The 121947-nt window shown below is 43.9% G+C and overlaps 4 protein-coding genes across 12 annotated transcripts; 2 read left to right on the plus strand and 2 right to left on the minus strand.

The window, feature by feature from the left end:
• Positions 1-5203: 5203 nt before the first annotated feature.
• Positions 5204-11912, minus strand: LOC132467671 (galanin receptor type 1-like). The gene is made up of 3 exons (XM_060065140.1): positions 10906-11912; positions 10757-10822; positions 5204-7362 (listed from the first exon to the last, which is right to left on the minus strand). Exons 1-3 carry the CDS (start codon positions 11569-11571, stop codon positions 7042-7044), a joined length of 1053 nt encoding a protein of 350 aa, XP_059921123.1. The 5' UTR covers positions 11572-11912; the 3' UTR covers positions 5204-7041.
• Positions 11913-25122: 13210 nt separating this feature from the next.
• Positions 25123-57835, plus strand: LOC132467673 (myelin basic protein-like). The gene is made up of 4 exons (XM_060065143.1): positions 25123-25484; positions 34568-34626; positions 45021-45111; positions 57536-57835. The coding sequence occupies exons 2-4, from the start codon at positions 34582-34584 to the stop codon at positions 57832-57834; spliced, it is 435 nt and encodes a 144-aa protein (XP_059921126.1). The 5' UTR covers positions 25123-25484; positions 34568-34581; the 3' UTR covers position 57835.
• A 143-nt stretch (positions 57836-57978) lies between these two features.
• LOC132467674 (myelin basic protein-like) lies at positions 57979-71119 on the plus strand. Of its 7 annotated transcripts, XM_060065145.1 has the most exons (7): positions 57979-58113; positions 65572-65676; positions 65830-65856; positions 66254-66283; positions 67670-67750; positions 68179-68197; positions 70140-71119. In XM_060065145.1, exons 1-6 carry the CDS (start codon positions 57994-57996, stop codon positions 68179-68181), a joined length of 366 nt encoding a protein of 121 aa, XP_059921128.1. In that variant the 5' UTR covers positions 57979-57993; the 3' UTR covers positions 68182-68197; positions 70140-71119. The 7 variants fall into 7 exon arrangements, with proteins under 7 accessions (XP_059921128.1, XP_059921127.1, XP_059921132.1 ...); XM_060065144.1 differs by lacking the exon at positions 68179-68197; XM_060065149.1 differs by lacking the exon at positions 66254-66283.
• A 956-nt stretch (positions 71120-72075) lies between these two features.
• LOC132467666 (zinc finger protein 236-like) lies at positions 72076-121212 on the minus strand. 3 transcript variants are annotated; one of them, XM_060065132.1, is made up of 32 exons: positions 121066-121212; positions 119590-119729; positions 118005-118169; positions 117106-117284; positions 116445-116575; positions 114747-114919; positions 112342-112464; positions 111061-111246; positions 109721-109898; positions 108813-109085; positions 106736-106939; positions 106010-106142; positions 103973-104233; positions 102768-103003; positions 101293-101394; positions 100810-100952; positions 100347-100447; positions 98318-98469; positions 97622-97798; positions 96741-97089; positions 93758-93861; positions 91112-91639; positions 89520-89665; positions 88902-89136; positions 88095-88295; positions 86332-86490; positions 84409-84566; positions 83893-84027; positions 83491-83691; positions 76741-76870; positions 74472-74645; positions 72076-72815 (listed from the first exon to the last, which is right to left on the minus strand). In XM_060065132.1, exons 1-32 carry the CDS (start codon positions 121115-121117, stop codon positions 72697-72699), a joined length of 5748 nt encoding a protein of 1915 aa, XP_059921115.1. In that variant the 5' UTR covers positions 121118-121212; the 3' UTR covers positions 72076-72696. The 3 variants fall into 3 exon arrangements, with proteins under 3 accessions (XP_059921115.1, XP_059921116.1, XP_059921114.1); XM_060065133.1 differs by having other exon boundaries at positions 83899-84027; positions 119590-119732; positions 121066-121193; XM_060065131.1 differs by having other exon boundaries at positions 119590-119732; positions 121066-121193.
• Between the last annotated feature and the right edge of the window lie 735 nt (positions 121213-121947).

A 121947-nucleotide genomic window follows, 5' to 3' on the forward strand; every position in this document is an offset into this window, starting at 1 on the left:
CTGCATCTACTGTAAAACTATGAACTGGATTTACTCGACATGACTTATCTAATTAACTCATCAACCCCGACTTGGGGGAAATTCACCATCAGGTATGACATTTTTTAAAAGAGATGGAGATAATTTTATTAAGATAATGATTTACGATGTGATAATAATGCCTCATCAACACTAGTTTTGTTGTAAGTATAGCTGCAATTGATCATTTATTAAGATGTTAGAAAATCTTGGGACTTCTGCAATTTTTCACGTGGCATTTCGACCTAGTTTCATATGAAAACTTGATATATTCAGTTCTTCATCACCCTAATGGTTGTATCAGGGCCCGTCAGAAAGAACACATTTACATAGTTTCTGATTTAATTAAATACCCGAGATCCATGTGTTATGTCATGTAAACCTCTAGATGTCCCCATAACCCCATGCTCTACAAAGCACTGCCTCTGTGGTCGCTTTGTCACCTTGAAATCCAATCTCTCTCTCTCTCTCTCTCTCTCTCTCTCTCTCTCTCTCTCTCTCTCTCTCTCCCCCTCTCTCTCTCTCTCTCTCTCTCTCTCTCTCTCTCTCTCTCTCTCTCTCTCTCTCTCTCTCTCTCTCTCTCCCTCTCTCTCTCTCTCTCTCTCAAGTTGGAATTAAAAGTAAAGTGAGAGAGGAGTGGACGGCTGACTGAGCAAGCAATGGGAAACATGATGAGATTAGATCTGGGATGTTGCCAGATGGCTAGGTGTAACTGTTCTGTCTCCATGACAACGGACATTAACGTGGATGAAATGGAGACTTAAACAAAAAAACATGTCTAATTTCACTGATACATTCGAACTGAGGGACAATAAGGCAAAAAATAGATGTTGCTAAGATGTTATGGCCAAAGATTATTATAACAGAAAGAACTGATCCCAAATCAGTTCTTGATTTGGGAAGGTGTAGGAAGTAAAACACGAATTAAGCCACAATTAAACACCAACGCAGTTTGTCAGCAATACATAGATAGTCTGCACAATGCAGTCTTTGTGAGAAAGTTTTAACATAAAAAATAATAATAAGAAATCTGAAATTAAGTATGATATGATGGAAGTATGATATGATTGGCGACCTAGCAATCATTATAAAATACCGCTAGTCACTGAACAGTTGGTTGATCATAATGGCCTTTATGGTTTCCACAACCTGTCCTATTCTTGCTATCTATTCACGTCCATTGGCTTCAAGACCTGTTTCTCCCTCTTTATCCTTCCGGGCATTATAATGTCTAAGGCTCTGTTCTTAGGCTTTTACTAGTGAGACTCTTACACGGACACAGAATGGAGCGAGACAGAAACATACAAGGGAGAGATCTTATTCACCAAGAACCTGCAATTACTTTTTCACACGTGAAAATCAATGTCCTTCTTGCACTATATGTTACCCCCACAAACCCCCCCTCCCATCCCAGAGGCCAGGAAACAAATATCTACTTCTTCATATCAGCCATCTCACGGTAAAAATACATGTCTTGTGTGAGTGGTCGTGTTAATGGGTAGATCAATTGGAGAGGAGAAGATGGCAGTGAAAAGACCAATTACAGGGAAAAACTATTTGTTCTCCTGGAATTAGACCAAGGAAGTAGACTGAAATGGCAGCCCTCATGATGCTTACAGAGGACCTCAGTGGTCATATCACTACAGATAATTGTGGTCCTTTTCCATATTTTCCTTCTTGTTTGCAAAATAACAATTTAATGAAAGCATAAATCAATACACAAATATATAGCTTTCTGTCTATGCATGCCAAACTTTGAATCCTAGTGACTCACAAAGACTAGCTATTCATTAGATGGGATTAAGACGAGGATTACATTTACAAATGCAGAATAATGTATTCAACAGTGTTACAGAAACAGCTTTAATGCTGTCTTTAGAGATTACTTCTTGAAACGGTCAGGAACACTGGGAAAATAATTTATTTGACTAAATATAACCTGCTTAATTGGAACAAAGCTTTGAAAGTTAACTCTCGTGACCTCCTGCTGTTCACAAATTATGACTAAACACCCAAATTTCAAAGGAAGTCATCCACGTGGAATCTCTTTAATTGGCACACTGGCATTTTTCTGTTTTTATCTTTATTTTTCTGTTTATTCATTTATCAGTGTATTGGTCAGGATATCCATTTGCTTATTTTTGATTAAAAGATATAGTAGTTTACTTAGCGAGTTTATTGAGATTGTGTTTCCATAACCAAAATGAATGTTCTTTGCTGAAGTCAAAATCAAGACAAATCAAAAGTCCCATAAAAGTGAATGTTCTATTTGAAGGAATTGTGAGTCGTTGAATCATGCATCAGTGGCGGAGGGGAAATGCTTTTCTGTCTGCTCTAAAATAAACCACGACAGCTAAAAAGAATGTTTTGTCAGAATACATAGCAGCTCATATGTATGGTGGCATTTGATGTGCTTTCATGCAAAAATATGTTTAATAAATGCACAGTCACAGAGGTATACGATTCCATCCCTCTGATGCTTTCCGGGAAAATATGCATATAAAGTATGAAATGAGAAGATGATGTGCATATCTTCTCTTATTAGAGACCTAGAGGAAAATTGCTCGCTGCCAATTGTTCCTTATCTCCTAATTGCCTTTTCACTTGCGCCTCAACATCCGAAGCCTGGGATTCAGCTCCATGACAGACATACATATATATATATGTATGTCTGTATATATATATATCAAATATATAAATATATATATATATATATATATATATATATATATATACATATATATAAATATATATGTATATATATATTTATGTATTTGATATATATATAGATGAGCAAAGTAAAGGGTAGACAGCAGACTTTAGGATCAGAATCAGAGTTACTTTTATCACATCTTATTGTACAAATCCACAAGAGTACAATTATTATGCAAGTAAATAACTTTGCAACGCTTTTCAGCTTTTGGCAATGCAGTTCCCGTACCAGACTGTGATGCATCCTTCTAAGATGCTCTCTGTTGTGCCTCGGAAGAAGGCCCCAAGGATCTTGTGCCCCAAACCAAACTTTTTCAGCCACCTAAGGAGAAATAGGCATGAGTCTTTGGTGTTGTGGACTCCCAGGCACTTGATGCTGTCCAGCCTCTCAGCACCACACCCATTGAGGCTTGGATTCGGGTTTGAACTCTGAATCTTATAGCTGGGAGTCCAGGGTATGTACAATGTACACATAAATAAACTTCCCTTGCCTCGCCTTAGATGTTTATAGGTTAAGAATGGGTCTTCAGATGGATGGCAGGATTCCAGAAAAGACATGATAAGCATGGTTATTATAAGTTGGCTTCAGGCAGTGCAAGTGCTAAGTGTGTTACCTCATATGAGCTATGAGGACTTAGCTATTATTCATCTTTTCCTGCCCTATCAGTTACCATAAGAAGAACCACGAGAGACACAGAAATGGCCAAGCAGCAATCACCTTATATAATAACCTATCATCTCTGTAATGTCATGAAATAATTCCGAGAAGGAAAGGTATATTGGCACTGAAGTCACAATGTGATACTATCTGCACAAAGCTTGGATGATGCAGACCAAAATTCTATGGATTAGTTTCTGAGTAGAAGTCTTTTTCAGTCTTTTTCAGCCATAGGGGCCCACAGAGGTACCCAGGGAACCAGACAAATCTCGCAAGTTCATGCTTCATTTGCCCTGTAGATAAGATCTGGCTCCCCCACCGTACAAAATAATTTCTGCCTGCTACGAAATAGGCCGATCAATCACAACTGTTTATCTAATATGAGGGGGGCTAAATACGATGACAGTGCAGAAGCACACCACAGTCATTTTTTAACAACAACAAAGATGGCTGTCGCTGATCGGTCATTTCAGCTATCGTGTCAGTATCAAAACAAACTGGCCGGTATATTTTCCCGAAAAGAAGAACAAACGACTTACTTAAAGCTTTTGTTGGGAAGAAAGTTGTATTTTTTCCATCACAACATGCTGCGTAACCTGTTTTGTTGCGATGATTGGTTGTGGGCCTATCCAATTGCGTCCAGAGGCCTTTTGGTCTGTGGAAATAAAAAAAATGAATGGAGAGGAGCCAGACTTATTGCAGACTGCAATTCGTCTTGGGATGCATGTCTACCACAGGCCTCAACCCCCCAATTGTCTTTATTAGACCTCACATGTCCAGTGAGATATTGTTACAGAAGTCTTTCGAACACTGACTAGAACCTAACATTTGAAAATCTTCAAGTAGTTCACCAAAGGGATTTTCACAATGTGATTTACACAAAAAGATTGTTTGAAGATTTTATGATAATATCCAGGCTCATGATATGGGTGTGTTTGATTAAAGTGGTGTAAAAATTCAGTCTTAAGGTTCCAAATTAAAATCAACCCAACATGTCTTCCTTGATGTAGTCGCAACAAGAAAATGAGACCAGAGAAAAATGTAAATGTCGGATATGATTAAACGTGGCTGCAATTAAATACCACAGACTAAAACCACTATTCACAAATACAGTTTCTCACTATCACGGAGTAGGAACATATCATACCTTTAGACTATATCTTGCTTTCTTTTTACCAATAAAATAAACATATTTTGTTCTTGTCCAGTGCCCAGCAATCAGTGTCACAACCCCCAATCTGTATCCACGTGTGAGTGAGCCACAAGGGTAATGACAGTGCCCTGTCAGTGCATTAGCACTGCCCATGAATGGCTGTTAATGGGTGGCTGCATTGTGCATAAAGTGGACGACGTTTATAAGAAATCTGCAGCATAGTACATGGTGGGAATATGCAGTTTGCTAGCTGTGTGGTGACTGTGTAATGCATTCAAAGCAATCATCTCCTTGATATGTTGAATGTGTTTTGTAGACCATGCATTTATACGTTTTGTCAGGGCTTTATGTGACATCCTTCCTCACAACCGCTTCCTTCCATGTCTGACAACGGAAATGGTCAAGGACCAAGCAGCTCTTAAATAGAGTAGAAGAGTTGATGGTATTATTGCTTGAATGTAAAAAATATGTTTAAAAATTACTTTATTTATGAGTTAGTATGATGTTTGGTTGAATCACTGGGTTATAATTAATTCAAGTCTGACATTATAATTGGCTTCCTTTCCAACAGAGGCTTCCCAAAAGATGTCATAATTTCAGCATCCCACCTGAAATGAAAGATCATACAAATAATATTCTTCATCAACAAAATGACACAGCCATTAAACATTCACTTTAATAAGCACAACACAGGGTCACAGTGGAAGTATATTATGAAATCTATAGTTCAGAAACAATGTGCCAAGAAAGAATAGGCTACTGCAATAAGCTGTTAAAGTACGAAGGAGAAGATTACTTTCATATTTGAAGCACAGCAACACCTAAGCAAATATATTATTTTCTACTGCAGTAAGCATTCTTTATCAAGTACTTTTTTGTAGATAACTAGGAATGGAAAACAATGCTGAAGTTGAGACTTCAGCATCTCCCTGTTTTTAAAGCAGGGAGATATAGTCTATAGGCCTACATACAGCAACACGTGTTATGACTTCATTCATATCGTTCTTGACTTTGCATGCATGTCCACAAGTTTCACTTTTTGGGTGGGTGTGATATTATTTGGTCTCGGTGTTATATTAACTGAAAATAGTTGTTCATGTGCTCATTAATTTGTACTTTTTCCTTTTATCCTTTAAAATGTTTTAATCAACTTTTATTATAACTGATATGTAACTGCTGAAGCCGTATTATATGTGTGGCATAAATGAACAACCATGCACCACCTTCATGTCTGCCTTTATGACCCTCAAACATGCAATGTGGTACCGCATACTAATATACTGCATGGTTGTTAACCTCTTCTTGACTTTTGCTGGAAAATAAAACCTTCTGATCTCTTTCCTGATGAAGTGGAGTGAGCGTTTAGATACTGTACACAGCACAGTTATATTCAAATAGCCCTGCTTATCACTACTGCAAACGTTTAACACATTTATATAAAAACAACCTTTTTCAAGCTTCGATAACAGCAAGACATTTTCTCAGGAGAAGATCAATATTGGCTTTTATCACAAAGGCAAAGCAAAGTAAACAACACAGCCTCAAAACCAAGTGCACTCTGTGAACTGTAATATGTCTGACATCATTTAAATAAAATACACATTTAGTTTCCACATATATGTATCTCCATCTCTCACTCTCTCTCTCTCTCTCTCTCTCTCTCTCTCATTCTCTCCCTCTCTCTCTCTCTCTCTCTCTCTCTCTCTCTCTCTCTCTCTCTCTCTCTCTCTCTCTCTCTCTCTCTCTCACTCACTCACTCCATCCTAACGTCGGACGTCGACATCCAAAACATTTCCTGTCCGCTTTCGCTCCCAGAGTGGCTAGCGAGTGCCACTGTTTCCAAACACACTTTCTTTGTGAAAAAAAAAAAAACAGATTACAAAAGACATAGCACTAATGAAGAGGGCCCTCAAGGACCATCAGGGACCCTTACCAGACAGGGCCCCTTAGTATGAATGAGCAGCACTAATGTAGAACAATGCAACTTGAAGCGACCTCCTCTGTTGTTTGTCACTTACCCTGTTATCCCTCCCCATGCATTGTTATGAAACATTCATAGTCATCATGCGGTCTGTCCCTTGGCATTGCCATGACATTTTCGCCCAATGGAAATCTATTGTTTGCTCGGCATTGTCTAGGAAGGTCAATATTTCCCATGTCAACTCCTGGAGTCCATTGTCAACACGTGTTTTTATTCATGGTTTTTGATTTGCCGATGGTGTGTTCTGAAGTCCCGGTGACCTTCTCACAGTAAAGGCTTGTGAATTGTCTGTTCTTTCTTGTGTACCTGGCAAACTACAAATGGTAATGGAGTAAGCTAAGCTACCTTAATAAACATAAAGAAGTTAATAAACACAAAAAAAATCACCAGCTTCACGTTGGGGCGTGAAAAGTCTGCTAAAGCGTCTCTGAATGTTTCCCCTGGCATGCGGACGTTGCACTTAAGTCATGTTTTACTGATGCTAACAAGTCTCCCACGCAGACAGACCAGAGTGTTATTTCAGACGTTGGTGCAGTTAGTGGAGGGGGGCGTGTCCACCTTGCTGCGTATCTCCTTGACGTCGTTCAGCGGCGAGTCACTGGTGCCGATCTGGCACTTGAACACCTGCTTGTAAGCCTTCCGGAAGTTCTCAGACAGGAAGGCGTAGATGACGGGGTTGACGGAGGAGTTGCTGTAGGCCAGGCAGTGGGCGGCCACCCGCAGCACGAAGGAGGCCTGATTCAGGGGGAAGGTGCCAAACTCCACCCACAGATGAACCACATGATGGGGCAGCCAGGACAGACAGAACACCACCACCACCACCAGCACCGTCTGGGCGGTCTGCAAGAGGAGGAGAGCGGAGAGGATAGGACATGGTATGAATAGGGAGTTAGGTTTGTATCCATTTTGGATGAGGACTATGTTGTGTTAAACACCCCAAGGGTAACTGACCTTCAAACTCCTTCAAAAGACCTTCAAACAATTCTTACTTTACTGAACATTTCCCTTTTTGTTTGTGTGTGTGTGTGTGTGTGTGTGTGTGTGTGTGTGTGTGTGTGTGTGTGTGTGTGTGTGTGTGTGTGTGTGTGTGTGTGTGTGTGTGTGTGTGTGTTAGTGTGGGTGTGACAATGAGAGAGTGTGCGCGTGTATGTGTGTGTGTATGTATGTATTTGTGTTAGTGTGTGTGCGTGTGTGTGTAGGTGTGTGTGTGAGTGTTTGTGCATGTGTGTGTGTGTGTGTGTGTGTGTGTGTAGGTGTGTGTGTGAGTGTTTGTGCATGTGTGTGTGTGTGTGTGTATGTGAGAGTGTGTGCATGTGTGTGTGTGTTAGTTTGGGTGTGTGTGTGGGTGTGAGAGCTAGAGAGTTTGTGTGCGTGTGTGTGTGTGTGTGTGTGTGTGGGAGCTAGAGAGTGTGTGTGCGTGTGTATACGCGTGTGTGTATGTGTGTGTGTGTGTGTGTGTGTGTGTGTGTGTGTGTGCGTGTCAGAGAGTGTGTGCGTGTGTATGTGTGTGTGTGTGTGTTTGTGAGAGTTTGTGTATGTGTGTGTGTTAGTGTGGGTGTGTGTGTGAGAGAGAGAGATCGCATGTGTGTGTGGGGGAGGGGGAGGCAAAGGGAGAGAACCCAGGGGATTGAGCAAGACAAATCCAGACGGAATGACAGATGAGTACTCCCCACCATTTTGATGGCGGGGAGTAAAACATAGAAATGTGAAGGAAAACAAAATGTTTTGCGAGTCAATCCAGGACACACACATGTATGCGTACACAGGCGGGAGTACTGAGCATGGCATTCTACGTCCCATTGGGGGTGATCAGCTTTTTATGAGTCAAGCAATGCTTTATATTGGCATCCGTAGCAAAACTTTCTAACATTTAACCTAGTCTGACCCCCCTGAGACAGCCCACCATTATCTATCTATTGAGTATAGCAGAGTTAGCGGGGGAATTAAGAAATGTGTTCTCGGTCCCTGACTCCCTACCGCACTCTCCCTTGTCCCATTATTAAGTCACCAGGTTTGCCAATTTTCTAACTTTGCGTTGTCAAAATTTGTTGACTTTAAACTGGTGTCAAGTGTGATGAATAAATAATCTTTGAGTGTCAGGACATTTTACCGAGAATAATCTAACCTTGTGGGGCCTTTTCCTTTGTCAAGATCAGAATGCATTGTGCAGTCATCTAATTTCAGGTAACACATGTGTTTGAATTACTGACATTACTTACATTGCTGATTATATTTCAATACTTTTTAGAGTCAAAGACAAAAACGTAGTTTTAGGACCCCATATGAGATAATCAATAATGGCTAAGCAGAAAAAATATTTTACAAACTTCCAACAGGAAAAGTATCCATTTTATGGGGAATACACAAAACCTACTTTAAGACTTGGATTATCATTAATAAGACCATTGGAAATCCATTTGCGTTTTACGGCCAGCTGACTCCTGAGATGGTGAAAGAAATCTCTAAAGCCTAATCATCTGCCTCTCGACTCCGCTGCTGAGAACAAGTTTGAGAAATTGTTGACTGCCAAATTAAATCCACTCTACTAGCCTGTCCCTCTTTCATCTTTACACCCATGGGCAATTAATGAGACTGACACAAGACAGCCTATAACCACAAATCACAGATTCTGCCTCGAAAATGTTTTTCAGATGATTCTCTCTCACTTTTGCAGTTTGTTTCATTACGAATTACTTATGCCATGTCTAATATGACATACCAGATAAAGGTCCTCTTTGGAGAGGTGTCTCTGTTGCCTAGATGTGACGGATACAATCCATCACATCTAGGACCCCATGTGCTTTTGTGCCTGTTTCTATGTGTGTGTGTGTGTGTGTGTGTGTGTGTGTGAGTGTGTGTGTGTGTGTGTGTGTGTGTGTGTGTGTGTGTGTGTGTGTGTGTGTGTGTGTGTGTGTGTGTGTGTGTGTGTGTGTGTGTGTGTGTGTGTGTGTGTGTGTGTGTGTGTGTGTGTGTGTGCGTGTGCATCTGTGTATGTGATTTTGTGTGCATGCAGCAGGGTCAATATGAAGATGGACTAGCTCAATGGTGAAAGGGACCTTGGTCACTCAGCTGTCACTAACAGGGCATTAAACAAAACTAGTGCAGCAGTGAACTTCCAATAGTCCTCTATATCTGCTCCATAGAATCTTATCTACTTGGATTTACTTTGACTGCTTAATGTAGTACATAATTGACTAATGAAGCATTTGATGAGTGAGAAGAGACATTGCGTGGGAAACGTTAGTAGTTAGTACGATCGTGTATGTTTGTGGGGATTGCTGCACAACAGCGATTGAGACGTTTTCAGCAATCGGAGAAGAGGAATGGGGAAATGGTTTACTCCAGTGAAAACACATGACAATCACCATTTTGGAAGATCATTTTAGAGGTTTTTACAGATTCTGTTTAAAATTCTGATCCTTGCATGTCAATCATTTCTTACAAAAAAACATACAGAGCAATTACTGAATTTCATGAACTAAAGAGGTCCAATAACTTCCTGTTCCCCTGCTAACACACTGACACACTATGTTGCTTGACTTTGAAATTAGAAGGGATGAAAAATAACATGAGCCATGAAATACCCTACCAGATATAAATTCTCACAGCCATCCTTCAAGTTCAACATCACAGTGTCGTTCCATTGCAATGGCTCAGCATAGATTAGGCCTAATAGGTAATGTCTACAGCTCGGCAAAGACCCATTTCAATTCAGACAGATTTATATTTTCTGTATATGTGTGTGTGTGCGTGTGAGTACACGTTTGTATATGTGTGTACGTGTGAGGGAAAGAGAAAAAAAAGATATTGCAACATGGCACGCCCTGTGCTTGGGAAATATATCATATCATAAGCATTATTACTTTCCAGACAGAATTGGGTCCTGTTCGATTTTTTCCACGTTTTATTCCGAAATCTGCACCAGTTTTTGGGCGATTTTATGAGATGAGTCAATCACACAAAGATTATAGTATATGTATAATTTGTGTTGTATTTATTTATTTATTATGATTTTTTTTTTAATTATTATTATTATACAAACATTCTTATTTGCTCTAAACTATTTTCAGGGGGAAGGAAGGCTCAAACGTTTTAAATAATGATGCTAAAATACTTTGACCATAATAATAAAAAATTTAGTGATTCAGATTTATATCCACATCTTTCATGTCAAAAGTGAACTCACATCAGGCAACCTGCAAACACAATGGGTCGTAAGGTTGAACTTACGTACCTTTTTCTTCGATGCCTCTGACTTTTTGGACATGTTTCTTAGTTTTTTGTGCAAGTGGTTTAGCACCTGTAAGCATAGGAACATGTCAGGAATACGTTGAATTGTCATTTTGCCAATCAATCAATTTACCACAGTGCGTGCGTACTTACCTTTGCGTAACAGAAAGAAATGAGAAGCAGGGGCAACACGTAACCAAAAACGAAGGTGCACACAACATAGACTTTCTTCTGGTACGGATCCGGCCACCATTCCCAGCAAAAAGTGCGGTTCTCCTCTCGCTGGAATATGTTCTGATAGTACATCACAGGGGCTGCCATGGTCAGCGATAACACCCATATCACCACCACTCCGAGGAGAGCATGCTTTGCCACTCGTATGGAGGAGGACTTTCTCGAATGCACAATAGCAATGTACCTGTCCACGGACATAGCGGATAAAGTGAAGATGCTGACCAACATGGACACTGTGAAGAAATAGTGGATGAACTTGCAAATAAATGCGCCGAGCACCCAAGTTGGCATCATGTAAATGGTCGACTGGAAAGGAATACAAAACAACAAGTAGGACAGGTCTGCGATGCTGAGGTTCAGGATGAATATGTTGGTGGTGCTTCTGGGTTTCCCCGGCTTATTTCTGGCCAGCACGGTGATCACCATCGCGTTCCCCAGGACGCCGAGTGTAAAGATGATCCCGAACACCAAAAGCGTGATGAAATTATCCGTACCGATCCCGAATAAAAGTTTATTACTCTCTTCCTCCATCCAGCTCATGTTCCATTGCTCCTCAAAGCGCACGGGAAACTCGGACGTATTCATGTTTCAGTCAGTGTTGTTGAAGAGTGTTACAACGCACGTCTATCGAAGTACGGGCTGGGCATGAACGCAAGACATACGCACGTCTCCAAATCCTCCACATTCAGGGTTTTTCCACTTGATGCAGGGTTTCGCTCTTCGGAAAACTTCCGTGGCTTAAGTTTTAATTGAGATTAAACATTTACTATTCCTTGAAAGGCCACTTTACGGGTATAATTTACTTATCAAGCCCAGAATGAGCAGATTCGACGAATAACCGAATAACCAATAACCATTGTCTTCCAGCCGGTGATCCGTGCGCACCTGATGCGCCTTCACCAGGAGACAGAATGGCTCAGAATTTATCACTGCTTCGACTTTCCTCCCCTCACTGGAGGGGCTGGGCTCCGAGGGTAGTCAGCCTATACCACTGCTGAACATGAAATGGGGGGAGATAACCTTAGATGCCTTCAATTTTGCTTCTGAATGTGCGTCTTCTTTAGTTGCCTATACATGGATAGCAAGCTGACCCTGAATCAACTTACTCAAGGGAGCGTCTCAATCAACCATCAGGTCAAGTCCAAACACTTTTCAAAACATTGGTTTTACATTGTGGAAGATGAAATGTCCCTTCACATCTAGGCTTCATCCAAGCCCATTGGTCAGCCTATTGTTGAAGGTATAGAGAAGTTATCAAGAAATGATTGAAGCACCCCGACCAACCCCCAACCTGTTGAATACACAGACACACAAACAAACACACACAAACACACACACACACACACACACACACACACACACACACACACACACACACACACACACACACACACACACACACACACACACACACACACACACACAGGTAGAAGATAATAAACTCAAACCATTACAACATCAAATTTGTAAAAACACACACACAAACACACTTGTGCATACACACCACTGGGAGTGCTCAACTCAACAACAGCCGCATCATTCATGAAAATAACCATTTTTCTATTTGTTCATCAATCTTGTCTTCATCTTTACCCACAGCAGAGCTGGTATGGATCCAGTCTCGTGTGTGTGAAGAACCTGACCATGAGGTTCAGTGGTTCAGCAGTTCAGCCCCCCCAAGATCGACGACGCAGACCATCAAAACTCATCAAAACTGTAATCGATCACAGTTTGTGCAGGATCTGATTAACCATAATCCATATCGGCTTTCGGATAGCATATTAATCTTTGAAAGGTCAGCCTGAAATCAAAACCATATGCACAGTATTGGAATAAAATGAAGATGCCCGATGCACTATGGACGGGGATTACAATAGTAAAACGTTGGATGCAATGATGTTAGACTTAAGATATAAGATGATACATGATATATAATTGAACCCATTATATTTTTGTCTATTTTGACCTATGCAATGAAACAGAGCTGGGCTTGATGCTATACCTGGCTTTCAGAAGGACAGTCGGCAAATACAATTTCATTCAGAGATGAGAGCGGGGGGGGGGCAGGTCTCAACTTTATCCACGTTTTTATGTTATTATTCTATATTTTCCTTTAACTGTATCGTCAATCAACCCGTGTCAAACTGCATATACAGAACTGTTATTCTATTAATGTCGATTGCTTTATATGTCAACAAGTCATGGCCAGTTTTGCGTGTTTTCAGTATTTGTGTGTGTGTGTGTGTGTGTGTGTGTGTGTGTGTGTGTGTGTGTGTGTGTGTGTGTGTGTGTGTGTGTGTGTGTGTGTGTGTGTGTGTGTGTGTGTGTGTGTGTGTGTGTGAATGTGCGTGTCTGTGTGTGTGTCCTAAACAGATATATGAATAACATATGAAGGGGAAAAAACATGGCGCTACTTTGTCCTTAAACTTATTCCTAAACAATACTTTATGCATAACCATTTCCCAACTGACGTTAATTATATTCAACCAGAGGGAGCACCGCTTTTTTAAGGGGAGATGCTTTTCCATTAGAGCTTGTGATGAAATATATAATTTCAGATGTTCTGCTATAGCATCTCTCTCTCTCTCTCTCTCTCTCTCTCTCTCTCTCTCTCTCTCTCTCTCTCTCTCTCTCTCTCTCTCTCTCTCTCTCTCTCTCTCTCTCTCTCTCTCTCTCTCTCTCTCTCCCCCCCCTCTCTGGAAGTTTAATTGGGTTTATTAAGTGATTGACACTGCTGTTAGCCAATCAGAGGTGAGACATTTGCATGTCATGAATATTCATCAATATTACTTCTTACTATTTTTTTCACCAAAACCGACTCAGAGGGCATTCATTGCTATTAGTGACCACCGCAAAATCAATGAAAAACTATGCACTGACACTTTTAAGCAATATAACACGAGTGTGAGGGGGGTTGTTAGTTTATTTATTTATTTTTATTGGGGTGGGGGGGCGCCAGAGGATCAGGGTAAGGTCAGGGGGGCGTTTGCTCAAAAAAGGTTGAGAACCGCTGTGCTATAGCATCGGTCTGCTGGAGTCCTACGTTGTTATTCCAGAATTTCTGGGACGAGACGGCACAGAGCCTGGGCCAGAAACCAGAAACCGGAAAAGGCAGCCTTGATCCTGTTTCCTGACGGAGATATCCAACCGTAGAAAATAAATTTTGTGTGTGAATGGAACTTTCAGAAGATGAATTTATAATTGCATTCAACAGTACCTACATCGGTGTTGTCTTGAAACCTTAACAGCCAGGGTTAGGGTTAGTTTTCTACTGCTGGCCAAGTTAGTGTTGATTTAGTGCTCATAGGTACCCGGCTCCAGCAATATGATTGGGTGAAACAAAAAATATATAAAGAAAGGTGGTATGTAATGGCACACTCGCACGCCTCGTACACATACACACACTCACACATACACACGTGCACACACATATACACACACAGACACAAACAGACAGACACACACACACAAAAACTATGCACCGGCGGAGTAATGAGCATGGAATTCTAGGCCATGTGGGCTGAGCATCTTTTTTGAGCATAGCAATGCTTTATTTGGGTATCTGTAGCAAAACATTCTAACATTTAACCTAGTCGGACCCCTGAGACTGCCCACAATTAGTGCTGCTACAAGTATAGCAGAGTTAGCGGGGGAATTAAGAAATGTAAAATATCTCCCTCAATCCCCCTTGCCCCATTATGAAGTCAACAGGCTTTCCATTTTTTTAATCTTGCGTTGTCAAAATGTGACTGAAAACTGAATGAATAGCCTCTGAGTGTCAGGACATTTCCTTTGTCAAGCTCAGTATGCATTGTATGTTCATCTCATTTCAGGTAAGATGGGTGATTGAATCATTGACATGCTAGGATTGTCAAGGCATTCCACATTGCTGACGATATTTCAGTGACATTTAAAAGGCAAAAGCAAAAACATGTATATAAGACACCATATGATGTAGGGCCTAGATAAAATAGTACACTGTCCGTAAATATATATACACCTGTTCATTTACCATCTATAATGGCTAGGCAGAACAAAATATTTTCTATTTTCCAATCATCCAACAGGATGATAAAAGTATCAGACTTAAACAAAACTTACTTAAACATTCTCTCTCTCTATGAGACTTGGATTATCATTACTTTGACCATTGGAAAGCCATCTGCGTTGTATGGCCGGCACACTCCTGAGATTGTGAAGGAAATCTCTAAAGCCTCTCAACTCCCCTGCTGAGAACAAGTTTGAGACATTGTTGACTGCCAAATAAAATGCACTCTACTATCCTGTTACCACGTCCTCTTTACACCCATGGGCAAATATGAGACCTTGACACAAGACAGACTTTAACCAGAAATCCCAGATTCTTGGATACCTTGTTAATGTTCTTACAGGGTCGTCCGGGATTCTTTGCCTGATTACGAATCATGAAAGCCTTTTTTTTTTAACAATGCCATATCTATTATGACTTGCCAGATTAAGAGAGACACCTCTGTAGCCTGGATGTGATGGATGCAATCTTGAGATTTCTGTTCCCATTTATGCTTTTGTGCCTGTGTCTATTTCTGTGTTTGGCATGTGTGTGTGTGTGTGTGTGTGTGTGTGTGTGTGTGTGTGTGTGTGTGTGTGTGTGTGTGTGTGTGTGTGTGTGTGTGTGTGTGTGTGTGTGTGTGTGTGTGTGTGTGTGTGTGTGTGTGTGTGTGTGTGTGTGTGTGACGTGTGTGTGTGTGTGTGTGGCAGCATGTGTGTTTGTGTGTCTGAAAATACGTTCTCAATCAGAGATGGGAGAGAGGTGGGTGCTCACCATGCCGTTGCCAGACGGGAGCTCCAGGACCGATGCGGCACAGACTTACCTTCACAGAAAAGTCTGTGCACACGACCGACAGGGAACTGTAAAACACAGTTTTACATAATTTATGTAAAACACAGTTTGGCACAAGGCGTAAAACTGTGTTTTTTTATCGGCCGTCATGAAAATAAACTTTTCATGACAAATATTTTTGGGGGAAAAATGTGGAAAACTCGAGGAATGGAGGCATAGTAAAATGTAGGGACTAGATAAATGATGGAGAGAATAAAAAAGCAAGAAACAGGAGGTGTCGAAAAAATTATGGATAGAATATTTATTTGAAAAAGGATATTTAGAAAAATTATGACGAGAATATATTTTTAATACATTTTATTCCCTCCATGTTTTTTCGATACCAAATTTTTCTATAATGTTTACACACATTTTTCTAAACCTGCTTTTTCCCAAAAAATATTATCTCCCTTATTCTAAAGCTCCCTTTCCTCAGATTTGTGTTTTCTCCATCGTATTTCTATACCTCATCTATTCAAATTTTTATCTTCTACACCTTTTATCCTCTACACCTCCTTTTCCTCAAAATTGTATTTTCTCTGGCATCTCCTTTTAACTATATCCTTATAGATTATAACTTATCTCCCTTTAAAAAAACAAAACATGAGGAGAATATTTTTCTGGAAAATGAGCTATAAAATAATTATGGAGAGATTTTTTAGGGGGAAAATAGGTATATGATGGAGAGAATAAAATTAAATAATAATTAACTAAAATATCTACCTCCTTTTCTCAAACTTGTATTCTCTCCATTTTTCCATGCCAATTTCTTCTCGATTTTGTGTTCTATCCATAATTTTCTTCGTTTTTCTAAGTATTGTATTCTCTCCATCATCTCCTTATAACTATATCCTTTTAATTTAAAACTTCTTTCCCTTTAAAAAAAAACAAATGGAGAGAATAAAAATCGGAGCAAAAGGATGTACAGAATAATGATATTGTGAATATTAATATATATATATATATATTGAGAGAATTTTTGGGGGGAATAGGAGATTTAGAAATATCTACTTCCTTTTTCTCGAATTGTTTTTCTCTCCTTCATTTTCTATACCTGCTATACCTTCCCCAAAAATATCTCACATCATAACCCCTAAGTGCTCCTAGACCATGAAACCACTGAGTTACTTCAGACCAAATGATTTATTGTTGAATAAGCAGAGCAAGATGAATGTGAATGGTCAAATAAAACATTGTATATGCATGTCTTATAGACATTAACAACATATGAAACAGCATGTTTCCCTTCAAATAAAGCAAACAGGATTGAAGGCAAAAACAGCTACAATAAATCAAAAGTTTCTTGTCAAAACATTGTACATTAATAAATTACTCTTAATTTATTCAAAATGTTACTGAGGTAAATGAAATGTGACCATGTTTTTGTGTGGCAATGTGTGTGTGTTTTAAAAGAAAATATGCTCCCAAGCAAGTCTGTCCGCTCGCATGCTTTATTTTCGTACAAACGACACAGTGACACTGAGGAACCCCTAACCCATCATAACTCAAACCCAGGGAGGAGGTACTCCTGGGTGAGGGTGGACTGAAAGGTATGGATGTGTGTCAGTGTGTCCGAGGACCCGCCTACATCTGGGGACACTCTGTAGCAGGACAAAGTGCCATCAGGCCGGTCCAGATACACTCCTACTCTGTCGGAGCCAGCGGGGGGGGAGACGTATGTCTGTTGTACTATTGTGGTTCCAGGCAGAGTAACCATCATCATGGCAATAAAGGAATTTTAGGACTCCAGGAATTTTTGTTCCCTCCAAGCCCGCTGTCACCACCCTCTCCTCTCCTTGTGATTCCTCTGTATGTCACTCCTATGCAAACATTTCCTTCCCACCCTACCTCCCAGTAACAGCGGCCAGTCAGACCCTCTACACACCACCTGGTACTGGGAGTCCAATCTCTCTGGGGGACGTCACCTTTCTGTTTTCCTCAGAGAAAGAGAGAGAGAGAGAGAGAGGAGTCTGTTGGCTGTGTTTTGGTCAAGTGTGAGTTCCCAGGCATCTGATGGGAGAGTAAGACACAATTAGCTGCGGAACCATTCTTCATCACCATCATTATCCTCATCATCATCATCACTAGCACTGTTCGCTTGCATTCTACTTCTTCTTCTCCTTTTTTATCGGCCATCATGAAAAGAAACATGGGGGGGTAACCATGTCTGTTTTATCGGTCCTCATGAAAAAAAACTTAAGGGGTACCGTAGCACAGTGGTTTTTTATCGGTAGCAACAAACTTTTGTATTGTCCTTGGACAATATAAAAGTCACATGTCCCACACAAGGGGCTTCCATGTGCATGTCGGCCGGTTTTGTAATCATTTTCATGAGGGGAACGGTTCTGTTCTGTGTGTGATGTTATCGATGCCTTGGACCCTACTCATCTTGATTAAGTCCACAGAGGGGAAACCAGGCCTTTTGTTAATATCCATCAGCAGCCCTGGGAGCCTGCAGCCTGTCTCCTCATCACGTAGACACGGCTGGAGACTGGAGAGGCGACGCCATCTGTTCAGCAGTAGGCCTACTCCATGGCTCACATAGCCTTTGTGTGACCCCATCTGAACCCTGTGGAGGACGCTGGTTATGAAAGCCAACAAATCCTCCGTCTCTGTATTACATTTAGTTTCTAGTCGTTAATCAAAGTCGGTAATTAGCCTCCATTTTAATTAGAAATTGGAGGTGTTGCTTCATTCAAAGCGTGCCATAGGGCCAAATGACCAATTAAGTAAGTAGCCAACCTTACAATCACATTTGTAAATGGTAACTGAATTGTATGAACTTCGCACTGTTTAAGCCGGACCGATTTCAACCTTGATTGCTTTCAATTTCACAAACATTGACAGTTGTTGATGGAGCTCCTGCAGATGTGTTCATATGCTTTTGGAAGGCATATGTTGGTCTCATTTTTATTAAACGCCCATGATGTTTAAATGGTGCATTAAATAAATGCTAACAATGCTCTGATAGTGATGGAGATGATAATAATAATAATGATGATAATAATACTTCTACTAATTATAGTAATAATGATGATGATGATGATCGTCGTAAATAGTTATTATTATTATTATTATAAAATAACATATATGTAAATATTAACACAATTGAATATGATGTATGTACATGTGCATGTTTGTAAGTATATGTATGCATGTATACGTATGTATGAATGTTTGTATATGTATGAATGTGTGCATGTAGTAAACATACACCTCCTCTACAATGCTATTAAGTTCAAGAACATTGCAAATTGACCTCAACACGAAAAAAAACACGAAAACCACAAAAGCCTGATTTGAACTACTGCATTGGGTAATCCATTCCATAGGGCTCATTATCCCTACTGAGGCCTGGTCATTTCTATGGCAGCCAGTTATCTCTGTAGAAAATAGGCTGTGCTGGAAGAAGGAGTAATGGGTTATCAAAAGACGACAGACAATGTTCAGTCAGTCTTTCACCTTGTTCTGTGTAACACACAGAGGCTGCTAAAGTGACACACTTTGTTTTCAGTGGGCAATATTAAGTTATACTAATCTCTAATACTGAATAAATCACATGAATATGGAACAGGAATGGGAGTCCTGGTCACGTGGGTGATCATTGACAACAGTGCGTTAGGGAGTAGAGGTCTAATTAGAGGTGTGTGGAGAATCAATGGTGTAGCCCATGGGTCAGGCCCTGCGAAACGATGATAATTCTATGACCCCATTACCCATGATCTCTTGCATCATCCAGCCCCAACTGATAATTCCTCCTGATGATAAACATTCATTTTTTTCATGTCAGATTTTTGTTCCAATACTGAACACACATGCCAATGTCTGCAACGTTTTACACCAGTCAGCCACCTATAATAAGGTACTTTGTAGATATTCCCATATACCATACAATGCTGGCCTAAGATGGATGATATCTTATATACCCGGATTGCGTTACGTGAAACCTTACACTTTTCTATTCGGATGGATAGTGACTGTAGAGGCGGAATGTTACCCCTTTTTTTTTTTGTGTAGGCCTATATTTTTATGTAAACAACAGTGATATTAAACTTTTAATTGGAAGGCAGCACCAACAACCCTCATTCTTGTCAGTGCAACGAAAATATGAAAACAAAAGCAACTTGCATGAAACAGATCCACGGATGATAATTAGAAGTGGCCTATGGAAAATCACCAGATATATGGAATGGCAATTTGTTGGAGCTCTTCTGACTCTGCTCAGATGTGAGGCTTGAACAGATTGCTTCTTCCCCCCAGAGAGATACTTCCTTCCTGACAACAACTCTTTTCATCATGGAGTACTTGATAAATAACGCCAAGATACACCAATACCATACTGACATACATACTAGTACATGAAAATACATAAATACTAACAAACATACAGACATACATGTATACATACATAATAAATAAATAAATTCTGTCTTCATAGGAAAAAAGATGGCTTACATCTATTTATCAGAGGAAAATACAATATTTTAATACAGTTTCGGCACTAAAATGGGTCTTGATAAAAACATTTGCAACACATTTGCATTTATAGTCATAATCTTTATTCAGTGTTGTATATGACCTTATGTTTATGAGTTATTAAAAAACAAACATGGCTTCCATTCTCAGTGGTAAAGGAAATATTTTAATATATAGTTTTTGCATTAAAATGGGTTTTCCTAACATTTTATTTTCATAATCTTCGTTCAGTGATTGTATGTGACTTATTCATGTTGATTTTTTTTAAATTTATGATACAAAGTTCAATCTTGGGTCTCTAAACAATGAGGTCGACCCTAACCCTAACTCTAAACCACAGACCCTGCCCTCGGGGCCCTCGGGGCCAAAGTTGGTGTTGGGGTCGCAGTCAGACCCTGGAATAAGGTTGTCAAGTCAAATGACAATAGGACCTTCCCAACCCCTAATTATTTTCCACCAAATTCTGATCTACTAGGTCTTGCATGCCACACTTCTGAGAGGCTCTGTCAAAAAAAACAGCCCTGCAAACATTTTTCTTCCACAAGTGCTGGAGAACCCAGGAGAACGTGCATTTTGGCATCTGTAGCATCTGTAACAAAACCACCAACCCAAACCATTTTATTTTTAGGGAATGAAGGTCTAATTCTCAGATATGCATGTTGGATGGGTTGGATGTAAGTCTGGAAATAATTTCCTCTCTAAATCTTGCAAGCGAGCCGCTGGGTGAGGCACCACCAGATGGAGCATTTGCTCAGGCTTGGTCAGTCACTTCCTGTCGGGCTGGAGTCCCAAAATTGAGGTCCTTGATGACCCTTTTTGATATAAAAGTTACTAGTTACTAGGGCTAGTCCTCCTAACAGATCATTCTAGTATTCGAATGCCCATTTTTATATGAAAGACACCATAGCACATTGGCAACAATTGTTCATATCGATATGGGGAGCAGGGATGGGGTGATTGTGGGAAGTAAATAGGAAGCTTCCAATGAGCATTTCCCTCAACATCAGAAATAGTCAATACACACTTGGGACGACTGTGATCAATTAATGAATTGTGTCAAATAGATATGCCTTGTTAAATCAATGAGCTTGGTGTTTTGCTGTCACGGATTGGTTATCTGCTGTGTCAATATATCGGTCCGTGCTAACAAATATCTAGGAGTGACTTAACTTCAGACAGTGATCACAATTTTTTAAAACGAGTCACCTTGATTACAAAGTCTAAATTAATTCAAACTAAACTTTGTTAACTTCGGTTCGGATTTTGAAAGGCAGCTCAGAATATGTGTCTATTTCCTAGCCAAAACCTAGTTTAAGACAAAAACAAAACCATTTACGGCTGCTTAGCTGCCACATGTAACGTCTTTATGGCAACAAGGGCGTAATGGTTTGGAGTAAAAGCTGGCTAAATGATTTATTGTTTAATTTGTCATGTACTGAATAATTTTCTATTACTTTAGGAACTTTATGTTGCATGTACGTAACATGGAAATGTGTGTGAGGGAACTAAAACAGTTGAAATTCAACAGCTTGGGTTAATAAGGTGTTGAGAAACCTAATTAATGGATTAAGGGGATGGACGTTAACAGAATAATAAAATAAATATCAAATATAACATGCACTTTTAAATAATTATTAATTAGTACCATAAGAGTGGATCGGGGTGAACAGAAGGGACATGTCCTCCCCAACTTCTGAAGAACATGAAGTTGTCCCCCCATTTCAAATGATTTCAAAATTAATGAAATTGAAAAACACCAAGTTTATGTTTTGTTAAACAAAATATGAACAAATCTGCACCCTTGGGTCTTAGTAAATAACGTGCTAGTGCACTCTGCCTCACAACATAGAAGCAACGTGTGCAGTGAAGGGATGACACTAGCTGGTGTAAATCCCCTTATTTCTGTAACCCCCTCTCCCCCCCCCCCTCCCCCCCGGTGATTAAATTTTTATTACGAGCGAAATGGTATTTTATTCTAACATAACATAGATTGAAAAACGATGGTTTCCTAATACCGTTAACTTGCGCTTCAGTTGAAAGATATTCAGCTTACAGTGATCCCAGCTTCGACTGCACTCCAACAAGGATGATGCGTGAATGTAGAAAGGATATCCTGTCATCATAATCCTGGGCAAGTAAAATAATTGATACAAAGAATTAAAATAAATATTTTAATATATATTTTATGTATTTTGGAATTCTCAGCCGGATAAATACAAAGTATGACGTGTGAGTGTGTGAACTGGTTGATAAGCCTGAGTCTAACGGTCAAAAAGTGAGGCTTGGCAGCTCTGCAGATAATCCTTGGTCTACATTATTTCAGGGTTGCCAACTTTAACGCTTCTGGCGTGTGACACACGCTTTACCCTTCATCCTTGTACTCTCATGCTGCCCAAAAAATTATCACGCCAAAACACTGTGATAGTAACAGAGATGAACAGGCAAACGTACTATGGTAAAATCGTTATTGTTAGACCAAGCAAACAACTTTGAATCTTGATGATAGTATTGGAAAACCGGGTGTTTCATATGGGGACCTGTTTCATGGACCTGTCTACTAATTTACTCCCTGATTGGTGCGCAATGCTTTTCTCCATGTGGATTGGACAGCCGGTCAAGTTCACAACAGGGGGCCAAGCAACCTGTCTTTGACTTTCATTAGTGAACCAATGCCTGCCCTTTAATGGATTAGTGCATTGTAGAAGTTTTTTCAAAAACCAAGGTTTTCAAATCCTTTTCTTCTTTCTTTTCTTCTTCTTGTTCGTCTGAGGAGGATTCATTAAATAAACTAAAAGTGGGGGTCAGAGACAGAGATCTGATGTTGGGCTGTGAGACAAGGTAAGGGCCATTTGGGGTTGAAGACAGAAGTCTAGCAGGTTGGATGAGTACTGGATGAAGGTGAATACACATACAAATGGAGGGGGAATAATGACAGGATGAAGGTGATGAACTAAAACTAGGGGTCAGAGAAAGGGATACGGCGGGGAGGGGTGTGAAGGTAGGGAAACTAACAGTGGAGGTTAGGGACCGGGCTCTGGCACGGAGGGGGGAAACAGCATAGGGGCGAAACCATATCTAACTGTTTAAAAATGTGTACATATCTCAACATTATGTCTCATATTATAAAATTCTGAGTATTTCGACTTGAGCTGCCGGTTGAAAACAATATTGGATTTATACTACACCAATGGAAATGATAAATTCTCATCGCTTGAAAACCCCAGCCATTCTGATAGCTCGAAAGAATCCAGCCAATCCAATCACTCGAACACCTCAGCCAGTCCTATCATTCGAAAACACCAGCCAATCCGATCGCTCAAAAACCCCAACAATTCCGAACGCTCAAAAATTCCAGCCATTGCGATCGTTCGCAACCCCAGCCAGTCCGTAGCTCGTAAAACCCTGCATCAGATATCTCAAACACCATAGCCATTCCGATCGTTGGAAAACCCCAGCCACTCCGATCGAACACCGGGGTCCCTTCAGGGTCGCCACCACACACCGAAGACATGATTACTTACACCCATTTCCCAAGTTTCATAACCTCCAATCCTTATCCAAACCATAGAATAATTATACGTCGTCAAAAATCAGTATTGAACACCGGGTATACTTCTCGACCCAGACCCGACCTAAGTCTGCAGGCCCACAGAGCCCCCTCCATCACTGCAGTATTTGCTTTTTAATCTCTTCATGGCAACTCGAAAAAAATAATGGCCTGAATATTGTGTGTTCAAAACATGACCATAGGTTTAGAATTTGTATCCCATAACCCCTAACAGATATTCTTGAAAGCCACATGCCTTTGAGGAAAAAAATCCTGGGTATTTTTGTTATATTATATGATATTCTTTATCTATTGAACGTGAATCAAATTATTTTGTTAGTTTAAAGTAACCCAGCCTCATCTTATGTTATTGTATTTGTTCAAAGTGGAATTGGACCAATATATATATTTTGAAACAAATTTGTATAGTGGGGCCCATATAGCCCAGGGCACTTACTGACCTACCTACGCCACTGTCAATTTGCCATATTGAATGATAATGAAAATAAATTGACATTTTACGCATCATTGAGCTTACCTCCATACTTTGGGCTATTCGGAAACTAGGATGACTTATACTCACAGTATAGTGAGTACACAGTATAGTATAATTTGAGTAACAAACAGGTGTACCGTAAGAGCGTGTGAAGAGGACATTTTGAGTGAGAGTTGGCAGCTCTGATAACCAACTAAACGTAATTTAGCCTACAATCACTGAAGACGAATGACAATGAGACGCCCATTTCTCGCTAGAAATGTTATCCAACTCCGTTTTAATCCCGAAACAGTTTAACTATTTAAAAACATAGCGTTTCCACTGAGAATAAAATGACAGCCCCCTTGAGACGTTATCGTGAGACGATTTCTTATTCCACTGTGAACCATAACAAGTTGTCATGAGGCTGGGCTGGTCAGGCTCGTAGGGTCCGTCAGGGGCTTCAGTAAGGACAGACTGGCGGTCACACACAGCATCCTCCTCTCATGCAATGACCACTTGAGTCAAGCACATGCAGACGCACAGGCGCGCTTACACGCACGCGCACTAACGTGCAACATCCCCTTGGCAGGGGAAGTGAATCACATGACATGTATTTGTAGTATTGGCTCATCATAACTAATGTATAATGTTACTACTACCGTCTAGAAATACTTAATATTTACACAACATAGAAAAATAGAAGTAGACCTACTGAGAAAAAAAATTATATATATTTTTTATTAATAGGTATACTTTGCATGGGTTTCAATTCGAAGGCCTGCAACAACATAACCGCAACACGTACTACAGTCAGAGACGGATTGCGTTATAATCGTTCAAGTTGAGATAACGACTGTGCGATGCGTGCACGGACGTGCTCTTTTGCCCACATTTCTTCGCCGACTAACAGCATTCCGCCCCACCCCGAAGAAAGAAACACCATCACCACCTCAATCAGGAAGCACCGTGACATATTCTCTACGAAGAAACGTTTTGAAAACATCACAACCGTGAAGAAGGCGTTGTGTTTTGCTCGCTAACGTCCGGTTGATAAAACAGCGACGTGCGACACCGAGACCGAAGCCCGTCCAGCTGAGGTTCTGCTGTGCATGCATCTGATTCGGTCCAAGCGGAGAAGGGTATGTTATACAGCCTGCATTATTATAACGCTCAGCGGCGAAGGGACTTGGAAAACACTGACTAGATAATTAGGAAACGAGTAACAGCGCGTAATGAATACACTTTCCCTCTGGACAATGCTTTTTAATTTATTCTTTCGAGATGCCCTATCTTTTAACGCACGTAAACCCTTATCCACGTCGACGTGTTGACGGCGCGCTTGTGATTCTCAATGGTTTCTAATGGCACGCTTTTGAAACGCTTACCAGTGTTCAAGCTAAATGGATGCATTGAAGAAGCATATGCTGTTAAACGTTTTATTTCGTGTTCCTCTCTTATAACTCTCTTGGTCGTGTTTACTTTCTCGGTGATTGGACTGGTCCATGCGAGAGGGACACACACACACACACACACACACACACACACACACACACACACACACACACACACACACACACACACACACACACACACACACACACACACACAAACACGTTACAAATCGTTATCTTTATTATCCCATTCAAGCAAAACCTAATTGCATACTAGTTGTGAAAACGTTGAGCTCCTTTTTACACAATCTCGTGTTGTAAGTAAACTCCTGGAACCCTATAGGTAATAGCAGCTAGGATTTGAACTCTGTTTGGTCCCTCGATATGCTTTAAGACAGTAAGCCTTGGTAGTTGTGATTGAAGTTTTAATGTTAATGCAAATCAGAGTTGTGTGTGACAGTTATGTAGCATTTTTTTCTGGTTATTTGGCTAATTTTGTCCGCCTATACTATGTGAGCTATTTCAACACCCTGAAGTGGGGTATAACACCTTGAACCTGTGATATATACAGGAATATTTGGATTTAAGGTATGTTTTCGTGTTTCTTGGAGTTCAGACCCAGGCATTCCTCTGAAATCACACCTGAACGACTCCTGTCTCAGCCAAGGTGGAGTTGGGGGCAGTGGGGGGGGGGGGGGCAGCATCACGTGTCAGGCTTTGCATTCCTTTGCTTGCCTTTATAACACGAGACCATGCTGAAACTCACATTTGCGTTAATATGCACATATATGCATGTTTTATATGAATATCTTTCTCTTGTGTGCTTTTACAAGAGATTACTCTGCACATGCATGTGTTTTACACATGTGCTCGTTCTTTGGTCGTACACATGTAAGAATAACCCTTTACTTTCTCTGACTCAAATTAATTTGCACAGCACAACCCACAGAAGTGTTGAGGTTAGTCAACTTCCGTCGTTGCAATCTCCTGCTTCCTCCCACTTATCACTTCCCCCTCCCCCCTTTGTGTCATTGCCAGACAGGTTCTGTCGCATTACCTGTGAGCAACACGTGTGTAAATGTGTGTGTGTGTGTGTGTGTGTGTGTGTGTGTGTGTGTGTCTGTTTGTTCAACACAATCTTCTAGCCTGAAGGTAGTAGTGAGTAAACCAGACAGCATGATACTGGCCAGGCTTTGAAGCTGAGGTTTAGGTTAGGGGTTAGGTTTTACGTAAGTGTTGCTTATGAGTTAGTATCAGGATATGAATGGTGGGTAGAGAGGGTTCGGTGGTGTGGTTAAGACCAGGGAGCCCAACTGTGTACATGGCTGGGTGTGCCGTTTATTCTGGTGCATGGTGCATTAAATAAACAGAACCTGCGTAGCGCAACATCGACTGTGTTAATATTTGCAATGAATATCCACCCATCCCTACCCGAGGGGAACTGTTCTGATACCACAGTCACACACGTCGGTGGCAGCCAATAGGGTTCACTCAGAGATAAACCCATTTGGCAGCCGTTTCAAATATACTGCACTGCGCTTGAAACTTACTCGATTTTGCAATTTTTCTCTATTTCCTTTACCACTCTATTGCTGCATTGGGGTAGCCTGACATCGCCTGACACCGCCAGACCAATTTGCAAATGCGGAATAATCTGGGACCTCTCAGTTCATTATCGATTTCCAAGGGGCATTATCAAAGGCCACTGACCGAAATGCTTCCAGACGCAATTGGGTAGGCTTACAACCAATCGGAGCAACGACACGCATTACACATCAGCCACAGCCATCTTGGATGCTTACAAAAAGTACTCTACGGTGTTCATATAAGGCACTACTCTGTACAGTAATCATATTAAACCCACCCCATATTGGATAAATGGTTGTAATTGGCCCAATCAAGGCCAGGTATGCTGGAAATCTGTCTGAACGGGAGGGGGGCCGGATGCCTATGCAAGAGCAAATAAAGCACAAGCTCGCAAATGAGTCTGGTTCCCCACCTATCATTGTGCTATTACAGAGTTCTGTGGCTGTGTTTGGATTTCATTCGATGCAATTCATTGCAGCAGGAAGGGGAGGGTCCTGAAGACTCGGATGACCTCTGTCTTCAGGACTACTGGTCCTCCTGGCGGAAGATGCTGGTTGTCTTTCAATGGGAGCGATCAGCCGTCCTTTTTAAACGTAAAAAACACGGCAACAAAGTCCCTGCATTGCTTGGAGACTTAGCTCAAGGGGGCCTTGAGGTGGCGGACCGGCTCCAGGGCCAGAAGAATCCAGCCTCTCCTCTGATCGCGCCAGTTGCAGCGACTGCCCCCTCCACCAAACACTACGATGGCTGCCCTGTTACTGAGCGGCCATGACCCCCAGAGCACTCTGCTACTATGTTGGCCTGGTTTCCCGCACAGCCGTCCCTGCATTGACTCAATCTCAGCCTCAAACCAAAGTGGTGTGTCAATCAACCAGAGTGCTGGTGCCGATGACACCGACAGCGGAGGATGAGCGTAAGTTTGTTGATATAAGGAGGAGGATGAGGGGTGAAGCTTTAGCCTGACAAGTTTTGTAAAAAAGCGGTTGTGAGAGAGAGGGAGCTAGAAGAAAGAGCCAGGGTGACTGTTCTACACTCGTTCTGGGGTAACTGGCATTGCAGCCGGAGTGTTCCGGCAGATTCCTTTTCCAAAGGCAGATGTTATCCATGACCTTTAACCTCTGTCAGGGAGCGCAGAGGTTTCATCCTTCTGATAAATGATGTGTGCCCTCATAACTGTTTGTCATATCTGCTACCGCTCTGGCTTGGTCTCTCTCTCTCTCTGTAAATCACTCTGTCATTTCCTCGCTCACTCTGTCTCCCAATCAATTACAATCTGTTTCTCAATCTCTCTCTCACTCGCTTTCTCACTCGCTTTCTCACTCTTTTTTGCTCTCTCTCTCTCTCTCTCTCTCTCTCTCTCTCTCTCTCTCTCTCTCTCTCTCTCTCTCTCTCTCTCTCTCTCTCTGGCGCCTGAAGTATGTATTGTACATTCTATAATCAGAAGGTGTATAAAACATGCATACATGTTGTTATGTAATTAAACGTTGCAGTACAATAAAGTCCAGTCAGGGGCTTGGGCAGCTGGCTGTGCCAGTGTGTGTCTGTGTGTGTGTGTGTGTGTGTGTGTGTGTGCAGGTTAGCTGTCCTATATTATTTTATATTGAAAAAAAGTCACGTTGAGGCCACATTAAATGGTTAACAGTGTTATTTTAAAAGTCCAAAATCTATATCGTTGAGAAACTGGATTTCTCTGTCAAACACATTAGGTGCCCTATCTTGCATCCGGCGCAATGTACTTCACTGACGCATGTGTCGTTGCTTGTTTGCAACTGCCGCAGAGCGTTCTTTTCCCTCCACCGCCACGCGCCTGTAAATTAGGGAATGATCTTGCGCCCCAAGGGGCGGTTCGGAAGGGGCGGTTCGGCGAAAGGAGGAGGCGTGTTCCGGCGCAAACGTTTCAGAAAACCATTGCGCCACAAACCAGGAAATACTTGGTTTAAAGTCAGTGGCGCGTTGTTCAGATGCTATTTTAAGGGTGCATGCATAATGTTGCTTGTGCACCTTGCGCATTCACTTTGCTTCCTCATCTACCTAGCCACACATTCTTGGCAAATTATTTGGGAAAGAACAGCTGATACAGCGATTTGAGGACTCAGTATTTCTGAAGTTGTGGAAGAAAACGCTATTCCATGTGTGAATTAGGCCATATTATTTGGCTATAAACTGAGCCATTTGAAGTTTGAAATTCATGTGGTCATGCATCTGTCTCATCAGAGGCAGCAAACGCGCTGTCAAAATATCAACTCGTCAGATTCAAATGCGCACATGGCTCTTAAAGGGGTTTATTGGTTTATTGCACGTAACGCCCAAACCACACCTACGGGTAATTAGGCTACTTCAGACCAAGCCTTTTTAGATTTGCGCCGGGCACAAGAGTCATTAATGCGCCGGTAAAATAGCAACATTGTCATAGAACCGCCCACAAAGCTACTTGCACTTGGCGCTTCTCACTTGCGTTTCAGACCGTTAAAATAGGGCCCTAGGTGCATTACCTCAGGATAAATGCACTTTTCCTTTTCTATTGGCTACTCAACCTCACTCCAGTGTGTTTTGACATTGGTTTTGTCAATATTGGACAACGGCCCTATTTTTTCTTAATCATCGTCAACTTCCACAAATGCCAGTCTCCCATTTTTTTTCCCTAGGTGGGTGTTCACCTGCTCAAACGTGTGTGTCTCAAAAGCGAGGGATTGTTGTGCAGTAGATCGTGGCAGATGATTGGGCTCACTAACTTCACCCTTTCTGACATCTCATATAACGCGATTCTCCCTCAGAGCGTTTAGTCAGTGAGGAGGAGGATGGGGGAGCTCCGATGCTATTAACCTCTGTGAGCCGAGCCAAGGCTCACCAACTCTGATGCCCAGTCTCCCAGAAGCCTCACAGGGAGTTATTGACACCCGTGACTTATTGTGAATGCATCTTCACTGGAACATATTGCACTCCCTACCTCCATCTATTTAACGAAGGTCCTGCTCCCCAACCTGCTCTTTAATCACATGTATTCACTGCAAGTCAGATGGATATGGCGTATACTAAACAATGATAAATATTATTTAATATAAGGGGGATAAGACATGGATCTAATGAGCCTTTTTTTTTCTGTTGCCATTTAAAAGCTCCCATAGTGGGAAAGGGCAGATGGCGGTAAAATAATATATCATAAATCTCTTTATTGACGGACCCAGATGTCTGTCCTTCTTTTTATGTGTTTCTGTACCCACTGATGATTTTCAGTTTGTGTCTCGCTCATCATCGCTCACGTGCACGCTTCCACCCTCTCCCGTCTTTTATTTTCTGTAATGTGTGGAAGAAGCATCAGCTGGATTTCCTATCTATATTTTATGAGAACTCTCAGTACGATCCTTATAGACCTACCAAAAGCGTGGTTTGAATTCCATTTAGCCGTGGGGCATATGACTGCATGCCGTAGAAGACACATGCTGGTCTTGGTGATCAAACCGTCTTTTCCGTCTCTGGATGGAAAAGACTTGGCAATGGACGGAAAAGACTTGGCAACAAATCTCAATCGAAGAATGTCTTACTGACTTTTTGAATCCCACATAGTTCCACTCCCTTCTATTAGGCTGTCTTTACCTTTTCTTTTCATACGGCAACTGCCTACAACTTGCAAGTCTTTACAAGCAATGCAGCAGAATCTAGTGATTGTGTAAGGTTTGCTGCTGAAACTGGCTCCATGGCCTCACATTCAAATGAATGGAATATCTTTATATATCTTTCCTGACTAAATGGAAAACATTTGAAACTCATGACCATCTGAACGCAATTCTGATAGGTTCCATAATTGCACCTTATTGTTTTTCAAGCAGGAGGTCTAAACTTATTTTTGTATGTGGTTGTTTGTACTCCCTGTGGATCCGCCTACATGCTCTCGAGTGACTCAGTCTATTCTTTAAGTGCTTGTGAGTGTACATTGGAAAAATAATAGCGAAAAGCAGGGGCCACATGTATCAGTTTTTTTGTAGTCAATAGAGCTGTGCAGCTTTAAATCTGCACCCTTTTGTAAGTTAGAATATATACATATTCACACAGTAGGGGATCCAGCCATCTCCAAGTGTTAGGTCAGCAGACTGCCAAGGAGTTTGTAAAACTTTTGTATTTAATGCAAATTCATGCAGATTGTCGCTGTTTAAAACATCTAATATCCTATCCAAATCGTTTGGGGGTATGTTTAAGTGTGAGGGTAAAAGGAGATTCATAATGGGTAAGTAGAAGTAGATTAGGTGTGACATCCTGTTATATGTTTTGCCCCTACTTCCGCTATCCTTTAAATCCTGAGTTTGGTCATTTATGATAAATATGAAGACACTACCTGCTGTTGGGAGTGTAGAACAATGTCTCATTCTCATATCACACCAAACTGCCAAACACAATGAACAGAAACCCTTATCCTGCTTCACAGACACGGTCAATGTGACATACTATTATGGATGTTCAAGTCACTTTAATTTCAGCCAAGGCAGGTCAATCATTTCTTTGTTCCCCCACGCCTAGATTAGCCTTACTCTGATCCGATATTAATCACAGCTGCACTCAATACCGCTACAGGGGATGCTGAACAACAGCTACCAGTCGGACATTTGTTTGCTACTTGTCCTTTAGTGGGAGGATTTATTTTGGGTAAATGTAATGAAATTATACCTGATTATTTCCGAATATGTACATGATTACAGCCAACAGGCTTCATCCTGCTCCAGTCATAGAGGAATTATTTCCTCATCATGCCCCTCATCGTGCCTTCCTCCTTCAAGCTCCTTGCCATCCTCAGTTTCCCTTGCTCAGATTCCTTAGGTTAAAGGCCTCCCTGCCCCTGGCCAAATTGCATTGATGTGTCCAGTGTTGCGTATTCTGCATGCTGAATGGGCTCCTAACACACTTGTTGCTTAGCAAGAGGCTGGGTGATATTAGCGTCTGATCAATGGTGCCAACCTATTTACAAGACAACAAGGGAAACCGAAGCCGTTAGCGCTTACATACAACTCATCTGTCACAGCCCCACTTCCACTACTTCCCTCAGGGCTCCACATGCATCTGGGATTTAGTTTTTATTTCGTAAAACACAGATTCTTGTTAACTAGTTGAGCAAGAAAGTAGGGAGACAGAGTGGGGAAGAATAGTGGGAAGCAAGGTTCTCAATCCATTTTTTTGCCGCCAAACTATTTCATAATAATAACAATTTCATAAATTACAAGCGATATTGAAGGTTTGTGGACAATTGAACTTGATTTTGCCATATACTTATGCCAAAAATAATGAAAGAATCCACCGCTGAGAAGAGCTTGGTTATTTTAAAGGTGGAGGGGCCTCTCATCACTTCCTCCACACATTTTACCTAAGCATTCCGTGAGAAAAGCTGTATCAAGTTTTAAAAAGTTAAGATTTTAAAAGATGTAAGTCATGATAAAAGTGGATAAACCATTGATGATTTAAACACTTTCTCCTTTGAACAGAAATGTTGGTGGTTTTTAAAGAGTGTAATAAAATAATGAACACACAAAATGGATGCAGTTTGAAAGTTGAATACATATAACAGTACAGTTATACATACAGGACAGTAGTTTTAATGGTGGACTGGAATTGTGAATGCACTTTCTAACCCCATCTACCCCATAATCCCTTAGTGGTGGAGATAGACATTCTCCACTCCTTCAACTGCAGTATTCACCTTCTCCAATGTCTAAATTCCCAGGGGGGTTTCTGATCTCATCCATCGTAATATCGCTCTATTCCAAAGAAGATGGCACACACCTAAATGGAATGGAATCAACTCCCATCCCTGTCATGACAAGACAGGTTACTGTGTGAAATGAGAACCTCTCGATGAAAGGTAGTTCATATTGTTTTTCCAGGTCCCGTCAGATTAAAACTATTGGTTTGGGCAGTTGAGACTATTTATTGATCTCTGAATATCCAGTATTTGCAGTGCTGTAATATGGGGTTGCTGTGTGGAACACTATGAGGACTAGATAAAATAATCTGATTTAATTCTTCCATTCTCGCACATTCAAGGAAACAAGCCGATCACATATCATTTTTATTATTTTTCAAATGGAACCCGGATGGGAAACCCGTTATGTTTCAGCAATAAGACCTCTCCTTGGCCCCTGAGAGTCGATATCGGCTGAGTGACTCTTTCCATTCCTGCCCAAACCCAACTGCCAACAAACAAGTCCTTTGTTGCCTTAACTTACTTCTATAATGCCACAATGGATCAATTCTTTAGGCTGCTAATTCTTGGAGCCTGATTTTAGTTTGTTCTTTTCAGCTTAGGTCACATCAGAAGGGTTGCGTTAGGATCTCCAGTAACTAATGTAATTCTCCTCTGCATCCCGTCTCCTCAGGGCCTGCTCCATTCACTTCCGTTGGCAAGGAGCTATGGTTTCTGATTCCCATGGGGTCTAGCCTCTCGTCCTGCCGCGGGCATCGTGGGTGTAATGACTTTATTTAATTTAGCACCTTTCTCCCACTCGAGGGGAGTTTCTCAGAGACTGATATATAACAGACAAACAAAATGAATACATACTATACAATATACAGATAAACATAGCATACAGACAGGAAAGGCAGTGGACCGGTCAAATGAGGAATAAGTATTGTTCGGTGTAACAGTGTTGGAAAGGAAATGTGTTTTTAAATTAAATTGAATATTTCAAGGTTGATGAAGTTACGGAGATATGGGGTGAGGATATCAGGGTTTGGAGGATATGAAACTGAAGGGCCCACACAGCAGTTATCACAGTTGTAGAGGCCAGCGCCCCTGTGTTCCCACTTCACCCATCATCCGAGGACAGCTGTAAAAGCCGAGCAGATGTAATATGTTCAGTATGGGTGTCAATAAATATGTATATCCAAGTCAATGATTTGGATCCCTGTATTTACAAACCCACACACATATTCAGGTCATGTTTTTTCCCCTCCTCATCTTTCCATCCTCTGCGTCATTATTATATCCGTCCTGTCCTCAAGTGTCCATCTGCTGGCGTCTGCTGCGATCGGAACTCCTTCGGTCCACTTATCTTCATCATTAAAGCAGTCCCTGATATCAGTCAACACTACAGCCTTTGTGCGTGCCGCTGCATTTATGCAATGTCTGTTAATTACAGTGATGACCTCCCGGCCTTGGCGCCTCTTCTAATGAAAGCCATGTAGCCCCTAAACAATATGTATACGCTCTAATGTGTGTAATGTAATGTACTGATTTGAGCTTCTCTCTCTTCTCCTTACAGTCTCTGTCGGCAGCATGGGACAGCATTTAGGAAAGAAGGACCCCCAGGAAGACATCAGGGTAAGAAAAGATTGTCCAGTCCAACACTGAAGTCATGTCCCCCGCATGCCTAACATTGAGCAAGTCTGTTTTTTTCTTGAGTGTATGTGTATGTGGGTGCTTGGATAAGAGTTTTGTCATGAGAATAGGGCATGTGTTGCCGCATTTTCCTTTAACCTTATCATTGTGCCCACTGGCCTTTATCAGAATGTCACAGAACTTTGGACCTTGCTCAACATGTTTTTTTGTCACATCCCATCAAACTATTAACGACTAATATTTGCATGGGAATGCTTCCTATCGTGTACATGGCATGTTAGCACTTGCTTTGCATGCATGAATATTTATGAATTCTAAAGTGCAATATTGACGTAGGTGTGATATTGTTGTATATTCCATGGTTGTAGGTTTTATTGCAACAATAAAAAGGCTCAGCACCCAGCTCTTTTTTTTTTCTCAAAAAGGCTGTACAGTGTGCCTCACATTTCATAGCAAGCAAAATGGGTTGGTGCAATCGGAATATCACCCCTTGTGGACCGGAATGTGGAACAAAGTTTCTTTGTCTCAAAGTGATCCTGTTCAGTTCAAATAATTTGACTGTAAAACAGTGTATAAGTCATTGTAGTAATTGAGTTTATTCTAGTTATGACAGTTACTGGAACATCTGGCACTTCAGGATTAAATATATTCGATGTATGCCAAAGTTTGAATATTAGAGCAACATTTTTTTCTGAAGGCCGCTTCCAACAGAAGATTTTGTTGAATGGCAATTAGTGTTTTTGTTTTTCAGCCACCCACATCATGTGTCATAGCTCAAGCTTATTTTTATGGACTCATTTCTAGCACTTTTTGCCATAGGCGGCAGTATTCTCACATCCTTCACCAAAATTGTATTAGCATTTGCCATGTGCTAAATAATTTAGCATGATTCTATATTTGAGTTTTGAATTGTCTGAGGAAACAATATACTGAGAGTTGCGTCGCAGTAGGAAGGAGGGAGAAGCACAAAATGCTGATCCAATTGATCCACGGATATTTAAGATATGGTCATTTCTGAGATTCCTGCATTGCTTCAGTGTGAAGGGCGCAGAACCCGAATGAAAATGGTAGAACAGATGGCTCGGTTTGAAAATAATCTTTTGTACGTTTTTTTATACTTGAAACTGAATCACCAGGCCCAATGGCAAGATACTAAAGCAATTGTTGTGGCATGATTCATGAAGAGATGCATACCTCTCTTATGTGCTTTCCAATTGTGTAAAGTCATTGTCGCAGTAGAATGTAACAGCAAAGTTTGGTGCAAAATAAATGAAACACTAAATGGAAAACTACAGCCAAGTGAGCTTTCAGGAAAGTAGCCAGAGTGGCAAATGCACATGATGGCTGAACTGGAGGCTTACAATGAAATGCCTAAAAGCTCAGGAATTGAAAAGGATTGGTTTGCTTCAATGCAAATCTACATCATAATGCCTAACATAGAATATAAGTTTCAGGGAAAGTCAAGTACAACAAAATCAAACATTGTATATGAAAACACAACCTGGTAGGCAGGGGAATAAATTAATTGTGTGTGTGTGTGTGTGTGTGTGTGTGTGTGTGTGTGTGTGTGTGTGTGTGTGTGTGTGTGTGTGTGTGTGTGTGTGTGTGTGTGTGTGTGTGTGTGTGTGTAAAACATAGGTGGCGTAGTAGTGTGAAGAATTAATTGAGTGTGTGTGCTTACCAAAAATATTGAATTAAGAACAATGCATAAAACAAAACAGAACAATTCCTGCAGGATGAAAAAAAAGTGCGGTACCAGCTGGAGACAAATGTAGGCATTTTAACAATGTTTTGTAACAGAAGAGGGTTGTCTACTCCAAAATCTACCTTTGCAGTGAGCTGCAAAAGGAAGCTCTTTATCCTTAATGACCAAGCATCTATCTTTCAGAATCTCTTTATTTGATATTTTAGTCACAATATGTCTTTCGTCAATTGCCAGCATTTACTCTGTTCACTCCTAAGACCAATTTGTATGAATTAAAACGATTGAGATTTTTTAAAAAGTACATTAAGTGCACTGACTGAACACATTTTTATGTTTTCCTTTCTTAATATGAAAGGTTTGTACTCCATGATTTATATAATAATAATATTTTATCGCCCTTTTGGCAGGAGGCCCATCATTCCTGTTTAATTATAATTACCTGGCCAAAATTGACAGAGTGAGTTATTCAAAATAAGCAGCAGAATTCCTTGTTTAAGTCAAGGGCTCAATTGGACCCTGATGACATACAAGAAAACAGTAGTTTGTTCATTGATTACTCCCTAAATTCACTTATTCTAGGCATGGTTTTTGGAATCCTACAATGTAGGTTAAAAATATACCAAAGGCAAGACGAATAATGAACTTACTGTGGTTTATTCATTTCAAATGGATTTCCATTTAATGTAATTATGTTTTGCACAGAATTAGTAACTTATTGTTCCCACTGCATATGCAATCAGTAGCATAGCACAGCTCATTAGACACTGCTGTCATAGCGATAAAGCCAACACTCATACTAATTTCTTTGGTTGGTTTGTTAGTGGATTTCTTAATTCTCTTCAGACTATACCTTTATGTAAGAGCCGCCTGGAATTAGTTGGAAATTAATAATTTTGTCCTTAAAAAACTTAACAATAATAAAACGTCCAATTTTTTACCACAACCCTATCATCATATGTCTTATTCACCAAGCAAGACCAAGTGACCACTCAAATAATTTGAATTTTCTCTGCTGCAATAGAAGGGTAGGGATCCCAGTGTATATGTCCAACCAGGGCAGAGCAGAACGCTGGTCAGTCAAGCATTGTAATAGTTGTTGATACGGTCAGTGGCCCAATGTGGGCCTGGCAGACTTCTGGAGAAGCAGCTCTGCTCCTGGAAATCAAAACCATATTTCCATTGTATCTTCTTCCTTATGCCAAGAGCTGTATCTTTAATCACTTATGGAATTTACACTTGCTTTTGAAGGGGAAAAAAAAGTGCAGGGGTTCAGTAGTTTTATAACATAATTTGGTAATCGTAGCTATCTTTTGTGGTGTATCTGTCATACAATAGTATGTTGTTATTTAGCTTCCCAGTATGCTAGTCATTGATTCGTATTGATCCTGGTTATTATGTGCTACATTTTTGGAGAATGGCAATCTATTCCTGATAGAGGAATAGATTGGATAGATCCCAATCCAATTGACACTTGACAGTGAGAAGTTTGTTTGTGACTACTTTAAATTTCTTGCAACAAGGCTCTACGCTATCGTCGGCCACGTATGCGGGCTGACAGCGCAGCAGACAGCCCTCTGGCATGAAAGTAGGAAAACAGGGCTTCATAAGGAAGGAGGCATTTTGAATTAGCTGAAGTTCAGTGTCCATTCATTGCTATGTGACCATACTATCATTGCTACATGACCTATTCTGTGCAGCTACTGACATCAGAAAACATTGCGCGTTTGAGCCCTTGAGAGATCAAAGAATATCCGAACCCTTTGATGAAATGACGTCAAAAAAAAAAAGTACACACAAAGTGTGTACACACATTTGCACACATCCAAGCTCAAGTGTGCCTCGAAAATCTACCTTTGTTAAAGATTATATATAATTTTTTTTTCACTGAACAATCCTGTTTTGCAGCTAACAATAGCCAATTTAATGACGGAAAGAAGTCTGTGGCCTCTTCCTCCCCGTTACTACAACTTGACAGAACCGCTGACTCTAATGGGGTGGTAATTGTATGCCACAGAGACGCTTCAGAGATTGGTTTCTTATTTTTCATCCATAAATTGCCGCCCAACCCATTGTTCCTGTGTGCGGAGTCTGGGCAGGGGATAGGTTTTAAACAGGGGCAGTAATGCCATTTAATGACATCAGGTAATTAACCTCAGCCCCTTTTCCTAAGTTCCTTTTGTCACTGCTTTGATAAAATGCAGCAGCTACAAAATTGGTCTAAGCTGTGATAATTCAGGCTTGGCTGGAATCACATTTTGGGGGGAGAGTGGGTAAGGAAGAGGAGGGGAAAGAGAAAGGGAGGATGGATGAAGGGAGAATACGCAATAAGCTTCAGAACGAACAACAGGCCTCTCAAAGGCCTGGAAAAGGGTGTTTCTGTGTGTGGGGCGCGGGGGTGGGGGGGTAGATGATAGAGGACAGGAGTCACCACAGCAAAGACAGCAGAGGCGGGGGTACACGGATGGTCCCAGAAGCACTCTCAACTGTCGGAGCAGTGTAATTTGTGTAGGATGGGCCATTTTGGCCTAGCCTGTTGCTAACCGACTGCCTGCCCAGTCCCTTTAATGGGCTTTGGGCTATTGTGTTAGCCGGCTGCAGGGGAGGGACAGGGCCGACCAGACCTGTAGGGAGGCGGACAGCCCAGGCACAAACCACTGATTTGTTTCCTGAGCCTGTGAGGCACACTCTTAAGAGCGGGGAGCAGGGCAAAGAAAAGTGGACTCATTTGAGAAGCGTGAAGGTGCCGCTGGTTTTCGGGAAACGATATCTAGCACTACATTTTTACATGGATAGCTTTGGTAATCCTACTTTGTCCTGGCTCTGTGAGTGGTGAAACGATGCAGCGTGACATGAGTCATTGGGATGCCAAGCTGTCTCAACGCATATCATGAAAAGTCCTGATGTCGTGGAGGTCGTTATTGCATTACTCAAGCAAAATAGTGCACAATGAAGTTCCCCAGCACACGTACGTTTTAACTTGGCTCGAATCAATCACTAGCTTTTCACTCACCATTGTTGTTACATTTCTAGGAGCGAAAGGACAGAAAACCGACACTTAGTTGAAATAATACAATTGTTTACCGGTCCGTGGGCAGCAAAGAGCATATATATCGGCAAGCCAGGCAGGGACAAAGTGGAGGGGGGCAACGGGCTGATTGCTGGATATGCAGGGCTTCAACGGGGGGCCGGTAGTCAGACAGGCCAGCGTTCGTTAACGGGCTGACCGTCAGACTTAATACAGGGAGAATGGCGTCTCGCACGAACGCCGGAACAGCAGAATAACCTATCACAATAATTACTCCATAGAGTCAAATAGTGACCGGTGAAGTCTCAAAAACGATATAGCGGTGTGTGTGACAGGAAACCCGGGGTGTATATAATGCATGCTGATGAAGTAGATTGCCAGCAGGTGCGTTGACAGAAGGAGATGAATGGATGACGTAAACTAAGAAGGACGACAGCAAAGCTGACCGCCGCTAGGAGAAAGACGTGGACGGCAACGTCACCATTTTCTTGCCGTGTGTTGCGTCAATCAAACTATGGTTGCATACAATACGTTGCATTTCCAACAATATTGTGTGTGATTAGAATCCATGGTTCAAGTACTTAGAAATAAATTATTAAGTAGATTGCCGTTGCGGTGCAATGGCGCATTCAAGTATTCAGATCTCTCGTTGGATCATGAAGCGTTAGTTATCTTGTAATAATTATTTTCCATATCCCTGGATAAACCGCTGCTTACGTCAGCAACAATAGTAGTGTGACATGTAGTGATTTATGTTCACCACTCAAAGATAGGGTGGACCATTTCTTTGAGAAGAACATAATGGTATCTGTGGCGGTCGTAAATCTGTAATAATCTCAGTCAAATATTTTATCCGGCCTGAATTAAATGATTGAATAGTCTACCTGTCTGCCTACCTACCTACCTTGCTACCTGTCTGTCTACCTACATACCTGTCTATCTGTCTGCCTGCCTTCCTACCTGGCTACCTGTGGCCACTCATTGCGCGTGACCAAATTCTTCCACAGGGCTAGGCAGACTTATTGCAACAGCTATTGAGCTAGTCACATGTTTTGTGGGAGTGGCTTTGGAAGGAGGCCTGAAGGGAGTGTGCAATATTTTTGGATGTATCATACTTTCAATATCTAGCTCACTGTGATTTCTCTAAATTGCTACCCAAGCTTTAAACTTTGGGCTAACTTTTCTACTCTTCTCAATTCCCCCGTCCTCTCCCTTACCAAAAACTTTTCCTGGCTTCTCCCTTCTCATCATCAACTCTTTTTTCATGCCTCTGGCCTAACGACTCTCTGAAAGAAGTACAGACCATTTGTAACAGTGACTAGGTTTGGTTCGTTTTGCTTTGTTCTATCAGGAATCACTCATGTCATAGAGTTGACCATTTATTACTTTAAATGGTCCCACACACTTTAATTTGGTGGTATGGTTCCACTCATTTCTGGTGCTCCCTCTTTTAGGATTTAAAGCATGACATACATGTACAGAAAGTCAGACACAGAATACCACCAGCATATCGACATTTGACCAAAGGGAGCACTATACAATCCCCCAAAGGGTATATTATCTATCTCAAGCCATTGTGTAGGTTAAATGCAATACAGAGCAGAACCAAAGCAAAAATGAAATTCAGCTCGGCACACTTAACTTTGCAGAGTGTGTTTGTGTGTGTGTGTAAGATGGAAGGTCTTAAATTGCCGGCCTATCAGTGTGTTTGTTTGGACCACGCTAGCTGTCAGATGAGTAAAATGAGTAGAGTGTCCTGAAAGAACTAGCTATGATGATCTTATGCCTCAAAAAAAAAAAAAAAAAACATGTTGTAAAAAATTGTAGCAAATAGTGAACCCAATATCGTGACTAGAAGTGAATCGCTGGTGAATATTTATACCCCCGTTTCTACACAGCTTTTTTAATGAATACGCCTCATCGCTTTATATTATGCATATTCCTTATCGTCCGTGGGTTTTCAATTCTCCTTTGTGTTAGCTTTTCGATATTCTGAGTCTTCATCTACTTTATCACCCTAACCAAAGTCAATTGCATTTGGTTAAGATAATAAAAGGGATGGCAAGGGAGCCAGTTGCTATGGTTATAGCCAAACAGGGACGGTGGGGCTGTTGGGGTTGTGATGCTCCTCCACCTTATTACTTTGGAAGGAGGTGATATCACGTTAGCCAGACTCTCAATGTCACACAAAGATGCTCTATTTTACTCAAATGTGTGTTTTTCAAAGCCCGCTGACTAGCAGGACTCCATGGAACAGTGCAATTTATTCATTACATTCTAAAAATATGTATAAAGTTTATGCTTGAAGTTAAATGTAGGTTTTAAAAGTGGTAGCTTCGACTCTTTACTTGTCGCTAACTTGTGAGTCAGGCAGTCATGTGTTAATGTGAAATGATTTGTGTAGAGCTGCAAATGTCTCCCTAGAACACAGTAATCTCCAGAGGAGGGAGCTTCAGGCTTAGGAAACCAGCAGCAGGCGCACAGAATCCCCATTGTACCACTGATATACTGCAATGTGTGTGTGCGTGTGAGTGTGTGTGCGTGCGTGCACGCGTGCCGTGTGTGCGTGCGTGCACGCGTGCCGCGTGCGCGTCTGTCACTCTTTGGTAGCTTCAGAGTAACAACTTAATTATTACTTAATTACTTGTTTATGACAAAATAGCCAAAGGCAGCTTCAGCATTTCCTGGTTATTGCACAACCACTATTTTTAGTTGATTATCGTAATGAAGGGAATCAAGTATTTTAAATGGGATTTCTGAACCAATTTGTAATTCACCCTCAAATATTTTTTAGTTGCTTACTCGTGCGTCAGACATCTTGAACAGAAATAAACCTTTTTGGAATGTTGAAATACAACTGATGGGAAGACGTTATCTTCCACTGGCGAGGTCAGTACTTCTTGCCTCATTCTATATTAACCCCCATAGAGACCCATGTGCATTGCATCCATCTACCATTGCCCAAGGGTAGTCACATTTACCCCCATCCCTTCAGCCATATACCAGAAACGGGGGATGCATGTCACCCTCGTATATTCTAGAGGAATAAGAGACCATTTGAGAGTGCTATCACAAGTAGCACTCTTTCCAGAAAGGCGAGATTAAGCCTGAACAGATCATGCCTGATGGGAGAAGCATGAATATGTATTCTCTAAGGTCTATCACAAGGGCAGGGTAGCTGTCTCCAAGGCAGAGAGGAGTTCAGTTTACTCTGAACTTGCCCACAGCCTCCAATCAGTCAAGCCACGAAAGATGTATGAATCAAAGCCCTCGCTTGACCCTTCATCAGAAGCCAAACGGGGAGAGAAGAGGAAGGGATTCAGGGAGACTGAGCCAACAGGACTTAGAGACCTCCAGGTGGAACAGTGCTAGTATCATTATTATTATTATTATTATTATTATTATGAATCCATTCAGGAGCCGCTTTCATCCAGAGTGACTTGAATACAGACAGGGCAGAGGGGAAAGGGTTGGGTTAAGCACATCTTGCCTACAGATAGGTTAAAGGGTTAACCAAAGTCAAATTCCTTGTTTGTTATTCAAACCTGGCCAATAAAGCTGAATCTGAATCTGAATCTGAATCTGGTGATTCTGCACACAAGGATCACACTCAGAACTTTTCAGGTGGAAGGTTCCAGCAGAACAGATTAAAGTATTTTTTATTGTGATTCTTTTGAGAGCTAATGGAAATAGGATGTGGACGTAAGCATTTCAGGGGCCCTGTGCTTTGAAGAAGCACTTGGAGGGCTGACATAGCCTGAAGTGAATCATAGTCAGTTGAATGTTCTTCTGGTGATCTAACGGTAGCTTTAATGCATTTATTACCGCAGGAGAGCTTAAAAGACACTCAAGGTCATTGCATCAACTCCGCAGACCAAACTTATTAAACATACATACAAGTGTTTATTAAAAAAAAAAAGAGTGGTTTCTCGAGGCTCTAGAGAACCACGGTCCAATAACATCATTTGATGGCAACAGTCATAATGGGATTGTTATGGAATTGCTAGGAAAAAGATTGATGATGGTCTTTAAACTAAGAGTTAAGAGGCAATGCTATGATCCTAGATAAAAGCTTTTGTCAGTGGGATCCTTGGTTTCAAATGGTAAGTTTAAGCCTAGGGCTGCATGTCAAATTGCTGTATCACAGCAACCAGCAGCTTGTAGCAAAAGTGATTTCTTATTTTGCAGCGAACATCGGTTTGAAAATGCTTGTTTCTTCCACGATAATTCAAACTGAAAAACAATCTGAGCCCATCCGTTTCCAATCAGTGTTCAGACTTGACACTCTCTATCCTTAGATAGAGCTTGTTTGGGGGTTGTTTGTTTTTCTGACAATTTCATAATGCAATTAACTCAATCAATATTCTATTTACAGCCTGAGCAGAGCAATAAATTATGGGTTCTGATCAGTGTTTCATTATTAATCATAAATATGGCAGTGTTAAAGAGAAAAACAAATTATCCTAAATTAAGGCCTGTCTCAGTAGATCTTTAAATACTTCAGTTTCTCTGAAATTGTCTGGAACCTGTTCAAGATTCATTGCACAGCAAATGACTAATTTCCAGAAAAGGAAAAATAGGGGAAATCAGGGAAGGGCAAATGGTTACCTTATTGTCAGGGAACTATTTGAAGGTATCAAGCTGAATGGCAATTTGGACGGAAATTAGCATTCAGATCTGTGTTGCATTCTGTGTGGGAGACACCCACTTGTCGCCTCAATTGTCGGAGAGGTGAAGGTAATCCGCAGTTCAGCCCAATGCCTTTTAATTCTGGTCTTCACCAACTTTCCTGAATCCTGTTTCTAACTACGACAGTGCATTAGTAAAAATGGCAGACTTTTTTTTTTTTTTGGGAAATTGATTATTGATTGTATTCCGAAACATCGGCACCGTACACATTAACATAGTGCATTGGAAAAAATCGTACCTGCTTGTAATACCCGTCTCTTGAAAGTCCTGTCCTGCTGAGCTGCCTTTAACACACACACACACACACACACACACACACACACACACACACACACACACACACACACACACACACACACACGCATACACACAGAAACACACATGCACACACCACAATCCCCAGCAGCTCATATCCTGGAAGCAAGCTTTGTCACGGCAGCATAGATCCTGGAAATAGGCTTTTTGAGGCAATTTTCTATCCACACATAAAGTGAGGGCTTGTGTGTGTGTGTGTGTGTGTGTGTGTGTGTGTGTGTGTGTGTGTGTGTGTGTGTGTGTGTGTGTGTGTGTGTGTGTGTGTGTGTGTGTGTGTGTGTGTGTGTGTGTGTGTGTGTGTGTGTCTGTGTCTGTGTGTGCCTGTGTCTGTGTGCCTGTGTGTCTGTGTGTGTGTCTTTGTGCGTGCCACTAGGCACAGGTCTAACGAGTCATGAATACGGAAACAGAACCAGGAAATACGTTGTGAATGGCAATAAAAAGTGAGACTGAGATGCATTGAACAAGCATCTGAAAAAAGCGATGGTAGTTCTTTAAGCTGAATTAAAGGGCTCTGCTCTCTCTTTGTCTCCCCACCCACTCTACCCTTTTTTCAACTTCCGACGCTTCCTTTGCTCTGTTGCCATGACACCTCATGACAACCTTAATCAGATTGTCTGTTTTTCTGCGTGTGTTCCTTTAAAGGCTCCGTCGCCCCAGCCCGAAGCCAACCAGAAGGAGGCGGCAGCTGAAGAACCAGCAATCGTGGAAACAGACTCGCAAGACGAAGTGTTTGGTGAGAAAGGAGTAGTTGAAGCGTGCACATTTCGGAGCGTTAATGATCAAATGAATAAATACCCTTTTTTCTTTACCTGATTGCTTGGATATGACTCTAATGGTTTAATGTCTACCTGTGCCAACACTGATTCAACCTAGCTCTGCTGTACCGCCCGTTGCCTTGCCATGCCTCAACAAAGTGAAAGGTAAAACCTAGCGCAGGTTTTACCCTAAAGCTACAGTTCCCTTCAAAGCAGGTCCCATGCAGTGACATCCCTTTTAAGGTTGAAAGCCATATAGGTATCGAGTGGTGCGAGGCAGATCCAGGACCCTATCCCAGCTTCACTTCCCCATTTGAACCCTTTTCGTCCTCATTTCTATTACTATGAAGAGACGGCAAAATCAGAAAGCGCCTTTGTAGTACTTCCACTCGGCAGATGAGGGCACAATCGAATGCAAATGAAAGAGCTAGGAGTTGGATGCCTACTGAGAATCCACTACGCAGCCATGGTAAAGGAACTCTTAAAGAGTATGCCAAAGGCATACTCTTTAAAATGGAGATCTTTGTCATAAACCACAAGAATAACACAATGAAAGCGTTTCGACCTGTCTGGAGACAGGATTTTCAAAAGTATACATGTTTTTAGTCTATGCATGTAATTGTGTATCGTTTGAAGCGTGTCTATTTGCTAGTTCAATGCCCTTTTGTTTAATTAAGAAAACCCTTGTTGAAAGCTCCTCAAGAATCACAAGCAAGCACTCAGAGAATGCATATTACACTGTTCAACTGAACTGTTGAATATGCATTCCTTGAGATGTCAATGATTGCGGTTGACATACCTACCGCATCAAGGGAAGCTAGTAAAGTGGGCTAGTGTGAGGCAAAACAACTTCCAGCAGAACCATGTGTCTTCATTAGTGTTTTCGAGGGAGACAACATCATTGATATGAACCCCCCGCTACTCTACAGTAAGCCCAGGGGACTACTAACCAACATGAGTTGACATTCCAAACCGCATGGCTGAAGTGTTATGACTCGTATTGGCTCCTGGAAGTTGATTGATTCAGACTTAGGCAGAACCAAAAGCTCTCATTGGCTAAATCTTCTAAAGACTCTTGGTGCAAACCTCCTTGAAGCTAGCTCGTTTAATAGCTCTGCCTCATGTCCTTAGCGAGGAGCAAAAATATGGATGTTTAGCTCCATTATATGATTATATAAATGGTAACCACTTGGAGATAAAGTGGCCCTGACTCCTGAGATTTTTCTAAGTGCCCACTTTATGCAAATTAAGGGTGGCTATAACGAGGTTTCAGAACATAAAAAAATATATATTATGGTGTTCAAGCGAATGTCACGGGGACGGTTAATGTTCAGAAAAAAACACATCATCAACACGACGCCCAAAGTTTGAGTAGCCCCACGCCGCGTGAACACACTGCGCTTAATGTTTAACTCGCCTGTTTGCTTCAAGAGCGCTGCTTTCTCTGTGAGTGTGTAAAAAATACTGCCGTCTTATCAGTTTGTCATCCAAGATAAAGGGGAACGTCGGATTCGGAGCCGATTGCAATCTGTGCGACCAGGCTGCAATCATTCGCCGCCATTGGATTAACTCTACCAATGTTTAAGGGGAAAACAAAGAGGACTCTTCGTGTCCTGAGTGGTTTATGAGCGCCCCGTTAGTGGTGCTTTGCCGAGGCCCCGCTCTGTTTGAGTTGTCATCAGCGCAGTACCGTGACTCAGCCGGGTCACTCCAAGTGACGCTGGACGTCTCCTGCTGCACTTCCTGTTTGCACTACTTTCCCCAGAGGAAGGGCAAACAGTGTGGCCGTGGCCGTTAAAAGCCCATTACGGTTCCATTACCCAGGCCTCCGCTCTCAGCACAATAAGCCCTCCTCCCCCCCCCCAGCCCCTATACCCGGCCCGCCCGCGAGCCTGCGTGCTCGTACCACCTTGGCCCCGGGGGGGGTCATGGCTGTGACAATGTCCCAGGTGGTGACGAGTGGGAGACAAAACCAGTCCAAGCGCACACAGACATAGTGCGTTGGAAGGATACACTGGATTTTTGTTTTTCATTTAGTTTTCAGGGAATGTGTTCTTTTGTAGCTTTTTTTTAAGGCTTAGTGGAGCCAAACAAGAGAAATGGGAAAGCAGGGAGAACCGAGTGGTGAGCGAGAGAGAGAGAGTGAGCCCCCCCCCCCCAACACCCCCACTATCGTGCGCCTGGACGGCTTTTCTCTCATCCACGTTGGCACAAAACAAAGACGGATAAGATGAGCTTTTCCGCAGCTTCCGCCCATCACTCGGCTCGAGATGTGCTTTCTCCCTAATGAGTTGGGTTGCTGTTGTAGTCGTTGTTTTTTAAAAAAGACCCCCCCCCTCCCTGCCCCTATCGCTCCCCAACCCACCTGAGCCCAGAAAGAGTCTTTTAGTGAATTGATGAATCGTAACAGGTCACCAAAGCTCTATTATGGTAGGTCACTCCATTCTTATGCAAAACATTGGTTATGTAGCGTGCTACTACTCTGCCCCATTTGTAGTCTGGCGTCAGCAGCCTCACCTTAGATTATTCTTCCGGTCGCCCTCTGTCTTTTAAATAGGCATGTGTCATTCTGCATTATAGTCTCTATCACTCCATAGGCCCACGAGTGTAGCTCACAAACCGGCCTATTCTCCAATGAATGGGAAGAACCAGATAATAATAATTATGTTCCTTACTTGGGTCTAAAGAGGCTAGGTTTTTCTAATTGCATTTTGGGGATCTCCTGGCTACTCATTTTGTTTGTAGTGGTTGGAGAGAGAGAGAGAGAGAGAGAGAGAGAGAGAGAGAGAGAGAGAGAGAGAGAGAGAGAGAGAGAGAGAGAGAGAGAGAGAGAGAGAGAGAGAGAGAGAGAGAGAGAGAGAGAGAGAGAGAGAGAGAGAGAGAGAGAGAGAGAGATAGGGCTTTAGGAAGAGGTATAGGGCGAGAGAGAGGGCTAGGTCTCGAGAGGACTGGATAGGGCGGGAGAGAGAGAGATGGGGCTGGAGAGAGAGAGAGATTAGGCGAGAGAAAGAGAGATAGGGCTGGAGAGAAAGAGATAGGGCTAGAGAGAGACGGAAAAGGCTAGAGAGAGAGAGATAAGGCTAGAGAGAGAGAGATAAGGCTAGAGAGAGAGAGATAAGGCTAGAGAGAGAGAGATAAGGCTAGAGAGAGAGAGATAGGGCTGGAGAGAGAGCTAGGGCTGGAGAGAGAGCTAGGGCTGGAGAGAGAGACAAGGCTGGAGAGAGAGACAAGGCTGGAGAGAGAGAGGTAGGGGTGGAGAGAGATAAGGCTGGAGAGAGAGAGACGGGGCTAGAGAGAGAGATAGGGCTGGTGAGAGAGAGAGATAGGGCTGTAGAGAGAGATAGGGCTGGAGAGAGAGAGAGATAGGGCTGTAGAGAGAGATAGGGCTGGAGAGAGAGAGACGGGGCTGGAGAGAGAGAGCCAGTGCTAGAGAAAGAGAGAGAGAGAGAGACGGGGCTGGAGAGAGAGAGCGATAGGGCTGGAGAGAGAGCGATAGGGCTGGTGAGAGAGCGATAGGGCTGGTGAGAGAGAGAGATAGGGCTGGAGAGAGAGAGCCAGTGCTAGAGAGAGAGAGAGAGAGAGAGAGAGAGACGGGGCTGGAGAGAGCGGGAAAGGCCACTATGCCTGTCTGCTCATTACTAATTTTATTGTGAGGCCTGAAGGCTCAAAGGTCAGATTCCAGAATCAAAGCAGAGGGATCTTTATGAATCAAATTCCCCCCTACGTATCCTTTCATTTCATAATTGATAATTAAAAGGAACTCCTATATAATTCGTACCAGAAGACCTCTCCATCTCCAGGCAAAGTTAGAGTCGCGCTGTATGGATGTGTAGGGCTGGGTTTCCTAGGCTCGCAAAAAGGCCAATATGTAGTTTGGATGACTGAAGGTATGCTGTGTTTTTGTTTTTTGTTTTTCACCAATTGCTGCAACTGCTTCGTACGGGTTGAATGAATCTATCCTGGCGTTGAGGTGGCTCCCTCCGTTGGTTAATGTGATGGAGTGACTGGTTGTCATGACAACCCCACCACAGGCCTGGTGATCCTGACACACAGGGTCATCGGTTTAGAAACCGCTAACATTGATCAACACAAATTTAATGTGAGAGTAGCTTCAGTCAACTGGTTTTGGCATTGCTATATTTGTGTTTTGCACATAACAGCACAATAAGTGTGAGATGTCACATTGATTTGCGCAGTCGGTGTCCATGCGCGCGCGCGTGTGTGTATGTGCGCGCACGTGCGTTAAAGTGCATGTCTTAACGATGCATGTCGAGTGTATGAGGCTCAGTGGGAGAACAGTATGTTTGGCAGCCATGTAGCCAAGTGTGTTGGCCCAGTCATTTGTCTCTGTGGCTGAGGCTAACACTCGCTGGTACTGCCTCCGGCCTCTGGCCACTAGCTCTTCTCTCCCGTCTTGAAAGATCTGATTGTTAGCGGCAACGTCTCTCAGTGCCCTAGCGTTCACTGGTTTGACCTCATTGTTTCGATTTCTCGCCTCTTTCACTCCTTTCCACCCTCGTTCTCTTCTACATCTGTCCTCTCTTGCCCTCTGTAAGTCCGTCTTGCGTTTTATTTTTTTCAATCACTGACAGACACTGGGCACAAGAACATTTAACTCATAAATAAACCCTTATCGCAAGCCCTGCCCCCAAAAAAAAGCCTGGTCCAACTATGTTTGTGTATATCATTTTGTAAAGCCTTGAAATAGATAGCAATGACGTCATCTCGTCTTGACCATCTGGCAAGTCCATGTCTGTGTAATAGCCTGTGTGTTTGTTTGTGTGCGTGAGTGTGTGTGTGTGTGTGTGTGTACATGGGATTTTATTGAGTGTGCGGTGCTTGTGTGTGTGTGTGTGTGTGTGTGTGTGTGTGTGTGTGTGTGTGTGTGTGTGTGTGTGTGTGTGTGTGTGTGTGTGTGTGTGTGTGTGTGTGTGTATGCAAGCATGTGTGGGTGTGTGTGTATGCAAGCATGTGTGGGTGTACATGGCTGCCAAACATACTATTCTCCTACTGAGCCTTCTACACTCGACATGCATCGTGTGTGCATACGTCTGTTTGTGTGTGTGTGTGTGTGTGTGTGTGCGCGCGTGTGTGTATGCGTATGTGTGTAAATGTGCGTGCGTCTGTGACATTTGCTCTAAAATATTTGTTTGTTGTTGGGCCCTGGGGAAGCGTTAGGGTTGTTATTGAACTGTGCGGCAGAACAAATCCTTTATCCTCCGTGTCAACGGTGCAGATATCTTAGAATCAGTCAAGGGGGAATTGTAATAGTGTTGTCACCCGGCAGCGCTTCACACTCGGCCTAAACTCCCAGGATGTGCGGTTCATTCACCAGCAGTGACACCAGGGACTCTGGACTAATCCTTAAAATCGCAGCGTTGGAAGAGAGGAGTCCTGCTTGCACACAATTTACGACAACGTTATTCGTGCCCTCTGGCTCTGAGTGTGTGTTTGTGTGTGTGTGTGTGTGTGTGTGTGTGTGTGTGTGAGAGTGTGAGTGTGAGTGTGAGTGTGAGTGTGAGTGTGAGTGTGAGTGTGAGTGTGTGTGTGTGTGTGTGTGTGTGTGTGCGATTCCTTAAAATCGCAGCGTTGGAAGAGAGGAGTCCTGCTTGCACACAATTTACGACAACGTTATTCGTGCCCTCTGGCTCTGAGTGTGTGTGTGTGTGTGTGTGTGTGTGTGTGTGTGTGTGTGTGTGTGTGTGTGTGTGTGTGTGTGTGTGTGTGTGTGTGTGTGTGTGTGTGTGTGGGTACACACTGTGTGTTTCCTTGTGTTTGTTTTAGTGCGTGTGTTTGAGCATCCCTGGCTGAGAAAAGGTCCCTGAGGACAAGAGCGATGACACCACCGCCATCCTCAAAGAGGAGCTCCTTCCCTCCCTGCCCCGGCACGCTCATCCCCCCACAGACCCGCGAACCCGGCATGACTCACCCCCTAAAGTCACGGCGCCCACTGGTATCAATACAATGAAGGCAGTGGAGTAATGAAAGTCTTGTTTGCACTTTTATACCTCTCACCTATTGATTGGATAAGCGACAGCTGTTGGATGAAATGTGAGAAAAGACAAAGCGTGGCTCAGAGAGTGAAAGAGAAATGCTTGGGACGTAGCATAAAGCTGCATTGTCCCCTGGCTTGACAACGACCATTGTGGTGGACAGAAGTTACTCCGCGATCCTCTTTGAGTTTTCCATTGTCCCGACTGCGCTGCAGTGGGATTGATGGGCCGAGCGATGTAGGCAGCTCGCAATCTGCCTGCGTTTGGGATCTGATATGGAAAGTTTCACAGATCAGAAAAGATAGCCGTCAACATATAGGGTTGTTAAAGTGCGCTCTTTAATGGCCATTGGTATTCAACTTAGAGACAGAGGTTTTCCAAGATCAAGTAATGCAATCCAATCTAGTCATAGATTTTAGTTTTTTGCATATTCTTTTGCAAGCAAAATTCTTGATATTATACCCTGAATGATGAGTGAAATGCATGTTGTAACCCAGACATTCCACATTTATCTGAATTTATTTTTAAAGAGTAGAAACAGTCTAACAATAGAGGGGATGACAGTGTGTGTCTTAAATAGCCTCTTTAGAATCTTTAGTTTTCCAAAGACCTGCCAGTTTTAGACCCTAGTCCAATGACTAGGGGGTCTAGCAGCCCACTTATTGATCTGTCTTGGACAGAATTTGACAGAATTCTACATCTCAGAGGATAAATGCCTCCACCATTGGGATATGACTCAGGATTTTGCTTGACGCACCCGTTGCACCCCAAGGCTCAACAAGCAGTTCCAGCAGTTATCTATTTATTAATTTGATCACGTCCAAAACATTGATTGACATATTCATCATGATTAGAATAGTTGGCTTTATGAAAAACAGCCATGCAGCAAAAATCAGATCCACGTATGTTAGCTTCAGCTGTCACGGTTGTCTGCTTTTTACTTATCTGCACTCTGCACAACTTGAATTAGTCCAAACGTTGTTAATTTTGTTGCTTTTTCCGGGTTACTCAAACTGCGGAACCTACTCTCTCTTGGCCCTAACTGATTTGTGCTTGAATGCTAAAAATACAATTGTGTCAAAAAGAATTTGGAACTTTATCAAGTTCAGAACTTTTACCCTTTTAGTGTTGACATTTTTTTATCCGTTAATCCTGTTTCATCATCGGGCATGGCACACACCTTGCTTGACGTGAGGAAGAGAAAGTGCATGGTGACAGGTTGTACACTGGCTTGTGGCAGGAGACCAGGGGGTAAAACCAAAAATATGAAATCAAGCAGCAATCCTAGTCCCACATGTGCTGCAGATGTTCATCTCCCCGCCAGTGAAACTGTCTCCACAGGGAAAAAACGCCTCGCCTGAATGCCTGATGCGGTCGTCAGAGACAGAGGGGCGCTTTTCCCCCCCCGATGCCAGTGGGTGTTGGTGGATACATAATGAATTCTGCCGGTTCCGCGTGGGAGGATCTGATCGGCGGCCACATACTTGCAGTTCTTCATCTTCTTCTTCTTCTTGTTTGTCCCAAACAAATACTTCCCATTCCCATGAGTCCCACCACTGTCATTGTTCTCGGAAGCTGGTGCTCAGAACCACACATACTGGAGCCGGGGGGGGGGGGGGGGTAGGCATGTGCAGAGAACACAGAGGGTTTGCCAAGCACTTGTTTTCTCTTCTTCCCCCTTGTAGCTGCCAGGGAGTGGTGGAGCAAAGCAGCTGCAGAGGCCAGTGGTGGTGGAGTGCCGACATTTTGTTCTGTTTTTCGCTCTGATCAGAGCGAGATAAATATTCACTCTAAATCTGCACTACAGGGAGCGTCGTTGACCTGCTCTCACGGGCTGTCAATGTGAATTAGATCTGATCTGCAATGGCAGAATTCGACATTTCCCATGGCCTGAGACCGTTTTAGTTGAGTTTTCATAGCAGTATTATCCAACATCAATAAATGTCAGAGACCTTGAAAAGAGTGTTTATGGCACACAGCAATGTGGTTGATGCAAGGGTTGCATGTGCCGACCTTGCTGTCCTTATAGGTCTCCAAGCCAAGGATGAATGGTTCTTCATTGTGTATCATCTGCAGTAGCTACCTATCACTATAGGTATACCCATTCCCCGCTATACACGGGGAATGGGTTAGCCTAGCGATTGTTAGTACTTGCACTTGGTTCTATGAACATCTTTATGGTACCAACAGCGATTTATTGTTTCACTTACTTATTTTAAGTCGCTTTGGAAAAAAAGCGTCTGCTTAATGCACTAAATGTAAATCTCAGTGTTTGGGGGAGGCCATTGTAAGCACGGGGAGTCATCCGAACACTATAACACAGTGCAATATTCATGATGCATTCTAGATGACCCATGTATGACCCATGTAAAGGGGAACAGAAAACAAAACATGACGCTTTCATGAAACCTGTACGCAATGAAGCAATATGGACTCAAAGAACAAAAACATGTAGTATCATGACCGACTTTCTGTCCGCCCCCCCCCCCCCCCCCCCCCCAAACCCTGCACTCATTCACCACTTCATCACATAAGCCTGGAGTATCGGTGCCATCACATGGAGAGGGAATTCTCCATCAATGTTTTGTGTTTTGAGCCGTTCTCCTTCGTGTTTTATTTGCCCTTTTCCCTGGACAAGACTTTTGGCTCCCTCCCATATGCTCCTGACAAATAAGGTCTGAAGGATGGGAAAAAGATAAACTTTGTAATGAGGGAAAGATTTCCTGGAAAGGATAGGCTGCAAGGTCCATTGAGGAGCTCCATCAATTCAGCTTAGCGATGGATCGATCGTTGGAATAGTAAACATGTCTCCACTTAAGTTGGATGGGGTTTGTGGGAGGACGTGTCGGTGTGTGCGTGAGCGCGTGCGTGAGCGCGTGCGTGAGCGCGTGCGTGAGCGCGTGCGTGCGGGAGGTTTGTGGCAATTTACGATTTTCGGAATGTATATTGACAATTCAACGAATGATCGAAAAGAACAAGAAACACACTAAAAATATTATATTCACAGAACATTAACTGTATTGCTCGTGATACAGTTCACGATCACCAAACAGTTCAACCAAACTATCGTCAATCCCTAGCATGTGCGAGAGAGAAGTGTAGCGAGAGGGTGAGTAAGAGGGAGAGAGAGGGGGAAAGTGAGAGGGAAAGAGAGGGGGAAAGTGAGAGGGGGAAAGTGAGAGGGGGAAAGTGAGAGAAAAGGAGATCGAGAGACAGAGCATCAAGTAATGGTGGATGGCTGACTAAAAGGCATTTGTTAAAGGACTCCTGTGAAGATGAAGCATGAAGATGGCCCCCGTCAGCCCGGGAGGGCCTGCCGCCTTGGCCCCAGGTGTAATTAACAACCACAGCACATTGGGCTCCCAAGGCTGCCCAGCGGCTTGACAGCACAGCCATTAGTGGTCGGCAGTTTGTTAGTCTGGACGCTGAAACAAATCAACACATGGATCGCAAAGACAAACACCGGAAGTGGCTATTAATAATTTATTAATCCTTGAGCTGCACAAGTGCAAATGCAATTTCCACAAGGCTTAGCATTAAATCGATTCCTCATTTCTTTGTTTTTTTTGCTCAAATCTGACCCATTGGTCTGTTGTTATATCTTAGTTTATCGAGAGAGGGAGAGATTGAGAGGGTGAGGGAGAGATTAAGATGTTGGAAGAGAGAGATATTCCTTTGCAAGGTTTTAATCTGGATGCATAATAGGGGAATGAAGGAACACAACATACACATTCAATTCAAAGGAATGAGTCCCTCTGTTGTACATAATATATACAACAAAAGGACTCATTCCTTTGACAAAACCAATCGTCAAAAGGAATGTGCCAATTCCTTCAAGCAGAATGCAGAACAAAAACACCCAAACCTTCATGGTGGATGCATGATTAATGTGTTATTCTGGATGTAGATACAGAACATAATGACAGATTGTAGAAATATTGAGACACAGTAAACATGACGAGGTGGGCAGGGATGGGGGAGTTTGTAAAGAGAGAGTGTGAGAGAGAGAGAGACCAGTGCGATATTAAAGACTGCTGTAATGTTTTGTGGTGATTGAGCGTTTCTATGGGTTAGTAGATACGGAACATAATGACAGATTGTAGAAATATTGAGACACAGTAAACATGAGGAGGTGGGCGGGGATGGGGGAGTTTCTAGAGAGAGAGAGAGAGAGAGAGTGAGAGAGAGAGACCAGTGCGATACTTAAGACTGCTGTAATGTTTTGTGGTGATTGAGCGTTTCTACGGGTCAGACGATATGTTCATTGAAATATGAAGGATTTAGTTCGTTGGCGTTGACAGTAAGCTTGTGCCAATTTACAACACAGATATTAAGTCCATTTTAACTAAGTCAATAAACCGAGCACCATGGAATCTATCTAAACGTAGCACTCAGCCTCCTTCAAAGAGCTACATTCAACACGTCTTTTCAAAGAATACTGTGTGTCCTGTGCACACAGTATTGTGTGTTTTCCAGGAAAAAAAATCCGTCATACCACCTTTACAAATCCTATTTTTTTTTTATTTATTGTTGCTGCTATGAGTTACGCAGGAAGTGCAAATGCATAAATGCATGCCATTTCCGCAAGGCGTGCATTGAGGGTACATATCACTTTAACTATTCTAAATGGGTCTTCATGGTGTCCATTAGGGGAAGTGGTTATTAGATGGCTGTCCAGGTGGAGGCCATTCTCTGGCAGCTTATTACAACACGCAGCGCTTCAAAGGCCCTACACTCAATTCCTATCCTTCTATCTCTATCTTTCTCTCTCTCTTGTCCCTCCTCAATCTTCCTGAGGTGTCTTTCACTGTTGTGTACTCTCTGATGTGTGATTGACACACGCTTAAAAGCAAATATAAATCATGACATTTAGTTGAACTATTTTCCATCTGCCCTCTGCGTAAACGCGAATGCATCATGAAAGGTGGAGATTGATGGCAGCTTTTAGCATACAGATTGTTTGTGTGTGTGTGTGTATGTGTGTCGTAAGCCTCAGTTGATTGCTTAAGAAAGTGCTTTACTTTGTACTACAATTAGAAATGTCACATAAAACACAAATTTGACTTAAATTACAGTGTATCAGGTATTCCACTAACATCTGGGATTCCACGTTTTCAAAGCAATCGTTTGACTTTGGCAAACAATTGTAAGTGAACATTCTATCAAGATATAAAGTCGTCCCATTGTTTCCTCTATATAATAAACCGACATCGAAGAAAAAGGATGTGCCCCCTACTCCACAGACAGCACCGTCCTCCCGATGCCCTCAACAGGAATCAGATTAATCTCACTGAGCGAGGAGCTGAAAATCCATACTTATAGGAGTTATTTTAGTGACACTGGTGCCCCTTGTTCGCCAGTCAAAACTATGCAGGCCCAGACAATAGGCCTCTGTCAAGGCCAACGTTAGCATTCGGGCTCCCCGGTGGAGCGCTACAGCATTGCTGGCTTGTACAGTGTGCTAATTGTTGTACGGACAGGAATGCTCTGGAAGCCCTGCACAGTGGGAGCTAGCTAGCATGGCACTTAGCGGACATTGCAGAGCCTTATGGGCAGATTAGGCTATATCAGTGTTCAACGACATTGATCCTTTCCAAATGTACAATGCAATGTATGTCTCCCACGTTGTATGAAATGTAGCACCATAGAATTAATGCTATTTCAAGAAATGTGCTCGCCTATTGGTTGATGTTCGGGTTACATACAATAAGGCCTAGCAGCCTTTTAAGCATATTTTTAATAACTATAGGAAATGACCCACACAACAAACCCAACCATGAGATCCTACCATCAATGACCATCCTGCTCTCTAATCTGTTTTGCATGCTTCTGCAACATATTAAATAAGCTATACATCTTGTAATTCTCCGTTCAGAACCTCCTGACAGACACAAAGAGCGATAAAACCTACAGTTGAAGTTGTGAAGAGGTGTGAAACCATTCAGCGATTGCAGATGAATTTCTGAATCATCACTTTCGAGGTAGACCCCTCAACTGCAGATTTCAGCCTTTATAATATTGTCCAAAATACGTAATAACTTGTAATTATTAAAGTAACACCTTTACAGTCATGCATGGCATGGCACAAAACCGTCCATACCACGAACAGTCATGGGGGCTTCAAGGGAGATGACAAACAACCATAGAACTATACATCAGTGTGAATCCTCTCCTTTACCAGGTAGGGTTTAGTTCATTTCAAGGGGTGAAAGCGCCTCAGTGCCCTGCTGTAGCGGAAAAAGAGCAGGGTCAAAGGACTCCATTGTGCCATGTCTTCACCACCACCACCACCACCACCACCACCACCACCACCACCACCACCACTATCACCCTTCCATCCATCCCTCTCCCCCCCCCCTCGCCCTTTCTCTGCCCGGCCATAGATGACCCCTTGTTTGTTTGTGCACAGGCCTGGGTGAGGCAGATGTGAACCAGAACAATGGCCACGTCTCGGAGGGGCCAGCGGTGACTGACGCCACGGGCGCTGAGGGCCCCGCCGACCCCGAGGCCCCCGCCGAGGCGGACGACCCGGAGGGCGCCGTGCCACGCCCCCACCTGGTCCGCCTCTTTTCCCGAGATGCGCCGGGGCGGGAGGACAACACCTTCAAAGACCGCCCCTCCGAGTCAGATGAGCTGCAGACCATCCACGAGCACAGCACAGCGGGTTCAGAGTGCGGTTCGGAAAGCCCTGAGCAGGACCTAGAGTAGCTTTTGCCTTTTGTTTTTTCGCATTCCCCCTTTTACGTTTCCGTTGCCCGACTCACCCCTCGCATCCTTTGCCTCTCACCCCGTCGTCTGGGATAAAGAGAACCCAAGCGTTTGGCTTATTACCGAGAAACTGACCCCCAGCTTCAACTCTTAACAACCATGGCCTCCGCAAGCAGCTCCGCTCAGGCAGCCTTCGGGCTGGGCAGGAAAAAGAAGACCCCCACCCTCATGGATCAGATCGGGACCTTCTTTGGAGGGGACAAGAAGAGGAAGAGCAAGGTGAGGGTGACTCACAAGAGTTTTTTGGTAGTAATAGCTCGGCCGTAACAGTTCATTCTGAACACTCACTCTGTCTCTAGAATTAAAACCGTTATTACTTTGTGATCAGTGAGCTGCAGGCATTTGATGCAAAACTGTTCCTAAATGTTCCTGTTTATTCGGGTGGCTTTGCCTTTTTTATTTTAGTCGTACCAAAGTTTCACGTTGTTCAGAAAGTGCCAAGCGTCTTTTGCATCGACACTGGATTCTGACTTTGGGTGGGGTTATGTTTTCCTTTTCAAGGGGCTGTGACTTTGAAGTGTTCATTTTCTTGTGTTCTTGTATATTTTGTTTTTGTTATTGTTTGAATGGTACTGACATAGATAGTTGTATAAGTAAATCACTAAATATGTTATATATATGTTGAGTTGCCATACATTAAGTGAGATTGTTCAGTGGCTCCCTGAGTGGCTCTTGGCTTTCAGCATGTTTCCAAAAACAGAATATAATAATTTAGGAATAGGAAGAAAAGCTGTATTGATTAGGATCTAATATATGCTCTTTAACTGTTATATGTGTCTGATAATAGGTATTACTGATTTCTGCTACATTGCTGATTTGAAGAAATAGCCTGATTTCAAATTTGCTTTGGGGTTATTTTATTTGTGTTGTTATTGTATTATTAATATTTTCATCGCAAAATATCCATCTTTATTTAGGGAGTTATCACAACTTTGCATTATAGGGGTTCTTTTCACTTTCACTTCAGACTAGACTAGATGCTCCCATTTAGTTTATGATCAAACATATAGTGTCGCTTGCTTATCCCTGTTACTGTATAAGACAGACATGTACAGAAATTGGAACGTGTTTGGGCATAAATTAAATATGCATATATGTACATAGACATATGTATATATAAGTATTCTATCAGAAAGTAACTAGGCAGTATTTTAGTCTGCACTACATAGCGCTATATTTCTTATGTCTTTGATAGTTCTGTACTCTCACAGAAACGGAATACTGAATAACTAATAACTGCATCTTTGAGGAGCCTCATCCATCAGAAATATTTGTCAAACGGTTCTTAGCCAATTTAAATCATTATTGATTGCCCTTTCAAGAAATATTTTACAGCTGACTGTGCCAACAGTTGCTTCCTTGTCCTATCATATTGCTATTACATTACTGCCATCTATATTTTTTTCAATCAGGGAGAGTACGAGATTGATTCCGTTAAGGTTGAGAGAAATTGCAAAGTCGAACGCTGAACAATCTCAATGCAATATGCATTTTCACAAGTATTGTGTCTACCATACAGAGTGTTGGAAGGCTGAGAGGCAGGTTAAAAGGACGCTTTGATTCTGCCCTTCTGGGGATTTTCATAAAAGGTTACGAAAACAAGGATGTTTTTGTGAGGGGCTGGAATTAAAAAGGTTGTAGGATATCTGGAGATTGTTTAAATAAGTTCTCTTTGGCTTTTCAAATGTTTCATCTTCGGAAAAAACTAAGTTTGAAGTTCGTCCAAAAAGAAACATTTGGAAATATATGTTAATGTTTTCACCGGCCGTTTGCCTTGCAGCTCTGCGTATTGATGACTCAAATATATATGAGAACATGAATGCCCTACCTTTGATGCCTAAAGCCTATAGTTTTCTGCTGTGATTCAACATCCAGGGAAATCCAAAATTGTCTACTTTTATTGCTGAAAAACATTATTGAAATATAATTACATTCGCATTGCAAGATTCAAATGTGCTGGCCATGCAGCAAACCAACCCCCAGTTTTTTTTTCCACCACGTTGGGTGACACATTTGTATTGTGAGTTGGTTGGTGTTTACGGCGCAAACCACACAACAGTAATTAAGTTCAGACTACGCTCTATTGCGTGACTTCAGTTATTGGTTATTTCTGCATATTGGCGTGAGCGTCGCTTTCAGGACCTGGCTAGACCCAGTCCTCGGGAACATCCAAAATATTTGTACTTATATTGTATCCTTTGTTGAGTGAGCATTAAATCAGATACAGAAAAATGTTAGATCCTCAGGACATGATACTGGACTGAGTTCATCCACTATCTCAAATGAGCAGGATAAGGGAACATTTTAGGGATAACAATATTTGCATGAACACCAGCTATGCCAGCAGAACTTCCCTCCATAAGGATAGATAATAAATTGCTACATTTTCCGGGACTTTTCTTGATTTGCTGATAGTTAACCATAAATAACACCTCAAAAGATAAGAATGGCGATGCAATTCACTTATACTGCAGTTTTAATACCAAAAATATTTAAGAATCAAAAGATGACACTGTAATCTACCCCAAGTGTCTTGAATGAAGGGTTCCCCTTCTTTTGATGTCAGCTAAATTTAACACACCTCAGGTTGTCTATTTCTACTGTTCTAAAACAAATGTTTGCGTCTATTGTACCGGTTTGTTTGTGTGTATCTGTGTGTGTGTGTGTGTGTGTGTGTGTGTGTGTGTGTGTGTGTGTGTGTGTGTGTGTGTGTGTGTGTGTGTGTGTGTGTGTGTGTGTGTGTGTGTGTGTGTGTTTTCATGGAAGAGAGTTTGGAGCTCTTCCCTGTGTTTTTTTATTTTCTAATGCTTAACTATTTTCTGCCTGTAACAACTTCTAGTTCTCCTGTGAATTATTAGCCAGTATATTTACCCCTAACCCTGGGATCCGTAATTACATTCTGGATTGTGCTTTGATTAAAACTCTTTGATTTACATTTTGCATTCCCAATCTTTTATGTATTTGCTGTGTATTGTCATTTGACCATATGCCCTTTACAGATTCATATTTTAATGTGTTGTGCAATTAATTTAAGTAAAAATGCATGTCTAACACCGCTAATTAAAAGACCTCTCCCCTCTCATTTGTCAAAAAGATTTTTGCAATTAAGGATTCATGCAATGTTATATATATATATTTTTTTAACAAGATGTTTGAAATGTTTGAACCCCTTAACTGTGTGTACTTCCAATTTAACAGCTCGATGAGGACAGCAGTACAAATTTGATTTGTCACCAAAATATAGCTTTCCAAAGCTAGAAACAAACATCGCATGACACTGTTTCATCAGATATAGTCTTGGATCCACCTTTACTTTTTCTTCATTGATGGATGTATCTGTGAACCTTTAACAAAACTGTCCAACAACCTGCAAAAGATGTATTGCCATTTACGTCAGGTCCAGGCTTTGAGCCGGGGTGGACTATGAATAATACTCTTCTCTGAGTAATCCTAGCATTGTGTAGCCTGGGGGCCTTTTTTCACAAGGTAAAATAATTCCTTACTTAAGTTTACATCATCATTTCCATCACTAAAGTTCCAATTACTCCATTCTCTTACCTCCTAAATCCTTACAAGTATCCCAGTGTCGTGTCGCTGCGGCACATTCTGAACAGGACGCTAACCTACCTCGGTGTAACAGCCGACGCCTGTTTCTCTCCCCAGATGTACCTGCCACTACCTAACCTTTGTCCCGGAGCCTCGTGGTAAATTCTAAACATGTCCCTGCCACGCAGTGTCCTTTACTCTCCCCGTCTGAGGGGTTATTATTAGGCCCTCACGCCACTGCTGAACAGCAGGGTTGTGATTCCTGTCAGAGACACACTGAATGGTGGTTCGTTGGTCAACAGAAACTCTAACAACTCAACTTTAAAGGTGACAAATTATACCACCAGGTGCGAATGTGATTAGCCATTACAAGCCGTTTTGAAAATCGGCCTCTTCTGACATCACAAGTGGGCGTGTCCACCTGTCATACATCTAGGTGGACACGCCCACTTTTGATGTCAGAAAATACAGTTTTCACTTGTAATGGCTAATCACACTAATAATTGCATTCATATAGACTACGACGGTGCTTGCTTAACATAGTGTGTTTCTGTGTGTGTGTGTGTGTGTGTGTGTGTGTGTGTGTGTGTGTGTGTGTGTGTGTGTGTGTGTGTGTGTGTGTGTGTGTGTGTGTGTGTGTGTGTGTGTGTGTGTGTGGTGAAAGGGGGGGGGGGGGGGGTATGACATCCACCATCTGTAAGTAGCACCATCCTGGGTGACGCATGGCAGCCAGTATGTGGCAGAACGCTCATCACATTCTGGCTGTCACTGACGAGAGGTGAGGATTGATGGAATACAATTAAAGACCAAGGGCCAGAGCCAGGCTGGGGATTTTTGGCCCGGACACCATGGGTAGCACCCCTACGTTTACGATGAGTGCAATGGGATCTAAGCAACCACAGGGAGTCAGGACCTCGGTTTAACGTCTCATCCGAAAGACGGTGGCAATCAACAGGACTGAGTCACACACAGGCCAGGGATGAGCAGCCACTATTGGCCCTCCTACACCTCAACCAGCTCTTTCTGATCTCCCGTCTATGGATTGACCAGTCTAGCCCTGATTAGCCTCCAGAGAAACCAGCAGTGCTGGGCAGGTAGCCATGGTGCTGGCTTTAGATAGATGCTCACTCTAATAATTTGATCAGGGGGGTGTAACCAACTGCTTTCCCAACACCTAAAGTAACTGGAATTTTGCTCTGCACGCTGAGCAAGAAAGCAATGTGTGAGGGTGATCTAGATCTAGATCTGTAAATAATGGAAAAAAAAAAGAATAAACTTTGTAACTTTTCTTTAGTCAACGTCATCATGCTGAGGTGTAGAGCGTAAGGGTAATGAATTACAAGATAAAATGTGTACCCAATGCTTACTTACCAACTTCATATAATTCCTGATTTAACTTATATTCAGTATATTGTTATACATATATTCACAATTGAACAATCAAAGGGAGACAAGTAAGTGTGGTCTCGCTTGTGTCAGGTCCTCATCAACCTTTATCCATCTACAAAGTTTGTTCAATACTCAAGCAGTACAAATCGATGATATTTGCCTCTGAAGATAAACCCCTTGACACATCTGACCAATTTCTTCTGAGCACAACCTTCTTTAGTGAGGTGTCTCATCACGTTTTCTCGAGGCCACAGGGGTTGCTCCAGCGCTGAAGTGAACAGAAAGTCCCTGCCAGGTGTTGGGTCTCCTTGTTTCCTGTGTGACATTGATCAGCACGCAGTCCATGCCACTCGTTTATTTCAAACACTGGTTCTTTTTATATATTTCTCTTTTTGATTGCCAACTTTTTCACAAAGGATTGGGATAAACAACAACAAAAAAAATATTTGGGTTCTCGTTAAGCACCCAAAAACAAAGCAAAAATAAATCGATCCTTCCAGACAGTGATGAAGGAAGAGTGCACATAGAAAGAATTATTCAAGTCTAGAATTGAGCCTAAAAAGCACATGCAGCTTAATAATTGCACACAATTAGTGGACACAACGACGACACCAATCATGGTGACCACTTATTGTACCAATGTTTATTGAAAACGGCGTTGTCAACAAGCCTTCTTTAGGATGGGGATGGTTTGGTATGAACAGAAAAAATAGCAGAGTTCATCGTGTTCCATATTGGTGTGAAAGGGAAGAGAAGGGGGTGGGGGGGCCGTGGGGGATAGTGATATATCTGCGTTGGCGGGGCGTCTGTTTCGTCTCTATCATCTCCTTTAGATTAAATATTGAACGCGGCCGGTGATTAAGTGTATTGCCGGCCTTGCGCCGCCCTGCTGACCTCGGAGTGCAGGGATCATTAAGCACTGCACTGGGAGCTTGAATAAATTGGGGTACATTGTGCTGAATACTGAGTGCTCCCCCTGCTGCTCCCACGAGTGTTCTCTTCACACATAAAACATGTTGGAGCACCTGAGGGGACTCAACACTGCTGGATCTCTCCAGGGTGCAGGCTTAGCTCGGAACATCGCTCGAAACGGGTTTGTGTGGGGGCGTGTGCGTGTATGTGTCTGCGTGTGTCTCCCGGTTATTATAAATGCTGTTCTGCTTAATTATTTGTGAAAGGGGTTATGCTGGGATGCATTTCATATCCAGGCAGGGATGTACTGTATGTGTGTGCGTGTGTGTCTGTGTGCGTGTGTTCCCATCGCCTAGTCTCAGCTTACACTCTTTCTTCCGCCACACACACACACACACACACACACACACACACACACACAGACAGACAAGCCCATACACACACTGAAGTCTCCCTTCTGCACGCACACAGCTCCATCCTACCCTCATGGCTACATCAAACAGAGAGCAATCAGCTCCTTCCTTGCTGCACAGAGGGCTCTTGGTCACTGATGGCCTGGCAACGCCATACCCTGAAAGTTTAGAAGCAGCTCCTTCCTTGCTGAGGTACATTGAGAGAATGACAATAACAGAAGGAGAACGGGAGAGAGGAAAGGAGAGGTAAGAAGAGGAGAGGACAGAAGAGGAGAAGAGGAATTAAGGCATGGAGAAGAGAGGGGTAGAGGAGAGGAGAAGAGGCATGGAGAAGAGAGAAGAGGAGGTGAGAAGCAGGGAGTAAGGAGGAGCAGAAGGGAAAGAGAGGAGTAGAGGGGTCGAGGAAATGAGAGAAGAGGAGTTGAGAGAAGATGAGTTGAGAGAAGTTGCGAGAAGAGGAGTTGAGTTGAGGAGAGGAGAGGGAAAGAGAGAAGTGGAGGTGAGGAGCAGAAGGGAATACTTCTATCAAAGGAAACATGACTCCACAGCAACAATCTGCCAACACGCATCAGTGTCTAATAATTCAGATTTCATCTGCCTCCCTGTTCACTGTAGTACACTGACATTTTCCCTTGGTGTCAATAGAACATAGAGATAAATATACCAGGAATGAGGCTACACACCAAAGAGCCCGCACATGTATAATGGAATGCATTGTCTCTCTAGAAGATTTCCTCAAGCATTATTTACGTCCAAGAATACACTGGTCGAGACACAGCAATGATACACTAGTGACCAGGGTAAAAACATAACCAGATTTCTTATTTCTTATTTCCTCCACTAATCAAAATAATTGCTCACGGTTTTAATCTCTTCAGACATATGCAGTAGGATTTTTTTTATTCAAACATTTTGATCAATACATGATGACACTGATGTTGCATATATGTGGAACAGTATTTTAGTTCTGTCCATGAGATAACCTTTTTCCATTGAACACATACACACACACACACACACACAGAATGACTCAGTGAACCATTGCATGTGAAGGAAGGAAGAGGGGTGAGGGTTCTTTGAAGTGAAAAGGAAAAGTCACAGTGGGTGACAATTGTATTCACCTTTCAATCTAGCTATTGAACTACACCAGCCACAAACAACACAGCCTTCATTATTCACAGGCATTCACTGGAGCCTTCACTAGACAACTCTCCTCCCTTTGAAGATTGACATATTTGGCTTCTCCTTTTTTTTTTCTCCAAAAAAGATAAAGCACCGTCTAATAGGTTTGGGAGAAGACGGATGTGAGCGTAGGACAATTACATTTTTTTGGTGTGTTTTAAATGCCTTCCTTTCATCCCAATTTTCCTGCTTTATTTACCATCTTCTCCCATCATCCTCCCCTGTCTCTCTCCAGGGGTCCTTCCGTGGAGCTCTGTCCCCCGCCCCCCAGAAATCCACCGCCGCCTCTCCCCGTAAGCGCGGCACCGAGAACGCCGTGGTGACGTTCTTCAGAACTATTGTGAGTCTCGATGACAAGACACCCCGCCCCGCACACACACAGGGTTCCTGTCCGTCACTTGCCTTCCTGAACTATGTTTCCTCTGCCTGACTTATCACCTCTGCTGTACACTAACGTTTCAAACTCTCTGTCGTTCAAACGCCCTTCCCCCAGGTGTCCCCTGCCCCACCCAAGTCTAGGGTGAGTCCTGCTTGTCTTGCCCTCTCTTCTGAGTTTTAAATGTAGACCTTGTAGAAACATGTCTTCAACACAGTAATGATGTGTTGTGTTCACTCGTCCTTTTAACTTGAAGAACACATAGAACCAAAGCAAAAGAGTTTGTGGTAGGTCCTCCTCCAACTGATGTGTGCTAGATCATTCCCCGTCTCTTTCTGCCTCTTTCTACACCTTGATGTGGTCTTTTCTACCTTGCTGTTGTTGAACCTGTGCTCTTTTCCCGACGACAACGCCTACCTTTTCCTGCCCCTCTGCCCTGTCCTGCCCCTGCCCTTCGCTCTGAGTAAGATCTAAGTGTATAGCTGTTTTGTGTGTCGTTCTCCCCCTCTCACCCTTCAAACCCTGTGTCCTGCATGTCCAGTGGACTGGAATGGCAGCTAAGATGGGCCTGGTAGGTGCTGGGCGTGGAATATACAGCAGAGGTGTCATGCACCCAGAAGCTCACAGTGTCACCCTCCTAGCCCCCCTGATAGCCTACTATAATATATATTACTCGCACAGACCTCGTGAAAAAACAAAGGCTATTTTGACCCCTTGGACTCAGAACTTGTTACAGGATGAGCTCGGGGACGGAAGTGGCCCTCTTTAATGGTTCTTGTACTGTCACGGGATAGTTGTGATCTCAAAGGGCTCTCCTGGTAGAATCAGTGTAAAATCAATAAATAGGACAACTTTAAAAGAAGAGCTTCTTAAAGCTGGCCGTAGGGACAGTTCAACCCAGCTGCTCTGGTGCATGACATCTTTTACCTAATGAGGAAATCACTCACCTCCCATTTCCAGCGCTTGGCTTTCCCATCTGCAGTTTGGCCCGTTATCCATGCGTCTAAATAATTTTTTGCCTGTTATCGATAAAGTCATCTCACCGCTCCACACATTCCAACCTCATCTTCAATCATCCCATTCTCGATTGACTGCCAGTTCAGTTTCTGTTTGTTGGCCACATTTTTGTATATTCACGACTGCCCTTTTTCTTTTCCTTCTCATCTTGTTAAGTGGAATTCTGCTCTGGGTAGCTAAAGTGAATACACACTTTTTTTTTAAGATATAGGCAAATGTATTTCCAATTTCAGTCCCTTGGTTAAATTTTCCGCGATTCATCTGACACTGTTAGAGATATCTTATGCAGAGCCCGGTCTGTGGCAGACAAAATAAGTCATAAAACAGTAGATGTCAGTGTGTGTGTGTGTGTGTGTGTGTGTGTGTGTGTGTGTGTGTGTGTGTGTGTGTGTGTGTGTGTGTGTGTGTGTGTGTGTGTGTGTGTGTGTGTGTGTGTGTGGGTGTGTGTGTGGGTGTGTGTGTTTATGTTTGTGATGGTTAGGAGAGAATGAATGAAGTCTTAGGTAAGGTAAGTGTGTGAGAATATAATCCCTCCCACCCATCCACCCACCGTCATACTCGCTTTAATTCATCCTAATAGTTAGGACTTGAATGGGCTCACATTTCAGCATCCATCCGCCTGAGTTGAGTAGTCTCTCCATGAGGAATAAACAAGATCGCTCAGATGTCAGCCTGCGGACATTGTTAAAACTGCAGCAGCTATAATTAGTTTGATTAACCCCAAGTTTGGATTCCACGCTGGAGTTTGAACAGAGATATATGATCTCCGTTCAAACTCCGTTCAAATAAATCTTTCCTCGCTGGAAGGAAAATCAATTCAACCCCTTGCCCTGTGGGTCAGTTCAAGGCCTTGCGCTAAAGTCCCGGAGAGACTCATCACTCATTCATCCCAGGTTCTGAGGTTGTGCGTTGACCCCTCCTATGCTACCTGTTTCCCCAGGGGAGCCAGAAGTCACAGCCAAAAGCAAAGAAGGCCGCCGCCGGGGACGGTAAAGGCAGCCTGACCAAGATCTTCAAAATGGTAACGATGGAAGCCCTCCAAAGCCTCATCCTCATCCCTCGCTCTCTCTCTCCCTCTCTTTCCCCCTCTCTACACTAACTCTGTGTCTCGTTCATCCTCCACTATCTCGGTCCTGTTCTCTTTTTTCATCGATTTGATGAAACAAATAGCATTTCTCCACTATATATTTTTTCTCCTAATGAAGTATTTTTTATTAAAAGACATAATCTCCCTGTTCATAGTTTATTGCTCAACTGGCATCCGTTTGATTAAAGAATAGAATTTCTTTACTAATCATTCCTCTCATCTACCAACTTCCATTGGATCTTGTTCTCATACGAATACAACTCTCTTTCAACTTATTCTCTGTTGTTCTCTCAAAGTGTCCGTCTGATTCAAGAATATAATTTCTTCTTTCACTAAATGCCGCTCCTCTTTTCCTACCACAGTGATGATATCGTGCTCAGAGTGAGTAGCCGTTATGCAATACGACACATATTTCTGCTGCACCACCTAACCATTTCCATCATCACCAAAGTGCTTAGGAGACGTGTGTACCCGGGCCTGACGAAATAACCAGAGGCTCCCTGGGCATAGTGGTCTATATTGCTGGCCACGCTAAAAGGCTTTGCAGCACTAACGCGTTAGATCCATGGCGGGGCTTTCCATACGTATATACAATAGGCCTGGGCTGCTACCACCACCACTAAGCTGTAATAAGTGCCCAGGACATGGACAGAGAAGGGTTGCAAATGTACAACAAAGGAGATGGAGGTCTGTTCTGGAAGAATAATGAGGTTGGCTTAAGCCGATGTCATGCTATTCGTCAAAAGGAGCTCAGTGTCCAACAGATTTTGGACATTGTGTGATGGATGGTTGGAAGATGATGGAACAATGAATGAATGGTGTAGAAAAAATAAGATTACAAAGAAACGTGAGGAAAAAACTGCAAAAAAAAGAAAAGGATTAAAAGAAAAGATGATCCCCTGAAGCCGTCACTTCAAGGGTGTCGCTCTGTCATCAAAGGCGGTCCAAGTTAGCCCTGATCTCGGCCTGATGATTTTCCCATCCACTCCAGCCGATTTACAATCTGGTGGCTAGTTCCACCAGACTAGTCCCAAAACGCCACACACTTTCCACCCTCTCCGCCTCACCCTCTCCCCATCTGTGGCCTTTGTGTTTTTTACTCCCATGGGCCTGAACCACCTCTCTTCTTTTGATGAAGTTATACTGTGGTTCATCTGTTTCCCGGACACCTACGGCGATTTGCTGCCACAATTAGTTTCTCCTGTGTACGTCCATCTGTCCCCGTCCCCAGGAATTACAGTTGCTGTCTGGCTGGACCTAAGACGTTTTCACGTTTCCTTAAGACTGCATCAGCGCGGTCTTGAGGAAACGAAATGTATTCTCTTGTGCAAGGCACAAGAGAATACATTTCTCCAGCGTTTAACTTTTGTGCCACTTATTTTTAAACCCTTCTGGTACGGCTGATTAGCATCGAGTTGGAGCTCAATCTCGCCCTGAACACTAACCATCTCTCTGCACATGATCACATGCCACACAGCCCAGAACAGCAACGGACACAAAGCCCACCAATGCCGTCTTCTTCTCCAAGTATTCTCCCCATCTATCGGTCTCCATTTCCACTTCCAACATCTCTGCGTTACATCGCAGAACTCTAGCTGTGTGTTAATTAGCTTCCCCTTTCCTCTTCCAATTTCAGATGGAAGATAATGAATTTATTTCCAATTGCAGAGAGAAAAGTGTCAGAACAAAGGCTGCTTCCATGGCCTTGTCTTCTGAAGGGGGAGACAAAGAAGATGTGGATTTCCACAAAGATTTGTCTCATTTGTATAATCTTCCTGCTACTCACAACCTCCCTCTCTTCTATTCTCCGACCATCTGATCTAGCCAAGGGGGAAATTGCATCTCTCTGCATGTGACACAGGTTTAGCACAAACACAGGCAGCCTAATCTGTACATTTCTTTTTGGAGAAAACAACCGAAGAGGAACTGCTAGGGTCTGCGTCATCAGGCGTTGTGTTTCAAGTCAAAATGCAAATACGATTTGGCAGGGCCTGCCTTGCAACGTGCTTTAACCGGGGGCATGCAAATATTGTAATACAGTTCCATCTGATTTTCTCTTAAATTTGATCTCTCTCTTGTTAAAGATGACAGTGGCTCGGAATTATTTTCTCATCAGAAAACCTACTGTGCGTTCATCGCTAACAAAATGCTCAATGACTTCATAGCAAAACATCTGCAAGTAGCTCACAAAGTTACTAACCATAGATTAGCATTGCAGATTTCCAAATGAAACCACAGTTGTATTAATTCTGGAAGTACCAGCGGTCAGAAGGAAGAACATGCCCTGACATGCTCTAACTCAGCTTCTCCATCCGTCCTGCAGGGAAGCAGAAGTGCTTCACCAGCCAAGCGCTGAAGAAGTCCCTGATGGAAGCTTACCCTCTTCCAACGGCAACGCGGGCCCAACCCCTGTCATCAACAACAAAAACAACAGCAAGGGACGAACGAGAGAGGGAAAAAAAAATGAAGAAACTAAAATATCTCCGTGCCTCTCACTCTCCAAAACCTCAACCGTTTCCTGCATCTTAACACGCTAACACTTGCCTTAACTGTCCTACGACCTCACCCTTACCACCTTGATCTCACCTCCTCCCCCACCTCCCTCTCCCCATGCGGCTGCTAGATATTACAATCTGTGCCTGCTCCCCATTCCCCCCCCCCCCCCCAAACCCAGAGTCCCATGTAGTGTTCGTCGGCATTGTATGGTGTGTTTGCTGCAGTGGTTCCTGCATTCTCTCACAAGCGCAGCGCTGATTGGACGCCTGCTGGGCCTCTCGTTACATGTGCTTCAAAAGCGTCTCTGTGTCTTTAGTCGTTTTGCTCACATAAAAGTTGGCTGAAGCGGACGTCACCCGAACAGGAAGTAGAGGGCCGGTCGCAGGTCTTTCTGACCTAACCGCGGACAACCCTTGTGAGTGTGTGAAGAACGGGTGTTGCTCCGCATCATTTATTTTTTAAGGTGTTTTTTTGTCTCGTCTTCTCCGTTGTCGTGTCTTCTCCAAGAACCCTGTTTACGCGTCGCTATGATTTATGTTCTAAACCGATCTAACATGGTTTTAACGTTACACGTTTTAATGGAACATGTTCATCGTTTTTGTATTCCTCCTCTCATCTTTAGACCCTCATGGGGTCAAACATGTGTTCTGTCTTCAATGTGATGTCTGATCTACGTTTGTTAATAAAACAATGTGACCTGCTGTAAAGCTTTGAGGTGAACACTGAATAAACATAGGGCGATATAAAATCTATGTTTGCAATAAATGCATTGAATTCCAATAAAATGGATAATTCTGCAATGTCTAACATTGTCCCCAGCTGTGTTTCTTTTTCTCCAATTCATAAAATAATAGTGTGTAATGAAGTCTTCTATAATGTCATAAACATTATGTTGTGAACCGTTGTTGCTGTCTGAAACATTTACTCTGCGCTCAGTCTGAGACAGAAGACAGCACCTGAACAATGATGGTGGAAAATGGATTTCCCTTGACAACTGCAGACACATAGCACAACTAATTCAACCCAAATACAATTCATCTATTTGTATCCATTATGCTTTCTGCTACCAACATATAAATTAGGTGCTGTGTTTTTCTACTGTGTGGATTATAATATTATTTAAAAAAACAACACATATTTCAATAAGGTGCTCTTTACTGAATGTTGAAAGGCTGCCCTAACTCGTAAATGGTGAATAGGTCCAGATAATGTGGTTTCTATAATTTATCATGCAGAAAAAATAACAAAAAACTGACTGTTATCCGTCATGAATTTCTCAACTCCTTGCGTGTGCTTGGGTCTGAAGGCTGTATAATCAAGTGTGTACACAAGGTTTGAGTTCCCTTGGACTATGGGCCCTGTGAATGAATGTATATTAAAACTCAAGGCCCCCTATGTAATCAACTGAATGCTCTACCTGTAATAAACATGACCAGTCCCTTAACTTGAAACAAATATGTAAAATAATTTAATTAAAAACCATGAAACCAAATACGAGTGTCGGGTGTTTTTGATATCCTGTGCATCATATTTTACATAACATATCGTAACACTAGAAAGTTGCTAGTAATCTTATTATGAGAATAAATAGCTGAGAGAGATTATTATTTTACTAAATATGATTTAGCAATGAGAACATCAGAGGGATAATGCTAGAAAGTGTGTTTCCCATTTGGACAATGCAATCATTATTTGGAGTGGAAGTGGAATTCCATTAAATAATGATTATTATTCATGGTATAAAATAGAAAGACAAGTTTAAATTCGTAGAAAAATGCCTTATTTTATTAAATACATGACCGATACAAAATAAAATCTTCCCAACTTAAAAAGGCTGTACACTAGTTTGGCTTTATAATAAAATGGAAATCTATGCTACCGTTCACATATTCACAAACCACCTTGTGTCTTGGTGTTCAATCAAAAATATATCCATATACATTATTTACAAAATGCAATGCAGTGTAAAAAATGACAATACAAAAATAACAAAAAAATGATGCCAGACTGAACTATTAAAAAAGCACGCAAACTTAAACATAGTGTATAAATAAGGTCCTTTCTCTGTCAATCAAAAAGGGGGGTGTATATTAACAATGACTCTGAACATTAAATGAGTCACCGGGGCCCTGAAACATCCAAAAGCACCCAGGTCTGCAACAGATCTAATGGACTACAGACTGAAGGAAGGTCCTTTGCTAAACTCTTTTCGCTTCATTTTTTGTTCCTTTGAATCATACCTAGTGCTTTCTTCAAGTGCTTTCAGAATACTCACCGGGCTCCCTGCATTATAAAATGAAGGGTTAGGGTAACGGTTTCATGCTTCGTCGCAGTAGGGGGAGCTGGGGGGGAGCACCTCAAGGTGGTGCCGGTGAAGGTGGAGGTTAGGAGAAGACGTGCCAGTTTTCGGACGCCTCCGGGACCACTACCAGGTCCAGGTCTGTAGTCACCCCCGCCTGGCCCACATGGTCGTCTTGGCCCAGCGACCCGTCCTGCATTTGACCTGAACGGGGGGGGGAGGTCAAGTGGGTGTTGAATAAAAGTAAAGGTAATGTCCATTGCAGATTTTGCCATTCAAACCACTTCGTCTGGAAACACAAACACAAAGTCGAGCAAAGTTTAAAGTTTGTTCGGAGGATACTTTAGTTTCAGAACTTGGAAATGGCGTTGTCAAGGGGAAACCGTATCAGTGCATTGCGAGCATGCATCCTAATACTATTCATATCCAATACCAGATAAAACCCAGAGCGGCTGTCATTTATTCATATGCATCACGCATCCACCTCTGTCTTCTGGAAACTCAGCAATTACATCGTCGACAATTATTCAAATTTTTTCTATCAACACTTTTCGGGGGGTCATTTGAAAAGTTGGCCCGGATGAAGAACTTTCGAGTCCCTCTGTCTGAAACATCAGTTTATGTTCCCCTTATTAGCAATGATGTAATGATGTCGCTTAATTCCCATTAGCTGTCGTTACGGTGCCTTCTTAGGCCATCGCCTACACTAGGCAACGGCGAGAAATGATTCCTCGTCGTTGGCATAATCACCGCTGAGAGCGGCCAGATATAGACGGGCGGTTCAAGTGATCGGCGATCAGAGCAGAGTCAAGCACAACGTATGTAACGGGGCATGTAACACTAAACCCTTGACGCCTTAACAAGGGTCGCATGTGGTGCTCTTGACGCTGAACCCTGTTTAAATCGCTCAAAGGTTATGGACGACAAGGTATCTACTCCTTCCCGCCGGCGCTGGTTGTATGACGCCACTGCCTTCGGACGTGAGGGAAATGGTTCTTGAGGAGGCCGAATGCTTCTCAGCTAGACGTCGGGACGTTGATACGTGACACAACGTTTGAGGAGGTGGAGAGAGAGCAGGCAGCTTCCTAGATGGACTTGTCTCTTCAAGGTCAGTGTTCAGAGACGATAATTGGTCTCTGAACACTGTGTGTGTGTGTGTGTGTGTGTGTGTGTGTGTCTCAAAATGCAAACTAATCTCCGGCTACTCTCTCTGCTTTAATCAGAAAGTGGTCGTCAGACGGGAAGATCATTAGATCGGCTTCATGAAATAATCTGATGAACGAGGAACGATTGCATGAATTCAAGAGAGTGACAAGGCAGCCCGGGTTGGGTCCATACGTTTGTTGTTGTGTATGCATTTGAAATGAGTTTGGCTATGCTGAAATATTCACGCTGTCCAACAACGGGGGATTTAATTTGTGAGTCCAGAGACAGGCCTCACTAAAGCCGAGCGGGTTACAATAACGAGATGTCAACGGGCCTGCCAGTGTTTGCGTCTGCACGCTGAATGTGTGTTCGCATGTACCTCTCGAGACCACGTGAGCCCTCCGTTCCATCAAGTCAATCTGATTCGAAAGGTTCCTCAAGGTTTCTCAAGTGAAAACAAGGAGGGCAGCATGCAGGAAGGGACCTTGTACAAGGTTGTACAAGAAAGTTGTTTACCCGCTCGCGTGAAACGCTTCCACACAACTACCCCTCTCGACGCTCCTGTCACGGACGGCCAGGGCCGGCCAACGCCGCCCTCCGGCCCCACACGTGTGCACGTCTCTGCAGACGGCTCCACCTGTGGCGCTGGAGTACCCCCAGCACGGAGAGGGCAGGGGGGTGTGATGGGGGGGGGGGGGGGGATCTGGTGCTCACCGTAGCCGTGGGCCCTCTTCATGTGGTGCTTCATGTTGCTCTTCTGCGTGAACCTGATGCTGCACACGTCGCACTTGAAGGGCTTGTTGCCGGTGTGCTTCACCGTGTGCACCTGCAAGGCGCTCTTCTGGTTGAAGGCCTTGTCACACTGCGGACACTTGAAGGGCCGCTCGCCTGGAGGATGAGAGGGTAGGGACATAAGAACAACGTCGCGCGCACACACACACACACCACGGATCAGGGCGGGCGTTCGAGGGCTTGGCGCTGTGACTTTCAGTCAATCCGATGGGGAATTCTCTGAAGACTCAATCGCTGAGCAGCTGCATCATATCAGCTCATTACTAACAGTCACTCTGGTTGTTGTGATGCAACCACATGCGCGCATTCCTGCACGTGCACGGACGCACAAATGCACGCACGCACGCAGGAGGACACACACACACACACACAGGCACACAAACAGGTGGACACACCCATCCATAAAAGCTTATAATAAGCGACAGTGCTAAAGTAATACAGACTATAATTATGATAATGTTCCACTTAGAAAACAGCTCTAGAGCACTCTCCCCCCGTCTCCCTCTCTCCCTCTTGAGCTGGAGAGGTGCAGCGGAACGCTGTTGGTGCAATAAAAAAAACAAACAAGCCAGAACCAATAACCACTGACCGACAGCCATGGATTACTTTACTATCATAAAATACAAGTGACCGCTCCAACTCAAACACTATTAGATTGAAAAATAGAATAGAAAAACAGAAAGGGGCTTAGAGTTCTATGAAGGATGGGGGAACTTTGATCCCCAGGGTTATGACCCAGGCCAAGCCATCCCCTTGGTTGTGTATGAGCGTTATAATGAGCGCTGTGCTGTACGAAATGCAACCAAACCCAATCACAAACACCTCGCTAGCGCTGTCCCCTTATGAAGACTTCGAAGGGCCCTCATAAACTAGTCGGCGGACGCCGTACACAATGATGAAGTGGCACGTATAGCTGAGTTGAAGATCTTATAAAAAAAATATGTAACCAATTTTGAGACAAACAATAAACACGGTTGTTAGTTTCGCTTCCCCAGTAAAACCTTTGTAAAGGCAGTGTATCCTCAGTGTATCCTGGTGCAACACTTGTTAAAGAGCCAGCAGGTTATCCTCTTCCCCTGGACCGCGGCTTCCCATTACCGACATGCACAGATAAGTTAACTAGAATTACCGATTATTTACCGACATGTTATCATAATGTCTCCGCCATGCTTTAGGGAAAAGGGCATTACCATGTATCCACCGAAATACATATTTAGCAGCCCTCGGAAAACACGCAATCAACCCTGTTGGATTGATTCAAACACAGTTTGATTACGCCGGTTATTCACAACACGCGGCTACGCTTTTAGGGACACGGTCACATTGGGGGGAGCGTTCCTGTGTTGCACGTTTTGGAAGCTGGCGTCACACAAAAGCAAAAAAAAATAAATCACAGATATAACCGCAGTTTGTTTTGTCTTCTTGGCCTCTAATGCACCACAACAACTATTCAAATGCTCAAGTGGGCTTGATTAAATCCACGAGAGATGCTCACCTCATTGGTGAATCATCATTAGCACAATCAATTAGCGCCCCCATCCATGCGATCCCATTCATGGTTGGTGAATCCACATGGACACACATGGAAAGATTGCCCGCCTCTGTGTAATGTGGGGGAGTCGAGCGCAGCTTGAACCACGTGCATAGCTCCCATTCTTTTTTACAAGCTTCTATCCTAAAAATACTTTTGACGTAATGTAGTCTGTGCTTAATCATTTCAAAACAGAAATCTTCATGCACGTCATTGCAGAACCCAGAGCTGACGTGTGTGTGAAGAGTGTGTGTGTGTGTGTAGCATCGTCACCTGTGTGTGTCACTGCATTGCCTCTGTGTGTCATGGCATGTGTGATTCACACTGTCTCCTGTGTGTGTCACAGCGTTACCGGTGTGTGTCACAGTGTTAACTGTTTGTGTCAAAGTTTTAACTGTTTGTGTCACAGTGCTACCTGTGTATGTCACAGTGTTATCTGTGTGTGTCATGGCATGTTTGATTCACAGTGCTACCTGTGTGTGTCACAGTGTTACCTGTTTGTGTCACAGTGTTACCTGTTTGTGTCACAGTGTTACCTGTGTGTGTCACAGTGTTACCTGTTTGTGTCACAGTGTTACCTGTTTGTGTCACAGTGTTACCTGTGTGCGTCAGTGTTACCTGTGCGTGTCACGGTGTCGACGCCGTGTGTCGCGGCGTTACCTGTGTGTGTGCGGTTGTGTCTCTCCAGCTGGGAGCGCTTGGCGAAGGCCTTGTCACACGAGGTGCAGCTGAAGACCCGGGGCTTCTGGGAGCTGGCCGACGGCCCAGGCTGGTGGACTCGCTCGTGTTCCTGGGGAGGGGGGGAGAGGGAGCGGGTGGGTGAGCACACACACGGACACACGCCCCGTGCAATCACAAAGTATCCAGATAGTTTTCTACTTTTATTATGCTAAAGCTTTATTTAAAAAAAACAAACAGATTTGAAGCTTTATCTGATCAAATTGAAAACCACTCACCACCATGAACCTATTGAAACCTATTACTCATGAAATTCAATCAACTATGGTCGGGTAGGGACTGTGTTCTTAACGCTTTTGCACCTTATCTTTTCATTCTTCTCTGTCTTGTACAGTTTATTGTGTAATTTCGTAAACTTTTACCTGATATTATGTTTTCTGGCCGTCTGTTTGTCTTTCGTCCCTGTGTCTGTCTGTCTGTGTCTGTGTGACTGTTAGTCTGTGTGAGGGATTTTTCTAAATATTGAGCACGGATTTGCAACAGACTAGGTGGGAAGTTTGATTACGAGCCAAGTTATAAGTGAATCACTTTTCATGCCAATCAGCCATAGGGGGTGTGGCCCTGGGCATGGCATATCAAAAAGGGTGCATCACTTCCTATAGATATATCCGTCACCAAACCAGAAATTATCCTGTACGCTATGTAAAGGGTTTGTGATGATTGTTGGGAGACCTCCCTCAGCCTTTTCAACTAAAGGTCATTACATGTAATACTTAAGCAGTTCTTAAGAAATCTTCAAAATCACATCCTTTCATTTCAAGGAGCACTGGAGATGTTTTGTTGCACCAAAATACAGGGTAAAGGTCATGTGTGTCTCACTAAGACTCAACTCAGTTCATATAACTTCCGAACTCATAAAGTCCATATCCGTCGGATTCCTTCAAAGGACTCCTTGTTTGGTATGGTATGAGCATCAGCACTCCACATAGAACAACACAGCCAATACCCCACAGAATGGCTCACGTCCCTCTCTCTGTTCCCTCCGAGAGTTGTGCTCCAGGTCAAATCAAATCACAGTAGCAAATGAAAGATACCAGGACTTAATGTGGTAGTAAAACAAGAACCGATATATCCGCTTTCCACGCAGCTGTCCTCATCTGATTCGAGGCTCTTTATGATAAAGTTAAGAAATGTTTTTTCAGGGGCATTTCTGATCATCTTCAAGTTTATTTTATCAAACGTTGAGTCATAAAAAAAATTATATCGGGCATGAAAGACCACCATTCAATGAGTTCAACGAAAAAAATTTATCCAGACTCACTTAGCAAATACAAAGTAAAATACAGAAGTGACCTCGGTCATCCCAATTTCAAGGGAAATTGTAGTCCCCTTTGATAGCGAAACCTGCTATACAGATTTAATATTCCATATTGATCTTGCTCCTGAAAATGGTGTCTTCCAGGTTATAGAATGTACACTGTCGCCGTGCCAGTATCTACCAACTGCATCTAACAACTCTCTTGTTTTACCTTTTTTCTCCATTTATGTAACCAAACTTCTATGGTAAAAAGCTGTACTTTGGCTGGTGAGTGATGGAGGGTGCTGGAGGTGGCATCCGCTCCCTGCTAGTTCTGCTGTGTGTGCAAGTGGGCTTTGGGGTTGCAGACAGAGGCAGCTGGACCTGACGGTATCCCAGGTCGTGTCCTAAAGGACTGTGCATGCCAACTCTCAGGGGTCATCAAAGCCCAGACGGTCACCTGTCTTAATGAATATAGACCTGTTGCTCTCAACCTAGTCTCGCAAAGCCAGACCAAACTACAGCAAGTAGAATGGTCTGGAACCACGCTACCTCGAGCCGTCTATCCATGGGGAAACTGGGCGGGCCTGTTTTTATTTCTTTAAACCAATCACAATCGTCTAGGGCGGGGCAAAGCCCGGGAAGCAGCAGCGGTGTCCATACAAAATAGTGCCGGGGGGAAACGCCAGCAACCGGAAGGGGAGGAGTGGCGGTGGAATCCGACGCTAGGCAATAGACGCTGTCCACTTACGTTCAGCCAGACTACTCTCAACCCAATCATCATGAAAACATTGGAGAGGGTGGTAATGACACATGTCAAGAACACCATTAACATCACATCCGAATGTCACCAGTACGCTTACAGGCAGAACCGTTCAACTGCTGATGCAGATTCAGCCGTTATCCACCAAGCCTTCACACATCTGGAGACTAGCAATTCATACGTGAGACTACTTTTCCTTGATTTTAGTTCTCATTTCAATACAATCATTCCACAGACACTGATCAACAAGCTGTCAGCACTCGGTCTCGCTCCATCACTTTGCAATTGGATACTGGATTTCCTGACCCACAGACCTCAGTCTGTTAGGATTAATAACCTCACATCCTCACCCACCATGCTCAACACCGGCAGTCCCCAGGGCCGTGTGCTCTGCCCTCTACTGTACACACTGCTTACTCACGACTGCAGATCACACTACGACAGTAATGTCATAGTTAAGTTTGCAGAGGACACAGCCGTGATAGGACTAATCGGCAATGGGATGGGACGGCTTACAGGCAGGGGGTGAGGGGACTGGTGAGGGGACTGGAACTGTGGTGGGGGGGGAAAACAACCTGATCCTGAACACAAAGAAGACGAAGCAGTCGATTGTGGACTCCCGCAGGAAGGGCCCTACCCCTCCCCCCCTCTACATCGACTACACAGCTGTGGAGAGGGTTCACACATTCAAACAGGCCTGCACCTTACCAACACGCTCACCTGGCGGGAGAACACCAGGGAAGGAGGGTAAACATCAAGGAGGCCCAACAAGGGCCCAACAAGGGCTGTACATCCGAAGGACGTTGAAGGGGGCAGGCATGTCCACAGCCATACTCAAATCCTTCAATAGGTGTGTGGTGGAGAGCACCCTCACTTCCTGTATCGCTGTGTGGCATTGCAGCTGCACAACGGCAGAGAACCAGGAACTACAGCGGGTGGTCAACACCACCCAGCGAATCGTCGGCCGAAGTTTGCCCTCTCTGTCAACCATCTATATCACCAGATGCAAGGACAGAGCAGCCTCCATCATGAAGGACTCCATCCACCCAGCACATGGTCTGTTAACCCTCCTTCCCTCAGGCAGGAGATTTCGTAGCATCCGGGCAAGGACAACTAGGCTGCTAACCTTCTTTTAATGTGTATTTTTGTGTCTTACTGTGTGTGTCTTACTGTGTGTGTGTGTGTGTGTGTGTGTGTGTGTGTGTGTGTGTGTGTGTGTGTGTGTGTGTGTGTGTTTGCCCTAATTTTTTCAGCATGCATGTTCAGGTCAAGAGATAAACGATTTTATTTCCAGAAGAATTTATGTTAAACCACAGAGAACAAAGGATAAAGTAGTCCGGGAATGAAGGCTGTTGAAATGGGGATGGCTAACCATACGAAACACAAAACAGACAAGGTAGGACACAAACACATAGGAGCGAACAAGGGACACGGAGAGAGAGTGCCAGTCTGATGAGGCCCAAGGTGATGTTGTGGTGTTGAGATGATAACCAGACAGCAGGAATACAGAGCAGTCGCACATCAACAGGCTGGGAGTCCCTAACCGTACAAAATTCATATATAATACCTCCATATATATTCATGGAGCCAAACGCATTAATTCAAATGTTAATAGTGTGAATAATAATGTAGCTTTTAGTACCAAATACTCATAATAGTAACAATGATACTCTCATGGAACTTTTAGCAGCACTAACAACACCTCATCTCCGTGGAAGTCCCTCTGGGGTCTTGGGGGAGAGTCTAGTTTGGGTAAAACGGAATTCAGAATCACGCATAAGGAGACATTGTTATTGCCATACATGTCAGGCATTATGTGGTACTGGGTGAATGAGAGGAATGAGTCCCCCAATGATTGAGGGCAAACAACGACATAGAATAAGGCTGTAACATAAGGCAATGTGGAAAAAGCGGGGCAAATCCTGGTGCATGTGTGTTTTTCTGATGCAGTCTCTCTATGGGTGTTGTTGTGCAGGGTCCACCCATTCCTACAAGCTGGGGGGCTGGTTGGGATAAAACCGTCATGCAGGACCCGTCACTTCGCCACAGACCCACCTGTCCTATCGCTCATCTCCACTGCCTAGCCCTCTACAAACCCACCCCCGCAGCAACACACCGCAGGAAAATATGAACAAACATGGAGATGATTGACAGGCATGGTGTAGCCAGGGCCCCCCCCCCCCCCCCCCCCCCCCCCCCCGGGCTTTTGATGATGCTCACGCTAGAGAGATTTCTCAAGCGGGAGGGATAAGACGCCGGACAGTTTATAGCAAATCAATAAGTCCCTTTTGTAATGACACGGTAGCTTTAGCTGACACGTGAACTGATCCCCCACTCCCACAATCACTTATATGCCTCAATGATCGCATGTCTTATAGTTTTACCATTGACCTGTGCATGTTTGTGTGTGTGTCTGGGACTGTGTGGATGCATGTGTGTTGGGCAGTTTGTGTCTGTGTGTGTGCGTGTATGATTGTGTATGTGTGCATGTGAGTGTGTGTCTGTGTGTATGCGTGTGCCTGCTTGAGGGAACCAACAAGACGTGACTGGGGGTGATGACCAGGGTAAGATTTAATTCATCTCAGTTGGCAGAGGAACTAAATCGACTTAAACTACCCAGCTGTCAGTGATGAAGGGATCATGCGTGTACCAGCCCTCAAAATATATCCCTCAAGGTTTCTCCAACACTTACTGTGAGAGATCTATTGCCATTAGGCCATTTACTACTCCGCTTTATCCACGCTGCGAGGCATGGCCACACCAAACCCTGGTCATTAGTATTCTTTGTTCCACTGCCAAATCAGACAAAGAGGTGATAGCTCCTCTAACAATAATTAAATGATACTATGTGGCCATCCAAAAGGTGACAAATTGAGATATCAAAGGGAATTGGCCTTATCTTTCCCAACACTGGATGTGCTTTTAAAAATGTAATTAAAGATAAAGGACGCAATCCATCTCTTCGACTAAGGTGGATTTTCCGATCTTCCGTTATGAGGCGATATCAACGGGGGCTGCTTTGGTAAGTTGAACATTTAACAGATCCTGTTTTAAGTATGGCAAACACATCTTTCTGATCAACAAAAGCTCTAAGTGCAATTGTTTGATCTTCTTTACGAGAACCTATACCGTCCAGTTTGTTAAGCACTGTGGCGATAGCGGATTCCAATGACCGCTCCAAATCAGCGGCAGCAATCTTGATCATCTATGCATTGTACCACACCTCACACAATACAAAAGGCTGTGATTGGCTTGACCCTTGCCAGGTCGGCTGGAAATCTGTCCAAACGGGCGGAGGGACAAATGCATAAGCCAGAACAAATAAAACACGTCTCTCAGAATTGTCTGTTGGCCGGGCTGATTTAATGCAGGGTAGGACCAGAAAAGGATTTATAACGTGATTCTGTTTTAATTATCAGGCTACAGAACCCCTTGTCGTTACAGTTACCAAATCGGACGCACTTCAGGAGGAAACACGTCTTAATGCTGGCATGTGTGCAGCACCCATGAGAGGGTGCATAAAGGAGAACGGAGGTTCTGGGATTCTGTGGGTTTCGTCTGGTCCAGAGTGGTCAATAGCTGGTGCAGAGAGCATCCTTACAGATCCAGCAGAGTATTTCATTCTGCCAATGCAGGCTGGCTGTGATGGTGATGGAGGTGGCGGTGATGGTAAAGGTGGTGCTTGTGGTAGTGGCGATGCTGGTGGAGATAGTGGTGGCGGTGGGGTCAACACCCAAGCGAGAGAAAGGGCAATGTTTGTGCTATTAAGACAAGAGAGAGAAGGGGGGGGGGCTCCCACTGCTTGTGGGCAGAGCTAAGCAGCCCTTACATGCATTACACTGTGTGTTAGTCCAAGAGGCTTGCCATAGAAGGGAGAGGGCGAGTGACCCTGAAATCAAATTCTCTGGAGTAAAGGCTTGTTATTTTTATCCGGGATTGGGAGTTTGAGGGAGGTCTCTCGAAAAGCCCACTTGAGAAAGAAACAAAGAAACATCCTTGTTTCATCAACGCAAAAAGATAGTTTGTTCCCATCATCTGGTACCCTCCTGGTCGATTGTGTGGTGCTGATTTATTCATCTTTGCTGTGGAAGGCCGGATAAGGGTTCCGGTTGACGAAACAAAACTGTTCCACTTCATTTTTTTGGCCTTTTGAATTTCAGCTGAAGTGGAGGAAGCAATGGTCTTTTATTGCAGCAAAGCCCAATCAAAAGGTCAAGGGATCTGAGTGCACACATCACAAAAATACCTGGCTTACACTGGTGGAGATTGGAACAAAGAAAATCCAACAGAGAATATAGAGAGCAAAGGTCTCCCCGTCTAGTCTTAAAAGAAGTTCAGCTAAAGGTTCAGCAAATGTTTTTAAAAAGTCAACATGTGCAAGTCCCACACTCACACATGCGCACCCGTGTGTGGGTGTGTGTACGCATGTGTGTGCGTGTTAATCCCAGGTGCATCCTAAATCGGTGAAATATCAGTGTTCAGGTGTGTGTGTGTGTGTGTGTGTGTGTGTGTGTGTGTGTGTGTGTGTGTGTGTGTGTGTGTGTGTGTGTGTGTGTGCTTGTGTCTATGTGTGCACGCATGTGTGTGTGTGCATGTGTGCGTATTCCCCTGCGTTTTAGTTAGTGTGTATGTGCATGCGTGCATGCTTTTTAGTACGTGTGTGTGTATGTACCTTGAGGTGCGTGGCTCTCTTGAAGGCCTTGGTGCAGACCCGGCACACGTGGCAGCGGTCCTTGCCGTGGTTCTGCTTGCAGTGGCGCCGCAGTGCGTTGGCGTTCTGAAACACCTGGCTGCAGTAGAAGCACCGGTTCCTCAGCTGCGACTCCTCCTGGGCCTCCTTCACCCCCTGGGCTGCCGGCCCGTCCTCCACAAGCTATGGCACAGGCGTCACGCACATGCTCAGAATAGATTGCTGTGTGTGTGTGTGTGTGTGTGTGTGTGTGTGTGTGTGTGTGTGTGTGTGTGTGTGTGTGTGTGTGTGTGCCTGCGATCACAGAGAATTACTCATTCATGGGATAGCTAGGGGAGGTTATTTTACAAGAGAGATCATGAACACACAACACACTACACATACACTGACGTGGAATCCGTTGTCTTGCGTTCCGTTGGCCCCCTGTGGTTGATGACAGACCAGGAGGACCGGCTGCACAGAGCCGGCTGACTGGCCCTGCAGGCCCGCATCGGTCAGCACCCCTGGAAACGTCTGGCCCTAGAATGAAGGTGAAAAAAATCCTGTTTGGGAGCTGGGTGGGACATCACGAGAATATTACCTTGAGTTATTCAGTTTTCCCCTCAGAACTCTCAATGTTACAACAAACATCATTCAGTCAATGTTTTAAATGGTGGTCCCCACATTTGTGCTTGAACTTCTCACAAGAAGTAAGTTTGGGCCGTGAAACCTCTGTGTGCTAGCTCACGCTGCGCTACGGTACGCTACGCTGCGGTATGCTACGCTACGATGCGGTATGCTACGCTACGATGCGGTATGCTACGATGCGGTATGCTACGATGCGGTATGCTACGATGCGGTATGCTACCATGCGGTATGCTACCATGCGGTATGCTACCATGCGGTATGCTGGCCACATACCTGAGAGTTGAGGTTGAGCGTCACCCCCTCCAGCATGCCCTGCGCCTCGGCCAGGGTCAGAGTCACGCTGCCGTCGGCGGCCACGCCTCCCTGTGACATCACCAGGCTCTGTGACACGGCGGTGTGTGATAGGCTGGTGCTAGACGGAAGGCTGGTTACTGGGGGAGGAGAGAGAGAGAGAGAGCGTGAGAGAGAGAGAGGGAAAAAGAAAGACAGACACAGAATGAAATACTGTAAACAGATACAAATAACTGAGACAAACAAATATGAAAACACAGGCAAAGATGGATTGTCTATTGCAAAGGCTCAATATATTACATTTCAAAGCCAAATCAATGCTACAGGTGTTCCTGGTTTACACCTGATAAGCACACAACTCAACTCTCATCAGGCAAGTTGATTTGAATATCTAAATCAATACCCCTAGCTCAGTGCCGACGGTAATGAAGAGATGAGGATGGGGGGGGGAGGATTTGATTATTCCTCAGCCTTTCCAAGAGAGACAATCAGACAAGCAGTTTTCAAAGGCGCCAAGCTCTTGACGCCACAGATCTCGCTCGCGTCTCGGTGACGCAAAGCCTGTTATCGGCTGATCACAGAGCCCTCCACGCAGCAGAAGAGAAGGAGCGCCAGTGCTCTATTCATCCACAGCAAGCACGTCACAATGCTTCCAAAGAGACGCCTGCCTCCGAAGGCAGCGACAGGAAGACTGGAGAAACGCTAACAAGTACATAGATGCGCACAGTGTAAACATAGATTGAGTACATGACACAGATGTGAACATTAGCATATAACGCATGGGAGCAGAAATACACACTCCCACCATGCATATTGAAGATTTGATACACTTTTCAACGTTTGCGTAAGATGCACGTGCACGCGTACATGAGAATGTATCAGAGACAGGGATTTCAGTTTGCTGCTTGGGACTCGAGTCGCGATTAAGGCGCACACACAGTGACTCATAAGCAATTTCTGTCCGCATTCCTTAGGGAAATGTCTGACGAGAGGCATGTCATTCCTTGCGTAACCCTGCGCCTCTGCTGCGGCCAGCCTCAGGACCTTTCGGTGATAAGCCATGTCGTTACCTGCCTGCCGATGACGCACATCCCTACCTTGGAGATCACACAACTTACATTCGCAATCCATAAGCATGCAGTCAAATCAGTCTAAAAATGTATTCTGTACACAAAACACCATGATACATTAATGAGCATGGGACTGTCTGAACTAATTATTAGTAATCCAAAGGTTAGTAACCTCCATAGAGGTAGAGGACTGACAACAGCGTAGCTGTCTCTGTTTCTCTGTCTGTGCTTATTGGTACGTGCAGAGCCTATCACAGCAAAAACTATCACATTTGATTACATGTTGGGTTAAATCAGTATTTAGTGTGAATTATCCATACAGTCTATGGTATTAACCATTGAAGCTCCTTTTCCCTAACTAGTCCCAACCATGCTTCTTATCTTGAAGATATACACGCATTTCTGTCGGTGCAACATTAAGTAACAAATTGCAGCACGTAAAACCTGCAAACTTAAAACCCTGAACCCAGCTAGCACAAAAGGCTTACAATAAGAATAAACATCACATTGACACAGGGAACAAACAAATACTAAAAACTAAATATTTAGATTAAAACGTTTATTTGGGTCCTAAAATATGTATCGATGTGTGTAGGCTTATATATTTTTAAGAAACTTGATAAAAAATATTATATATTAATCATTAATTCATTGCATACAATTCAGTCATGTTGTTTGTATCCATTGAAGTTTGAAAATGGGATGGAATAATATTCAGCTTAAAGTAGTTATATTTCATACAATGCAGTCATATTTCATGTATCCATTCACTGTATTCATATTTTAAGTTTAAGTTTGAACAAACAGGTGGTCATGGCTGTGACTGGTTGCCTACCTGTCAGGCCAGTGTTGTTGGGGCACTGAGGCAGCAGCTGGTCGCTGGGGATGGTGAGCGTGGCGCTGGTGGTCTGGGAGTTCAATGGGGATGTCAGCCTGATCCCGCTGTTCATCTCCTGTCCACCTGAGGCGCTGTGCTGGGGGAGCAGGTCCTGACCTACCAACCAACATGGGGAAAAACTTGGGTTAATCCATGTTCAAACTTCACTGTTCGAACATACAATGCATATTTCTTAGATCTTAAGCAATTGCCTGCCTAAGTGTTCATCAAATGTAAATTAATACAGCAATTATAAATGTTTCTGACATGTATGTATAGCCAAGAAAATCAATTCAGTGTACTGGTGTATATATTTTTACACTGTCTCTCGCCGCTAACGCTCTATGATGGTAACGAGAACTCTGAAGCCTGTTGACTTCAAACAGCAAATGCTAAGTAAGGCAATGCCATCGATTTTTGTAGTTCTCTTAATGTTTTATTCTAAATGTTACAAATATTTGTAACATGTTATGGAGAGTACGTTTTTAGAATAACCATAGCATTGGTCAGCTATAAGTGATTACAATGCTCTGTTAGAATATCTATTTTGAGCAGACAGCCCTTGGCAATCGAGGTTTGAGACCTCTCTCATTCGTGACCAATCAGGGCATCATCATCCCTGATTAGGTTCAGTGCTTCCATTCAATCAAAGCTGCGTTAAATGGAACACTTCTCAACGGCTAAAACTAAGAGGGAGGGCACGCTTATTTGTTGAGGTCAATAGTTTCAAAATCTTGCTCTCTTCTGCTCCCTTCAAAGATGTCTCTCTTTAAAACTCCCAAATAACACCAACAGTAGTTTTAAACCTTACTGTGACAATAGTACATACATACGTATGTATTCTATCTTCATAAACCAATTCAACTAAATATCGGCCTTGACTTCCCCACTGAGCTCAATTCTTAGACAAACACACAGTAAAACTCCCATGCAGCCAAGGGTGTTAAAGTACACGGGGAAAAGTATATAAACACAGATCAAATTGGCAGTTGGAAGTCAAAAATATCTGGAGGGGAAAAATATATAAACGAAAAAGATTCACTGGGTGGCATCCATCTGTGACTGAGGAGCTGACGGGGATTACAGGGCCGGCTGAAGTGCCTGGTTTATGGTCTATTTCGCCCCCGATCTCAGGGCCTGGCGGCAGGCTCAAGTGAGTGGAGCGGGTTGTCTGGCGAGCAGAAGGTTGCTGGATCGCTCCCCCGGCTCCCCCTCCTAGCCAAGCGCTGAAGTGTCTCTGAGCGAGACGCCGAAATCTTAATATACATTCGCCATGCATGAACTGCACGATCCTGCCTCGACCATAAATTACAGGGTCCCTGCGGCACCATGCATGCTGCGTCTTGACTTAAAGAGCGTTCGCGAGCATGACGGCATGTAGCTCAGCAAGTAGAGCGGGTTGGCTGGTAAACCACAAGGTTGCTAGTTTGATCCCTGGCTCCTGAGTGACGAGGTGTCCCTGAGCCAGGCACCTAACCCTTAACTTCTCCATAAGAGCTGGCTGTCGCCTTGCATGACTGACGCCGCTGACGCAGTGTGAATGTGTGCATGAATGGGTGAATGAGTTACAAAAAGCGCTATATAAATGCAGTCCATTTACCAATCGACCATTACCTGCGTCCACGGCTCTCGATATGCTGGCTTTTGTCTCGCACTGTTGACGCCACCGTCATGGTGGTGTGTGTACGTATGGGTGGCGTCTGTTGTCGAGGCACTTTTACCTGATATGGTGAGCGTGATCTCCTGGGTGTTGGCTGGGCCCACGGCCTGGCCCTGATGCTGGGCCTGGGCCTGGGCCTGGGCCTGGGCTAGAGCCTGGGTCAGGCTGGAGTTGTTGATGGTCAGGGTGATCTCGTGCCCGCCTCCACCGACGCTACCCATCAGCCCCGATGCTCCGATCACGTGGCTGAGGTCCTGGGAGCCTGCGGTGGGGGGGGGGGGTCGTGTTGAATTGTGGCGGTCATGCCTCGATTCATCTCTCTTTTCCCTCTTCTTTGAACGACGGCTTTCATTCTCCAGTCTCGCAATTAATTAGATCTGACAAGCTTTGGGTGTCTTTGCTTCTTTGTTCTCGATGTGTTTCAAAGTAGGTCGACCGCGAAGGTAACATCACACACAGACACCTTGGGGCCCCGGGCATGATTACCAGCATTGCCGTGGGTTGCAGTGATTCTGATCTGGCTGAGGATAAGCACTCTTGCTTAAGAATACAGAATAATCCTGCCTCGTCTAGCAGGGTTTCTCACTGTGGTATTACATTGAGCTCCAAAAATAGATGTTTTTATTTGGCACTGAAAGAGGAGCACTGGAAAGAATTGAATATGGAAGATGGAAAAAATATAGATTTATATTTGTAAAGGAGTACAAAGAGGTGCACTACCAGTGCTCCTCTTTGTACTCTTCACAAATAAGAATCTATATTTTTTCCATCTTCCATATTCCATCTTCCATACTTTCCAATCACAATTTTATTTTGTGCAGAATCATATTCAATTCGTTCCAGTGCTCCTCTTTGGGCTATGACCTACCAGGGGCGTCCGGGTCTCCCAGGCCAGCCATGGTGACCTGCGCCTGGCTGATGGTGGTGGGCTGCAGTGCCAGGCTGGTCAGCGGGTGGAGGACCACATTGGTGGGCCCCCCGTGGTCGGTACCTGAAGTCATCAGGTGACCCCCGGAGTGGGAGATGAGGCTCCCGTCAGCCCCCAGCGAGTGGGAGAGGAGACCCCCCTGCTGCAGGGTCTGTTGGAGTAGGGCGGGGTCGATCTGAGAGAGAGAGAGAGAGAGAGAGAGAGAGAGAGAGAGAGAGAGAGAGAGAGAGAGAGAGAGACTTGTGAACCAAATCAATGCCTTCTCTTGATGGCATTAGATAAAGTTCGCTCCTCGTGGCATCTGGATTGTAAATCAGTGGCAGCCTCCTGGTGAGCAATAACTATGAATACGGCTGCCCCCCACGTCAACCGCAGCAGACAGAGAGATTTCTGACAGATTGCTTCAAGGGAGGGCTGGAACTTCTCCAACACCAAACCTTTTTGAACTGCATTAATAACACTTTTCTGGATGTGGCACAGCGCTTCAGGAGGAAAGACTGAAACTGTACAAAAAGTTGGGGGGTTGGGGGGGGGGGGGTGGAGGCCGGTGCTGCCCACCTGCAGCGTGATGTTGTTGATGGTGGTGCCGGCGTCCATGCCTGAGATCTGGACGTTGGGACACACCAGGTTGGTGGGGGTCAGCTGCAGGTGGATGCCCTCCAGGGTGGCCAGGCCGTCCGTCAAGGACACGGTCAGGTCGCCCCCTGCAACACACACACACACACGCGCATGCAGGCACACATCGATACAAACGGACAGACACACGCAGTCACACACACACACACACACACACACAACCATTGTCAACCAGGGATCCCCAGTGATACAACAGTATGCCGTGCCACAGTGTTTATACCTAATGATGTCTCAGCACTCAACCAACATTTTCCATGAAATGGCTTGGTTTCCATATTGTATTTAAAACAATAAGAATGTCGATGAAATTAAATGTAAAGTGACAGAGTGAAAGAGTGAGAGACATAAAGAACGAGAAAGAGAGAGAGAGACTAAGTGGACAGCGACAGAGACTATAGTCCACATTAGTGATGCAAGTTATATGTCTTTGAGCTCACTACCGCCCGACCCAGGGATCCTTTGCAGCCCTGCGACCAAAAGGAGCCTCATTCGCCACTTTAAGGACAATCACACACACAGAATCACTCAGGACCGACCACACACACACACACACACACACACACACACACACACACACACACACACACACACACACACACACACACACACACACACACACACACACACACACACACACACACACACACACACACACACACACCGAGGGCCAGACTCTATGCTGTCTCCCCCTGGCAGTTATGAAATAACATATCAGGAGACCTTGCAAGAGTGACGAAAGAGCTTTTGAAAATGATATTCAATTTCCTACTCTTTGAGCCCTCCCCTGCACCCCCTAAACTTCTTCTCCATCTTATCTCCCGCTCCGCCCCCCTCCACTCATCTTCCACTTCGTGCCCCAGAGTATAAAATTAATTTCACGGCTGCCGTTATGGACGTTCATGCGTTGATCCGTCACAAACACAACCAGCACCGGCTGCTGCTTTATTATCTCCTTTCCCGCTGCGCTAACTTTGGAAACCGCACCACTTAGCAATCACACAAAGCTACACGCACAACATGTTTCGGGTTCGCACTTCTGTGTACGGAATGGCAGATCGATGGGTGCATCCTCAGCCAGGAGAAAAACTATGGAGGCATACGAGACCCTCACAGACACATCTGCGTAAGCTTAAGGAGGTAACTCCTTTAGTCCCAAAGTGGTTCAACGGTTAACAACACCATCAATCTATCTAACCAGACCAGATTGATGCGCTGCTGGTCCCGCTGATACACCCCCACTTCCCAGTGCTAATACAAATCCATCTGCTGGCCTTTCAATTACACTCAGGAAATGTACTGTGCGTGTGCGTGTGTGTGTGTGGTTTCTCATTTCAGACCAATTTGTCATCTATATTATATTATGTTGCTTTAAGTTATATTCTGTACAATTTTCATATTTTCTGATCTCATATTACCCAACCAATTACCCCACGTCAAATGCCTTGCATGGGGAGCTCACTTGGTCAATACAAACAGACCACAATCTGTGACTGTGAGCCGGATCTGGAGCCTACCCGACATGGAGGCCGGCAGGATGGCCTGTCCCACCAGCCCCTGCTGCAGCAGGCTGGGGTCGAACTGGCCCGTGAGCACGTGGTTCCCCGGGAGGTAGATGTTGGGGTCCGAGTTGGAGGCATGCAGGAGCCCCACCGACTGGAGGCCCTCTGTGCCCAGCTGCTGGTGGTGGTGCTGTTGGAGGTGGAGGTGCTGGCCGGCTCCTGAGCCCTGGCCCCCGTCCGCGTCCTGTCCCTGGTGGTTGGCGTGCACCCCGATGGAGGAGGTGGAGGTGGTGGAGTTGGAGGAGGAGGAGGAGGAAGAAGAGGAGGAGGCGGCCGCGGCGTTCCTCTTGGACCGACGGACCTCCACGTTGGGCCGGTAGTGGCACTGGATGTGGGTCTTGCGGTGGCCGGAGGTGCGGAAGCGGAGCTCGCAGAAGGGGCACTTGAAGGGCTTGGAGCCCGTGTGCAGCCTCATGTGGACCTTCAGGCTGCCCTTGGTCGAGAAGGAGGTGTTGCACATGTGGCAGCTGAACAGCTTTTGACCTTCAGCGGAGAAATACACAGAGAAACAGGCATTTGAGGCAAACCTCAGTGGACCAATACAGAGAAACAGGCTTTAGAGGCAGGACTCAGCGGAGAAAATATACGCAGAAACAGGCTTCAGAGGCAGGACTCAGCAGACAAACTCAAAGAGAAACAGGCTTCAGAGGCAGGACTCAGCAGACAAACTCAGAGAAACCGGCTTTAGAGGCAGGACTCAGCTGACAAAAATGCTGCTTTCAACCACGGACATGAAATAGACCTTAGGAAGAAATGACTTTGTAATAAGAGATCTGCTTGAGGAAATTATCTTTTAACTTGACATTACACCCAACCATTCACTTTAAAAAGTTAATTAATTTAGAGGGTAGAGGGTAGTGGTGGGTCCATTGACGAATTGGTTCTGGTAAGAGGAGAATTTCCAGTAAGACCACCGTTCCATTCCACTCTATTCCCTTCTGCTGGGTCTCTCCGCCCAGACGTCTGGAAGTGGAATTGCATTTACGTAATCACAACTAATGACATGAATGTAATGACTTGGTACAAGGGGGGTGAAAAGCTGATGAATGTGTTAAGAAAGAAGCATTCCAAAGTTGCCCTCATGTTCCCTCCTTTCCAGGACTGTATAGGAGGCTAAACACGTGTAAGCGGCATTCGTGCACGTCTAAACAGAGTTAACGCAACTTAAGAATTCGCTAGTGTAAAGAGTTCTTATTTTACCAGCGCAATCCGTAGCATTTTCTAAATTGTGCTGCATTTTCAGCATTAACAGTATCTGTGACACAGTATCTGTGACCAATCTGCTAGCCAGCACTATCTGTCAAAGGTTGGCTGGCGTGTCTGGATTCCTATCTTATGGAAATACAGCGATTTCTCAATCAAAAAGGAAAGCCTCTTCCTGTCGTGGCCAAGAAAAGGTCTCGAGAGGAGAGACAGAGAAGAGAGAGGAGAGACAGAGAGAGAAGTGAGAGCGAGGATAGACAGAGATGAGAGACCGAGAGGGGATAGACAAAGAGAGGATTGACAGAGAGGATAGACCGAGAGAGGAGAGACAGAGAGGGGAGAGACGGAGAGAGGAGAGAGAGAGAGAGAGGAGAGACAGAGAGAGGAGGAACAGAAAGAGGAGAGACAGAGAGAGGAGAAACAGATAAAGGAGAGACAGAGAGGAATTCAGATTTTGTCCCTGACCCTGACCAGAGAGAGGGTCAGGGACGTTGATTGGATGTTGAGTTGCACGGAGTGGTTGGAGAGCTCAGCGGCTGACCTGTGAAATTAAAAGTGGCAACACACCGGCCATGTTAACACATTTGTCTCTGGAAATGGAAAGACGTGGGCTGAGAGAACTCAGTGAAAATTTTAAACTGCTGTTCGCTAATTCATGAGCTTGAGGAACAAAGAAAGAAAAGGCTAGATGGCGAATTTTGAAAACGATTAATTACAGCAGATAAACCATTGATTATTAAAGTGACGGACAACAGGATTGAACATTTTAAAATAATCATAACATATCACAGAGAGTAAATAAAAAATGTCCAGCACAAAAATAAATGAACATCACTTTTGTGAAAGAAAGTGTGTGTGCTTCATCCCAGCAAGAGAGAGAGAGGAGAGACAGAGAGAGGAGGAACAGAAATAGGAGAGACAAAGAGAAACTGCTAAAAAAAAAACTGCTGTTCGCTAATTCATGAGCTTGAGGAACTAAGAAAGAAAAGGCTAGATGGAGAATTTTGAAAACAACGATTAATTACAGCAGATAAACCATTGATTATTAAAGTGACGGACAACAGGATTGAACATTTTAAAATAATCATAACATATCACAGAGAGTAAATAAAAAATGTCCAGCACAAAAATAAATGAACTACCGATCACTTTTGTGAAAGAAAGTGTGTGTGCTTCATCCCAGCAAGAGAGAGAGAGGAGAGACAGAGAGAGGAGAGACAGAGAGAGGAGAGACAGAGAGAGGAGGAACAGAAAGAGGAGAGACAGAGAGAGGAGAAACAGATAAAGGAGAGACAGAGAGGAATTCAGATTTTGTCCCTGACCCTGACCAGAGAGAGGGTCAGGGACGTTGATTGGATGTTGAGTTGCACGGAGTGGTTGGAGAGCTCAGCGGCTGACCTGTGTGTGTCTTCACGTGGCAGTCCAGAGTGGACTTGACGGTGAAATTCTTTCCGCACTCGTCACATTTGTACGGCCTTTCCCCCGTGTGGATGCGAATGTGCCTGAAAGACAAGAGACAGAGAGAGAGAGAGAGCAAGTGAGAGACGGGAGGGCGGGAGGCCATTAAATACAAGAAAAAGTGCCTCGTCATATTTGCTCACTGGGAGACAAAATATAATTTGAAAACTGAATATAATTCAGGCGGAGTAAGCCTCATACACACATACACACCAACACACACACACACAGTGGGACGTCTCTTGCCATTACCGCCCCACTGCAGTTAGTCTTCCGTATGCTTGACAAATTCGGGCAGTTGGGAAATTAAAAGTGGCAAAGCACCGGCCATATTAACACATTTGTCTCTGGAAATGGAAAGACGTGGGCTGAGAGAACTCAGTGAAAATTTTAAACTGCTGTTCGCTAATTCATGAGCTTGAGGAACAAAGAAAGAAAAGGCTAGATGGAGAATTTTGAAAACAACGATTAATTACAGCAGATAAACCATTGATTATTAAAGTGACGGACAACAGGATTGAACATTTTAAAATAATCCTAACATATCACAGAGAGTAAATAAAAAATGTCCAGCACAAAAATAAATGAACTACCGATCACTTTTGTGAAAGAAAGTGTGTGTGCTTCATCCCAGCGGCCCATAAATGGCTCACTTCCTGTTGGTGTGCAGAACACATCCCCAGCTCTCCGAGTCTCCGCTGAGCTGGTGCTTGAGGACCGACCATTAGCATTTGTTGTTGTTAGTCATTTAATTTATATTTCATTAAATCAGTCGGCAGCTAGAGGGGATGTGAAGAGGTTGAGAAACAGATCTAATATGAGAGGGTGAGAGGGAGAGGGAGCAAGAGACACGAGAGAGGATGAGAGCCAGAGGGGAGGCTGGAGGAGTGTAGAATGTAGCTTCTACCGGAGGTGGTGTACACTTTATTCAATGCCATCTAAACTGAAGTCATGGTGTCTCAAGTGCAGTGCGTAGCTCCAATGGAGTGTGAACCATTTTAGTTCTGTGCCTGGATTCCTTATGAATCCTAGACCTTGCATTATTATTACTACAAGAGTTTTCCTGCGTGCAACTCTAGTTGTAATTAACCCTATAGCAATAATGTGGAAACCCCAGTCGATAATGTACCAAATTTCTGAGCGCATAATATAATAACATTTTGGCTATAATTTGACAACGTATAACATTTGTTCGCCACAAATGACTCTTAAGAGCAGTGCCAACAATTTTATATTTTTTAACCATACAGCGAACAAAGGGCAACAGGCTGATTATCATTTAGGGGGCCACTCAATGACATGCAGAACCGTCATCAACACCCCCACTGAAGTGTTGTGAGAAATACCGACTTTCTACTCCTCATTCACATATAAGGTAATTAACATTTCCTACAGAGAAAAAACTACCTCAGGGGTAGTAATATTCAGGAGATTTTCAGGGAACAAATGTCAGGATATGTTGCTCACACATACGTCCTATCAGGAGAATATCAGGACCTACACGTGCGTCTGAAAGCAGCTAGTGTGTAAGCATTTGATTACATTATAAAATTTGTCAATTTATGGTAATAGGGGTAAATGGTCAATAGAAAGTGTAGTATACTATTCATGCAAATCAATTATTAAATAGCTTTTACTGTTATTCAGGGCTGAAAAGTGCATTGACATTTTAAAATGCAAGGCAACTACTATTGGTTAATTGAAAAATAATAATCATCATTGTGATTAAACATCTCTTCCAGTGTCCTGGCCAAGACAGGCAGCAGTACACACAAAATATAAAACAACTAAAACAGTCCACAGGGGGGAGGGGGGGAAATCAATATCGCAAGACATTTGGAGAGAATCAAGGAGGGGAGTAATGTTAAGTTTGAGCAACAAAGTGTAAAGACATTTCGGGAGGTTCAAGGAGGAGAGTAATATTACATTTGGGCAACAAAGTGTAGTCTTGTGGTGGACTCTATAGACATACTTCACCATACTGTGTTATTGACATGTTTCGTTCTGTGTTATAGGCACACAGTCACTTTATGAATCACGTGACTTCTGTGTTGATATGCCAGTCGGTGCGATGTTTAAATTTCACGTTTTTTACATGTCCAAATGAACGCCGTTGCTTGTCGAGGTAAGAAATTGTCTCTTCCCTTATTTTATTGCAATTTTTACAGTCTATAGAGTGTATAGACTGTAGAAATTCCCTTATTTTATTGCAATTTTTACAGTCTATAGAGTCTATAGACTGTAGAAATTGCAATAAAATAAGGGAAGAGACAATTTCTCACCTCGACAAGCAACGGCGTTCATTTGGACATATAAAAAACGTCAAACTCTGCCAGGTAACAGTACGTGTTACCTGGCAGGTAACACGTTCTGTTGACGTGTTTAAAAACAACGTCTTACCTGGGCAAGTGTCGCTTCGGTGTGTGAGTTCTTACCTGCGCCGATGGCGGAGCCGTTAAACGTCTTTACCTGTGCATGTGTGCGTGCGTGTGCGCTCGCGTGTATGCGTCGCTGCCTTTGTGTTGACGTGCGTGCGCGTGTGCGTGTGTGTGTGTGGTGTGTGCGTTTCCATGTATGTTCGAGCGGATGTGCTTGCTTGCGGTGTATGTATAATATGCATTCGCGCTTGGCACATGCGCACTTGAGTAACTTTGAGTGACTGGTGCGACAGGCCTGCTGATATAGTAGTAAGATTATCTTATTTTATATATAAAATGATTTGCGACATATGTTTTGGTAAGGCCAGGAGAGGCTGCTAAGATGGTTCGATCACCTAGTCATGTTAAAAGTGACAAACACAGTTTAACTAAATGATAAAAAATACTAACCAGGTGGAAAACTTCAATGTTCGAATGAAGACTAACAATTGTGTGAACATAATTCAAATACAAAGAAAAATAATAATTCTAAACGTGAACTTTACCTGACGAGGTCGCTGGGCTTCTTGAAGCTCTTGGGGCAGAAGTTGCAGCAGTTGGCAAACTTAGGCTCCGCCTCCAGCTCCACATCCTTGTCCTTGATCTCGCTGATGCGGTCGCGCTCCGCCGCCGACTGCGACAGCACGCGCTCCGACACGGTGGCCGTGTCGCCGGGGTCGTTGGCCAGCGCCGCCGCCTGCTCCTCCGTGAAGGTGATGATGTTGGCGCCCCGCCGCTTGCCTAGGGTCCCTCGACTCTCTTCGTCTTCGTCGTCATCCTCGTCGTCGTCGTCATCGTCGTCCTCCTCCTCTTCCTCTTCCTCCACCGCCACGTTGGCGCCGTCCAGATCCACGACTGGGGGTGTTTGATAGCATTGGCGCATACAAGTTAGCAAGAGGGTCTGAAACTGCTTCGGTTTTATTGGTTATTCTACAACTAGAAATGTGAAAATGGCATTCACATGAATGCGCAAATTAGCCGAGGAAGCAGATGAATCTGCCAGCTCGTATTCCATTTGCTTGGCATATGCGTCTGGCCGTTTGGACAGGTTTCTGGCCGAGCATAACCGTTTGTCGGGATCACAAACGCCCCGAGGGCGCCCTAAGGGAGCGTCACTCAGGCATTTTTGGAAAACAACAAAACGCTGCCATTGATATGTCAACCGTTGTGTTGCAGTGATTGGAACCAGGTCTATGCGATCGCATCCAGAGGCATTTTGGAAGCTCAAAAAATGAACTGAGATGTGAAACTAATGCTAATTTGAAAATTGGTCTGCGTTGTCTGGCCAGAGAGAGACTGAAAAAAACGTGGCAGGAAATACACGTAGCCTAGTAGAATGAGGGTCTGAGGCGGTGATTTAACAAAAACATCAGAGTCGCCAGCTCACCTCTCTCCTCCACGTGGTGGATCTTGCGCATGTGCTTCCTGCACAGCAGGTTGGTGCGGAAACCTTCGCCGCACAACGCACACTTGAACGACTTGACGTGGATGACCATGTGACGGTTCAGGCTGCCGTTGGTGGTGAACAGGGCGCTACACGCGTTGCATTTGAACGGCTTCACCCCTGCACACGAGAAGAGCAGAAGAGATGAGGCTGATTAGGGGATTAAGGAAGGTGTGTGTGTCTGTGTTTTACCCGTGTGCGTGTGTGATTTACCTGTGTGTGTGTGTGTTTCTGTGTCTTACCTGTGTGTGTGCATATTTTAACTGTGTGTGTGTGTGTGTGTGTGTGTGTGTGTGTGTGTGTGTGTGTGTGTGTGTGTGTGTGTGTGTGTGTGTGTGTGCGTTCAAGCATGTGCATGTGATGGTGTGTCTTACCTGTGTGTGCATGTTCTATTGTATGTGCGATCTTTTCTTTGTGTGTGCGTGCGTGCGCTTCTGCATGTGTTTGTGTGTCTTACGTGTGTTGGTGAGTGCGTTTGTTTGCATGTACATGTATTTGTGGTTTTAACCGTGTGTTCATGCTTTACGTGTGTGTCCGTGCCTGTGTGAGTGTGTGTGTGTGTGCGTGCGTGCCTGTGTGAGTGTGTGTGTGTGCGTGTCTGTGTGAGAGCGTGTGTGTGCATGTGTTTGTATGTCTTACCCGTGTGTGTGTTCAGGTGGGACTTGAGCACTCCGGCAGACACGAAGGCGCGCTGACAGATCTGGCACTTGTAGGGTTTCTCCCCGGTGTGGGAGCGGACATGCTGCTTCAGGTGGCTGGACTTCTTGAAGCCCTTGTTACACCAACTGCATCTGAGGAGTGGGTGGGGGGGAGAGGGTTAGCTTGCTGCAGTTGTTGTTGTTAAGGGGGGGGGGGGTGGAAAGGGATGAGTTCCCGGACGAAAAGTTCAGGGTTTGAACCACACTGTCTGCAGTCTACTTGCTACCAACCTGCAATTTAGTGGAATTGACTGGCCAAGATAAACTGTTTGAATATGTTGAATTATTCAAGCTTGCAGATGGTCTAATCTGTCCGCCGGTGCCTGGTGGCAGATGTCCCTGTTGGACCAGTGGGCATCCATGAGCAAGACGCCCCCTGACCCCTACCTGCTTCCAAAATCAATGCCCTGTACTGTAATGAAAGTCTCTTCTTGGCTGGAAGTGCCTGCTAAACGTGATTGAATAATAAACAGCAAATGAGTTGTTGTCCTTCCCGGTCCGCATTGACCAATTTGGTGGACCAATCATGGTTATTCATGGTAGTTTAGAATAACACTCAATACATGAATCAAACCCCCATATATGCACCCCTTCTCAGCTCAGGGGATGAAGAAAAAAGAATTTATTTTCACGAGTCACCAAACAAAAGTACTGCACGCACACACACACACACACACACACACACACACACACACACACACACACACACACACACACACACACACACACACACACACACACACACACACACAGGCGAGTGGTTATTTAGCAGCTCCTCTAATATTGAAACGCTGCTTTGTAGGCCGGGTTGGCTCTAAAGGACCACGGTTGAGGGAGGCTTGTCTCCCACTAGCATCCGAGCCGGCAGAACTCAAGCGCTGCTCTCAAAGTCTGTGTATTTACAGTTTGGTGAGATGGGCCAATCAAAGGGCAGAACTATCCTCTGAAGGACACCATGGAGGCTGTGAATGTACCAAACCCTGACCCAAAACGTACCAAAAAATGCAGCTGCTTTTAACTGCAACAGGGAATTGTGAAGATAGGTGGGTCCTAATTAATTAAGTTTGACGTAACAATGCAACGTTAAGGGGCAGGAGGCCGGTGTTTGTGGATGACATCAAAGGGGTCGTTGTTCTTTGCTAAAGTCCTCCGTGTGTCACGTCCCTGACCTCCTCTTTCCATTCTCCTTCAGTCTTTCATATGTAAAGAGGGTTTCATCCTGGCGGGAAGAGCGCAAACAATCCAGAGAGAAAGAGGCGCAGGGGGGGGGGGGTTTCTCCTCGGGCCCTCCTATTGTCCTCTCTCAGCGGGCTGACTGCCTCGTGACCTACCGAACCCAGGCACCGTACTGCCACTATCATCAAACACATGATCACAAGCCGCGCAAATGAACTGAGTAATGGTTCCTTTTAAGACTCGGTATCATTCCCTTCTTAAGATAGGGAAGGAACAACAAGAAAACAGACCGAGAGATGGTGGAAAACGGCATAATGTATGAGGGCTGACCCCGCCCGCTCCGGAGGACTGCTCTAAACGGTAACCGAGGGAGACCAAGACTATTTGGTGGTGTATTTTAGGTTTGTAGTAGTTGTTATATTTCTCCCCCAGGTAAGACGGTAGCAGATCAAATCACATCAAACAATCTTTGTTTGTTTTCCCTGTGGGACCTCAAAGGGTCTGTCATCGACCCCTCAGAAGAACGAATGCAACAACGGAAATTCTGAAATATGTTCCCCCACAGATATTAGATGATGCTCTATCCCAGAGCGAGAGGAACAGTGGATATCTGTACCCTAAGGAAAGGGTTTGGAGTAAAGCACTCGTAAAATAACAAGCTACGGCACCAAAAGGTGTGTTCTCATAGAAACGCACACATGCATGCACACCACCACCCACAAGCACACACATGCTGTCACGCCCGCACACACACACACACACAAACACGCATGCACAACCACGCACACACTCACCTGTAGGCTCTCTTGCTGTTGTCCTCTTCCTCCTGGTAGTCCTGCGACTCGGATGTCAGCTGCAGCTCCGTTTGGTCGCTCTGCTGGAGCAGCTCAGCTGTCTGCAACATCAACAACAAAAACGACACACCGGGAAAGACTTTCAGACCAAACGAGACATGACAAGACAAATAACAGACTTCACAAATAACAGCCATTTGTTTCTTGGTATGCGTGTGTGTATGTGAGTGCATGTGTGTGTAATTCTGCCTGTGTGTATCCACAGCCATCTGCCTGTCATTGTGTTTTCTCATATTGTCCTGGTCGTCCCGTCAACATGTGCTCTCACCCTACAAACCTGCCATCACAGACACTTTCATGGATGGAGGAATACAGCAAACGGGAGCACCAGGCGACTCAGGCATAACGCATGAAGGTAGGGCCCTCGCCAAGGGGAAGTGGGGACAGGGACGGGGGGACTCACCACCTCTGAGCTGGTCACATGGAGCAGGTTCTGGGGATGGTAGCTTGATGACAGGGCCTGGGACTCCAGCGTGCTGGAGTCCTGGAGCTGCTGGACGTTGGAGAAGTGGGGCTGCTGAGTGTAGCCCTCGGTGATGGTGAAGCCTGGAAGGAGGAGGAAACGCAGAACCTCAGACAAACCAACTGACCGGAGCTGAATCAAAGTATCGGTCATAGCTCTGGCTGTGTTTGTTCTTGCTGAATAATACGTTGTGATTGAGGCTTAACATTATGTTTTGGAACGTACAACACAACATGAGAGAGTGAGTGAGTGAGTCAGTGTGTGTCTGTGTGTGAGTGTGTGTCTGTGTGTGAGTGAGTGAGTGAGTGAGTGAGTCAGTGTGTGTCTGTGTGTGAGTCAGAGAGTGTGTGTGTGTGTGTGTGTGTGTGTGTGTGTGTGTGTGTGTGTGTGTGTGTGTGTGTGTGTGTGTGTGTGTGTGTGTACCTTGCGTGAGAGCTTGTTGGTCATAGGTTGGCTGAGGAAGCGTTTGAGTCTCAAACTGGCTGATGTTTTGGGGCAGAGCATGTTGATTGGTCACATAAGAATCTAGTAAAGGGACACAGAAAGGGGGAAGATGACGCAGCAGGTTAGACTAGTACAGACCCACATTGGGATCGATACAGAGTATATATAAAGCGGTATATAGGCTCTGGGACCTTACACTTTCTACGACATATTCAAGCAGAAGAGAGAAGAGGATAGAGGAGATAAAGTAGAGGAAAGAGGAAGAGGAAGGAGAGGTAGAGTAGAGTAGAGTGAGAGGAGAGGAGAGGGAGAGTTTTGATTCTCATATAAAAATGACATTATTTTAGCAGGTGAAATTTCAATACAAATGATCAGGTATTCATGCTGCAAGCTGCTGTATAAATTAATTTTACAAGCTGCTCATAAAGGCCAACAAAACTTTGGTTGAATACTTTCTAAAAGCCAACTTTCCTACTAAAGATTTAATAGAAAGTCTTTCTCCTCAGGGATGCTCCCCCTGGTGCAAGGAGTCAGGACTGGCCGACTTTGCATTAAGTATAGCCATTAAACACAATACAAATGAGAGATTTGGAGAGAAAGTTTCCTATAATCAATGAAATATAATAAAAGCTGACGCAACTGCCAATTGAAAGAGTCCCAAACACCTGCCAATGTCACACTGGTCACACTGTCTACGAAACAATAAATCATTACAGTCTAATTATTTATGTTTCTGTTGTTTAAAATCCATTGTGTATGCCTTCGACCCCAGCTAAAATATTCAGAGGGTCACAAATCCTGAACTGCCTCTGAATGGATGCACACTGATGGTACTGGAGAGGGTCTGGGGTGTTTAGGGAGGGAAAGTAAGATTTGGATCGTAGAATAAAGAAAAAAGCTGACAAAAAGCAGATGCTGAGAATGCAGTTGTCCACCAGCCACTCCTTTGAGGCGCTCGAAGGGACAAAGAGCAGCAATGCTTTAACACAGCCCTTGACATTTGCGCTAGGAGGAGTAGAATCAATCCACGCGAGCTAAGTGAGCCATCGGGGACCCCGGACTGCATACTTTTCATGCAAATCCAGTTGATGCAATTAACCTTCAACATTCAAAACTCCATATGCCGTAACTATATAAGCCTTCCCCACAAGCTTTTGATTAATGAGGAAGAATAATGTTGCTCGGGATAAACCTAAGCTTACTAGCGAGCGCACACAAACACACACACACACACAAACATGCATAAACACACATTCACAGATTGACTGAAGGAAAGGTGAATCGCGAATACGAGAACGTCTAGAGAGAAGGATTTGGATGGGTTTATCCTGTGGTGATAATCAGACTCTCTGATTCATCGGGGTCATGACCACGAAGATTGTGAGAAGAGAAGTGTTTCCCAGAAGAGAAATGGAGTCACAGCCAGGTGAAAAGGGTCGGGTTGACGGCCTTACCCTCTGTCTGTATCAGCGGCTGCTCGCTAAGCTCCGCCTCCAGAGTCACCTGCTGACCGCTGCCCACCACCTGTGCCTGGCCTAGTTCCAGCATGCCTTGCTGCTCCCCGCCCCCGGAGGCCGCCTGGCCTTCCAGGTCCTCATCTTCGATCTCCACCTGGATCTCGTGGGACACGGTGGTCCCCCCCAGGGAGTCTTCAGGGGGCTGGGGCTGCAGCTGCTGGGCCAGCTCGTACCTGGGTGTCAGAAAGGCGATTTGTTGATATTTTCACGATTCATACGTAAAGTGCGTTTGTGATAGATCATTGTGTTGTGATGGGCGTAGGGTGACTCTCTGCAATTTGTCCACCCATCCCGTCACCACGAACACGTAAAGCAATTCCGACCCAAAATGTACACGAAGCGACGAGTAAACCTGGAGAGCGAATGGCGAGACTGAGCCGGCGCCAGTGGAACGATGTCCAAAATGTTATAGATCATTATGCTTAAAAGCGGTTGGTGTATCGCAACCAGCTGAAATATTGCTTAAGTTTTACTTTCGTATCTGGTTGCCCTCTTTGCCTGTTCCCTGCTCGACCAATCAGCGCTAAGTCGGCACAAACCTCCTCATAGAAACACATAGCTAACCCCTAACCCCTGGGAGGACTTCAAGTCTCCAAAAGGCTGTGAACAGGTCTCCGAGAAGCGTCAGGAAGAAGAAGTGTAATTTGGCCCTCAGTTGAAACTTGGGCGCTATGGTGTCGTCAATAGGAATTGACTTCAGTGCAAGGGAGTAATCATACCATCATTATCTTTCCACAGAGAAGCAATCAAATCGACTCAAGTCGGTGTGCTTTAAACGCATTGTTTACAGTTTACGCAAATCAATCCGTGCTTATCTTATGGCCACTTATCTTATATAGATTGTTCTATTCTCTCATAGAGATAATTGCTCATGATTCATCTCCCTCCGGCTCTTCTTCGAAGTATGGGCATCACTTAGGTGACAACATTTGTTGTTGACTACAGTGTTTATTTCCCGATGATACGGGATGGCGAGCGATTAACCTCATCAACATTATCATTATCCAGGAGACGGCCACTGCCACTAGGCATTTAGTGTGTAGGGCTACGTCTCCAACATTAACATCCCCTTCTTACGACAACCATGGGCACCTACAAAAATCGATCTAACAATCCAAAGCCATTTGCGAGTGTGCACACACCTGTGCGTCTTCATGTGCTTCCGGCAGTTGGGCGAAGACTTGAAGGTCTTCTGGCAGTAGGGGCACATGTAGGGCCGCGAGTCACTGTGCGTGGTCATGTGACGCCGCAGGCTGCCGCTGGTGGTGAAGGTGGTGTCGCACATCAGACACTTGTAGGCCTTGAGGCCCGAGTGGGTGCGGATGTGGGCCTTCAGCACACCGGAAGAGGCGAAGCCTCGGCTGCACTGGATGCATTTGTAGGGCCGTTCCCCTGTATGGGACCTGGGGGGGGGGCACACAAGCACACGCACGCACACACACACACACACACACACACAGACACACACACACACACATTACAGATTAGTATGGGGTACCAAGCACAGCATTTCAACAACCCAACGAGAGAGAAATATCGTTTCAGAACAATGGGAAATTATCCCTCAAAATGTAGACAATATGTTAACATTGTAAATGTCATGATGATGATAAAGCAGTAAAAAGAAACAGTCTAATCGAGATTGCACAGATGATTCATCTTTATTCGGTCACAAGATCGGCCTGCAGCATTACTACCCTTTGCTGTACAAGTAACAACTCACATCAAGCACCTATGAGAACGCTCAGAACATTTAACAACAAAAGAAAGTGATGGACGTTAATAATGAATGGGGCAGTGTGAGTGGTAGGTGAGTAGTGTAGTGTTCCTCCCGGTTGAGACCCAATATGTATGCTTTATGCTGTTCATATTGTCGATCTGTAGTCCCACTAGCTCTGTATGTTGCTGTGGTGATTTCATTTGGGTTTCTTCAAATGCTCCTATCAGTCCGTAGCAATGAAAATTTACCCCTGCCGTGGTTTAACTGAAGATAATGTTGTGGCAGAGAGAGAGCGAGAGAAACTAAACTACAATAAAATAGGATTTCAGAACGGCCCCTTTTCTCTAACAATGGAAAGGGCACGGTACTTACTGGCTTCGGGAGGAAAGAAAAACGAAGGCTTTAGCGATTTCTCACTTTTTTAAGGTTAATGTTCTGCTCTAGCCAAGGTCGCCATATGAGGTCACCCACAATGAGGGAAAAAAAGGAAAATGTTTAACCTTAGCCCTGATGGTAAGACTATTAAAGTCGGTTCTGTGTGGTCTCTTGAAGTCAAGCCATGAATGTGTGAGTAAGATAGCGATGTAATTTCCATGAAAGGCAAGCTTCATAGACAAGAGTTATACGGACTGAATACTAACATAGTAAAAGTAATTTTATTAAAACGCATAAAAAGTATAAAAAGCATTTTAATCACTGTATTTTAATATTTGAGATCCGAATCCGACTACAGAATGAATATTACTTTCCGTAAAGCTAGACTCAAAGTTTGAATGTGGTCTCTGCCTCCTTCTCATCACATATAATTGGCTAGCTTTTATAAGTTTACAATCATGTGTTCGCCGGAGGGGGGGCACATCTCTCCAGCCAAATGGCTCTCTTCTCATCACTTTTGAGATCTTTCACTTAAAAATAAAAGCCTTCCAGTCTTCCAGCGTGTTACCCTCCCCACCCCCACCCCAAGCTCTTTCAAATCATGCCTCAGAAAACCATTCCATTATCTCCTCATTTGGCCCGTTGCCTTCATCGCCTCTCTCTGTACGGACAGCGTTGAATATGGAGATTTTGAGAGAGAGAGAGAGAGAGAGAGAGAGAGAGAGAGAGAGAGAGAGAGAGAGAGAGAGAGAGAGAGAGAGAGAAGAGGTAGCCTGCTGAGACCATCTCTGTCTCACGAGTTAGCATTTGCGTGAGGAGAGTTTAGCAACCAAAAGTGTTTTATCCAAAATAGACTGAAGATAAACAGAAATTTAGAGAGGAAAATAGGTATTTGCTTTACTTCCCAAAATCTTTTGCAAGAGTGCAGGGAACACATGAGTCCCTCTGATAGGATGAAGCGAACAACGGAAGGCTGTGGTAGTATTTCAAAAACACAATTGCTGCCTAGCCAAGACCAAGGGCAAATATCAGGATTATATCACAAGGCTGGTACGAAAAGCTAAAGATCTTGAACACACTGCACCTGACGTGCTGTTTGAGGTGGCTGGACTTCTTGTAGGCCTTGCTGCAGAACTGACACTTGTACGGCCGGTCTATGCCAACCATCTCCAGGTACTGCTGCAGGCCCAGGCGAGCGCTCTGCGACGTGGCCAGTCCTGCACGACGCAAGACAGAAAAGACAAAGGAAATTAAAAAGCCAATTGTTTGTAAACCCAAAATAAGGACATTTTAACGTATGATTGATTTCTTCATTTTTACTATCATTATTGCTATTATCGCATTTAATATGGCTACTATCCTTATAATCCTGATTATTATTGTTTTTATTATGTTGCTCCCTATGAAGGGGTAGGGTAGTATATTGGCAAGGGTGTTCCTCTACCAACTGATAAGTTCTGGGTTCGATCCCCAATGTCCAACTGCTTCCTAACAACATTTACTTCCCAAATTTACTCCAGTGAAGAGTCATGGTAGTCATGGTATGTGCTTAATTTGACTCAAAGTGGATAGAAGAGTCATGACATGTACCGAAATCTCCTTTAAATTGACAGAAGTGTCTTGACATGTGCCCAAATTGACTCAAAGTGGACAGGAATGTCTCGACAAGTACAGAAATTGACCTTAAATAGACAGAAGTGTCATGACGTGTTCCCAAATTGACCGTAAGAGGACAAAAGTGTCATTACATGTTCCCAAATTGACCTTAAGTGGACCGAAGTGTTTTTGACATGTACCCAAATGGACTCACCCAAGTCTGTGATGAGAATGGGTTCCTGCAGGGGGATGTCTGACAGGGGGAGGTTGTTCTTGGATGCCTTGGCTTTGTTGGCTTTGCGGGGGAATTTGTGTTTCTTCTGCTGCAGGCTCTTGAAGTGCGAGGCGACATGCGTTTTCCGGTGGCCCGAAGTTCGGAAGAACTTGTCGCAGTGAGGACACTTGAATGGCCGCACGCCTTGAGAAGAATATAAAACAATAAGCACATCATATCAATAACCAAATGCTGCCTCGTTTCTTGGAACAAGACAATTGGACGTGGGAACTAATCCTAACCCATCCTAACAACCACACAATGACATTAGATCTATAACCAAATGCTGCTTTGTTTCTTGGAACAAGACAATTGCAATTTCGACATGATGGAATATAACTTTTCAAGGTATAATATTAGGGATGTGCGATATTATAAGCTATGCAATATCGTGCCTGGGGAGCTGGGTCTAGGGACAAAAATTGCAGTGTTAGTAAAATTGCTTGGCGATAGATTTGCTCCCTCTGTCAGGTTGTTCATAGGTTGCTGCCTGAAGTATTTTAATTGCAGCATGAGCCAACACTAATTTCCCCACGGGACAATTAGGGTATTGAGTTGATTGGAGAGATGTGGGGAAAGAAAAAAAAGTGTCTGGATGATTTAATCAAACATTCAGTTAAATCCATATTGCAATGACGTCCTCATTGGTGCACTTTGATAATTTCCTCAGCATCGATCCTTTAAATGATGTACGTTGTGTTTATTATGTCCCAGAAGAGCCAATGGAAATAAGTTATGAAAGGCAAACATTTGAACAATGCCAACTAGAGAACACATTCTATGCCTGAGTATGAAACACTAAGCAAAACCCCCAGGAAAAGCCACCATATGGAGCAACATATTTTTGTCGAAACCAGTTATGTTGACAGATGATAGTGGCGGTGGTTATGGATAGTGGCGGTGGTAATGGATCGGTAATTGTCATGGGGTGTTATGGCTCCTTTGCTTCCTATAATTTCCTCCATTATTTCACAGGAAATCAGACTCGGCGACAAACATTTCAAACACTGGGGGAATCATTAGATCTCCGAGGTCTTGCGTGCGGCAACAAACACTGCCTGTGGGTTAACACGGATAAGCTAAAAATAAACAAAACATGGGATGTGTTCTTCGCTATGCGGAGTGCTCTTTGTTTTGCGATAAGGTGATGATGCTCTCGGTAATGATGAACACAACAAATTGCCGACCTCGAGAAAAAGAAAAGAACAAAACAAAACAATACTCTTGGCAAGGGGTTTTTAATTTAGTTTCTTCAAGTAGCCTACACCACCCTGAAGGCGTTTATGCTGGGGGTTTGAGGCGTCCAACCCAAAGAAAACCAACGACAACAAATAAAGGTCATCTTATGTAAAGCGACGTGCAAATAGAAATTACCCTGACCCATTATCTTAAACCAGAGGCGTGGCATATTTGGCAAATAATTAGAGCTCAAATATATACACTTGAGGCCGTTGTTCTTGAGGGCCACGGCCTCAAGAAAAGAAAAACGTTAATCAAACATATGGATGCAAATAAGAGGCTCTGGTTGATGATCATTGTGCCGGTGAAGGCCATTGTTTTCCTGCCTAAATAATTCACTCAGCTCCGCTGAGTATGAAGGCAACAAGTCTCACCGCAGCGTTATGAGGCTGTAAATAACACGGACCCACTACCCGTTAGTGTCTCCATACACAATGTGGTTCATGCTGCCGTGTAATAACCATTGGCAACAAAAGGTTTCGGGAAATGGCACTTTCGAGCGCATCTGCTCATTGGTAGTCAAAGAGCAGAGGTTTATTTTACGATGCTTAGCCAGAACTAGGGATCCGTCCACAATCTGCTCTGCAATAAAGTCGCTGTTAATGCCACAAATTATGGATCGAGTCGAGTCGGGTTATAGGAGGGCCCCCAAATATATAATTAAATAACAAAAGAGAATTTGCTTTTTTTTTCCCCTACTCATCAGTGCGTGTCATCCATGCTGCCATCCAGTCAGCCGCCTATCCGAGCCTCCCCACCCCACCCAGCCACAGCTCACCTGTGTGCAGGCGCATGTGCACCTTCATGCTGCCCGAGGTGGAGAAGCACTTGAGGCAGTACGGGCACTCAAAGGCCTTGACGCCCGTGTGCGTCTTCATGTGTGCCGTGAGGGTGCTCTTGACGGCGAACGCCCGGAAGCACTGCTTGCACTTGAAGGGCTTCTCGTGGGTGTGGATGCGGATGTGGCGCACCAGGTCGCTGGGCTTCTTGAACTCCTTGGTGCAGTAGGGGCAGCCGTGCCAGCGCACGCCGTTCTCCTCCCGGATGGAGCCTGGAGGGAGGAGCGGGGGGGAGGAGGAGGAGGAGGAGGAGGTGGGTTGTAAATTGTGGCTGCCGTGTCTCATAAAGAATCAAGATGGATTCAGTGAGTCACAATATACATTAAGAAGAGCAGCAACTAAACGATTATCGTCGTAGCCGATTAATGTCATGATTGCTCCCCTCCCCTTGAATCAATCAATTAATAATTGAGTAAATCAAATGTCCTTGAAAAAAGTAACCAGAGTCCAAAATTATGTCTTTATTGTGCTTGCTTGATTTTCCCAAGCAGCCACGAAAAACTAAACCATTTCTTTTATTATGATCCATGAACCAAATATTTGAATTAAACTGCAACATTGAGCCAAAATGTTTGTACTTAATGTTTGTAATGGACTTAAATAAATTACTAACACAATGAATCAATAACCAAATCAGATAAGATACATTTCCAAACGATCAATCCATCAACTAATAATCCATACAATGAAGACAAAGTGAAGATATATTAGACGCGTTTAGCCATACCCATAAACATATCATGGTGCAGTCAAACGGTGTCTAGATTGAAAAATGGGGTTTCCCATTCTTTGAGTGCAAAGAATGGGAATACAACTCAGACTAAATGACTGGCGAGCCATATCCTACCTGGCATCTGTATTGGCTTTCTGAATATGCTCCTTTTCCTCTCTTTGGCAGACCTCTCCTGGCCGAGGGTCTTCTTGTTATCTGCGGTGGCGCCCTCTGTTGGCTGGCCTTGGGACTGCGCGGGGGCTCCACTGCTCTGGGACTGGACCACGCTGAGGCCGCTGTTCTCCAGGGCTTGCTGTGGACCACATGGTTCGTATTTAAAATATGGACCAAATAGCACAGTAAGTATTTGACAAAATTCCTCAACTGTTGCTTTCACATGTGCACAATGCATGTGTTGCCATGCATTTGCAATTCTTATTTAAATATGACAAAACAGTGACATCATGGGTGAGTTAATCGTTCGGATAGGACGGTTCTATCTGCTTTCAGCGCCATAATCAACTGCAATTGAAGAGCTATTAAGGAAAAGTGTTTCGAAAAAGTTTGAAAGGTGACAAAAAACCTGATCTCTTGACCGTAATATGCATGTACCCGTGTTATCCTGGTGCTTAAACCAGCAATATCATTTCCCAATGTGACAAATAAATCAAGGTTTATTTTTGGGGTTATTGAAAAGCTGTGTTTAAAAAGACGCATTAGATGCATTACAGAGTAGTGAATTCACCCCAACGCCTCTCTCAGAATTACTGCCCATTGTGTCCCAGGTGCAGAGGCGCCATTCACGGCCGTTGCAGCAGCCCTCTAGAGACCTTCCTGGGGAACTCTCATTACCATACGGCCGACCGATTCCACCTCTGCCACTTTGAGGTGAGATTGAGCCACGGTGATGCCGAAAGAGAGGGGGAGGGCGAAAATGTACTCAAATAAAATACCACTTTTCCCTACAGTCTATTTCAGCACTCCACCACCAACCACGTTGATGAGGTGGATGAGAACGCTGGAAGATGTATTCACGCTGCTGAGCTCAAACACTTCCACTCAATTTATGTGAGCTATTTCCGACGTGTTTGAGAAAGAAAGTGTGTGTGAGAAAGCGTCTGTTTGAGAGAGTCTCTGTGTGTGTGTGAATGTGTAGGTGTAATTGTGTGTGCATGCATGTGTGAATGAATTACCGTAGTATGTGCGTGCGTGCGTTTCTTTCTGTATACGTGTGCGAATGTGTGGGTGTGTGCGTGCGCTCCTGCATATGTGTATCTGTGTGTGTGTCCTATATGATTATGTGTGTGTTTTCGTGCATGTGCGGATGAATGGTTGTGTACGTGTGTGTGTGTGTGTGTGTGTGTGTGTGTGTGTGTGTGTGTGTGTGTGTGTGTGTGTGTGTGTGTGTGTGTGTGTGTGTGTGTGTGTGTGTGTGTGTGTGTGTGTGTGTGTGTGTGTGTGTGTGCGCGCGTCACCTGCAAGATGTCCTGGTTGATGGCGGTCTCCAGGGTCTCCATGGGGGCCTCCGGGGCCGGCTGGGGCGGGGCCGGCTCGTTGGTGACCTGCTCCGACAGCTCCAACAGTTGCTGGATGACGTCGGTCACGCCCTCCTGTCCAACCTCCGACCCCGACGCCGCCGCCTGGCACGCCGCCTCCGCTTCCTGTGGGAGGAGACGCAGGGTGGTGAGGGGGCAGAGAGGGGAGCCCCACCCACACAGCGGCACAGGGGGAGTTGGTAGGAAATGACGCATGCCCTCCTCTGCGTTGGTAATACTTTACTTCTGCCGTTATTTCTCCAAGGGCATTAATTATAAATATGATCACACTTTTTGTTAAAGTTTATTCCAAGAGGATAAAGAGAAAGTGTTGCGTAAGTTGCTGAATCATGATTTGGAAGAAATTTGAACAAAGCCATCTCTTAATTGCCTAACACAGGCATCTGTGTTAAGCATCTCACCCAGGCATCTGGTAGATAATCTTCCCAATGTTCACGGGTTGAGGTACAGCAGGCCGAATTTGTTTTTGGTGTTTCCAATGGTTCGTATTTTCATGAACGGGAAAGGCATGCCATTTTTGTATCCACACTGGCACAACGTTTTAAACCGGCACAATAATTCTTTATTACTATTAGGCAAATACTGCCAGAAATGACACTGAAGAAAAACCTGTGATCAAACTGGCATAACGTAAGCTACTCAAAACAATGCATTTGTTATTTATTTGTAGTTGTTTATGCTTCACAAGAGTGGCTGAACTTCAAATTAATCCACCGAGTTCATTGGGGTCTGAACTTAAAACTTGACTTCAGTCAGACTGCCGGGTTAATTGGTCTGGGGCAAGAATGACGCATGCTACTGAAAAACATTCATTATATTGGTTTCCCATGGAAACATGGGTTTGACTGATTGTTTTGTATGGAGGGGACTGTCTTTACATCCATTTCCTTCAGAGAAAGAGAGAGAAGAAGAGAAAGAGTCTGTTTGCAATTCCATGTAATTGGAGCGGATGATGGACTGTCACAATTTTTGATGTCACAAACAATACAAATAAACAGCACAGAATCACGGCCCAATATGAAAGACAAGCAAATATTTAGTTGTGGGGAAGGCATATAAAAAGGCCCGTTAGGTTTTGCTGTCTGTCTTCAAGGAAGGATAAATCCTACTTGTGTGGGAGCCATATAAAAAATAAATAATCGAAAATCTCTAGGTTTATGGTCTGTGCTTTGATACTCTGTACTCATACTGTGTTCTCACCGAGGTGCTGGAAGGCTCTTCGATCATGGAGATGTGCATTTTGCTGATGTGGGCGTTGAGGCTGCCCAGCTTCTTGAACACACAGCTGCAGTCCATACAAGGGAACAGTGGCACGCCTTTGGTCTGAGAGGGAGCACAGGAAAAAACAGGAAGGACGTCTATTATCCTCAGTTAGCCCTGTAGCTGCAGGCCGACCCCCAGCGGCCCCCTGCATATTCACAAAGAGCGGCTCCATCCATCTCAGGGAGATTTGGAAGGAACCCAGAGCACCATGTTTGGCTTGATCCTTTCTTTGCATCAACATGCGAGGAACAAACAACGCCGGCTTTCCACTCTCGCATCCACTGCGCCGTGTGTTTGGTCATGAGTCGCTTCGCATAACGTCTGACCACAATTTATTCATAAAGCCAGTGTCCTCTGAGGAAAAAGGCCATTGACGAACACTTGTGCAAATAAGATGCATTATTCAAACGGCCCTGCTGTTTGGATTTCCACTGCTAATTGAATCAACCGGCCGCCCATCATCATTGGCACTTTGCTTGGTACGACAAAAGCCCCAGTAATGCCTTGACTCACTCTTCCAAATAAATGTTGTTAAATAGAAGGTCTTTGTGTGTTTGTGTGCCTTGTGAAGGGGGGCCGTTTGTAAACAGCTTGTCATTTTTTCAGAGGACAACTGACAACTGAATTGGATATCCATTAATTTGCATACATCTTGCTTATTTGGTCCAGGTGGGACCAAAGACAATGATGGATTTTTTTTTGTGGACTTTGAACTAAAACCAACCTTTTGACAGCTTCATCTATGAGGGCAGAAGACACAGTGGTTAGGAGATGACAGGTATCCAACACTCTGGGAGAAAAGATTGATCGTAACATACGTTGGGTTTCGCTTAACTTTAACTGTGCTACAAGAAGATGTAGAAGTTCAAATATGGGAGCCATTAAAAATCGAAGCAAATCGCTTAATTTTTCGACAACCGCACTTTGCAGGTTTTCATCTGTAATTTACCAATCAAAAGGCTGTGGGGGGATAATACATTATATTAAGGATTCCTCAAACAAAGACGATCACATGGGAAGCATTTTAACACTGAAAGGATTAATGCGTGTGTGCGTGCGTAGGTGTGCGACTATGCGTGTGGCTGTTTAAGTCGTTTATCCTAAAGTGTCTTCAGCGTAGCGACGGCGTGCTGTGAGCAGCCCTAGGGTCCTTATGCTGGAGGTACTAAGATCCATCAAAGACACCTCCCAGGCTCTTTCTCCTGGGAGGGACGTTACAAAGGACATAGGCCACAGAATACCTTTTTATTTTTTTGCCCGTTAAGAGGCTAAAGAGAAGAAATGAAAACCATGGAATATGGAAATATGGCTCTTTGGACTGATTAGCTCAGATTGAGTCAGACAATGGAGATGAGGGAGGCATGTTCTACATGAAGAACATTTTTCAAAAACTACATTGAATAGTGCATTCGAGCTGCTGTAGGTACAATTTGAGAGTTGTGAAGGCAGACACCAGCAAAGAGAGAGGCGATTTTGAAACTAATCAACCGACGAGATTGCTCCTCACTATCTGCTCTGGGCCTCCCTACGGTTCTCCTCCATTGAGAAGGGTCGCCCTCCCACACCTGGGATTGAAACGAAGGATAGATAGTCCAAAACAATCACGGAATAGACACTCCGATTGGTCAGGAATACTCTGGGTGGTCAAAATGAAAATCCCATTGGCTCAACAAGAGGCACAGTCTGCTTGAAATAGATATTCTCAAAGCTCATTTCACTAACTAATGGCTGAGGGATGGCTATGCCGTTTCTAACAAATCACAATCAAATAGCTATTCAATCTTACTCTTTACGAATCAAGCTGCTTAGCAGTTTGTTGTTCTTTCTTAATATGGTTAATAATATACAGCGCATACAATATACATAATTCACAAACACATTATGCAGGTGTCTTATTTGTTTAGACACCTGCAAAATGTTTTAATTTTTGTGGAATTCAGAAGAATGGGTCTTATGAATCATAACTCTAAATGAATATGTTGAAGCATGCGTTTTAATCCAAATAAGGGTCTACCTTTGTGTAACACCCAATGGAAACACAAACATGGAAATGATGCAATCCTGAAAACTGGATGGCTACAAACAAGTGCTCCTTAAAAAAAAGAAAAGAAATGCCCGTCCCAAATGTTCAATTCCAATAAAACATAAGCAGCAGCACATGCAATGTCATGACAAGTGGATGCAGGTTTTCCACATAGAAACGTTCATGTTGCAGTGGACTACAATAGCGTTTCGGCAGCTGGAGACCGACTCTAACCTTACGACAGCTGCTTCGGAGGGAAAACATTTAGCAGTTAGACACCGTCACCCTGCCACCGACCCGCACGCCCCCCTGGCTGTACCTCCGAGTGGACTCTCTGGACGTGGGAGTGCAGATTGCCCTTCTGGGAGAAGGATGCAGGGCAGAACATGCAGAGGTGAGGCTTCTCCCCGGTGTGTTTCACCATGTGGGTCTGCAGCACCACCTTCTGGTTGAAGGCCTTGCTGCAGTGGGGGCACTTGAAGGGTCTCTCCCCTTTGAGCGGGAGAGAGAGATGGAGAGAGAAATTAAGAGAGAGACAGAGAGAAAGAAATTGGAAGGATGGCAACAAAGAGCAACAACAAAATGTTATAGTGAGTTTGATGATAGTGCACATTCAATCCCTCAACGTTGCACAGAAAAAATAATGAATCTAAATATAACTCTTCATACTGTTTTACTACTAACATAAACCTTTATATCAAAGTGTTATCTTACTTTTTTATGTCTTACACTAAGCTATGGCAATCGCTCTTTGAATGTGATGTATCTCTGTGAGGTTGCATGAATTTCGCATGGCACAAAATTTTGCAGAAATAAAGTGAACAATATTGTATTGAACTTCACATATCCATGCATTCACTCTCAGATCTGTGTTCAGAAGAAGGCAAGAAAACAAAACAAGACTAAAACATGAACAACAGAAACTAAACATAGGTGTGGTGGGATTCTTTGAAAAATTGGCAATAGCCTAAATAACTAAAAGACAACCTGTTTTGTGGTTGTGAGTGAGTGTGTATGAGAGAGAATGTGTGTGTGTGTGTGTGTGTGTGTGTGTGTGTGTGTGTGTGTGTGTGTGTGTGTGTGTGTGTGTGTGTGTGTGTGTGTGTGTGTGTTAGTTTGTTTGGTTGGTTCCCGCCTGACTGTCACACATGTACGCCCCGAGCATCCCGTTGCATCTGCTTAGGATTCAGAGCAAAGAGCCGAAATCTTTATCCGCCATTAGTTCTCCAACCAGGAGACAGGACAAATTAACATATGGAGGACTTATTTGGTTATTTGAAATAATGTAACGATTACGTACATCCGCCATCTCTTACACATCAAGGCCGACAAAGAAAAACAACTCAGAATGTCAGGCACATTCTGGAGATCAGTTGGCATAATATGTGCATAATTAGGTACTTGGAGGTACATGTATATGAAAGATAACAAAAATGTCTGCACTTTTGTTCAACCTTTCCAGAATTCATGATTTATTGATGCATTGTTCCAAACGTTAACGATAAAGTGATTTGTATTGTGGGACAAACAAAAGAGAGTGTTTTTACAACAGCTAGAGCGAGTACCATTAAGGCTAAGTCGTGATCCCAGCGAACCGGGTTCAATCCCTGCCCTCGGTCAATTGCTGCATGTCCTCCCCTCTATCTCCCATACATTTCTGTCTATCTCCCTCTATAATAAAGCATAAAAATAAAATAAATAAATAAATAGAGTCACTGGTGACCCCTGTTGGCCGGACGTGTAACACAACATGAAGCCGCTCCCCTTCTCAGCTGTCAGGTGGACAGATGGGAGGTGAGATGGATGGACGGAACAATTGATGGATGGCTTGATGGTCAATACAATGGATGGACATGCAATGAATGGATGATTGGAGAAATGGATGACTGGATGGATGGATGGATGGATGGATGGATGGATGGATGGATGGATGGATGGATGGATGGATGGATGGATGGATGGATGGATGGATGGATGGATGGATGGATGTATATGCATCCAGTCAGCCGGAACTAACCAGTGTGTATTCTTATGTGGCGGACCAGCTGGCTGGGCTTCTTGAAGGTCTTCCCGCAGTGGTGACAGCTGTTTGTGAAGCCGCTCCGATCGATGTATTTCTTGTAGTTCCTGGTATTGGCGGTGAGTGTTCTGGGGAGTGAGCACAAACCATCTTAAGAAAACATCTTACGCAAGCGTTCAAAAAAGAAAGGTGTTCAAAATCTCAGCCCTTGTCTAGACAACTCAGCTCAACTCAACAGCGGCACGGTAATCCAACAGCCACAACAGTTTATAGTCTAAACGGCCGGAAATGACTGAGCTGTGCTTGGATGCGTGAGCGGAGCTTCACTTGATTAAACTCCCATCGAGCCAACCTTTAGCGATTCAACTATATTGAGAATGTTTCTCCCCTTGCACGTTATGTCAGCGAGGTTAGTTCCGCTAACGACCGAATGCAAATCAAAGTGCCTTACGTCCTATTAATACAGCCCCGAACTTCCTCTTTGCCATTATATTGACATTCTAAAGCGGTGCCACTGATCACTGGTGTGTTTTGGGCCAAGTGTTTCCAGCTGAATCCGTGACTCCGCTTCCCTGGATAATCACAAGAAAACCTTGACTTTGTTACCAAGTTACCATCATCTTGTTGTCCTGTATGCTGCCAACGCTGGGTGTCTCACCTCATCCGAACGTGGCTCCTCATGTGCTCCTTGAGCTGGGCCGAGGACTGGAACTCCTTTCGACACGCCTTACAGGTGTACACCTTGACCCCAGACAGCTCCTTGCGGTGCTCCTCCAAGTGGGACGAGAGCTGGCTCTGAAGGACGAACTCATCGCCGCACTCGCCGCAAATCAGGTTCTGCAGGAGGATCAGCGTGTGATTGGATTGGGCCGGTGGGCGGCGGCAGCAAAATGGTACAGATGATAGGAACTCGCTGAATGCACGTTGAGGTGGGCTTCCACTCCATTATAGGAGGTCCTCAGAGGGAGCCTTAACAATCCAAACCAACAGCATTAATCAGAATCAACTAACCCCAGCTTCTTTAAGAATTGGGTACCATTTAATTGGACGTGGTGAGGCTGAGGTTCACGTTGCTCTTGAAAAATGTGGGTTTCTAAAGTGAGTTATGTTTTAATTCAATAGAGAATTCAATAGGTTCCTCAATGGTTCAGAAGAACAGCTCATTTGGGACCTTTTTCGGCATTGATTTGTGGGGGAGGTTTTGGACTCCTGAACCTCTATGTCAGGGGTTCTCAACGTTATTTGACCTACATCCCATTTCAGGTTTTCTATTTCGTGACCCTGTCACATACAGTATAATAATCATCATCATCATTATAATAATAATAATAATAATAATAATAATAACCCATGTTCTTATGCCATACATACAGTCAAAGGCGGAAAGTCTTTGGACTGTCGGCCCGGTACTAGGTCCCGACGGAGAACAATTCCCACAACTGCGTCAGCATGCCCCCACATGGGGTCGTGACCCTAAGGTTGAGAAGCCCTTCTCTACACCATGCACCCTTTCTCAATTAAACATGTATTCAGTCTTCCACTATGAAGTGGTCTCACCTCTTCCTTCTCGTGCAGCATGATGTGGGCTTTGAGGCTCGCCACTCGGGAGAATTTCTTATGGCACACAGGACAGGTGGGGTCGGAGGTCATGTGCGTGGACTTGTGAAGGGTGAGGTTGAACTCCACATTGAACGACTGTGGGCACTGGCCGCATCGATGAGGCTGTAAGGTCAAAAGTGAGGAAATGAGAGAGAATACAATACAATATTTATGAGACCCACAGGAGACCAGAATTCGCTCATGTTCAATCCTTCTTTTTGAAGCGCGAGGCACCACAGTTACATCAACAGTGATTGTATGTGCATTTATGTGACTTTAAAAAACGCCAGATGAAGGAGGACTCAAGCAGAGATAAATACAAAAACACAATTGAATTGCCCGCAATAAAAGAGAAAGGACTAGTCTCAAAACAAATATATGCTATGAATTCGGAAGTGAGCAATAACAAAAACAGTAAGGTATGCGTCAGTAAATTGCAATGAGAGGTTGTTAAAGAGATCATTTTAAAAAGATAGCAGTGACACATAACACAGTAACACAAGTTTTCACATCTCAGTAAACCGAGCAGTTAATGGACTGGATCATATAAATTCTTCCCAGAACAGCATTTTGTGCTCGTAGCGCCAAGCTATTGCATGGAGCTATTATGCATATTATGATTATTGTACACTATTAAAATAAAATATATGCTTTAAGACATCGGAGACAGGCTGTCAGTTTTACAGTTTGCTGATAATGGTTCTTTATCTATATTGAACACAAAAAAAGCAAATATTAAACCCCCATATTGAATTAAAAGATATGTATTGTTTAATATATGATGCATTATACTCTAAAGCCTATACTTCTACATTATAAGTTAAAGACACCAAAACTAGCACAAGTAAAGTACAAAAAATCTGGTCTTTAAAAGTCAGCATTTTGTCTGACAACATTGAAGACAGAATCTTTAATACTGTGTGACGGTCTCTCAGACAAATATACGCACACACACTCACAACGATCTGTCTACTTTGATTTTGAAACTCAAACACTATTAAACTATGCACACAGAGATGAAAGATGTGTATATTTCAACAGAACTTTGGAAACATTTTTACATTTCAAATGTCACACAGCTGCCTGTACTGTACTGATTATTCTCCGATTCCAGTCCACCTTTGATGACCCCCCCTAGCCGTACCCACTTCACCTTCAGGTCGGATGATTTATCTTCCAACCGTTTGAGCTGCTATTAGAGGCTCATTATGCATCCAAACTCACCAGAGTGTCAATATCTCTGAAACACTTGCAATAACACAGTGGTGAGTGCTTTTTGATGCAACTTTCAGCATAACTGGCTGCGGGCTGCCAGGTGTGTACAATCAAAATCTTGCACATTTGCCAAACCAAGGAGAGCAACCAAGAGTTGTGTAAGGTTGCCCACCCACGAGGAACACTGCACCAGTACCTCTTACCTCTAGGCAGCACAAGCTCCCTCGCTTTAAGAGCAACACAAATGGAAGAGAAAGAACGTGTTTGTTGTGTTTTGTATAGCATGTGAGCATTGTATCCATGGATACAAAGTGCTGGATTGACTTGCCTTGTCGTTGGCTTCGTGGTCACGGAGATGCCTCTGTAGTTGGCTCTCTGTGGTGAACACCTGAGAGCACATGTTGCATGTCTTCTCCCGGACCTCTCCATCGTTGCAGTTCTCCGACTTGGATTCACTTGTGCCGTCTTCTGCTTTTCAGAGAGAAGTGTTTAGATTTCTATTTATTCCGAAGCTCTAGAACCTATATTTCATCTTTCTTTTCACCCATTATTATTAGCTATTAATGAAGAATAATTCAACTTCAAACCTTGAACATATATATATAAGAATCCTATTGCCTCCTCTACCTACATCTGAAAATGTGGATGCTGTTTCCTAAGAGCAATTTTTGGTGTGTGATAATTGATTTGTTATTCTGACACTCAGTTTTTACTGCATAACTAATTAAACTTGATTTTGTAATTCATTTATATAGTCGGTTTAAAGATTAAAACATGCAGAATTAAAACTAAGGACACATTTGTGACCAGACTTGGCATCATCGTTAATCCTTAACCTCACTATCACACAAGCACACACCCACCCATACACACACACACACACACAGTCACATAGGAGCCTTTCAGTGCATGCTTCCTAGCAACGCATATTGTAGAGTTGCTATAACTTTATTTGCTATATACGACCATATACGTTTGCAATGAAATGCACGCCCGTTGCATAGTGAGTAGACCCTTGATGTCATCTTTCTACGGAGCCCCATCAAAAGCTATTTTTCACCGTTCTGAACACGCGTCGCAGAAGCCGCATCTGGAGCGGGAAACTCTAAACCAGTTGTCACACACGCTTTTGAATTAACACAGGCTTGAAAACAGTGACACAATGTAGGCGTTTATTATGTACGCACAAATTGATAATTTGACGAGCATCCACTGGCACCTGCTGCCACCGAACTTAACGTGAACTAGCAACTGCACCTGCGGGGCAGCAAGCTAATTATCACAACGAACACCCTAGTCTTCTTAACGTGTGTTTGTTGTGCGCCAGGTTGGACATTTGTTTGTTGGACAACAGCCGCAACTGCCGCACACTCGCTCGGCTAGATGGGAGTCTCTCAACACCCTGACCATCCAAACAAACCGTGCTAACGCTTTAGCGAGTTAGCATGTATGGCAGCAACACAGCAGTGTTAGCACCAACACGCCAACGTTGCGATTGTACTAAACGCAAATGAATAAAGCCGTAACACAGAACTAAGCGGGAGGCAGGTCCTTCCTACGCGAACACCAAATTGGACTGGAACCCAATAAGTAGAGCCACCGAGATGTTATAAATATCATTCCGCCTCAATCACTCCTTCCCTGCACAAAGCAATGGCCACCCGCAATACTATATCCGGGGACTATATACACTCTATTCAAGTGGGAATATATTAGTCGCAGAACAGTTATCGCTCTTTCCTTGGTCCAATTTAGGTAGCTTAGAATCTGTACTTTTTATTTGTGCCATTTTGGTACTTGTTACCTGTTTCGTCGCTGGATTTAACTCTCAGTTTGCGAGGCCGGCCCCGCGGCATAGTTCCAGGATTCAAGGCGGGTGTACTGTGAACAATTTGGTTTTTCAAAATGGTGACTCCTTCCTCTGGATGGAAGCCGCGTCGAACCCATGAGCTGAGCGCTGTAGCTGGGGAAGGGGGGACATCTAGCGTCTGCAGGGTTGACTGTATTCACATACATTAGATATTAAGAATCACACTAATGTAAATAAGAGAGAGGCTATTTTAGTGTGTGTCGCTGATCATATATAGGCAATATATTCAATAGCCTAAGTCAATGAATACATTTAATTGATTTTAGAGTTTCTCAGGTCATTCATAAAAAAATATAATAATGACCTCAATGATTCACCAATATTCAACAAAGTCTAATTTAACTATTAAACCCATAGATGTATTGTATTGTGTGCATGTGTATTGGGCCATCGTCCCATTGAATAGGATGGAGATCGATTCATGGTGGAATCGTGATATGTGACAGCAAACCAAAATTACGTCACATAAAAGTTTAAATGAACATTAAAGTAATTAAACTAAAGTAATAGTAAAAAGGGAATGATGGAACCATTCAAAACGCTAGCATCGCCTGATATATCATAATCCTTGAATCAAATTAAATGAAATCAAATTGTTTATTCACACCCAAATGAAAATGCAGGAAACTAAATAGCTACCATAATATTCTAAATGTAGAAACTGGAAGAACCTTGTTTAAATATATAGACACGGCCGATTACATTTTGTGCCAGCAGAGGGTAGCAAAGAGTTATAATTTACCAATAAAGAAAACCTCCACATATCAACAGGCTGCTATAAGAAAGCCGGCTCTCATTGAGCACACTGATGCTTCA

Source organism: Gadus macrocephalus, chromosome 11, assembly GCF_031168955.1.
Source record: "Gadus macrocephalus chromosome 11, ASM3116895v1".
In the NCBI taxonomy this organism is placed as follows: Eukaryota; Metazoa; Chordata; class Actinopteri; order Gadiformes; family Gadidae; genus Gadus; species Gadus macrocephalus.

Coding starts and splice junctions, on each gene's coding strand:
- LOC132467671 (XM_060065140.1), bottom strand. CDS start 11,571: ATGAATACGTCCGAGTTTCCCGTGCGCTTTGAGGAGCAATGGAACATG. Junction 10,823..10,905: donor TTTCTTTCTGTTACGCAAAG/GTAAGTACGCAC, acceptor CTATGCTTACAG/GTGCTAAACCACTTGCACAA. Junction 7,363..10,756: donor CAGAGGCATCGAAGAAAAAG/GTACGTAAGTTC, acceptor CTCCTCTTGCAG/ACCGCCCAGACGGTGCTGGT.
- LOC132467673 (XM_060065143.1), top strand. CDS start 34,582: ATGGGACAGCATTTAGGAAAGAAGGACCCCCAGGAAGACATCAGG. Junction 34,627..45,020: donor ACCCCCAGGAAGACATCAGG/GTAAGAAAAGAT, acceptor GTTCCTTTAAAG/GCTCCGTCGCCCCAGCCCGA. Junction 45,112..57,535: donor CTCGCAAGACGAAGTGTTTG/GTGAGAAAGGAG, acceptor GTTTGTGCACAG/GCCTGGGTGAGGCAGATGTG.
- LOC132467674 (XM_060065144.1), top strand. CDS start 57,994: ATGGCCTCCGCAAGCAGCTCCGCTCAGGCAGCCTTCGGGCTGGGCAGG. Junction 58,114..65,571: donor ACAAGAAGAGGAAGAGCAAG/GTGAGGGTGACT, acceptor GTCTCTCTCCAG/GGGTCCTTCCGTGGAGCTCT. Junction 65,677..65,829: donor TGACGTTCTTCAGAACTATT/GTGAGTCTCGAT, acceptor CCCTTCCCCCAG/GTGTCCCCTGCCCCACCCAA.
- LOC132467666 (XM_060065131.1), bottom strand. CDS start 121,117: ATGCCGCGGGGCCGGCCTCGCAAACTGAGAGTTAAATCCAGCGACGAA. Junction 93,862..96,740: donor AAGCCCAGCGACCTCGTCAG/GTAAAGTTCACG, acceptor CTTGTCTTTCAG/GCACATTCGCATCCACACGG. Junction 88,296..88,901: donor GGGAGACCCGGACGCCCCTG/GTAGGTCATAGC, acceptor CCCCCACCGCAG/GCTCCCAGGACCTCAGCCAC.